General features: G+C 35.0%; 9 protein-coding genes, 2 non-coding genes and 1 pseudogene across 14 annotated transcripts in view; 3 read left to right on the top strand and 9 right to left on the bottom strand.

Moving 5' to 3' along the window:
- LOC115971372 (pollen-specific leucine-rich repeat extensin-like protein 3) overlaps positions 1 to 1,400 on the bottom strand; it is an 11,443-nt gene extending 10,043 nt beyond the window's left edge. The window contains exon 1 of the mRNA XM_031091255.1: positions 1,302 to 1,400. Within this exon, the coding sequence (XP_030947115.1) occupies positions 1,302 to 1,400 (99 nt within the window). The remainder of the gene's footprint in view (positions 1 to 1,301) is intronic.
- Positions 1,401 to 18,585: 17,185 nt separating this feature from the next.
- On the bottom strand, positions 18,586 to 18,659 carry TRNAV-AAC. Its single transcript has one exon. It is a non-coding gene; the product is annotated as a tRNA-Val (tRNA).
- Positions 18,660 to 20,077: 1,418 nt separating this feature from the next.
- LOC115976711 lies at positions 20,078 to 22,855 on the bottom strand. Of its 2 annotated transcripts, XM_031098169.1 has the most exons (4): positions 22,425 to 22,853; positions 21,804 to 21,857; positions 20,570 to 20,629; positions 20,078 to 20,229 (listed from the first exon to the last, which is right to left on the bottom strand). In XM_031098169.1, exons 1-4 carry the CDS (start codon positions 22,770 to 22,772, stop codon positions 20,101 to 20,103), a joined length of 591 nt encoding a protein of 196 aa, XP_030954029.1. In that variant the 5' UTR covers positions 22,773 to 22,853; the 3' UTR covers positions 20,078 to 20,100. The 2 variants fall into 2 exon arrangements, with proteins under 2 accessions (XP_030954029.1, XP_030954030.1); XM_031098170.1 differs by lacking the exon at positions 20,570 to 20,629 and having other exon boundaries at positions 22,425 to 22,855.
- A 1,496-nt stretch (positions 22,856 to 24,351) lies between these two features.
- On the bottom strand, positions 24,352 to 30,194 carry LOC115976709. Of its 2 annotated transcripts, none has more exons than XM_031098167.1 (11): positions 30,066 to 30,192; positions 29,832 to 29,972; positions 29,007 to 29,165; positions 28,472 to 28,555; positions 28,011 to 28,106; positions 27,476 to 27,571; positions 26,771 to 26,890; positions 26,538 to 26,681; positions 25,923 to 26,030; positions 24,796 to 24,847; positions 24,352 to 24,693 (listed from the first exon to the last, which is right to left on the bottom strand). In XM_031098167.1, exons 2-11 carry the CDS (start codon positions 29,928 to 29,930, stop codon positions 24,659 to 24,661), a joined length of 993 nt encoding a protein of 330 aa, XP_030954027.1. In that variant the 5' UTR covers positions 29,931 to 29,972; positions 30,066 to 30,192; the 3' UTR covers positions 24,352 to 24,658. The 2 variants fall into 2 exon arrangements, with proteins under 2 accessions (XP_030954027.1, XP_030954028.1); XM_031098168.1 differs by having other exon boundaries at positions 24,659 to 24,693; positions 25,910 to 26,030; positions 30,066 to 30,194.
- Positions 30,195 to 33,302: 3,108 nt separating this feature from the next.
- Positions 33,303 to 33,376, bottom strand: TRNAV-AAC. The gene has a single exon. It is a non-coding gene; the product is annotated as a tRNA-Val (tRNA).
- Positions 33,377 to 38,747: 5,371 nt separating this feature from the next.
- LOC115976708 (xyloglucan glycosyltransferase 4) lies at positions 38,748 to 41,811 on the bottom strand. Its single transcript, XM_031098166.1, has 4 exons — positions 40,848 to 41,811; positions 40,239 to 40,547; positions 39,750 to 40,154; positions 38,748 to 39,661 (listed from the first exon to the last, which is right to left on the bottom strand). The coding sequence occupies exons 1-4, from the start codon at positions 41,484 to 41,486 to the stop codon at positions 39,026 to 39,028; spliced, it is 1,989 nt and encodes a 662-aa protein (XP_030954026.1). The 5' UTR covers positions 41,487 to 41,811; the 3' UTR covers positions 38,748 to 39,025.
- Positions 41,812 to 64,019: 22,208 nt separating this feature from the next.
- Positions 64,020 to 67,322, top strand: LOC115976707 (protein ALTERED XYLOGLUCAN 4-like). Of its 2 annotated transcripts, XM_031098165.1 has the most exons (4): positions 64,020 to 64,070; positions 64,176 to 64,409; positions 64,530 to 64,816; positions 66,342 to 67,322. In XM_031098165.1, the coding sequence occupies exons 2-4, from the start codon at positions 64,178 to 64,180 to the stop codon at positions 67,116 to 67,118; spliced, it is 1,296 nt and encodes a 431-aa protein (XP_030954025.1). In that variant the 5' UTR covers positions 64,020 to 64,070; positions 64,176 to 64,177; the 3' UTR covers positions 67,119 to 67,322. The 2 variants fall into 2 exon arrangements, with proteins under 2 accessions (XP_030954025.1, XP_030954024.1); XM_031098164.1 differs by having other exon boundaries at positions 64,054 to 64,409.
- Positions 67,323 to 73,809: 6,487 nt separating this feature from the next.
- Positions 73,810 to 76,278, top strand: LOC115971357 (protein ALTERED XYLOGLUCAN 4-like). Its single transcript, XM_031091231.1, has 3 exons — positions 73,810 to 74,077; positions 74,203 to 74,489; positions 75,402 to 76,278. Exons 1-3 carry the CDS (start codon positions 73,810 to 73,812, stop codon positions 76,182 to 76,184), a joined length of 1,338 nt encoding a protein of 445 aa, XP_030947091.1. The 3' UTR covers positions 76,185 to 76,278.
- A 1,197-nt stretch (positions 76,279 to 77,475) lies between these two features.
- On the top strand, positions 77,476 to 84,753 carry LOC115971349 (protein ALTERED XYLOGLUCAN 4-like). The gene is made up of 4 exons (XM_031091218.1): positions 77,476 to 77,653; positions 82,455 to 82,730; positions 82,852 to 83,138; positions 83,974 to 84,753. The coding sequence occupies exons 1-4, from the start codon at positions 77,476 to 77,478 to the stop codon at positions 84,751 to 84,753; spliced, it is 1,521 nt and encodes a 506-aa protein (XP_030947078.1).
- A 4,518-nt stretch (positions 84,754 to 89,271) lies between these two features.
- On the bottom strand, positions 89,272 to 90,687 carry LOC115976706. Its single transcript, XM_031098163.1, has one exon. The coding sequence runs from the start codon at positions 90,007 to 90,009 to the stop codon at positions 89,458 to 89,460; it is 552 nt and encodes a 183-aa protein (XP_030954023.1). The 5' UTR covers positions 90,010 to 90,687; the 3' UTR covers positions 89,272 to 89,457.
- An 8,709-nt stretch (positions 90,688 to 99,396) lies between these two features.
- LOC115978294 lies at positions 99,397 to 117,734 on the bottom strand (annotated as a pseudogene).
- Positions 117,735 to 121,298: 3,564 nt separating this feature from the next.
- On the bottom strand, positions 121,299 to 129,495 carry LOC115956813 (alpha-dioxygenase 1-like). Its single transcript, XM_031075100.1, has 10 exons — positions 129,373 to 129,495; positions 128,988 to 129,251; positions 125,895 to 126,044; positions 125,652 to 125,785; positions 123,883 to 124,096; positions 123,595 to 123,740; positions 122,940 to 123,167; positions 122,638 to 122,840; positions 121,889 to 122,132; positions 121,299 to 121,524 (listed from the first exon to the last, which is right to left on the bottom strand). The coding sequence occupies exons 1-10, from the start codon at positions 129,493 to 129,495 to the stop codon at positions 121,299 to 121,301; spliced, it is 1,932 nt and encodes a 643-aa protein (XP_030930960.1).
- Between the last annotated feature and the right edge of the window lie 14,684 nt (positions 129,496 to 144,179).

Genomic DNA, 144,179 nt, shown 5'->3' with positions numbered 1-144,179 from the left:
GCGGCTAGACCTAGCATCTTGTTGGCGACTCACTTCAGTCGCGAAAAACGCGTGTTTGGCAAATACTGGGGGAGTTTTTAAAATCTTTTTCAGTTTTCCCTCGAAATTTTCGTGTCTGTTCACTTTCTCTCTCAACTGTTCTTACCCAAACACTCCGTGTCATTCTCTACAAACTCCATTGTTGCACTTGTTCACCTCCAAATCTTCAAAGAAAAGGTATGGGCTCTTATTCTCTCACCTCATATCTCTTATTTTGATCTTCATTTTCGTGAGTATTTGTGTTGGTGTTTTTTATTTTTGTTATGGGTTTGTTTCGGTGTTTTTGGGTTTGTTCTTGTTTGGATTACTTAAGGTATTGTTCCCATGCAAACTTATTTTAGTTGATGGTTTCATATATGTTCTAGTACTTGTCTTCTTAAGATTATCTGATTGCCTGATTTGTGTTTGATGTACTATCACATGTTGGTTTCTTTTATCTATTCTGCTTGAACCTAATTCTTGTGGGTCTTTTGTGTTCTCTATTTTTTTTTCATTTGTGGTGAATCTGGTTTGATGTCTCTGTTTGTTATGTGATTAAAGTAGCTCATGATTAGTTGCATTCAGCACCGTATCATGTCTTTTCATGTGTTGTATGCAATATTGTTGGGGCTAGTGTGGTAGCATAATATTGTGATTGCATAATATTATCCTCATTACTCTCTGATTGTGTCTATACTATGTGGTATATGTTTCACCAAATTACTCATTTTTAATACCTATGACATAATCCCTAATGTTTATAATTCTATCTATTGTGCTATCTGTTTGTTGTGGCCTCTTCTGCTTGATTACAGATGGCTCCCTCACCTCCAAAGAAGAAAACTCCTGCAAAGAAGGCTGACAAAAGATTGAAAATGGATCATAATCTGTTTAGGTCCTTTCAACACTTTGAGAGATACAAAGATTCTTTCATGAAGGGAACCATAATTCAAGAGAGATTTGTGGATCTAGTGGACTTAAAAGACATATTTATTCCCACCTGTTTTTGAGGGCAGAGGTTGGGAAAAGTTGTTAAGTTGTTTACCAGGTGTGTGTAAGCCTCTAATAAGAGAATTTTACTCTAATGTGAAGATTAGGGAAGATGAGCTGGATTGTTGGGTAAGAGGGCATGAATTCACTCTAGATGCCCGTGATATTGATGAGGTCCTTGGTCTTGAGGGTTTAGAGGAGCATGAGTTTATCAACTACAAAGACAGGATGTTGTCTTTAGAAACTGTCCAAAATCACATTAGTGGACAGAGAGAAGGGAAATGTCTCAATACCACAGCTTTTCCAGTTGACATGAGGTGCCTCACCATCATCATGATGAACAACTTATATCCTGTGAAGAAGCTCACTACAATCAACAATGCCAGAGCCATTTTCTTATGGAACTCAAGGAGAAAACATTCATTGATATCAGCTCCCATATATTTGATACAATAATGGATGAGACCAGAACAACTTCCCAAGCTAAGCTGATTTTTCCTAGCCTTCTCATGCGGATTTTCAGAGCAAAAGGTATTCCAATTCCTCAAGACCTCAGCCTACTGTCTACACCCTCAGCTATCAACAAGCAAACCATCATACGGATACAAGTACGGCTTCCGGGTGATGTAGATGAAGAAGGAGCTGAACAAGAAGAAGGTGATCCAATGGATACTGAAGCAGAGGCTGCAGGACAGTCATCCACACCCAGAAGCAGAGCAAAGAGGAATAGGGTTTCTACCTCAACAGCTGCACCTCCAGATGCATTTCAGGTCATCCTGGAAAGACTTAATGGACTCAGAGAGGTCCAGACAGTACAGTCTGAGAGGATGGCAGCCATGCAGGATCAGCTTGATATTCTCTCCGCAAAACTTGACAGCTTCACCACACATTATGGGCAGTGACCCTTTGGCCATTCCGGTCAAAAAAGGGGAGAAACTTTTGAGAAACAGACCTTGAGGGGGAGCACTATGTTGAGGGGAAGTAGTAAAAAAGGGAGCAGTCAAAAACACTTGATTATTTTGTTTATGTTTTGGATAATCTGTTGTTTATGAGTTTGATACACTGTGGTTATGGTTTATGTTTGTTTCTAACTCTTAACAGATGGATGGTTTTGTAACTTGTTTACTCTTTATATATATATATATATATATATATATATATATATATATATATATATTGTTGATATTTTTCAGTATATAATGTGTTTTGTACCCATGTTGCTTTTGTAAGCTTTTAGGGTTTATTTCCTGTAGGCTTTATGGTTTGTACCATGCTTTATGCAGCCTCTATGTTTTTGTTAAATCAGTACTTCATGCATTTTCTTGTTAAGTACTGTCACTCTTGTGCCCTTATAGGATTGTTCCTAGATGCATATACTTGGTGTATTATGCATTGGTTGAGTGTTGGGCATACAAGTAACTTGCATTGTTCTTGTTAGCTTGTATGTTCAAGTGTTTATTCCAAGTATGAATGAGCACTATGATCACTACCTTGTAATGATTACTTGTTTGATCAAGCCATGATTTGTTTCTTAACTTCATCTTTGCTTGATCACTTTTTGCCTGTTTCATATGCATTTCATATTTTCTGCATACAATGATCTTGGTGTATTGTTGTGTTTCAGGAGTTTCATGTTCATATGATTCAAGAGAGCATTTGGATTCGGCTGAAAAAAACTGCGTTTGCGTTTTGTCTGCTTTTTTTTTTTTTCACGCGTTTTGGAGCGTTTTGGGTGTTGTGGCTACTGTTCATGCACTGTTCAATGAACAGTAGCCGCAAACTTTGACTTTTCAAATTTTTTTGGACCAATCACAGCACATCGTGTACTGTTCACGGACCCACAAATTTCACTTTTCAGCAACTTTTTCATTAAAAATGGGTCCCACGATACTATTCACACATTTAAAAATTATTTCGCTACAGTGTTTTTCAGTTTTCAGTTTCAATTTTCAGTTTTCAGCTGTATCCAAACGCACCCCAAGTGCCTCACAGTTTCTAGAATTAGGTGTGAGTGAGTTTTGCTCAACTGTTCCTAAGTCACATGTTAAGTCTAGAGTCTGTTTTAGGGTTTTGTCACGGAATAGCCAAAGAGGGAGATTGTAAGGTTGAATTTAATCAACCATTTTGTTAGCTTTATTTCGTGCCAAATTTGCTTGTATTTCAGCAATTAGTAACCCTGTATTTAGGTGGGTTTGCTATAAGGGTAGTGAGTGAGATAGAGTGTTGAATGCTCAAGAGTGTGCAAGAAAACAGAGTCTCGCGGCTACATCTCGCAAGTGACTCACGGCTGTAAGCCGCCAGAAGTAGCACACGTGCCAAGCATGCCAGAAGTTGAAGCGTCATGCTAGCTGAAGCACTACAAGACAAAATAGGACAACTGGCCATTCTGTTATCTCGCGGCTGGATCTCGTGACTCAGTCAAATCGCGAGGCCAAGCAGCGAGCCAGCCCTGTTTTGAAAAACCTGACGTTTCACATTCCTTTCTCACCCTAGTATAAATACCCCTTATACCCACGAAAGAATGAGAGCTTCCAAAGAGAATTTTGAGAGAAAAACCCTAGAGTAAAACAAGATTGATTTATCCACAATCTTTACATAAGAGACTCTTCAAATTCCTCAACTCTCTTCCTCTCCATTGTTAAATCCTTGAGAGGCATTTGACCAAAACCTTTTTTTCACTATATCCATCCAATTTACATTGGTTGATGCTATGGTCAAGTAGCGGAATCCGGAAAGTTAGAAAAGAAATAGGTTGGCGCAACCTCATTGGAGCAAGAAGTTTAGAGGGCTTAGGTACACTCGGTAGGTTAGGCTTGGAGGGTCTATTATTGTTCATGTATCCTAACTACATTTTCTACTGGATTGTTTACCGCTTGGAGGACGGCGGAGAGGTTTTACGCCAAGGGCTTTGGTTTCCTCTTCGATAACACATCGTGTTGTCCTTGTGTTTGCATCTCTCTTCCCTTTATCTTTGCCTTTTATTTTCTGCTGTGGATGTGATTTTAATTGGCATAGATTGTTTACCAATTCTGTATTAAGCTTTTGTTCATGTTCCGCACATTAATTGTTTGATATAAAGCTTGAATTAGTAATTTGTAAATTAGGGGTCTAAAAGTTCAAGTGTGTTTTTACACTATTTGAACTTTCACTATTATGTCTTTATGTCATTGGGTTTTGTAACCAAGGAGCTAGTTTTCTGATCTTCATCATTGATGAACTGAAAAACTTTGTGTAAGGTTGAATTTTATCAACCATCTTGTTGGCTTTATTCCGCACCAAATTTGCTTGTATTTTAGCAATTAGTAACTCTGTATTTAGTTGGGAATCATGTAAAGGTAATGTGTGAGAAAGTGTGAAGAAATGCTCAAGATTGTGCAAAGAATCAGGGACTCGCGACTGGATCTCGCGGGTAGCTTGCGACTTGCAAGCCGCCAGAAGTTGCACACGTGCCAAGCATGTAGAGAAGCTGAATCGTCATGCCAGCTGTAGCACTACAGGACAAAAAGTCCAGTCTGGCCGTTCAGTTACCTCGCAGTTGGAACTCGTAGCTCAGTCAAGTCGCGAGGCCAAGCCGCCAGCCAACTCTATTTTGGAAAAACTGACTCTTCGCATTCCAAACATATACAAGTATAAATACCCCTTATACCCACGAATTGTAGAGAGCTTCCATAGAGAATATTGAAAAAGAAACCCTAGAAAAAAACAAGATTGACTCATCCCCAATTTTCACATAGAAACTCTTCAAATTCCTCTACTCTCACCCTCTCCATTGTTACATCCTTGAGAGGTACATTACCAAAACTTTTTCTCACCATACCCACATCTGTGAAAAGGTCATTTGATGCTTGGAAAGTAGTTAGGAATGGACCAATTTCATATTGGTTGATGCTATGGGCTATAGCGGAATCCAGTAAGCTAAAGAAGAAATAGGTTCAACATAACCTCGTTGGAGTAGGAGCTTGGAGGGCTTAGATACACTGGGTAGATTAGGCTTGGAGGGTTTTCTACTGTTCATGTATCCTAACTTGATTCTTCAGTGGATTATTTACCGCTTGGAGGACGGCGGAGAGGTTTTACGCCGAGAGTTTCGGTTTCCTCTTCAATAACACATCACTGTGTTGTCCTTATGTTTGCATATCTCTTTCCTTAATCTTTGCCATTTAATTTCTGCTGTAGATGTGATTTTATTTGGTTTAGATTGTTTAGCAATTATGTTATATGCTTATGTTCATATTCCGCACATTAATTGTTTGATAATAAGCTTGAATTGATTATTTGGAAATTGGGGGTCTAAACGTTCATAGTGTCTTATACACTTATTGAACATTCACTTTGCAGCCAACATCTTTTTTAAGTTGTTGGTGTTAGTCGCGTCTTAGGATCCGTACATCATTGGTTAGTCATATACTGGGATTCATGCATTGAACTAGAAGATTGTCATTACAATACAAAAGTCCAATTGGGTATTGGGGTAAGGGTTCAACTGTAAGTTGATATTTCGAGATAGGCCAAAGGATTTGATAAGATTCCCTATACTTGTAACCATTTGTGATTAATAATAGCGAATTCTTGGGAATGGTGACCTTAAAATCACCCAGTGGGGTTTTGCATTGGTGGTTTTCCACATTCGCAAACAAATCACCTGTATCAAATTTATTTTCCACTGCATTTAGATCATTTGATGATTTGTTTGTGCTACCACGCTATTAATTGAAATTTGATCTAATTAATTAACTTGGATAATTAATTAACTAACTGTAAGGGGTCAATTCATTTTAACCCAACAAAATTTTATGAATTAATAAAAGAAGTTTCAAATCTTATTTGAGGGTCATTTTGGTCCAACGAAGCGTCTCAAAATAGTAATACATCTTTTCGATCATTCAAGGATAAAAACCACCAGGGCCAAAAATGACCACACCTCTGTTTCTGTTTTTGTTTGTTTCCCTCCTCCTCCACCCCCCCCCCCCCCCCCCCCCCCCCGCGTACATTACATAGAAAAAATTCATCCTTGTACACATACCTGACTGCAGTGAAAATGGAACCTTGAAAACATGCTTGATATGGTAAGCAAAACCAAATTAGATAAAAACTTGCTTGATAGGGAAATTATTATGTACTCCCAGAGTACCATAAATACGTATTCTCTCCTCTCACATGAATGATGAGTCCCACTAATTAAATTTATGGTGAGACCCACCATTCATGTGAGATGAGGAAGTACGCATTTATGATACTTCGGGAGTATCTAATAATTTTCCATCATTTCTATACCTAGCAAACATCGGCATAACAACATTTGCCAACTCAAACTTTGAAAATGATGGATCTTGGTGTAGCGGTAGCATTTAACATCTTTTGACCAATATACAATGATTTCACCAAAATCATCTAAGAATTACGACCTAATCAGTTCAGTAAGTCCAATCTATGCCTACCTATATCAAGATTCTAAGGAGATAAAGCTGAAGGATAAATTTTTTTTTTTTTTTTTTTTAGTTTCATGATTTTCTTTTCTTTCCTTTATTTCCCACTCAAAATCAATATAAGTTCTAGGAAAAGGAGTCCTCTTCATCTTCAAAACTCAAATTCAAAGTTTGCAGCTTGAAGCCTGAACCCTGTATGGTCTCAGCCAAACTAGATCTGGCCACTCCTGTAGCTTGTACTGTCGTCTGTTTTGTAAACTAAACAAATTAGTTGCAGGCCCAGGGATATTGGGACAATTACAGTTTTTTGTGTCGAATTTTTTTTTTTTTTTTTTTTTAAGAAAAAAGTTTAGTTCTCTTATTCTAACCACATAATAGAGTCATTAAACATAAATGGCTTATTTCATGCGGTCTTATTTTGTCATATTAATTATTTTTAAGTGCTTTTATGAAAATATACATAATTATTCTTGTTAAATAATGAAAAGAAAAATAAATTTATTTATAAGGGAATTTTTGTCTTGGTATGGTGAATAACTTACACATTACAAAATGAGTTTCACATGTTAGTAGAAAAATAAAATAAAATAAAAATTCCATATGCTCATGTGAATCCTTAAAAGCTTAAGAGAATCATAGTTATAATAATCTCCTAATTTATGTCTAACTTAGAAATTGGTCTTCAAATTCAAATTATATCATATCAAAACACTAAAATTATGTAATTCACTCAAAAATTAAAATACTAATATCAAATAAGGAGAAAAAAGAACATTAAGAAAGATAATACCACAAATCATTAAATTAAACTATTAAAAATAACAATATTACTTTCTATCATCTATATTTTAAATAATTCGTATTTAGTAATAGGTACTTTCAACCCAAACCAATCTTTTCATATTCTTAAGTAAGTGCACCGAAGTGAACCGAATGGATTGAAGTGGAGTGAAATAGATTAAAGCAGACTAAAAATGACCAAAATAGACCAATGTGGACCAAAGTGAACCAAAATGGACCGAATTGGACCAAATCATACTGAGATGGACCGAATTGTATTGGAATGGACCAAAGTGGATCGAATTAGACCGGATTTACAGAGGTGGACCGAATAGACTGAAGAGGACCAAATTGGATCAAATGGACCAAAGTGGACCGATATGGACTAAATTAGACCGAAGTGAACCAAATGGACCAAAGTGGACCAAATAGACTGAGATGGACCGACTGGACAGAATGGACCAAAGTGGACTAAATCATTGGCCACATTACCTTTTTCTATTTATTAATTAATGTTATTCTAATTTTTTTATAATATTAAATATATTAACCGATTGACTTTACACATTCATCTTAGACGATTTTTTTTTCAAATAATATCTTGAATAGTTTAATATATTTAACATTATCAAAAAAAAAAAAAAAAAATTAGAGAAACAAATTAACAACAAAAACAATAGCAACGTGGCCATTGATTTGACTCAATAGGTGTATAACAACATTAAAAATTAGTCTTTAACTTTTAGAACTTTTAGATATTAAATAGAAGAGGGGGTAAAAATTCATTATCTTGATGTTGCTTGCTGAAGAATGGAAAGAATTTGTACATGAACATTGTGAACAAAAATCAAACGAAATGTACAACAGATACGATAACAACCCAAACATTAGAGAGATAAAAATATATTTTTAAAAAAAAATTTCCTTGAAATGAAAAAAAAAATATATATATATATATATATATTTGATACCAAATACCTTCTCGAAAGACTGATGGTTCCCTCATTGGGTATACTTGAGGGTATTAAACAGACTAGACTCGATACCTCTGATTTTTATTATATGAAAGAACTTCTTTGCCTCTCTGTTTTCATAACATAATAAAACAAACACACTATTAAAAAAGTAGTAATTTCATAATTTTCATTATAATTATGCTCTTAAGAAGATACACTAATTGCTTTCTTTTTATTACAAACTAAAAGCAGACCCACGTGATACATGAGAATATATAATTATTTTGTAATATGATATAATGTATAATTTATTCTCTAAAACTTATTGAAGATAATTTGTTCTCCTTAAAAGTTGAACTATTTTTAAAAGTATTATCTATTTCCATTCTATTATTTTGGTTTTTTTTTTTAATTAAAGAATCTTTTGGGGTGCTTGATTGATATTATTGTTTTTTTGAAGTGATCTATATTCTTCAAACTTTTGTTATAGTGTTTTATGTTTTCCTTTTCTTTTGGTACAACTAAACGTTTTTAAGTTTCAAATTAATTATTCAAATTTCTCGTTCTCTTAAGAAGATTATCATGATAATCAAATCTCATCACAAATATACAATTGATAGTATTAAAATAATTGATAGGCACATTCAAATACATAGCCATGTAGATTGTATTTTGATATAAACTCAAATTCTCACTTCCAAAATATCTAAGAATTAACTCAACTAATAAAATTACAAGAGGGAGAGAGTGTGTGTGTGATGGGAAACTAAAAAAACACACCACCTCAACCAAAAGTAGAGATACAAAAAAACAAAACAAAACAAAAATTCATCAACCTAAAGGGGAGAGAGAGAGAGAGAGAGAAGAATCAAATTTTTCTTAGCAATTTAACAAAAAATGAAAGTTTCACCTTGATTAAAATTAGTAACTAAACATATTAAAACCAAAGTATATTATAACATAAAATCATCGAACCAAAGAAGCAACTATTGAACAACAATATAAGCTACCAACAAAAAGACTCAAGACTTGTTTTATTTATTTCAAATTTACTTCATTTTCTTGCAATCAAACAAATAGGCGCATAGGCTTCTCGATTTTATTTTATTTTTTTAATTTTTAAAGAAAGGTGTATAGGCATGTGAAGTGAAAGAAACCCACCATGCAAGCCTAAAGTGGTTCAGAACTTCTCTTGCAAAGTGGCATTATGGGCAACAATTTGCCACTTTTGAATTCAAAGAAAGAGTAGGCTTTTTGGTGGAGTAGTCAAGACGAAAGAATAGATTGTTAAAATCATTAAGACCTAGTTCTAAAATCTAATTGAAATGATGGGTGATTATGAAGTGATTATTTGGTAGGTTTTAGTTTGCATGGTCTAAATGGTTGCCAGTTGAGGTTCTGTTATTGATACAGCAGTTTGGAATCAAAAGTGTTTTAATTATAATTAAGTTATATCAATCTAATGTTATCTAGTTAGATAGCATTTAGCCAAGAGTATTGCAACTCAAATGGTTGGCATCTCTTGGTGTGTCTATTACATCCAAGATTCAAATCATCCCTTCCCGTTATAACTATTGAAAAAAAAAATTAGATAGCATTTATATTTTCAATCTGCTTTGTATAGAGTTGGATTGTTTGAATCGATAAAGTGATGATTGCTATTTGCCATAATTTGGGAATAGCATCTCAGGTTGTAACATTTGTTTTGTGATAATTCTAAATTATAAAAGAAGAATAAGTGTGAATCAAATATTTGAATCACTTGTACATTAACCAATATTAAAATAATGATGGTGAACTCAATTTGTTTGTCTTATTGTTTCAAAAACCACAAACAATAATGTATTGGACTCATTTGCTAGGTTTTGCATTGCTCTAGCTAAGGATTTTAGTCTCTTTTAGCCTTTGTTCCATTTATTGAAGGTATGCACTTGTAGTTTATTACTGCTCTCTGAGCTTTCCTAACCTATGTCTTAGAAATGTCTCTGGCCACTTAAGAAACCTTCATTGTCAAACTCTCATGTATTTGGATCAATGTTCCCAAACCCTACTAGAACCAAATTCCACATTTAGCATTACCAAAATCGGATAAAAATTAAACCCCCAATCATTCTTGGAGATTTCATATTTCCTTGTGACACACAAACCCATCAAACTTTTGAGGCAAATCTATTGTTGTTTTTTGGATTGCAAGATCAAATTATTATGTGCTACGCATAATAAGAAACAGTGTGCTAAACATGATATTTATGATTGTCGAAACCAAACAAAAATTGAGAAAGTTCACACATCAAAAAAGAACCATTGAGTTAAAAAATATGAAAATAGTAGTTGGAGTATACTCTATTATTGTTTCAAAACTATCAAAGATAAATACATCAAACTTTGGTTTTCTTTTCTTCTTTTGATTACATAGAGTTAAACAAATGCTAGATGTAAGAAAACTAAAATGTCAAAGATAAACAAAGTGAACAGGTAAAATATAAATATAAAATAAAAATTTTACAACATGAATATGAAGTAAGAAGTTCTTGTAGAGATTTCTAATCTTTAAAAACCCTTCTAAACCAAATCCTAGCCACCCATAGTCGTAAAGTGATCACATTGTCGGCAACCCACAAAAAATCATATCAGCCACAAACTTTAGAAATCCAATGGGATATTTGAAGTTGGGGAAAAAGAAAAAATAAGAAGGGAAAGAACACACCTCAGAGGGACTTTCCAAGTCTGATGCCACTTTGGCAACTTTTGTGGAGGTAGAGAGAGAGCAATTGGAAATTTATAATGTTAAAAATAACTTAGTTAATTGCAGGAGATGCAATTGAAGGGTTTGAACTTCAAAAGAGCCAATCGGTTTTGAAGGGAAAAATGAAAAGTTGAGAATTGAAAGATGGTTGAATTAATGGTGAGTTGGATTTAATGAGTTAAAGAATGTGTAAGGTTGTTAATAATGAGTTTGATTTATTAAGTTAGCGAATGTGTAAGGTTGTTAATAATGAGTTGGATAAATGCTACGTTTTAGCTTTTAGATATATATAGATATAGATTCCAAACAACCAAGAGAGGAATTTAAGAATTCTATGAAATCATTTCCATTCCCTCTTTATTTTAACTTTCCATTCTTTTACGAACTCCCACACATGCAAACAACACACTGTAAGATGGACATTTGAGTTAACACTACCCCTAATGGTCTAAATATGCAGATCAGGACACTTGAGTTATGGTCTGTCGTATCAAAACCTTAATGTTGTGATGGACAATTCCACACCTTTAAGGGAAGAGGGGGGAGTGTGTGTGTGTGGTGGGGGGGAATAAATATTGCACCTGTATTCAAAGATTTCTAAGTTGGCAATTAACTCTGAAACATCTCTAATCTTGGCACGGACTAGAGGGCAACAGTTAAAGCAAAAGCTTGAATATAATACATAATAAATAGTATCCCATTAATCATCAAAAGACAATCTGCCCCGATTTATCTAGCAGATTTTAGTAAACTAAGCATATTTACTTCACCTGCAGAAGGTATCACAGATTCTGGCCTGACGAAGGATAACAAGTCCAAAAAAGTCAGGCTACAGTATTTCTGCCAATTGAAAAACAGATGCAGTTTCTTACTACATCTTCCTACAATCCTCTTCAACCTGTCCATCTGCACAACCAAAAGATTCACTAACTTCTGCCAAAACAAAGATATGAAAAAGCACAAAATAGTAAAGCAATAGAAAATGAATAGAGCTCAAAATGCACTCACCCTTGAGATTTACAGCTAGGTTTGCTTGAGCATCAGCTTCAGAGTTAAATTCCTTGAAAATGATAATAATGTGTTATTTTGCATTCAGAGAACGTGTGGCAGAAAACAAGAATAATGTTTACAAAAAAAGTAGAAAAATAATAAGCATAGCACTACTACCTAAATACTAGCATAACCATTGATCACATTTTATTAAGAAGGTTAATACTGGCATAATATAGCTTGCCATCTTTTGTTACATAGCATTAGTATCAGGAATAACAACAAACTAATGGTCCACCAACTAGAATCTGATATGTCCTCAGGTACCGAACAAACGCATAATGCAAATGGCAAAAGTCATGAAAATAAAGCATTATACCTCAAAGTTTGGGATGCATTATAAATGTTGAGACAACATTTGGAGTGATACATTACATTCTTTTTTCTTTTGGTAAAATAGAGAATTCAATTAAAACTAAAGATTAACAATGGTCTCAAGGCAACGCCTATTAGAATACAATCCTGACAAATCAAAATCAATAAAAGACTGGATTTCCACAAATGGACAGTCATAAACTATAAGATCAGAATCTTGTTGTCCTCCCATTCTGGCCAGACCATCAGCACACCTATTTGCTTCTCTATAACAGTGCTAAAACCGGACTTGAGGGATCTGAGTAATCAGCAGCCTGCAATCATCAACAATGGAGGAAATGATAGTATTAGTTTGGTTGGGATTCGCAAGAACATCAAGGATGGCTTTAGCATCCATCTCTATTTCTACAGCTTGGCTATTCCTAAGAATACAAAGGGAGAGAGCATCTCGCACAGCCCATAATTCTGCCATGAAACTAGAAGTTATGCCAATGCATCTGGAAAATCCAAGTAACCAAGCTCCAGTTTCATCACGAAGAATTCCCCCACCTCCTGCTATTCCCAGGTTACCCAAGGATGACCCATCCATGTTGAGTTTGATCCACCCCCTAGGAGGTTTTTCCCATTTGATTGATTTGAGAATGTATCGAACAGAGGCTTTCCCATTAATAACACAGTGATTGAATTCCAGAGCTTTTTGGGTGACTTCAAGATGGATATTTTGAGGGAAAGGTTTGTTGTGAAACACAGTGGCATTCCTTTTAATCCATATGATCCAGATGGCAAAGAGAAAGGTGGTGCTCCAGGATGTTTGGTTCTGCCCCTTCCCAGCTTTTTCTGTAGCATTTCTGGCTAGCCAATTAGCAAAATCACCTGAGAACAACACATTATCATGAGTAGCAATGCCCAGATTTTGCCATACCGTTCTGACCACCCTACAATCACGAAGAATGTGAATGATTTTTTCTGCTTAATCGTTGCATAAGGGGCACAGAGGATCTAAGTTAACTCCCCTTGCAGTGAGACAGGATTTCACTCCAATGCTATTGTGAAGGCACTTCCAGAGAAAGAATTGGATTTTGGGCAGAGTTTGAATTTTCCAGAGCCATTCTCCCTCAAATGGAATGTGCTCGTTATCCGTAGCGAGGTCATAAGCACTCTTTAGATCAGATACTCCTCGCGAATTTTCAGCCCAGGCCAGTTTATCAATACTTGCAGCTGTAAAGGCATACGAAGTTGCTTGGATTTCCAGTTTCACATTGGGGGGGAGATCCATAGAAATTTAGACCAATTCCAACCCCTTTCAGAGACCACATCCTTCACTCTAAGGTTGTCCTCTCCCGCAGGAAGAGGGCTTGGATAGTGCTTCTCACTGGATATTTTTCACTTAACTGCATACCACACTTCCATCTTCAGCACACAGCACAGCTCCTGCACCAGCTTGTCCAGGATTTTCTTTCAAAGCACCATCAAACAGAAGAATACAGGAAGGCTGGGAAACTTGGATGACTTTCATATACTTCAACATCATGCAGAACACGAAGATCAGATCCTTTATTAACAGGCAAGGTCCAGAGGCTGGACCAGTGACATTGCAACTGCTTGGTTATGTTATAATTTGTTGATGCCAAATGCCACAAAAACTTTGCATATAACAGGACTCGCGATTTTCATTTGCAAATACAAGAGCATATTTCTTCCATAAAGCATATACATTATATACAAAACCATTATACAGCCACATCACATGTTTAAAATTTGGGGAGTTACATTCATAGATAAATGAATATCCAAAATAAGAATCCAGATTAAGATATAAAGAGCCCCAACACAAAAGACCAGACTTAGAAAAATCTGGCTTTCCAAGCATTCAGGCAAGTTCCACAGTTATAGATAACTAAACCTTTTACATCCATAGTTCCATTACATATTTGTAACCAGTGGAACAAGATGTATACAAAATTAAAATACCATATTATATGCATGCAAGTAGATCCATGGACATCAATAGTTTTAAAATTATATACATAATAATATATGCATGTATAGAAATACATATAGTTTTAGTTCTGGTGGTGGTACATGAATGGTAGATATCAGGTCAGCAGCTTACACTGAGAGAAGAAATTACTTCAGCTTGATTGCTATAGTCTGACTTGAACTGTTTCTTCTGAGGATTTGTTGAAAATGAAGTTGATCCAGACACCTCCTGCGGTACAAGAACCAGACAAAGTGATTACTCACCACTACATAATATCAATCCACCTTTTCTATTCTCAAGATGTTCACAAATAACAGCTTGGAAAAATGCTATTCATTCTGGGGAATTCTATAATGAACTCATCAAAACTTGTCTTTGACAAACTGTGGACTGGATTCTCAAATTAATGTCTGCATTGGAAACTGCCACAAATTTCTTTTTCAAAATCTATATCCTTCAATTGATTCCAACATTCTATGGACTATGTCTTCAGACACAAATTTCTAATGAAGCATATGTTATCCATTTTAACTTACAACACTGTCTGAATCAAGCACTCCTTGTAATCTCTTTGTGGGAAAATCCTTGTCAGCTGCTTTTACTCCGGAAGAAGCTGGTTGCTGAAAGAAAAATGATATACCCAATCATACAGTCAATAATTCAAGTAAAAATTTATCGTATCAAAACAATGTTGTTATCTAATATGTTCAACACCATGGAAGAAAGGTGCTATCAAAAGAGTCTTGATAACATGTAATATAGACACCACAGTGGATTCAATGTCTTTTTTACACCCGACAGGGGACTTTTTTTTTTTGTGGGGGTGGGGGGGGGGGGGGGTGTTCAGTGTTATGTCCACCAAAAAAAACAATAAAATGATCAACAGTAAAACTGAACTGAAAAGAAAAGCAAAGGAACAGCAATCAAGCTTCTTCTTTAGTCCAAAGACAGTATAAGGCTTGTAAATGGTTCAGAGATACCATACATCAAAATGTGGAAGAACGATTCAAAACTTTCATAATAATGATGTGCTTTCACAATATCATCTGTCACATCAGCAGCGCCAACAGAATAAGTAGCATTCTTAAGCCCATGCGAGGCAAGGTGCTCCTCAGCATCCTTAGACAAGCAATATCCTTTGTACACACTTATGGAAGGATTCCACACCGCACCTATAATGGAAAAGAAACCTTATTTCTGTCCGTTTTTAGTTTTTTATGAATGAATTCGTTAATAATTTAGCCCGTGACAAGATGGAAAGATCCTACTAGGTACCAACAAACTAGGTAAAACCATGATATTTAACACAGACTGAACTTAAATCATTCTTCAGACTATGGTTACAACTCAAAAGTCTCAAAGATCAGAAGTGAGAACCATCTTATACTAATACAACATAGCCAGGAGTTCAACTAAGTTTTATTGAAGACAGAAATTCAGAGCAATTACATTACTTTCTTACATAAACGCATGCTTGAACTTGAAAGCATAAAGAGCAACAGATGGACTTTAAAACCATCCAAATTCACCTTAATTTAACCCTTTTGGACAAGAAACCTAGGTTACAGACTGCCAATTGAACAATGTAACAAACACATGCAAGAAAACCTCAGTCTTAAACACAATGCAGACAAAATCAAAATAAAATAAGATTTAAAAAAAAAAAAAAAAACGATTCCTTTTCACTTCACTAATAAATTTTAGGGAATCCATAGAAACAAACACTAAATTTATCCAAATAAAGAAGACCCCGAAGAGAAAATCCAAATGGGTATGTAAAAACTTGACTAGAAGATTAGACAAACCCACAAAGGAATTAACTTTTTTACATATAAGTTTCAAACAAAGATAAAGTCAGAAACTTTAATTTTTAGGTTGAAAAAGATTACAGAAGACCCGGATTGAGCTTGGCAATCACTCACTCTTGTAAAATGCCAACAATATTCCCTTTCCGTACAACATAAAAAGCGTCCTTCTCTTCCGCCATTGATGTCCCAATACCCAAAAATCCTAGTGACCCAGCACAGCACTGCACTGCAAGTAAAGCACCAAGTATGATAAAAATCATAAGCATCCAAAAAATTCAATCAAAAAAGCAATGAACTTTCAACTTTGGAAATAAAATATTTCCGTAGCTTAGCACAGAGAGTCTGAGTAGTTCAGAGAGAGAGGTCTAGTCAGTTACAGAGTTACTACTACTTTTTGAAAGAGTGGCAGAATGAGAGAGATGAAGAGCGAGACAGAATCAATGAACATTAGAAAAATGGTTGGTAGGCTTTGGCGGGAAAGGGTTTATGGGCCATGGAGTCCAAACCTTCAACCTCAGGCCTACAAGAGATAAATTATTGTGAAGTTTTGATATGGACTATCTAATTCATATACTGTTCTGGTCAAAAAATAATTCATATATTGTTCTTTTTATTCTAAATTTCTTGTTTTTTTTTTTTTGGTTGAGAGAGATCAACTATGATAGGTTAAGATTTTTTGTGATTTTCATTATTTGATAGGTTAAGATTCTCTTATACATATTTGTGGGGGCCAGTTAATTAGGAAGTATTGTTAAAGCAGCATTAACTAGGCCTATAGCCCTATCCGAGGACGTTAGACCATCCGAGGAGGTCCAAATAAGGTTATGAGGATAATAGAATGAAGAGAGGAGTAGAAACAATGTGAGATGGGTCCAATAAGCGTTCGAGAACAAAAGCCTTCTTGGCAACATGTGTCCGAGATAAATCTGAGTGCCATATCATCACGGACTTACTTCGGAGTTACATCACAACTAAGGGTGGGACATTGGACCAGGGATAAGAAAAGAAAGGTAAACAAATATCTTCAAAAGCTGCTATCTCCGCATTAAATGCCTCTCAACCAACTCTCTGGTCGCATTAATGTGGAAGTGATGTCTGAACAGTGATCAAGTAGCCTTACAGCTACTAGTTGATGGTTCTAAAAGGTGTTGGATGGGACAGGAAGGAGTCCCCCGAATCTAACCTACATGTGTGTGGTAAAGATGACACCAAAATTGTAGTATATAACATGGAAAGATGTACTAAGAAAGGGGAGAGAAAAAATAAAAGATAAGGACTGGAACTCTTGTACAATTTTATTTTTGAACGAAACCATATGATACGAACTACTTAATCTGTTCCAAGGATAGATTTTCGAATCTTACTTGCGTCAAACAGTCTTGAACCGTTAAATCTAATCGTTTTTCTTCTAGGATAGATCTAATTCTTCTATCCACGCTCTACAAATTTATTGTTTGGGCCATTAGGGTTTGAACCCAATACGGTTTTGGGACCAATCCAATTTCAGTCCTTACAATATTTACCAACCATACAGATATATAAGCAAAGATACAAATCACTTTACCTCGTTTACTCGATCAAAACTTGAAGATTATCTAAGCTTTATAAAATTGTTTAAACTTTAAACGGTTTATAACTGTAAATATTATTATTATTATTATTATTATTATTATTATTATTATTATTACTACTACTAAAGATTGAAAGACTTTTTTTTATTTTATGAGTCATATTACAAAAGACTTAAGTCTATAACTGTAAGTACCAATATTTTGTTGTTTGCTTAGCATAAAAAAATTATGGACAAAATTTAGTTACAAAATTGGTTGTAGCCTTAGACTACAACCTTACTCAATAAAATAAAAAGTACTACATATTTTGAAAATCTAACCGTTGAATAGCATGTTTTTTATTCTCTTAATACACATTTCAAATTTTGTATTAAACGGATATTATTTACTATATAATTTTTTTTTTTTTTAGAAACATTTACTATGTAATCTATAAGTTTATATTTAATGTATAATTTTAAACTACAAAAACTTACAATTTAAACAATTTATTGATGACATAACTATTGATCTTTAATTTTCCAGAAATTTTGCAATTATGGAGTTTATAAGAAGAATATGTAATCCAATGGTTGATTTGTCAAATTTCACCTCCAATAAAAAAATTTTAAATAAGGTTATAGTCTTAGGATACAATCGATTTTGTAGCTAAATTTTGTCCAAAAATTATTTAAAAAAAAAAGGATAATGTTTAAGAAAAATGGGAGAAGAAAAGACGGGAATAAATGTAACCCATTCGACAAAGTTCTAAAACAAAATCTTCTCAAAAATAAATAAATAAATAAAAAAAGTTCTAAAACAAAAATAAAGGAGTTAGCTCAAAAAACTTGGTTACAGGCCCAATCCACTTTTTTTTTTTTTTTTTAGCTCAAAAGTAGAGTAGGAGAAGAAAAGTTTAAACGCAATTTTGAAGCCAAAAAACAACGCATACAATTTAAGGACAATGGCGTCGCCCGGGTTCGAACCGGAGACCTTCAGTGTGTTAGACTGACGTGATAACCAACTACACCACGACACCTCTTTGGTTCTAGGAGTTCGGTTAATTATCATAACGCATCAGAGTTGTTTTGGGCAAGCAACTCGTATTGGAAAGCATTCCCAACTCTGTTGAATCGGTCCAAGTTGGGGAATGTAGTTGGACGAGTGAAAAGTATGTACGGAGTTCATGAGACTTCATTGGACAACTCTGTAATGATGTTATATACCTATATCCATGGAATTGAGCACAAAAACCAAACTGGTAAGGGCATGCTACATGCTTAATGCTCTGACCCTCTATCTTTTATTAAATTACTTTATAATTACATTGCAAAGAACTAAATAATATCATTGTGAGTGAGTCATGACTAAGTGAAATTTGTGATTGTTATTCATCAAAAAAGAAATTTGTGATTGTTATATTGTCGTGCAGATGCTGCCAATGATGATGTTCCCATGTTTTATAATGTCTTCCTTGAAGTTTTATGGTTTGCTTTGGCGTGAGTGCTATGCCTGGGATGCAGTGCGACTCTTGCCTTGTTATGTTCCAAAGCTACAAACACTTGCCTTTTGAATCAACATACCACCCTATGTTTGGTAGTCTTGTACTTACCAGTTACATGGAGGAGCCATTGGATATTCCTGAATGTTTGTCATCACACCTCATGACCTGTCATTATAAAGGTATTTCAGAGAATGAGGTAACGATGGAACTTGTAAGACAAATCCTGAAGGAAGCAAGAGTATTAAAGATAATGAAAATCATGGCTGAAAGTCATCTAAGCCCCAAGGCAAAGCTTTGTATTCGCAAGGAGTTAATGAAGTTCTCGAGGAGCTCCCAGGCTTGTCAAATTGCATTTGACTATGGGAATTTCTAATTTTAGTCTCTCTCTGTCTTTTAATTGGCAAGAGTAGTAGTTTTAATGGATACTCATTGTTCTTTTCATCTTTCATTTAAAACTTTAATGGATTCAAGATTAAGAAATACAGGGCCTCAGATAACCAAATTGTCTCTGTTTTCGTTTGTTTCCCTTCTCCCCTCTCTAGTCTCTACGTTACATAGAAGCACTTCATCCTCACACTACATGTTAAAGCAACATCTTTCCCTTTATTTAGCACAATTTTACCATACTTGTAAATCAAGGTCTCACTTAGCATGTACAAACCTGACTGCAGTGAAAATGGAACCTTGAAAAAGTGCCATTGATATGATGGGCAGAACCAAACCCAAAAACTTGCTTGAAACATCATTTTACCTAGCAAACATCACAATCACTGCATAACAACATTTGCCAACTTGAATTTTAAAAATGATCCTGGTAAAGCAGTATCATTTTACATCTCTTGAGCATTGCAATGATTTCAGTATTTCACCACCACCACCACCACCAGTTCAGTATGTCTAATCATATGCCTACATACCAAGATTCTAAGGAAATAGAGCTCATGGATAAATAATTTTTTTCTGAGTTTCGTAAGTTCTAGGCAACGGAATCCTCTTCATCTTCAAAACTCAAATTCAAAGTTTGCAGCTTGAAGCCTGAACCTTGTATGGTCTCAACCAAACTAGAAGCTACTCCTGTAGCTTGTACTGTTGTCTGTTTTGTCAACTAAAAAGAGTAGAAAAAAAAAAGTCAATGTCTTGATGTCTCTTGCTGAAGAATGAAAATAAATTTTGATCTTGAACATTGAAAGAAAAAACAAATGATATGTACAACAGATATAATTAACCATTCTCAATAACCAAACCCCCGACTTTGGGCAGCCCACCAGAACTTATAGGCAAGCAACTGATCTTAAGGGATTAAATAAATTTTTTGACAATTCTGGAAAATTTTATGTGAGCATGATTCATTAAGCATATCCCAAATTTTTACACCAGCTACAGTTTCAATTGAAGTAGTTGTCACTTCCTTACAATTGGTAATCCAAAACCTAGTGCATACACACCTCAACACTTGCAATGCCCTCAACAACTTTAACCTTCAAATTAGTAATGCCCTCTGTTTCCTACAAAAGAAAAGATGAACAAGCAATAGTGCGAATCAACATGCTACAGATAACAATTTATTAATAAGCAATTCATGAACTAAACATTTACTTTTGTTCTCAGTGAGCAGTGAGCAGTGGCCAGTGAGCAGTGTGCGCGTGTGTCTGGGGAATGTGTTTAGGCAGCAGTGAGCAGTGAGCTTTCTTTTTTGAATTACAGTTGTACTGTGTTTCTGTCTATATATATATATATATATATATAACTGACACTAGCTTGAAATTTCAACAATCAGGATGTATCTTGACCATACAGTTCTCTACCTTATACCTTCCCCATTCCTTTCACCCTTTAACCCTAATCTCTCCATTTACATAAGATACTAGCTCTGATTTCCCCACTTATAATATCAATATTTTGGGTTGAACTCTCAGCTACCAAATTTGACTAGACTATGTTGAATTAAAAACTAACAACAAAAACTTTAAAATCTTCTCACAATCAACTAAAACTAAAAATTAAATGCAAAAGGTTTCTGTTAGGTTCCAGACTGGGTAGTCAAAGGCGTGCCAAGTGCTCAGGCGAGGCAAGGCAAGAAAAAGGCACCTCAAAGGCCCAATCACAAGATCTGCTAAGACTGCAATTGAAAAAGATACACTAATGGCCTGTTTGGATGGAGGGGGGAAGGAGGGGGAGTGAAGGGGAGTAGAGTAGAGTTGGCTAAAAATAAGCTAATTTTGTACTAAATCTACTCTACTCCCCCTCCCTCTCCCTCAATCCAAACGGACCTTAAATTGGAACCAGCACGTTCCCACCTCCTCCTCCCTTCAACACTTGTCTTTCATCTCTAAGCAAATAATCTTAATGAACAAGAACAGTATATATGTTAAATGGAATTGAGAGAACATAGGGCTTTATTCTTCGATCATCGTATACAGAAATATAATCTCAATCATGGAACTCAAAGTACCATTGCAACACTAGAGCAAGGAAACAAATATGCTCTTGCATCCATTCATATAGGAAGGAGTTACTTATTCTTTTAAATTTGATAGTTACAACAATAGGGAAGGGGGATTTGAACTCTGAGAGCAGGCCATACCACTGAGTTTCAAGGCTCGACATGGAAAAAATTGCTTTTAATAAAAAGAAATAATAAAAGGGAATCTAAAAGAGTTGGGATATATATCAATATACCTCTAAGGCTTTGGTGACAGTAGGAACAGTTGCTTCATTCATGACTCCCTCTGCCTTCAAACATACAAATGTAGACTTTTAGTGATATACTAAGCAATTGTAATCCATAGGTGAGATCCTATAAAGCTCTTAGATAACTCAAGGTAGAGCCTTTAATGGAACTCCACTATAAAGTTTCTAAAATTCTAACAATTTGTTATAAAGATTTGGTCACATCAGCAATAGGTTAAATAAATGTCAAAATAGATATACTCAATCAATGTTGTTCAAAACTTCAAATACTAACAAAATGTAGGCCACTCAATTCTTTAGTAGAGTAGTAAACGGTTAATATGTTAAGAATACTATAGTAAAGTTACTCAAACTTTTAGAGGATCCCAAGTCAGAACTCTAAAGCATTGGAGACACTAGACCCAAGCCAAAGTCCTTAGGCAACAATTACAACAAACTACCATTATCAAATGTGAAAAATTGTGTCATTACTCTTCTTCTTGTTTTTATTAAATCATTAAAAAAATAAAAAAGTAACGAGAATTGGCACAAATAATTTCCACATTATAATTACATAATTAAAGAAAAATCAATTTTTTTTTTTTTTTGTTAAAAAAAAAAAAAAAGTACCTGAAAGAACATGGTAAGGATGTCAGAAGGAGAAACGGGTACCGAAACGGCAGGTTGGTCCGGCGAAGACGACAACGTTTCTACTTCTGCTTCTCCAAGTTGTTGTTCCTCTGGAATTATTTGGGTTTCTTCTTCCACAGACCTCACTATTCTCAGCAGCTGCTTCTGCTTCTTCGTGTTTATCTCTTTAATTGTGAAACGTTGTTGGAAAGAATTCGAAACGACATGGTTTCGAAACGGCAACCTCAGAAAAGGGCTGTTATTGGGAGTCGTACGGAGTGGTTTTACGGGATAAGCGGAAGCAGAAACTGAGAATGTTGCTGAGATTGAGACTCCATTGGTTGCCATTTTGGTTCACTCTGCTTTGCTTTTTAGCTTTCAGTGACTGTTTTTGTGCTTCTTCGCTCCCTATCCTAATCCGTAGGCCAAAAAAGTCACTCATTTACACTTTTGACCCTAAAAATTTTAGTTTTTTTTTTTTTTTTTTTAGCTTTGAGATTTTTCATTTTAGTTCATCAAGTTTATTTTTCCAGATGGTTCTTTTACCCATCTATGTGATTGATATAATTTTTTATGTAATAACAGAATAATGTGTTTCTTCTGGTTTTCATAATTTTAATCACAAGCATGAACAAAATTGAATTTGGAGGATTAAAATAAAAATCTTAAACTTTAAGGACCAAAATAAAAAGTAAAAACAAACTATAAGGGTCCAAACGTGTAATCTTGAATATTTTTTTACTATTCTATTTGATTTTGAGGGTTAAGATATACATTGATAGGGTATAGTAGGGGTGAGGTCAGGAGAAACAATGATATTTGGAGTGTTTAATGATTTATAGTTGACAGGTCTAAATAAAAATTACGACATTGATTGGTGATTTTCATGTGCTATTGCAAATTTGTATGCTTGAGAAATCAAAATAACAACCCTTTTTGATAGTGCAATAGTTGAGGGAAGAATTTAGAATCAACATTTTTTTAAAGAGATTCCGGTCCATAAGACTCTTATGGTCAAAATAACAACCCAAAAATTAAAGAGATCAAAAAACATTATTTAACAAAATTATATAACTTTTTAGAGTCTATAAGCTAAATCCTTCATAAAATCTTTAATTATTCATTAATAAATAAGTAATTCAAATTTCATCTCATCATTTATATCTTGAATAATTGATCATCCGTAAAGCCTTTTTTTGGATGGAGGGAACCGAGAAAAAGGACTGGCGAGGGATTGAAAAAAGTATTTTGTATCGAATAATGTTATGTTATCTATATCAAAATCTAATAAACTAAAAACGTGTAAAAATAACTATCCACTAACATATATCTTTCATTTTGTTAGTGGGCAAGTTATTTTTTGTATACATTTTTCTTGTTTATTGGATTTTGATATCACTGACGTGATATTATTTGATACCAAATACATGAGAGAATTCAACAAACTAGACTCAATGCCTCAGTTTTTTATTATACGAAAGAACTTTTTTGCCTCTCTGTTCTCATAACAGAACAAGCACACTATTAAAAAAAGTAATAATTTCATAATTTTCATTATAATTATGCTCTTAAGATGATACACTAATTGCTTTCCTTTTATTACAAATTCCAAACAACAAAGGACGGAATTTAAGAATTCTACGAATTCATTTTCCATCCCCTCTTTATTTTAACTTTCCATTCTTTTAGGAACTCCCAAACATGCAAACAGCACACTGCAAGATGGACATTTGAGTTAACACTTCCCTATTCAGGTTCTCACTATAGCTACCACCAACTTTTAATATCTAAAAATCTATGGTCTAAATATGCTGATCAGGTCACTTGAGTTATGGTCTGTTGCATCAAAACCTTAATGTTGTGATGGACAATTCAACACCTTTAAGGGAATCGGGGGTGTGTGAGTGTTGGGGGGGGGGGAGATAAATATTACACAAATATTCTGTGTATTCACAGATTTCTAAATTACCAATCAACACTAAACATCTCTAATCTTCACGGACTAGAGGACAACAGCTGAAGCAAAAGCTTGAATATAATACATATTAAATAGTATCCCATTAATCATTAAAAGACAATCTGCCCCAATTTATCTAGCAGATTCTAGTAAACTAAGCATACTTAAATTTACTTCACCTGCAGAAGGTATCACAGATTCTGGCCTGAAGGATAACAAGTCCAAAAAAGTCAGGCAACAGCATTTCTGCCATTCAATAAACAGATGTAGCTTCTTACTACATCTTCCTACAATCCTCTTCAACCTGCCCATCTGCATAAGCAAAAGATTCACTAACTTCTGCCAAAACAAAGGTACGAAAAAAAGTAAAATAGTAAAACAATAGAAAATGAACAGAGCTCAAAATGCACTCACCTTTGAGATTTACAGCTTGGTTTGCTTGAGCATCTGCTTCAGAGTTAAATTCCTTGAAAATGATAAAAATGTATTATTTTGCATTCAGAGAATGTGTGGCAGAAAACAAGAATAATGTTTACAAAAAAAGTAGAAAAATAATAAGCATAGCACTACTATCTAAATACTAGCATATCCATCGATCACATTCTATAAAGAAGGTTAATACTGGCATGAATATAGCTTGCCACCTCTTGTTACGTAGGATACGTCCAGTATCAGGAATAACAACAAACTAATGGCCCACCAACTAGTGTCTGATATGCCCTCAGGTACTGAACAAACACATAATGCAGGTGGCAAAAGTCATGAAAATAAAGCATTATAGTATGTTTTATCTCAAAGTTTGGCATGCATGATCAATGTTGAGACAAGATATGGCGTGATACATTACATTCACTTTATTGATAACAAGCTCTGGAAAGCACTATCTTCAGAGGCCACATAGCATAAGGGTAGCATGCCAGATAGAGTGATGATTTCTCGTCCTGATAAAGATAAATAGAGTGGGGAAATAACAGGATTGGAAATCAGCAGGCACGAAGCCAAGAACTCTAAATAAGATAGAGCAAATGCTGGTTCTTTAATAACTCTCTTTCAACTAATGGGGTGTGATGGCTTTCAATTTTTATTACTTATGATTTCATTAACTATGGACAAGATGAATGCAACACTCAATTATAGAAGCATACAACTTTCTCATGTGGTTGCTTTATCAGTTCTAACAGCATTTTGGTGTTGTCAAGATTCAAGAGTGGACAGCTACACCACTTATGGTATAATTGACAGGAAAACTAAAAATGAACCCTAACTTATAGATGACAGCCATGGATTAAAAAATCCATAAGGAACAAGGGGTTTGTCAAGAATCAATATATAATTAAAAATATCTGCACAATGTTTTACAAATGCCCATGTTCTTGAGCTTAAATGGCACTTCCAACCCCTTAAAGAAGGAGTTGGTAGGCAAGAGGTCTAATTCTGCAGGATGCATGAGTTAAAGTAAAGAGCAAAAGAAATTAAATTATATATCAGAAAATAATATCATATAGATAGTGCAGAAGAAACAAGTAACCATTTGCATGTACCCTAAGGACATGATTGATTTGGAATGACACAAATTTATCCTTAAGCTCCTTCGCCTCTTTACACAAGTCAGCCATATTCTGATTTTTGGTTTTCCAAAGACCCTGAATCTGTATCATTAAGAAGCCTCATAAGAATGAATATTAAACAAACCATATATCCAAAGGGGCATAAACTCAAAAGGTAATGAAAGCCACTTGATGAAAGGTAAAGCAACAAAGTAAATATGTAACATGCCAGAAGAACAAAATAAGGGAATGACAATAACCTTGATATCAAGGTAGCATCCAAAAATATGATCAATACGTGTCTTCCTTATCTTTATTATACCATCAACACCATATTAATTGCATCATAAGGGAATTGAACATATATTTATACAGGCTGCAGTTATGTTCAAGCCCAATTTGAAAAAGATGGACCTATGAGGACAATTTAAACGGAAAAAGAAAAAAAAAATTATATAGTTAAGGTGTCTAGAGGCACCTGTAAGTTGTAAAAAAAAAAAAAAAAAAAGTTTCTAAGTGTCTATTTAAGATACATGGATGAAAAAGAAAAGGAGAGAGAGAGAGAGAGATCATTAAAAAAAATCAAAGTTACAGAATAGAACAACAAACCTGCATACAGACAAGTTTAGAGTCTCCTTGGACACGAATGTGTTTATACCCTTTCTTAAGAGCATGTTTCAAACCTAAAAGTACAGCTCGATATTCAGCAACATTATTTGTTGCAATGCCCACCCCTTCACGCAATCGGCAGACCTAACCAAGCTCAGAGTTAGAAAGAGCTACATTAAAAAATACAGATCAGAAACCTAAAAGCACTGGATATTCTTCAGTTAACTGCATACCATACTTCCATCTTCAGCACGCAGCACAGCTCCTGCACCAGCTTGTCCAGGATTTCCTTTCGAAGCACCATCAAACAGAAGAATACAGGAAGGCTGGGCAACTTGGACGACTTTCATATACTTCAACATTATGCAGAACAAGAAGATCAGGTCCTTTATTAACACACAAGGTCCAGAGGCTGGACCAGTGACATTGCAATTGCTTGGTTATGTTATACTTTGTTGATGCCAAAAAATTTTGCATATAACAAGACTCGCGATTTTCACTTGCAAATACAAGAACATATTTCTTCAATAAAGCATATACATTATATACAAAACCAATATACAGCCACATCGCTGTTTAAAATTTGGGGAGTTACATTCATAGATAAATGAATATCCAAAATAAGAATCCAGATTAAGATATTAAGAGCCCCAACACAAAAGACTAGACTTAGAAAAATTTGGCTTTCCAAGCATTCAGGCAAGTTCCACTGTTATAGAGAACTAAACCTTTTACATCCATAGTTCCATTACATATTTGTAACAAGTGGAACAAGACGTATACAAAATTAAAATACCATATTATATGCATGCAAGTAGATCCATGGACATCAATAGTTTTAAAATTAAATACATAATCATATATGCATGTATAGAAATACATATAGTGTTAGTTCTGGCAGTAGTACATGAATGGTAGATATCGGGTCAGCAGCTTACACCAAAAGAAGAAATTGCTTGAGCTTGATTGCTATAGTCTGACTTGAACTGTTTCTTCTGAGGATTTGTTGAAAATGAAGTTGATCCAGACACCTCCTGCGGTACAAGAACCAAGGAAATTGATTACTCACCACTACATCAATATCAATCCACCTTTTCAATTCTCAAGATGTTCACAAATGACAGCTTGGGGTATTCTATAATCCTGTGACCCTGCCCCTCAAAACGCCCCTGCCCCCGCCCACACCTATTCATTTTTTTTTAGTTTCAAAAATGTCTCTAATGAACTCATCAAAACTTGTCCATTATATATAGAGAACTAAACCTTTTACATCCATAGTTACATTACATATTTGTAATCAGTGGAACACAATGTATACAAAATTAAAATACCATATTATATGCATGCAAGTAGATCCATGGACATCAATATTTTTAAAATTATATACATAGTCATATATGCATGTATAGAAATACATATAGTATTAGTTCTGGTGGTAGTACATGAATGGTAAATATCAGGTCAGCGGCTTACACCGAAAGAAGAAATTGCTTGAGCTTGAATGCCATAGTCTGACTTGAACTGTTTCTTCTGAGGATTTGTTGAAAATGAAGTTGATCCAGACAGATCCTGTGGTACAAGAAACAGACAAAGTGATTACTCACCACTACATCAATATCAATCCACCTTTTCTATTCTCAAGATGTTCACAAATAACAGCTTGGAAAAATGCTATTCATTCTGGGTTATTCTATAATCCTGTGCCCCCTGCCCCGCCTCTTCATTTTTTTTTAGTTTCAAAAATGTCTCTAATGAACTCATCAAAACTTGTCTTTGACAAACTGTGAACTGGATTCTCAAATTAATGTCTGCATTGGAAATTGCCACAATTTTTTGTCAAAATCTATATCCTTCAATGGATTCCAACATTCTATGGAGACTATGCCTTCAGACACATATTTCTAATGAAGCATATGTTATGCATTTTAACTTACAACACTGTCTGAATCAAGCGCTCCTTGTAATCTCTTTGTGTGAAAATCCTTGTCAGCTGCTTTTACTCCAGAAGAAGCTGGTTGCTGAAAAAAAATGATATCCCCAATCATACAGTCAATAATTCAAGTAAAAATTTATTGAATCAAAATGATGTTGTTAACTAATATGTTCTACACCATAGAAGAAAGGTGCTATCAAAAGTCTTGATAACATGAAATATAGACACCACAATGGATTCAATGTCTTTTTTCCACCCGACAGCAGACTTTTTTTTTAAGAACAACAATAAAATGATCAACAGTAAAAATTGAACTGAAAAGAAAAGCAAAGGAACAGCAATCAAGCTTCTTTATAAGTCCAAAGACAGTATAAGGCTTCTAAATGGTTCAGAGATACTATACATCAAAATGTGGAAGAACAGTTCAAAACTTTCATAATAATGATGTGCTTTAACAATATCAAGCCCTTGATGTCCATGTAGAAAATAAATGAGAGAAGAAAAATATCTATTAATGGGGTGCTTCGTTAACAAACCTGAAAGGGGCAAGCAACAAGTTTGCCAAACAGATCATCTGTCACATCAGCAGCGCCAACAGAATAAGTAGCATTCTTAAGCCCATGCGAGGCAAGGTGCTCCTCAGCATCCTTAGACAAGCAATATCCTTTGTACACACTAATGGAAGGATTCCACACCTATAAAGGAAAAGAAACCTTATTTCCGTCCGTTTTTAGTTTTTTTATGAATAAATTCGTTAATAATTTAGCCCGTGACAAGAAGGAAAGATCATATTAGGTACCAACAAACTAGGTAAAACCATGGTATTTAACACAGACTGAACTTAAATCATTCTTCAGACTATGGGTACAACTCAAAAGTCTCAAAGCTCAGAAGTGAGAACCATCCAACATAGCCAGGAGTTCAACTAAGTTTTATTGAAGACAGAAATTTAGAGAGATTGCATTACTTTCTAACAAAAACGCAAGCTTGAACTTGAAAGCATAGAGAGCAATAGATGGACTTTAAAACCATCCAAATGCACCTTAATTTAACCCTTTTGGACAAGAAACCTAGGTTACACACTGTCAATTGAACATGAAAGAAAGCCTCTGTCTTAAACACAACGCAGACAAAAAAAAAAAAAAACGATTCCTTTTCACTACCCTAATAAATTTTTGGGAATCCATAGAAACAAACACTAAATTTATCCAACTAAAGAAGACCCAGAAGAGAAAATCCAACTGGGTATGTAAAAACTTGACCAAATGATTAGACAAACCCACAAAGGAATTAACTTTCACATGTAACTTTCAAACAAAGATAAAGTCAGAAACTTTAAGTTTTAGGTTGAAAAAGATTACAGAAGACCCGGATTGAGCTTGGCAATCACTCAAACTGTTGTAAATGGCAACGATATCCCCTTTCCGTACAACATAAAAAGCGTCCTTCTCTTCCGCCATTGATGTCCCAATACCCAAAAATCTTAGTGACCCAGCACAGCACTGCAAGTAAAACACCAAGTACGATAAAAATCATAAGCATCCAAAAATTCAATCAAAAGAGCAAAGAACTTTAGAAAAAAATTGGTTCCGTACCTTAGCAGAGAGAGAGGTCTAGTCAGTTAAAGTACTACTTTTTTGAAAGGTGGCACAATGAGAGAGATGAAGAGCGAGAAAGAACATTGGAAAAATGGTTGGTGGGCTTTGGCGGGAAAGGATTTATGGGCCATAGAGTCCAAACCTTCAAACTCAGGCCTTCAAGGTTTCAAGAGAAATTATTGCGAAGTTTTGACTTGTGCTTTTTCTAATTTATACGGGTAAAAATATCATTTTAGTTCTTATTAATTTTATCATTATATTTTAATAATAGTTAATTTGATTTCTATTCTTTTCAACTTAAAAAAAATTTAGTTTCAGATAAAACTTAAGTACAGTATCTTAGGTATTTTCTTTAGATTCTCTTCTTATGATTCAGTCATGTAGCTACTTAGAAAAAAATCCATATGGTAGAATCTTAAAAATGGAACTTAAGGAATAACATCTAAGTATTGTACCTAAGTCTTACTCTTTAGTTTCTACCGTTAACTCAATAATGAAAATTGCTTGAGTGCCTAATAGATTAATTCAATCAAAACTTGAAGATTATCTAGTGTTTTATAAATTTGTCGAGGACAAAAAAGTTTCCCCTCCGAAAAATGAGATTTATGTTAGGTTGGAGGGTATAAACTGAAACTTGACGATGGGCTTGATGCATAGCTCGAAGGCTATCGATGAAGATCCAAAGAATTCATTGTATTTTATGTCTTGGGCCTAGATTGAGATTGACAAGAATGACCCATAAACAATCCCTACAGCAGATACGGCAACATGGTTAAAAAACATATTGTAAGAAATAGCCCAGCAGTAAAATGTTTCTAGAGAAAATGACCCAACGGTAAGGTGTTTCTATAGAAAATAACCTAGCGGTAAAGTAAAATAAAACAAGATAAACTTTCAGCTGTTAGGTATTTCACAAATTAAGGAAAATATCTACACTTTCAGACTCATCATCTGTTAGCTCTGGAGAAGAGTCTTCTAATACAACAATATGAAGGAAAAATTTTATAGTAACAGTTACATCATAACCATCAATAGTAAATGAATAAGTAAATATCATGGATTCCATTATAACAAATAATGAGGAAAACTTAGTGTCAGGTGAAGAGAGAGAAAGAGATCCCAACTAGCGCAGTAAGATTATTATGGTGCCAAGACATGCTCGTGAATATAATGAATAATGAGGAACATTCCAGGTAGTATGAGTAGTAAGAGAGTGTGTGTATAGTAAAGATGTTGGAGCTTTCTGCTAGGGGTAGATAAGTGTTTATGAGTAGAGCTATAAAAAGTGTTTTTGAACTAGGAGCTGGGGAATTTAGTTTCTAAGTTTGAAACTAAGAACTCAGTGACTTTTTTCAGAGTTTAAAGAAGGCTTAAACAAAGAGGTTAAGGAAGAGTCCTTTCTTGGTGTGTATCTTAGTGTGTCCTCCTCCTCTGAAGCATTAATGGAGAGTTCCTTTTATATCTAGTTTTTAGGGGGTCATTAGTAAATAATCTCTACTAAATCTTTTTCAATCTTCAGAAAATCCTTAAAGAATCGTTCTTAGGATTTTAGTTAAGAGTGGCAAGCTCAACTTTTAGAAGGTTCTTAGCTCAACTTTTAGAAGGTTCTTACTATTTTGGGAAATAATAGCTGGGATTCTGACTTAGTATTGAATGCTGATTGACCTTGGCTGATGGGATTAGAGCATGCATTAGGCTAATGATCTTGGTTATGTTCCTACTAGAATCAGAGCTCCTTAGGGCAAATTGTATCACCTTAAGTCAGGTGTCAATCTTGGAGCCCTTGCTGGGAACTCTACTGAGATCCCTTTGGTGCCCTCCAAACCACATTTCCCTAAATTTCTCAATTTGGGTTCATGTGCTTGGTCCATGAACTAGAGAATACACGTTTTTAGTATGAAAATGAATTGATTTCAAGTTGTTTCAGGAGCTTTAATGGCCTAGTCATGGTTGCTTCTAGTTTTTGACTAGATGGGTTGGAGAAGAAAGAAGGGACAGCTAGCTGAAGCTTCCCAGCTTTCTATCACATCACCTTCAGCTTTATGTCACATGGGAAATGATGGAATTTTAACTTGTGGAGGAAGGGTTTAACCCCTAATGGACACATGTCCTCTTCTGATCTGATTGGACAAGTTGGGACTTGATGGGAATGGGCTCCAACTATTTAGTTGTGCTGAAATTTGGCTAGTCAGCTCACGTGATCTCCAACTGCTGGAATTTATGTGTGAGCTAGCCTGGCTTAGCTGGGCTTTGTAGTTAAGCTTCTTTAGGCTTAGTTATCCTTACAAAATGAATAGTTTTGCCGTGGATGATATACATGAGTTTTTATAAATTTTGTAAGAGATGTATTTCTTGAGGAATGAATAATTATATTTCTCATGAATGAGGGATTTAGTATATGTAAAACAAGTGTCAAAATAATATTTGAGTTTTGTAAATATGTGCCAAAATAACATTTGGGCTTTATGAAATAGTTGCCAAAATAATATTTGGGCTTTGTAAAATAGTGCCAAATTAGCATTTGGGTTTTGTAGAATTTTGTAAAAATATTGCCGTATAGCAACAGGCTTTTAGAGGTGCCGTATTATAACGAGCTTTAGAGTTGCCGTATCGTAATGGGTTTTAGAGATGTCGTATCGTAACAGGCTTTAGAGATGCTGTATCGTAACGGGCTTTAGAGATGTTGTATCGTAACGAGCTTTAGAGTGCCATATCGTAATGGGTTTTAGAGGGGGTTTTGTTGTGCCTTTTGGATTTTTCCCACAAGGTAAATGTTTTTGGGCTTTTTATAGAGATAATATAATTTTGTGACTCAATTTTGGTAGCAATATGGTGAGTATTTTTGTGAAAACCCAAGTTGGATAATATATGAGATATAATGGGTAGTATTTGTAAGATAGCCCAAGGTAATTTATGGGGCTTATATAGGGAATATTTATGGGAGCCCAATAACATGGAGAATATTTAAATAATATATATGGGGAATATTTATATGGACTCAAAATAATTTATAGGTCTGTATGAATATTTTTGTGAGTGAACTAATAAAATTAAGACCCAAAAATTTGTACCTCAACAATATTACAAAAGACTCTGTTCAGCAACTGTAAGTACGAACCATAAACTTCGTTACAAGCCCAATCCACTTTTTTTCTTAGCTCAAAAGTAGAGGAGGAGAAGAAAAGGTTTAAACGCAACTTTGAAGCAAAAAGCAACGCATACATTTAAGGACAATGGCGTCGCCCGGGTTCGAACCGGAGACCTTCAGTGTGTTAGACTGACGTGATAACCAACTACACCACGACACCACTCTGGTACCTGGAGCTCGGTTAAGTAATATAATCCATCTCTGTGCAATTCCCATACAAAGACAAATAAATGTGAAATAACACCACCGAATCACACCCACATATTTGATATTTCCGCAGCTCGTACCCATTCTCTGGTCGATTTGTTAATTTCATTATTATGTGATCAATTTGATAGTATCTTTGTCACCCCACTTTTCAATTTTTCTTTGGGGAGGAGTTTTAAAAGTCCTATATTAGGCAAAGCTTTGTATTTGCAATGAGTTCCTAAATCCTAAGGAGCTCCCAGGCTTGTCAAATTGCATTTGACTAAGGTTATTTCTACTTTTAGTCTCTCTCTGTCTTTTAATTGGCAAGAAGTAGTAGTTTTATGGGATACTCATTGCTCTTTTCATCTTTCATTTGAAACTTTAATGGATTCAAGATTAAGAAATACCTTTTTTATTTATGAAATTTGCTCTCCCTCTTCTCCCAATAAGTCCCATCCCCTCTTCATCCCTCCATTCCTCGTTTTTTCTTTTAAAAAAGGTAATGGAGTATGATTTTTGAATGATTCAAATTGCAAACAATATATTTTGAACTAATTGTCACTAGATATTCCAGACCTATATATTCATGAAACAATGTTATATGGTTAATTAATTAATGAAGACTTATTTCCTGTGCAAGAAGGAGAGCTTTTTGTAACAAATTTTCAGGGGGCTACCATCTTATAAAGGTAAAATGCAATCTGTAAATGACAAAATCATTGAAGAATGTTAGCATGTTGTATTTTATGCTCCCATGTTTGAAACTTTTAGCATGATATGAAAATTACGCTATTGACTCTGTGGCTTCTCTTATGGCTGTCATCCATTAGTTGTCCCTTGCTTAATTGGACATGGATTTGTTCTGTGACCTACTCACTACACTTGCGAGCATTCTTGTGTTTCTTTGGATTGTGATAGTGTTGATGTTGATGTATTGGATGACTACGTATAGATCCTTGTGTAGTGGATTGAGAGTTCAACTTCTTAATTTGTGAACCTGCCATATCATCTAGCATATCAGTATTTAAGTTTGCTTGATATACGTGAGTTCCAGTTAACTCAATTGATAAAGTTTTTTATAATTGAATAAGAGATCTGGGATTCACTAATTGGTGTCTTAGTTTAATGATAAAGAACTATTATCAGGAGACATTTACAGTTTGTTTACCCTGTCATACCAATAACTGCATCGATCGCATTATTAGTGGAATATACGTACATGGAGGCTAATTCAAGAAATTAGAGAGAAATATTAAACTTAGAGAATTTATAATAAATAACGGATTTTTTTTGTATGGTGATAAATGAGATTCCGGATCTTTTTATTTATATAACTAATTTTTCATCATACATAGCCAAAGAAAGTCAAAGCTCCAACAAATTTTGCAACACAAAATATTTGGATATATTACTCTGATTTTATTTCACGGACATGGCATCAAGGAATTCTGCATATCACCAAAGAAAAAAAAAAAACATATTAATTAGTAGAGAATTTATCAAGGATATATAGATTTTACTCAAATACAACAATTTTTTTATTTATTAATATTATAAAATTGAACATTGTGATGATTATTACTCATTAATGATTGTTCTTTTCTATAAATTCTAAACACCAATTCTTTTTTAGTGAAATTTTACTTAAAATTAAAATCCACATAACTATCACTTGTATGTAACAATACCCATATATTTGTTTTGAGAGATCGCAGTGATCAAAATCATTTACTTTTTTCTGTCATCTTGAGAGAGAGAGAGAGAGAGAGAGAGAGATTACGAGTTGCAGTCCTCATTGGGATCAATGGGTATAGGAACATCAAGTTTGCATAATGGGGAAAGTTGTTTAGCTCTGTCAGGATCAAACTTAAGATATATTGCAATAGATCTCAAACAGAAACACAACCCCTTTCGTAGTTCAGGGGCGTTATCTTGTTTCATTAGAAGTTTTGCACCTTCGCAACAGGTTTGGCTAGGAGATGTGACAGAAGTACGCTGCAAAAAAGGTTTACAAGGAATTGCAACTTGATCAAAAGCCTCTTGGCAATTCATGAAATTAGGAGGACTTGCAGTTGCATTTAGGATCAAAATCATTAGCCCAAAGACCAATACAACCCAACTCTTCATTTTGCTCTCCATTGTGTTTGGACTAAAGAGAATATTGCTTAGCTACAATATAAACTTGCTTTAAGCATTATTTATATAGTCTCATGACCAATGTATATATATATATATATATATATATATATATATAATGAGTACTTAAATTCAATTAGAATCTTGCCGTATCATATTTTCTTTAATTAATAAAATAGATATAATTTCATATACAAAATTAATGATATTAAATATCATAGTAAATATCTTTAACTAACCATAATAAATACCTATTAATTACTCATAATGATCAAATTTCATATTAATTTAAAAACACAACCAACATAAATGTCTATTAATTAACTATTATAATTATCAGATTTCATTGTATACAAAATAAAATGATAAGAAAAACAATTTTTTAAGGGATAATTGCAACAAACTCACATGTGCTTTAGTTCGAAATCACTTTGTCTACCAATTGTTTAAAAAATATCACTTTACCCACTTGAGGTATGTTCTGTTTGCCTCTCATTACCCACCTCTGTTAAAAACAGGAGTAAATATGTATTTTGCTCTCTCCTTTTATTTATGTCTTTCTCCTCCTAAAACCAAAAATAAATAAAAAGACGAGAAAATAAGGTCAAAAAGTGCAATCTGTAAAAAACTTTATGCAATGTCTTAAAACATTAGTTGTAACTATAGAAACTTGGCTCAAGAAATTCAATGGAACACAAGAATTCAATAGAACACATAAATAAATTCTAAAAACTCAATCAAACTATATGCATCTAAGCTAGAAGCTAGACAGTCAGCATATCCTAAACGCCCAAATGTACAATTCATCTATGCACAAAAACCATTCTTATGCCAAGCATTTATAAGCACTTATTACAAGTAAAAAGATCAAGTTGATAAGTCATATTTTATAAGGTTTGTTGGTCTGCACGATTGAAATTTCACTTAATTATCTTCTCTTGTTCCCCTCCTCCTTTCATCTGCTCTATCTTACTCTTACCCCACCACTCATTCTCATCAAGAACTTCCTTCTTACCCTTCCATTATTTGTGCCACCGCGGAGACTGCCTTAAAAGTTGGGCTGGTGAGACATGGTACAAGCTGAGAAGGGCTTGGTTTTTCTTTCCCTTTCTCACTATTCAATATAAACCTTTTAACTCTAAATCAAAAGGTCTAAGTCCAAACACAGTTTCTTTCTTAATTTTGTATTATTTAATACGTAGATAATGCAATTATAACTCAATTGTTATATGAAACAATTATATCATGGAATAAGCCCATTCTTATTGTATTAAGAAAACTTGTTTAATATTCCGCGAACAATGCTCTCTCTTGTCACATGATTGGTAGGTCTCACCATAAATATAAAATAGTGAGATCTACTATTATGTAAGAGGATTGTGTATTATTCCGAAAGTATTGAATAATTACTTGTGGGATCAGTCCAAATTACTAGTCTAATTTGTTTATTCCAGGTCAGCATAATTGATAAATAGTTAAGATAGGCGATGCAATGTAGCCATTAAATTTGTTTTCTTGCTGGCTCTAATTTTGGAGAAAGTATACCATGTTTCGGTAATACCAACTCAGTATCTGTTTTGATATTTCTTACCCAATAAATGAATAACACATATTTCAAAAAACCACATCAGACTACTCCAACAAATGATTAATTTATCTTCTCGATAGTATAGAAGATTATGTTTAATTTATTGTAATAGTCTGATGTGGTTTTTTGAAATAGGTGTCACTCATTTATTGGGTATGAAATACCAAAACAGATGATGAGTTGGTATTACCAAAACATGGTATACTTTCTCCTAATTTTGACCTACTAAACCTAGCCTTTGTTATGTTCCTTCGTTGTGATTTGGGATTTCTATTATTCGATTTATAAAAGGTACAAAAGTCGTTGAATACTTGAATTGTTGAAAGATGATAGAAAAAGTCTTTTGGTGGTTTTATACAATTGTACTCGAAGAAAGTTTGTTTTTCTCACATTGGCTTTTAATGAGAATCGTCCTATTGTTGTTTTAATTGGTAACTTTTGATAGCTCCTTCAATCATTGGCATTATACCAAACAATGGATAAGAACAAAGTAGCAATAATTAAATGCAGAGGGCAAATGGGGGCAACTGCTGAGAAAGGTGGAACAGAGGCTTCCTAATGAGGATTTGATGAAAAGCAATAATCAAGAAGCAAGCAGCGCTAGAGCAACAAGAACTCAAGTAGTATTATTATAAAACAACAATGGGACAACGTTTGTGGTAAGTTATAACCAACTGCACCAAGAGGGCACTACCCCATGACACTCTTGGTTTACTAAATAAAAAGTAAACATAATTTCATGCCTCAATACCTTGATTGAGATATTATGTATGGGGAGGGAAGAGATTAGCACACTCAAAACCATAGGGTCGATCCTGATCAAGATGATATTTCAAAAAGGTGGTCATTCCATAAAATTAAAATAAAAAATAAAAAGAAAGAGAAAGAAAAATTGTCATTGTTGCACAAGCCGATTCAATTACTTCCGTTATTTCAATTTTCAACATAAGTGTCAATGCAATACAGATCTTGCATGGAAAATTTACAAATCATTATATTGATTTCTAGCCAGGCCTTGATATGCAAAAATCATGCGGTATTAGTAATGTAAAAGCTTATAAAAAGCTATAAATTCTAGGTGGTGACAATAAAAGTTCAGAGGCACTTGCAACTTGCAAGGAATTCTTGATGTTAACTGAAGAGTGAAGACAATCTTCCTTCCTTCTTCCTTTTCTTTTTTCTTTTTTTTTGAGGGGTGGGTGGGGGGTTTGTTATCATCAGGCAGAAGATAATCAATGGATCAATCTTTGAGACCGTCTTTAAACTGATATGAGAAATTCTTTGGGTGATGCCTGATAGGCTACTGCTATATGCCTGCAAGAGCATATATGTGTACCTAAAAAACAAATTCTTTTTCCTCATATTATCCTTTAATGTTATAATGTGTTTATACTTTCTATTATTATGTTCTAATGGCCAAACATTATACTCCTCTATCTCTCTATCCATATCTTTATTTTCTGTTAAATTAAACAATTAGGTAGAAGTAATCAGTTCATAGTCTTCCATATCCTAACAGCTCTTCTTTCATCAAGGAAGGTGTAGATTTCTTTTCTATTGAGGTTTGAAAAGGAGAGAAAGAAAATCATCTCAATGGAAAGTAACATGACATGTCTGAACTGCTCAATTTTGTATTAGAAAGGCTTTCATTATTCAAACACTGACAAGATATATGATTCTATAATAAACACAATTTACTTTTATCTTTATCCAATGATCCTGATAGCAAGTATTCCTAATATGTGACTATATTATATCCAGTTCCAGCCAAGGATTAAATGCTACAGAACTGGAGATGCTCATAAAACATGTATGAAAATCTCCCTTTTTAAAATTTTCAATTCTGTGTAAGCACCAAAAAATAAATATCAAAGAATGAAAATTTGTCTACTCCATTTAGCTCATCTGCTCGCCAATTAAGTCCAAGCCTACGACAAGGAAAGACAATCCTTGGAACAGCAAGAAATAGAAATGAACTCCATGTGCTGATAAGAGACTCCTGGCTGATGCAGTGAGTAGAAGCAAAGCAAGCGCAAGCTCCTTCCTGTAGAGCTTGTTTTTCTTCTTCACAGAAGGGACATCTTCTGCTGTGAGTTTACTCAACAATTCTAAACCAGACTCAGAATGCCTCCTACTGATCTTCTCTTCACTCAAAGACTTTGATTCTCTCTCAGCAAAGGCCAATAGATCTGATTCAGATGATCTACCAGTCTTCTTAGTCACTACCCACTCATAAGCACTTCCCAACTGGAATAGCCCAGAGACCATGGCATTGAATTTTGTAACAGACATTGTGTTCTCAAAAAGTAGGTAAGGAACCAAGAAAGGGAATTGTTTTGGTGATGGGAGAATGTTCAAAAAAGACATGAAGATGGGGACATAACAAATTACCCAAAGCGGTAGTTCTGCCTCAGGAATGAACATGGTCAATGGAAGTATGATACAGAACAATGTGAATGAGTAAAAGGGAAGTATAAGTTTCCTAAGAAGAAAGAAAAGCAATATCAGGTTGGCCTTCTTCCATATTGTTATCTGCACAAAAAATAAGCTCAAATAAAAAAAACTACTCAGAATTGCCAGTTCAAATGGGAATTAAGCAAATTAAGGAAGGTGAGGAAACCTTAGAAGTTATGATAGCAGGAAGGCATAGGCGGAAGAGCTGCATTGGACCCGAATGCCAGCGATGCTGTTGTTTCTTATAAGTTTCATAAGACTCCGGTAATTCACAAAGCACTTTGACATCATTGAGGAAGATGAATTTCCATCCGTTCAAGTGTGCCCGAACTGCAATGTCCATATCCTCAACTGTGGTTCTCTCAAGCCAGCCTCCTGAGTCCTCTAAAGCCTCAATTCTCCAAACTCCTGCTGTTCCATTGAATCCAAAGAAATTGAGAAAAACACCATTGACTTGCTGCTCCACCTCAAAATGGAAGCAGAGATTGATGTTCTGCAACCTTGTAAGCAAATTCTCATCCTTGTTCACAAATGACCAGCGAGCCTGGACAAGGCCCAATTCAGGATTTCCCTGTACAAGTCACAACACCATTAAGAATGACTATAGTCAAAGGGTACAAAGATAGTATATCCCTTTTTATTTAGATTATATTACCTTGAAGTGAGGAACAGTTAACTTAAGAAAATCAGGATTTGGCTGGAAGTCTGCATCAAGTATTGCAACAAATTCATAATCTTTGACGTAATCACAGCCCATGGCTGATTTTAGATTGCCGGCTTTGTACCCAGTTCTGATTAATCGATGTCTGTATACTATGTTTACCCCCTTCTCACACCACGATGAGACTTCATCTTTGATTAGAAGCTGTAGATTTCCATCATCTGAATCGTCTAGGACTTGAATTAAAACTCGTTCCCTTGGCCAATCAAGCTGACAGGCAGCAGCAATTGATTGTGCAAATACCTTGATAAAACACAATATTTTAGCACCAGACTAAGAAGCAAAGTTATATTAAGCAATAGAACTCTGACAAGGAACTTTTCAATCATGAATTTGATTGTTAATTTGTTAATGGGGCCTGTGAGAGAAGATATGCAAATTACAATAATAATTCAAAACAAGTCATGTTAATTGAAACTTTCAAAATCTTTATATAAAAGCTAATGCATAAACCACTAATTAAAGTTCAATAAGTTACAAAGTAAACAAATAAGCATATAGCAACAGACAACAGAGAAAAACAAGTTAGTTCTGTTCTATTACCTCTCTCTCATTGCACATTGGAATCTGAACAAGGACCATTGGGAAACTTGAACAATCCTCAATATCATAAACTTCTCCTTCTATTGTGGGCTTCAGCTTCTTGTACTTAATCCAGAAACACCCAATACATAGAACTAGCCGATCGAGAGATTGAATCAAGAATAGCACAGTGCAGGATTTAGAAAGAAATATCACAAAAGGAGCAATATAGTCAACTCTAAAAGACAGCCAAGCCATATAGGACCATTGCACAAGACCCTGAACCTCCCAAGGGCGAAGCATTTGCAAATTCCATTTCTTGAAATGAGCAATGACTTCTAACACCAAAGCTAAAATCGAAATAACAAGAAAAACTTTGATAAATCTATACAACCTTCCTCTGCTCTTGGGCTCTTCTTCACTTACATCAGATAAGGCAATGCGTTTCTTAATTGAAAGAAACATGGACTTGAAAGTCATGGCCACCCATGAAAGACTGGTCAGAACTCTGTGAGCTTTGAGAAGAAGAACCCATGTAAATTGCTTGGGACTCGCAGCCTTCTGTTTATCTGGAAGCAACAATGAATCTGTACCATTGACCTCTGGAAAAGATAAGTTGTTAGGCTTCTCAATTGTGACCACAACAGTGTTTGTTGCCATTTCTTTTCCTGGAATTCAAATTCACAGGAAAGAAAGTGGAATAAAGAATCACTGCCCAGATCAAGATTTTTGAAAAGAATATATGGGGTGAGCTTGTAATTCAGTTATGACTCTGGTATAGCATTATAGAAGAGAAAGTAGGAGAAGCAGACTATGAAAACTGTCAGTTTTATATGATATTCTCTGAAATCTGGATCTTTGAATTCAGAGTGGAAACAGAATACCAGGTTTCAGATGGAGTTGAACTTGGAAGTTTGACAACTGGTATTCCAGGTTAAAGCATAATGCAGCTAAGAGAGAGAGAGAGAGAGAGAGAGAAAACATGCACCTACTACACTCAGCGAACTACTAATAAAGAGAAAGAAGGCACTAATTTTTATTTATTTATTTCTTTTTTAAATCTGTATGGTAAGAAGTTTTTTTATTTTGAGAAGATACATGGTATGGTAAGAAATTTGGAAGGTCAAGATATTTTATAAAAATCAATGATCAATTACTTGTCAAGACTAGTCACTTGGAATTGGTATCTATGTTGGATTGCTTAAAATTTCATAGAACATCGTGCATATCTTTGTTAAAAAGAATTTTATTTTTACTTTAAGATAAAATTTCTACTTATTGTGTTCACTCTAGCTATTTTATAAAATCCAATGATCAATTACTTGTCAAGAGTAATTACCTGGTATTGGTATCTATGTTGGATTGCTTAAAATTTCATAGAATACCATGTTTATCTTTGTTAGAAAGAGTTTTATTTTTACTTTAAGATAGAATTTTTACTTATGGTGTCCACTCCAGCTATTTTATAAAAATCAATAATCTACTATGCATCGAGACTAATCATCTGAAATTGATATCTATGTTGGATTGCTTGAATCTTCATAGAACACTAGATTTATCTTTAAAGTTAGATAGAGTTTTATTTTTACTTTAAGATAGAAGTTCAATTTATAGTGTAATATATTATTTAACGACAATAAATAATGACTTTTGATATTAAAAACCAAAAGAATGCTTAAATGTGTTCCAGCTTTGCTAGCCTGGTAAGTTGTCAAGAAATTTGGAGGACAACTAGGTACAGCCTAATTGCAGATCACCCACAAAAAGTTCTTTCTGTCTGTTGATTTGGGCACCGTGTGTTCCTACAGAGAGTTTCTTTCTCACACTTTCACCACTTGCAAAGAAGTTTCTCTTCCTTGTTTGGGTTATCATTTGATTAATTTATTAACCGCCATAATTATTCCACGCGGTGTGTGAACAAGTCTAACCTTTTTTTTTTTTTTTTTGACTAGTCTAACCTAACCTGCGTATTATATTTGAATAATTGTTCGAGGAGCAACATCTTATTTTTCTCATAATGTAAACCACCAATCCTAATCATGTGTTTATATCAAATAAATCCCAATCATGTGCGTCTTCAAGATCTTTTCATTTTGACAAATCCGGCCAATCAGAGTCATTTGACTCTTTGAAATGCCATTAAGTTTCAAGAAATGTTAGAAAATGAGTTTAAGAAAAGAAATAATCATGATATTAGGTTTTAAAAAAATTTTAAAAAAATTAACAAACCAAGTAAACAACTAATTGATTAAACTCTAGGACGATTATATAATATATTTCTGATGATTTTTGTTCCTGGTAGAGAGAAAGAGATGTGAGACATAGCAATGCACGTACTGTAATTAATAAGTAATAATTTAAGTCTAATATATAAATCTAGAATTAGATGTGAAGTCAAACTAAGTGCACGTTACTGAGTTTTGTTTGGATTAAAAATGCTGATTCCTGGTAATATTTATTTGTTATTTATTTAAAATTTTAATTAATTATTATTATTATTATTATTTTGCATCTGGGTAACTCTAACTCTGACATTTAGCATATGCTTTAGTTTCATCTTAATTCCCACACCTAAGAATATGAAAGAATAAAATGGTCACTCAAAACAAGAGCATTGATGAATATATAGGTATATAAATAGATACAAGCAATGACACGCGGTATTGTGGCACAAAAACAGAGAATTTTACTTGTCCTACGTTCTCCAATTCTTTGTTTCTTACTTCTATGTGATTTCACAATATATATATATATATATATATATATATTTTTTTTTTATCTTTTTGGTTCATAAAATTTTGTGTCCATTGCTTGAACAAAAGGGTGGATTTAGGGGTGAGCTTGACTTATTTATATAGGAAAAAAAGAAAAAAGAAAACTTTTTTCTAACTCAAGCTTTAGCTTTTTATGAAAAACAATGTAGAAGCATTATCAATTTGTTGGTTAATGGCCAAATATTGAAGCAACGTTATCTCATTGATCATAGGACATTTAATGAAAGTGACAGACAACAGCATCTCCCATGTGTCAAATTGGATTCCCCTTAATTATTTGTAAACAAAAATAAGTTCATATGAGAGGACTATGTGTATTTTGTATAAATACATTTATAGCTGCGGGGTCACTCGATTTAGTGGGTCTGGAGCTCATTTGAGCCTAACCTAAAAGGTTCTTTAATGGATGCTCATTTAATTTACATTCCCTAATTTTAACTGTTAGTGGGTTTTTTTTATTATTAGAATCAAGTTTAAAGTGTTTGTTTCTTCTCAAAAAAAAAAAAAAAAAGGTTTAAAGTGTTAGTTCATAACTTGATATAGCGTTTTAATGAAAAATCTTATGTGAATATAGTTTTTTTTAATTTTTTTTTTAATTTTACGTTTTGTAGTGTCATAATTTTTTTTTTTTTAAAAAAAGGGTAATTGGAAAACTATCTCTTAGCTTCTCTAATTTAACTTGGAATGAGATAGAGTTGTTTTCCACAAAAAAATTTCTAGAAAACAATTCTATCTCATGCCAAAGAAAATAAGGGAAGTGTAAATATAGTTTTTCAACTCATTCTATCATTACTATCAAACATAGGAAAATAAGATAATTTTCTAGAATATGCTTTTTGGTTTTTGCAAAATAATTCATTTAAAAAAAAATATTAATGTCGAAACAAATAATAGTAAATTTAGTATTGCAAATAATAATAATAACAGATTTTGGGGTAAATTGCACTTTCCTACTTTAAAATTATGAGTAATGCCTTCCTTAACTACTGGTAATAAGAATTTTGTCCCCTACCGTTACGATTTCTGTTAAATTTGCCAACAAACTTAATGGTAAAAGGTAAAGTGCTTATTATCTATATGTATACTCAAAGGAAAACATTACTGAGTTTCGAAGTAACAAAAGCATATAGAAGTTACATTAACCTGATCGTTAACAAAGAGTAGAAGCTTGATATTACAAAGTAGATTGGAAAACATAGAAAAGTCAAAGAACGAAACAAACGTGTTGGAAAGAATCTCTAACTCAATCGGTTGTATTAGGTGTAGGCCTTCCATCATGAGTTGTCTTACTGTGCATAAATCAAGGGATCAAAGAATTTCAACATTAATCAAGGAATCTTCATTATCAAAAAAACAAAAATCAAGAAACCTTTATTTGAATTTCTAACATTTCCCTTGTTGATTGACGGCGTTGTTGCACAAATCAAGGAGCCTACAATACCAAATGTCAATTGCAAAGCAGTCAATAGCCAGTTAACGATGATCACCAGTCCACTTGGAGAGAAACAAGAAGTTGCCATTAAAACAAGTTTTTGTGACATGGAGTTCATTTAAGGAGATTTGTTAAGTGCTGGGAAGCACAAGAAATTATAGAGTCCTCTGGTGGACCACGTCATTTCTCCACTATTCCACTAAAAAGCTTCCACTTGTTTAAAATTGCTGAGTCAGTAATTAATTTCTATTTAAAAAAATTTTCTAACTAACAATTTTTAACATGTGGAAGTTTTTTATTGAAATGGTGGACTAAATCACTTATCCTGTTATCCACCATGTGGATCTTATAATTTCTCGGGAAGCACAGACATTTCATTTAACGTGTCGTACTCATGTTATATTGATGTCAAATTCACTATGTTATGTTAATTTTTTTTAGAAATTGCTCATGTTACCTTGTCGTACTCGTATTTATGTCCATGTTCGTGCTTTCAAGGTTAAGTACGTAACATTTGAATTTTTCTTTATTAAATTTTTTTTTTTAATCATAGAAAATGTATTTTGAAAACTTGCATTGGCATGCCAAACACTAAAAAATACGGAAAAAATGTTATTAAAAAAATTGTTATTAGCCAAAACAAAATAGAACGTTAGACATCACAAAAGAAGTAAGGATAGAAAATATGTCATTTTCTGTCATACTTTAGGACCAAGAAACAAATGGGACTAGTTGTTACATGTGGTTTGATGGGTATGCATCCCAGCAACCAAGCATTGCAACTGAAGCCTCATCCAGTAAAGCCCACTACTACTAGTAAGTATTGTAGCTAGCAGAGCATAATATGGCAGATTATTTGCATCTTAAAAGGATTTGTCTTGGTTCTTTGCCACGGTCACGTGTAACTGTCCTACTCGAACTCGTCCATGTGATCTGCTAACCTGGTCATGGCTGTACGCATAATTTTAGAATATTATCTGGTACTTTCAACTTGCCATCTCATGATGTGTATGTAACACTATATATTGTAATCATAGTATCATACATTTTATAAAAAAAAAAAAAAGTGGGCCTATTTGTGTGTGGTGTCTCGCCCTTTAGTTAGACTATTTCATTTCATATCCATGAGATATTCTAAAAATCAAAATCATGATGAACTGATAGTATGGTGGATTGAATTTGGAATCTCAACTTCAATCGACTCGTATACCTCGAAAGGGTTGTGCGGTACATAATCAATGATCTAACACATCCAAGAGCCAACAAATTATTTGCTATAAGTAAGCATATCATTGGAGTCCCCAATGCACTGATAACACCATCATTTTTGTTTTGGTTAAGTAACAGCATCAAGTTGTGCAAAACTAATCTTTCTTTATGAAAGGACAATTTTGGAGTAGTTGAGTGGTTTGCGGTGCGTAATTGTGGTCTCCCAGTTTAGGCAACCTCTTGGTCACCACCAAAACGGTACATTTGTGCTGTTAAATTTACTTACCAGAAAGAGTGCTATAATACACTACTACTACAATTATAGACACACAAATTTAATATGCCCAGCCGCATATGGTAAGAGAAGAAGAATAAAGAAAAAAAAGGGGGTGGGGATCCTGATGCATGCCAATAGTCCAAAATTAGTGATTTTTTTTTTTTTTTAAATTTATAAAATTCATTTATTTATGTAAAGTGTTGGTTCAAATTTGAAATTCCCATTAGAGTAATCTTATTGCTATGAATGAAGATTACGTTTATGGTTTAATTATTTTTTTATTGATGCTTTCTGGAATCCTATTTAAAAATGGCTATGACGTATTTGAAGAATGAATTTGATGTTTTGGAATTTTCCAATAATTGGGTTTTGATTATTTGGTTGTCAACTTGATGCTAATTCCAAGGAACCCATCAGCTGATTCATAGGATCTATCCTTTATTTTCTATTCAATTATTTTACCCCCAATTGCATTAAATTTTTATCTTGCATCAGATCTAATACATGAGTTCTCAAGAACCAAAAATCCAACTCTCCAAGAAAGGCTAGGAGGCTTTTATTTTTGTGTTAATTCTGCTGGAAATCATTAGACCATGGATGTGCAAAACTTGTATTTAGAAGTGCTCTTTAATGGTGGACTACACCTTTTAGATTTTGATACAATATCCAACCAACTAGTGTGTATTTTGAGATTAAGAAGAATGCGGATAAGTTATCCAAATTATAGACCTACTTACATCAATTTAGGGCCCGTTTGATAGAGGAGTTTGAGTAATATTGTTTGTAGTTTTTTGAAATACGTATGAGTGAAAAAGTGTGTTGAAATGTGTGTAATGTTGTTTAAAAACTGAAAATATGTTGTTTAACTACTCTACCAAATAGGGCCTTTCAAAGCTACTGAAGTTCAAAATGGTGAACCACTGGATTGATTGTCATGATTTACATACATATTGGGCCACATGGTGTCCCTCTTGATGCAAAAGATGCATTATGTGTCATGAACTGCCGACACCAAGTAAATATGCTACATGTATGTCACAACTCAAAAGCTAAAATTTCAATCTAATAAGAAAAAATAAATACTTACAAGGATCACAAAAAGGTTGCAGTAGGCACTTGACAGACATAAAATTAAACGAGTGACCAGTACTATAACTAAGAAATAAGAATGTGAGAGTGTCTGATATGTTAGATAGGAGTCTAAAGCTTGTCTATTTGGTGAGATGTCCATTTCAAAATCAAGATTGCATTGGGGCTTCGATATAAATGGATGATTATAGAACCTTATCTACCACCTTGCCTGTATAGTAGTTGGTCATATGGTAGGGAATTGTCAACTGTCAAAGACAGCACAGATAAACACTAACAATATTTCAGGGTAGACATCCAAGTATCTTCCAATCACTAAGGTTTTGTTTTTTTGCCTACTAGGTGAATCTTCAGTGTCTCAAGGGTAACCTAAACTTCTTGAAAAATCACACTAATCGAATACCACCATATGTGACAAAGGCCAATGCCCTTGCTGATTCATATATGGTGCAACAATAGTAAAGCATTGCCTTGCACCTCAAATTTGGACCAACTCTATTATACTCAAGAAAATGGAGCTGGATGAGAGAGGATGAAAATTTTCCATTTTTATATGTTTTCTAACAAAAATGTATTACTTATTTGATTATTTTTTAATGAATAAGATATTTATTCAATCAAATAACAGAACCAGCTTTTACAAACAAGTAGAAAAGTGCAGACAAGAAGTAGCAGAAATGCAAAAACATCATACTTATAAGGCCTAATCTAACTAAGCACATAACAAAACAGAATTAGGAAACTTCCAGTTACAACATAAGGCTTTATTTTAAATTGAGTTTTTAACTCTGATTCTACTTGCAAGCCTACACTTCACAGTTTGTATAATTGTATCTGTCATTATGGTGTTGAAAATCTACACTTCATTTTTCACCCTACCATTATGCACTCTCTAATCTCTATCCCTCCTAATGTGGTAAATGGTAGCAGAACAGGCCAATTCAGCTCCCATATCTAATCACCCACCTTTCTATGAAACAGACAGAACTTTAGAACTTCTTGACAAATTCGTTGACTCATGAAATAATCAAAATACAAATAGTCCCTTGATTCCATGATTCCATAAGTATATCTGCCTTATATGCCCATTGCAGCCTATTCTTAATCGCCAGCCAAGAGATAAATGAATGCTTGGGAATATGCCCAGGAAACCAGATGCTCTTCCACCAGTTAATGCAGCTGTGTTTTTCCCTAATCATTTCCCAAGTTTCAGTAAACCTAAATCTACCATTATCAACAGAAAAATGTACCACATTTTGTATCCCACCATACAGTTACTGAACACAGTACAGTACAAGTGAAAAATTCTTTGAGATGAGACTACTATGCATTGGCATAAATCCATTAACTCTCTGATTCTTCTCATTGTACTTTTGGCCTAGCATTTAAACTCTTTGGCTGGCCAATTAAATTTACACCATGTGTCTTCATTAATATATCCATCTTCTATAGCTGGAAGTTCTTGTATATTAACATCACATGCAATGTCCATCTGTCCTAATTTGCATTATATTTTAACAAAACTGACTTCATTATTAATTTGATTTGCCTAATGACTAGGGCCATTTGACTAATTTGGTTAGCCTAATGACTTCATTAATGTATCTTCAATAATTTGCCTAATGACTAGGGTCTTGATTTTTCAATCTTATTATTGTCTCTAGTTATACTTGTTAAGATGTGTTAAGACTCAGAGTCTAATAAAAAGATTGAAGTCTTGAAGGATCTCATAGCTGCATTACTCTTCTTTAAAGAGTTGAAAGTCCAGCTTTTTTATTTTTCTCCCTAAAAAGCATTCTAATGCATCAATCTCAAGTCATCATCATTTTAAGCATTCCATACAATTTGTCAGAACATTAAACTTGTTGGTAACAAATAAGATACCATTACTAAAAAGAAATTGTAGGTTACAATCATGTTGATGTCTTGAACTTCAAGATGTACATATGGCTATATGTCTTCTTCTGTCGATAATTCTCATGACTGAAACACTTTTGTTTTTGGATGAATTAGAGTTTCCTTCAACCAAAGGAAAAGTACATTTATAGAAAACTGCATGGCAGTACAAGTAATCCAGCATAAAACTGAAAACCAAGATTACAAAGCTAAATCAGCACATATGGCCTATGTATCTTCTTCTATGGTCATTTTCAATGATCCTATCCTTAATTTCCTGGTAGGTCTTTAACACTCTCAACTTCTCTCTGGGAGAGGAAAATTTACTTTGTTATTCAGAATGCCCAAAGTTAATCAATACCCAAGGATCTACGTCAACAATGCATGAAACAGCCTCTGGGAATTGATATTGCTTGTATAGGGTACAGGACTATTAGCAGTACTCATCTGACAAATGCTATACATACTGAATTTTTTTGTTAATGATAAATTATCTATTACCCCAAAATGTTAAGTTGTTAAGAAATGATGAATTTAATTATTTATTCTAACAATTACAAATGCTGTATATTGAATACCTTTTCACTTCCAGTCTCCACATTTAAAGAACTAAGGAGATTCTGGCCATTTATGTCCCCTCATTTTAAATAGCCAAAGTATAACTATACTTCTGCTTGACAACAGTACCTCTCTATTCTCAACATGCACCTGCTTGCACCAGAGATGCTGGTTTATGTTCTATTCCATTATACACACAAGCAGCACCATCTGTAACACCTTGTTTATTGTTGTTAACGTATATTATGTTATGGGCTTTAGGCCCAACTAGGTTACTTGTATAGCACACTTGTACTTGTACTACACTTTACTTGTACCGCACACATAGGTCTCCTATATTAAGGCACTGATGTATATTCTTTGATTTATGAAATACAATACAATCATTCAGTATTTCTAACATGGTATCAGAGCCATTGCTCTAACATTCTTGTGTCTTGCAGTCCTGTCTTTGTTGGTGTTTTCCGCTGCCTCGACTTCTTCGGTCAGTAAACCTCTTTTTTTTTTGTGCCCTCAGAGGTGCCAAGGTTAAATCTTCACCGTCAGAAGCTCGATCACTGCCACCAAGATCACTGCCTCCGTCAGGTCTTCCACATCAGACCTCCGATTAAGACATAAGAAATATTAACGTGTAGATTTTCAACCGATCTACACATAGCCGCCGGAATCATCATCATCTGACCTCTCACGCGCCGCCACGCGCCGGTCAAAGATTCGGCCACTTTTCCACGCGCCATCTGTGTTATTCCGATCATCTCACCGCCGCAGTCATCGGATTCGTCTTGCTCCGATCTACGTCATCGGCGAAGAATCAGCATCATCAGGCGTGCCACGTGCCGACAGAATTTTCGGCGAAGATTGGACCACGCGCTCACGCTCCCCACGCGCCGCTGGGTCATTTGCTGACATCATCGCTGACGTCATCATCTACGTCAGCCCTAGCTGACGTCATCCGATAACGTCATCTTGCTGACGTCATCACTGGAGTTGACCTTTGACCATTGACTTTGACCGTTGACCGTTGACTGTTGACTTTTCTGCAGAGTTGACTTTTGCAGTCCAGGTGCTCCTTACCCAGTTTTTCGCGTAGATTTCGTTTTTGCAGTCTATTTTTGCATATTTTGCTTCAAAATGAAGAATAAGGACAAGTCTTCTTCCTTTTGCAACAATCGTCGCCGACAATCCAACAAACGTTTTTGCAATTTTTGCAAACGTTTTGGCCATAATATTGAGACTTGCTATCAACGCAACAAATCAGTTGTTTCCATTTCTGCTGCTACTGTTGCTAACACTGAGAGTGTCCAACCTATGGCTCCCGTCTCTGCAAAGTCTTAGTCTTCTGGATCCACTTTCACCATTTCCAGAGATGACCTTATAAATATCATCGCCAATGTCATTCGTATGGTTGGTAATGCATCTTATTCCTTTTCTCTCTCAGCTTTATCTGGTATGTCTCCTACCTCTTGGCTTATGGATTCTGCTTGTTGCAATCACATGACACCTCACTTGTCCTTATTTTCTGACCTTAAACCTGCACCACACCCTCTTAATATTCGCACAGCAAATGGTTCCACAATGTCTGGTCATAATATAGGTTCCGTTGCGACCTCCAATCTCTCGGTTCCTGGAGTCTTTAATGTTCCTGACCTTTCTTATAATTTGTTTTCTGTTGGACAATTAGCTGAGTTGGGTTATCGCATTATCTTTGATTATTCTGGGTGTATTGTGCAGGATTCAAGGACGGGACAGGAGCTTGGGACTGGTCCCAGAGTTGGGCGTATGTTTCCCGTGGACAACCTTCGTCTTCCACTTGTTGCTCCTGTTTCTGTTGCTGCAGCTGCTACAGCTTCTTCAATTCCTTCCCTTGCACTTTGGCATGCTCGACTTGGTCATGCATCTTCCTCTCGGGTACAACAATTAGCTTCTAGAGGTTTGTTAGGTTCAGTGTCTACAAAAAATTTTGATTGTGTTTCGTGCCAATTAGGAAAACAACCAGCTTTGCCTTTCAATACTAGTGAATCAATATCCACTGATATCTTTGACCTTATTCATTCTGATGTTTGGGGCCCTTCCTCTGTCTCTAGTATTGGTGGGTCTCGATATTTTGTTGTCTTTGTTGATGATTACTCTCGCTATAGCTGGATTTTTAATATGAAACATCGTTCTGAATTATTGCAAGTATATTCTAATTTTGCAAAAATGGTTGAAACTCAGTTTTCCAAACGCATCAAAATTTTTCGATCTGATAATGCTCTTGAATATACTCAATATGCTTTCCAAGCTGTTTTGCATTCCTATGGCACTGTTCATCAACTAACTTGTCCAGGTACCTCTCAGCAAAATGGTAGAGCCGAACGGAAACTTCGTCATATTCTTGACACTGTTCGTGCTCTCCTTCTCTCTGCCAAAGTTCCTGCTCCTTTTTGGGGCGAAGCTGCTCTTCATGCTGTTCATGCTATTAATCGCATTCCGAGTCCGGTTATCCAAAATCAAACTCCATATGAGCGCCTTTTTGGGTCATCTCCAGACTATCACCACCTTCGCTCCTTTGGTTCTGCTTGTTTCGTTCTTCTTCAGCCACATGAGCATAACAAACTTGAGCCTCGGTCAAGGCTTTGTTGTTTTCTTGGCTATGGCGAAACTCAAAAGGGGTATCGGTGTTATGACCCTGTCTCTCATCGTCTTCGTGTTTCCCGCAATGTTGTCTTTTGGGAACATCGCCTCTTTGTCGAGCTCTCTCACTTTCGTGCCTCCCTATCTTCCTCCTCTGTTTTAGATCTTTTTCCAGATGAGGCACATATTCCTTCTGTAGCTGCTCCTGATCCTCTTGTAGTTGCTCCTGATTCTCTTGTAGACTTCTCTGTCCAACCACCAGATATCACTGATCCCTTTCCTAGTTCACCCTTTAATGAACAGGTGGAAGATGAACAGGTTGAAGACGAGCTACCCAACCCCAACCTTGAGCTTGGGTCCCCTGCTCCTGCTCCGCCTGAAGATCTTGCACAAGACATTCCACCTCGTCACTCAACTCGAATAAGATCTATTCCTGCACATTTACTTGACTATCATTGTTACACTGCTCTTGCTCTGATACCATGTTAGAAATACTGAATGATTGTATTGTATTTCATAAATCAAAGAATATACATCAGTGCCTTAATATAGGAGACCTATGTGTACGGTACAAGTAAAGTGTAGTACAAGTACAAGTGTGCTATACAAGTAACCTAGTTGGGCCTAAAGCCCATAACATAATATACGTTAACAAGGTTTGTTACCTTCGACGTGCACTTTATGGCCTTAAACAAGCTCCACGAGCTTGGTTTGCCAAATTCAGCTCTACCATCTCTCATTTGGGTTACATGGCCAGTCATTATGATTCTGCCTTATTTCTTCGTCGCACTGACAAAGACACTATTTTACTTCTCCTGTATGTGGATGATATGATCATAACTGGTGATGACCTCAGTGGCATTCAAGAACTCAAGGGTTTTCTCAGTCAGCAATTTGAGATGAAAGATCTTGGATATCTCAGCTACTTCTTGGGTCTTGAAATCACTCATTCTACAGATGGACTTTATCTTACTCAAGCTAAGTATGCTTCTGAACTCTTGTCTTGAGCTGGACTCACTGATAGCAAGACTGTTGACACTCCAGTTGAGCTTAATGCGCATCTGACTCCCTCAGGGGGGAAACCATTGTCTAATCCCTCTCTTTACAGACGATTGGTTGGCAGCCTAGTTTATCTCACAGTTACTCGTCCAGACATCTCCTATGCTGTTCATCAGGTGAGCCAGTATCTGTCTACTCCACGATCAACTCACTATGCTGCTGTTCTGCGCATTCTTCGATACCTGAAGGGCACCCTCTTCCATGGCCTTTTCTACTCAGCTCAGTCTCCTCTTGTACTCCGTGCATTCTCTGATGCTGATTGGGCAGGAGATCCCACTGATCGCAGGTCCACTACAGGTTATTGCTTTCTCCTTGGTTCTTCTTTGATTTCTTGGCGAAGTAAGAAACAAACCTTTGTGGCCCGCTCTAGTACTGAAGCAGAATATCGTGCCCTTGCTGATACCACATCTGAGCTCCTTTGGCTACGATGGCTTCTTAAGGATTTAGGTGTGTCCACATCCTCTGCTACTCCCCTTTATTGTGACAACCAGAGTGCCATTCATATTGCTCACAATGATGTCTTCCATGAACGGACTAAACACATCGAGATTGATTGTCATTTTATCCGTTATCATCTTGTCCATGGTGCTCTCAAGATTTTCTCCGTCTCCTCCAAAGATCAACTTGCAGATATCTTCACCAAGTCACTTCCTAAGGGACGCACTCGTGATTTGGTTGACAACCTCAAGCTGGTCTCACATCCACCTTGAGTTTGAGGGGGGCTGTTAACGTATATTATGTTATGGGCTTTAGGCCCAACTAGGTTACTTGTATAGCACACTTGTACTTGTACTACACTTTACTTGTACCGCACACATAGGTCTCCTATATTAAGGCACTGATGTATATTCTTTGATTTATGAAATACAATACAATCATTCAGTATTTCTAACAATTGTTAACATAGCCAAATGGGCAAATGGAAATTGCTTTGCTTACCAGCAACCACATGTGGCCAATAGAAGCAACATTTTATGCCGCCCAAAAAAAGCCTAAGTAATTAATTTACTTGGAGTCTAGAAGTATATGAGTCACCTCTATTAGAATTATGATTAACTAATTAAATTCATAATTTCCTAACAACTTAAACTTTTGAAAAAATTGGTAATCAATCATAATACTAGAGTAGGAGATCCTAATGGCTTAAGCTGACGAGAATCATTATAAATTTATCAATCTCTATAAGTAGCTCTCCACATGTCACCTCCAATATGTTGGCCTAGATCAATGTTATTTTATAGTGAAAGACTTCGGCCACATCATTTTGGAAAAGCATCCTCTCTATTTCAAATGGATCCATGCAGCTAATACTATTAGATTCAAAAAATAAAATCTTAATCATGAATATGAGTATGCTATATTGATTATTAAAAAAAAATGCTAAAGTTATTATGAATTCTACTTTAAAATATATATAAATAAATTTCTTAACTTTTTTTTTTTCATCTTCTCTAAAAAAATAACTATGTTTTTTTTTTTTGGTTTTATGTTTAAAACTAACACATTAATTTATAAGACTAATGTACTAAAATGTTTAATATTGGTCATTCTATTTATAAATAGAAAAGTACCCCAACAACAATTTTCCTCAATGTTAGTGAAATAGTGGATTGCATCATATTTTTTCTAGAAAGCCTAAATCGTGTGGTTGGTCGAATGTTAATGGGTTTCTGGAAGACAGGAACAACCCAAAGCTTCAACCGGAATAGCTATACCAACCTTCCAATCAGGCCCAACGGTACCCTTTACCATTTGGGCCCAAAAACTGACTAGAAAAGATAAGTGTCAAAGCCTTTATTTGTTGACGGGACAAAGTATGCACCAAGCATAAAACAGTCTCTCGCAAACATAACCAGGAATATTTCTCTTTTTGTACTAAAAGGTTGGAATTAGGCGAAAGTATATTATGTAGCTGTTTTATGGGCCCTAAAGTGAAAAAAAAAAGAAAAAAAAAGGAGAGTATTTGAATGGATTTAATGCTGCTGGGCCCAAAAATGCCGTGCTTTATGGATTGAAATTCAATAATTATGGGCTCAAATTCTTTTTTTTTTTTTTCTTGTTGGGCCTCTTGGGTCAGACATGAAAATATTGTCTTTAAAAAAAAAACAATTATTTATTGTGTGTACACACTACAATCAGTAAGTGAATTAGTCAGTGTATTATACTCTACACAGTATACACATACTTAGACATTTAGTCAGGTGTGGCTCTAGGTACCTGTCTCAATAAGAAATTCAAGAATATATTTCATTCAATAACAAGTAACAACTACTATCATGGATTTCAAGAATTAACAAATATGTCCATTAACAAATAAATCTTTTAAAATCACCTTATAAATTTCTTTTACGTAACTAATTAGTGCACTGTCAATAGGAAATTTATACATAAAAAAAAAATAAATAGATTTATCACATTAACATGGCAACGAATTAAGACTTTGAGATCAGTATTTCAAATGGCAAAAGGCAAACTTTGTGATACGGTACAATTTTATAGCTTACCTTTCCTAATCCATTAGCAATGCTTCACCGAATAATTGAGAACCCAAACCAAACTTAGACTGTATATGTTTAACTTTAACGTCAAAGTCCAAGCTGGCCCCTTTCTTTGACCATCTTTACAAGCCATGCAATATTGCTTGACTGTTGGCAGTAATTGAGACCTGAACTTTGTGTCCAAAGCTCAAGATCCTTTTTATGTTTAGTTACTAATTTCCATGGGTTCTTTCACCAACAAAATGAGAACTAGACTATTGGGGTCTTCATGTCTTGGCTTCTATTGGCTCATTGGAGGAGTGTGTATATATATTTAGTGCATTGCATGTGAGAGCTCCAAGACAAAGAGGTGGGATTGGAACACTTAATCGATATGAAGAAAATTGTGTACTAAATGATGTGCTTGACAGTTAACCAATGACTGGTGTGATGGTGTATGGATTGAGTGCCTTTGTTGACCACAAAAATAATGTCTAGGCAGCTAAGGGTGAGCTACTAGAGAGCAATGTTATTAACTCTGTCCCATTTCATTTGGAATTTTCTATTTCAATAAGTTAAACAGTACAAATCACATTCTATTTCATCTTGTTCTAAAATTTCTATTCAATTCCATCAGTTTCAATCACATATGACATGTTTTGTTTTCTTCCTTAAGACTTTATTTTTCATTTACTCATATATGACATATTATATTATGTAGTGATGATATTAAGAATGCACATTTTGATTTTGAATTAATAATTTGATGTGATATTATATTATGTGATGCATGTTTAGGTATATAAATTTTGATAGCAACAAAGCTTATGTTCTATCGAAATCAATAATAAGAACATAACAAGGGTTGGAAGTTAGGGGGTTTCAAACCTTGAGAGTAGGTTACTAAAACTTGTGTGGACGAAGTTTCTTAAGGATATCACTGACTTCCCATTGGTAGACTCTCTTGCGGCTCTTGAACTTTTCCAAGTAATTGTATTTTTTAGTTTTCCAGACCTTGTAAAATTCCCTTACTTTAATTATATCTATCTTTAAATAGACATAAAAGAAGCCAGTTGTAAACAAAATATTTGAATAACCAATCTCATCCCTTCTTTATTGCTATAAAACACCTTGGGATTTTCCTTAACAATCTCAACTCAAAAAAAGAAAATATATAAAAAAAAGATGATAGATATATACCTTGCTTGAGCAAATCTTTTGGGTTGCTCAAAAGAACCTTCTTACATTTGCTACATCACATTTTTCCATCCAATAGATAATAATAAAGATCTTTTTATACACAAAAGTAAATGTTTAAGGACCATATTGAATCATTTGAAAATGTTGAGATCCATTTTGAAATATGAGGCTAGAGTTTAGAATCAAAAGTGTAATAATCATAGTTTTGGTCTTCAACCTTTCTTCTTTCATTAACAATATTAATGCCATTTGTTTCTCAAATAATAATAATGCCTTTTTTTTTTTATTTTATTATTATAACGTTAGACAGTCTTAAAGTAAATTTTGACGTGATTACTATTCCAATTGAATTAAGGTCTTAATAAGGTTGAATCGATTCAAGTCTAAACTGCATTTGGTTATGAGTCTTATGACCTAACATTAAATCTCGTCGCTCGAGTTTGAACCATTACATTTGATTTCAAATCATTCTAAAAAAAAAAAAAAAAATTTGATTTCAAATGGTAATGAAATTTGAATAAGATTTTGAATCAAACCTAGCCTACAGTCATTGTCTATTGTCCTGACTCCTGATATAGTCATGTGATTATGTCCTTGCGTACTGGTCCCAACGTACCTTAAAATTTAGGCTAAAAAAAAAAACAAAAATGTACAAAAATGAAAACACAGCTCTTGAAAAAAATTAACCATAAAAACTAAACAAGAGGTAAAAGGCTCACTTGATAAGAGATATTTTGTATCGTTGTTTTAAATGTTGTGAAAATACATATAAGTGAAAAAATATTGTGAAAATATGTATTGTAGTGTTTAAGGTCAGTTTAGTATTGTAACTCAATCACATATTTTCAATTTTTAAACAATATTACATATATTTTCACACATTTTTTACTCACATATTTTTTTACACATATTTTTAAATAACAAAATACATATTTTTAAGTGTATATATCCAACATCTCCTAAATAACGAAAACTATTAAATGAATCTATTGAAATGGTAGGTCCAGGCTGGAATGGACGGTGAAAGATGCGGCCTTGAAGTGTCCAGGTACCCCCCTCCCCCGGACGATTAGTCCTCGTATCCAACACAAAATTTTGCCAATCTATTATTATATTTAAAAATAAAGAGTGTCGGTAAATGACGTCAATGTCAGTAAATGTTTTGATAATTTAATTGTACTTTCCTTTAACAACTCCTATATACTCGGCACAGTCTCATGATGACATGAAATCTAAGACACAAACAAGTTTTCCCATAATATGGATTTTTTTTTTTTTTTTTTTCTGGGTCCAAAGTTGAAATTTGATAATTATGCCTCTCAATTTTTTTTTTTTGATAATTATGGTAATTAGTAAATTATTTATTATAATTATAATTATCATATGAAATTATATATATTTTTCATTTAAAAAAATAACAAAATATAGTTACAAATTTAGTTGTAATTAATTGCTATAACTCTACTTAATATTTTTTTTATTGAATGTGAATTTTCATAAATCCATAATTGGATTATATCTTGTTTTTATATATTTCATTCTTGTAAAATTTTCAAAATATTAAAAGAATTATAACTATATCATTAATCAAATATTTAAATTTCATTTCTTTATAGTCTAAAATAATGTATAAAAAATAAGTTTATGGACATCCGATTGGCACAACATGAAAGTTAAGAATATAAAAACATGAAATTCGACAAATAAATTTACAAAATATATAGTCATGTTAATTTTTTAGAGAGAGTTGTAGTCAAACTTTTTCCTAAAAAAAAAATATATTCACTATAATTTTACAATTGAAAGAAAATTTAATTTGCTAAGATTCTAAAAGAGAAGGTTTATATATATATAATATAATATTTTTAAAAATATTTCTTAAAATAATAACTTGTAAATTTGTGAGATCTTAAAATCTTATATAGCACAATATTATGAGGTCAATCAAAAGTCAAATCTTTTCCCTTAAAAAAAAAGGTCAAATGTTTTCAATTATTTATATATATATTATTTAAATTATTACTATAAGGACACGATTCGTAACGACACGTAATGATGTTGGGTTCGCACGTAAACAGGCCCAAACAATATCATTTATAGAGTGTAGGTTTGAAAGGCTAGGTCTTGGTCACCAAACGGTGGATTTTTCGTGGTGTTCACACATAATTAAATCGTGTTCGCCCTAGGAGTCTTTCTCTTAGAGGCGGGCTGGGAGGCTCTGGTTTTTGGCCATTTTTCCCAGCCTTTTCTCTGGATTGCTTACTTTTTCCTTTTATACTCGCATGTGTTCCTTATCTTTCGTCCACGTGTAGGATCGAATTTTCCCAGACTGATACTTGTCCCATCAGCCCATACCCAGAGTGGTTGGGGGTGGTTGTAAAAGTTAAAGAGTATGGCTCTGTCAGATGCAGAGTATTGAATGGCGGTAAGGGCAGCTTTCTCTGGTCGTTATACTTTCCAGCGTATTCTTCTCTATTGACCTAGATATTTTAGATTTTCTTCCAAGCTGGTCCTATACCGTTTTTGCCCTTAATTCTGGTGAGATCTCGGACATGCCGAGGACTGAATCGTCCTCGGCCGTATCCCAAGGCTATTTTGTACTCGTATTACCGAGCCTGGGCTATAACCTTCCTTGGCTCGGGCCTTGGGCCCCAATGTATAAATGGGCCAGGGCCATAAATTATTGGGCCCCACAATAGCCCCTCAAAACCCTGTTGTCCGACCTCTTGGTTGGAGGGGAGGGTTTTGGTAATACCAAGCCTTTATTACGGCTCGTTTAACTCAGTCTTTCATTAATGTTGGCGTTTCTTCATCTGACCAGGAAACGTACCGGTCTACGAGACATTTTTCTGAATTCATTCACAATGCGTTCCTGCCGTTTCGTTATCTAAAACGCGCCTTTAATGTTTTCCCCTTACGAGACCATTTAAACTCGACGGTTATTTGACGGTGTGGGGAAGTGGAACGGGTATTTTCTCGTTTACCGATTTTCTTGGAAATCTGGACAAATTAAATACTTTCCGTCTTGCCCTTCGTATAAGAAGAAAAGCAAGAGGTTATTTCTCTTGAATAGAGACTCTTTTAATCCTTTTGAAGTCTGAGAACCCTTAGCCTCCCCCAGAGTTTCCCTTATCCGCTTGTTTATATCTCAAATCGTAATAAGTCCAAGATAAGAGTGGGAATGAAGAGACCATGCCTTTCCTAGAAATGCTACGTTCTTGCAAAGCTAAAAATGGCTCGATTAGGGCAGGGATGGGAGAGACTCAAGATACTTCTCACCCTCCTTTCAGTCAAAATCCGAAGTAGGGGCTCGTCGCGTCAAACTTTTGGTGCGGCTGAGCTGGGATCACCCATTATCAGTACCAGCTGCTCCCTTATGAGCATATCTAACCTGGACCCAGCATGTTAGGAGTCAGGACTAACGCAGGGACAAAGTATCCCTACTTCTTCCTCTCTTCCTTCACTGGTTCCTCATTTTGCCTCTCTTTCTTCTTCTTTCCATCACCAGATCCATCCTGGTGCTTTTCCTTCTTCCTCTTCTTCTCCTCCTTCTTTCTCTTCTTCTCCTCCTTCTTTCTCTAAAGAAGGTCCTCCTCTCAATATGGGCGCTATTGGGGCAGTGTTTGGAAGGACTTCGGAGACGAGTTTAAAAAGACATCTGACTGTTTATTTGTCTTATTGTTGTCGTTTTTTTTTATTATTTATTTATTGTTTTTGTAATCCACCTTTCTGTATAGGCTTGTTTAAGCCATTCTTTGTACGTTGTAATACCTCTTTATATTAATAAAAGTCGTTATTGCTTTATTTCACATGTTCTATCTCTTTATTTCTGAAATGGTTACGCCGTGAATAGACATACTATATTGCGAATTCTTTTTATTTTTACACTCTGACCGATGTCTAGGATCGAAATCCTAGTTAATAAAAAGATCTTACTCTGTGTTTATAGAAACTATCCGACTTAATAATACTGAATCAAATAAATGATATTTAGGGCTAAAACCCATATTGAGAAGAGAAAGAAAAGATATTATGATGAGCTTATTGGGGCGGTCTGGCACAACACCGCCGACCTGAGAGCACAATACTTAGGGACGAAATCCCTTACCAAGAAAAAAGACGTTATCATGAACTTACGAGAACTATTCGGCACAATAATGCCAACTTGAACAAATGATACTTAGGGTCGAAACCCTTGCTAAGGAAAAGATATTATTATGAACTTAATAGAGTTGTTTGGCACAATAATGCCAACCTGAAAAAACAATACTTACCCCAAAATAGCCGAGATGTCAGCTGAGTGCTCGGTGCGGTGTAGGAGGTAATCATCCGAGGACATATAACCCAAAAATCAACAGCCCCTACAGGTTGCTGAGTAATAAGGTGTTTCACCATTTTCCTAATAACTTTCATGGCTTTAATCTCTTCTGGTATTTGATCCGAGGATTGAGCAACTTAGAATTTTTATTAAGTAGCTGACCTTTCCATAGGTTTGAGTTTGAGAACCATGCAATACCTTGGTTCTATCCAAAACTTGATTTTGATAAGTAGTTGGTTTCCCCATAGGTTTGAGTCCGAGGACCATGCAATACCTTGGTTCTGTCCAAAACTTGATTTTGATAAGTAGTTGGTTTCCCCATAGGTTTGAGTCCGAGGACCATGCAATACCTTGGTTCTGTCCAAAACTTGATTTTGATAAGTAGTTGGTTTCCCCATAGGTTTGAGTTCGAGGACCATGCAATACCTTGGTTCTGTCCAAAACTTGATTTTGATAAGTAGTTAGTTTCCCCATAAGTTTGAGTCCAAGGACCATGTAATACCTTGGTTCTGTCCAAAATTCGATTTTGATAAGTAGTTGGGGGAATTGACCCCTCGGCTATGGCATGAGACCTTGGTTTTGGGGGAATTAGCTCCTCGGCCAAGCCCCTAGGACCATCTGTGCGGCTGACACTACAAAGCGTAACCCCTAGTAAAGAAACATAGCCCCTAGTGGAACTTTACACTAGAACACTACAATCGGTTATTGAAAATGATAAAGGGATTCTCTCGATCTACCGCTTGTGCCAATACACAAGCCTTCCCCATAGACGGCGCCAATTGTAAGGACACGATTCGTAACAACCCGTAATGATGTTGGGTTTGCACGTAAACAGGCCCAAACAATATCATTTATAGAGCGTGGGTTTGAAAGGCTAGGCCTTGGTCACCAAACGGTGGGTTTTTCGTGGTGTTCATACATAATTAAATCGTGTTCGCTCTAGGAGTCTTTCTCCTGGAGGCGGGTTGGGAGGCTCTGATTTTTGGCCATTTTTCCCAGCCTCTTCTCTGGATTGCTTACTTTTTCCTTTTATACTCGCATGTGTTCCTTATCCTTCGTCCACGTGTAGGATCGACTTTTCCCAGACTGATACTTGTCCCATCAGTCCATACCCAGAGTGGTTGGGGGTGGTTGTAAAAGCTGAAGAGTATGGCTCTGTCAGATGCAAAGTATTGAATGGCGGTAAGGGCAGCTTTCCTTGGTCGTTATACTTTCTAGCGTATCCTTCTCTATTGACCTAGATATTTTAGGTTTTCTTCCAAGCTGGTCCTATACCGTTTTTGCCCTTAATTCTGGTGAGATCTCGGACATGCCGAGGACTGAATCGTCCTCGGCTGTATCCCAAGGCTATTTTGTACTTGTATTACCGAGTTTGGTCTATAACCTTCCTCGGCTCGGGCCTTGGGCCCAAATGTATAAATGGGCCAGGGCCATAAATTATTGGGCCCCACAATTACTGATAGGTTAAGATTTAATCTATCTATTTAAATAAAGGAAAATGTTAACAAATGCCCACATTAGTTTGGTTAGGAACTATTTTTAGAAAGTTTTTGAGATAAGAAAAAAGTAACCAACTTTTTAACCGTTTTTTTATATTTATCATAAAAGTGCTATTAAAAAATTAGCAAAGTGCTATTAAAAAAAATTTAAAACATTTTTTAATATTTATTTTATCTTAAAAGTTAAAATAAATATTTAGCAAATGTCCTAAGAACACATATTTACAGGATTCTTAAATGAATAGAATTTCATAATATAATTTTTTTTTAAAATATTCGAGAAGATCTTAATCAAATCAAATGGTTATGATTTGATGTTCACATTCTAATCAAATATTCTAAGATCTCTCTTTTAAAAGGAATATTCGAAGCCCTTAGCCATTGACCAAGGATGTGGCATGTGAGATAGAGCTATATAGGACTAGAATTTAGAACCCTTTTGGACTTCCCACGTAGAGAGACAAGGTTGGCCCTCCATTGTCATGGGTAAGTGGGAAAGTTTGATTTGTGGAAAGCACGTAAAGACCACCCAAAATATTCACAAAGTGGAAAATATTTTCCAAAACCCGAAAGAATTACGCCGATAAATCAGGGTAATCAGTAAAGACACGACCAGAAGGTTCACATGCACTCCGTCAACACAACAAGTGCAACGTGTCTATATCACACGGCTGATATTACTTTACACAAAAGCACCTGGCCATATCACACACTTATTTTTTGTCCTAAAAAATAAAAACAAATCCACTTTTTATAAAAATAAAATAAAATTAAAGAGGAAGAGGAAAAGGACTTATAAGACAAGGCCAGCACAATCTAAAATTTTTTTCTTTAATGGAGGAAGTAAGAGATTCACTTTATTTTGGTTTTCGTGGGAAATTACTTCACTTTAAAACCCTTTGTTGCTGTCTCTCTCTTCTCTCATTTCCTATCTCATGACTTGTACAGGAATGAACATGAAGTCTTCTAGTACTGTTTTCAGAGAGAAAATTCAGTTTGGCAAAGTGGAGAGATGCATCAACATGGGGAGGAGACCCGTACGTTTCATCTTATCAACTTTGTTCATAGCCACTATTTTCAGCATCTTCCTCCTCTATTCTCCAAACCCTTTATATCTCATATCCAAACAAGGCCTTGAACAACAAGCTTCATCACCCATGCAAGGACACAAATCCCATCAGAGTAAATTTCAAAACAACCTTTTCTTTTTTGTTTTTCCTTACATAATCATGAATTTTTCCTTCTTTTTTTTCCTTGGGGGGGTGTTGTGTTTGGGTTAAAAATATGTTATTGGTTTTGTAGAAAGAGAGAGCTGTGACTTGTCTAAAGGTCATTGGGTTCGAGAAACAAGAGGGTCATTCTTCTATACCAATTCCAGCTGTGCAACAATCCCGGAATCAAAGAATTGTTTCAAGCAAGGGAGGATGGACATGGATTTTCTCAATTGGAGATGGAAACCAGACCAATGTGACCTGCCACCGTTTAATGCCAAAACATTCCTGCAAATTGTGCAAGGAAAGACAATGGCATTTATTGGTGACTCTGTTGGTAGGAACCATATGGAATCCCTTCTATGCCTATTGTCACAGGTCAGTTTGGAATTTTTATTTTTTATTTTTTTTAGGTGCAAATCTTTGTAGATACAGAAATTTTTAGTAGTATTGTTTCCATGCGCTAATTAGAGAGTGTTTTTGCTTTTTTAGTGTTGTACTTTACTAATTAAAATACTATGCTTACAAGGAAAGAATAGTGCTTTTATTTATTCCTTCCTTATATGCCTAGTATTTTTCAGTCAGTAAATTACGGCACTGAAGCTGAAGGAAAGAATAATAGTTGATGATAACGGGGGATTTGGCCTTACCTTGTGCACTTCGCCTACACAAGGAAAAGTTGTGATAATTTCAAATCTCATGGTGGCAACAGATTTAGTTTGAATTTTGTCTTCTCCAAAAAAAATAAAAAAATAAAAATAATTTAAAAGTTTGAATTTTCAATGTTTAATTAGAATAGTAGTATATGACTAAGAATAGTATATGAATTAGAACCAGTTAATTAAGTGTTTGTTTAGCTTATATATAGCTTTTAAGAGCCTTATTTATTTGTGTTTTTATCCGATTCTAACAAATAAGCACAATTAGTAATACGACTTGTTATTACTAGCCTTGGTTATAAAATTGAGTAGTGCTATAGATACTACAAATTTTATTACATTAAGCTTACAAACTGATTTGTCACAAATTATTAGATAATTCAAAAATTCAGTAATGAAGGGGTTGAAAGTTAAAACCCACCAATCATATTCATTACCACATCAGTTTATAAGTTTCATGCAGTAAAACTTGTAGTATCTTACTATCTTTAGCATTTCCTATCAAATCTGACCTAATGGATTTGAATGAAATGCTGTTAAAAATTGAGGTTATATTTAGTGAGAAAATTGCATTATTGTTTATTCTCTAGTAGAAAATCTTAACCAAATCGATTAACACCAAGATAGTAGCACTGAAAATTGGTTTCCTGTAGAGCATTAACAGCAATTTCAAATCGATTAACAAGGCAAGAACATGTGGGTTGTACAAGTACATCTATGATCTATCACATTATATCATAATAATGATTAGGAAAAGTGTTTTGCATTTTTGGTTTTTTTGTTTTGTTTTGTATTGTGTAGGATTTGAACCAACGATTAGGCAAAGTCAATTAGATTGATAATTGATATTTGACACTAACTTTGAGTAGGGTCTTATCAAAAACAAAAACAATAAACCTTTGGGTAGGGGTGGAATTTGGACAGGCTTACCTTTATGGTCAACCCCATAGAAATTAATGGCAGTAATTAGCTTTAATACCATGACTACATTGCTAGGCGTATCATAGAATTAATAATTATGATTGCATATGCCCCTTTACAAATAGTCAGAGTCATGAATTTCTTTGTAAGTGCGGTTTGTCACGCAATAGTTCCTTGTGTTTTCAATGCCAATGGGCCATGTAATTTTATGTGGTCACCAGTCAAACCCAAACACAACGTTTTGAATGAGGAATTTTAATGCAAATTCATTAGTCTGTGTGTGAAGACAGCTATTGAAGCTTGTAATTTTACTAATATTGCAGGAGGAAATTCCAGAAGACATTTACAAGGATTCAGAAGACAGATTCCGGACATGGTACTTTCGTCGTAGTAACTTCACCCTTAAGGTGCTTTGGACCAAATTCCTCATAGCAGGTGAGGAAAGAATGATCAATGGTACAGGGTCCAGTATTTTTGACTTGCAACTTGACAAGGTTGATGATGGATGGGCTAAACACCTTCCAGGTGTGGACTATGCTATCGTTTCAGCCGGGCATTGGTTCTTCCGAGTAATGTACCTACATGAAGGTGACAATGTAGTAGGATGTGTTTATTGCAATGAACCAAATGTCACTAATCGCAATGTTGACTTCGCTCTTCAAATGTCGTTTCGAGCTACTTTTAATTATATCAATGGCTGCAAGAATTGCAGTGGCCTAGTGACTTTGTTAAGAACATTTACACCAGCACACTTTGAGAATGGGGCTTGGAATACCAGAGGGTACTGCAACAGAACAGGACCTTTCAATGAGACTGAGATAGACTTAACGAGTTCTGAATGGCAAATGAGGAATGCTCAGGTAAAAGAGATCAAAAGAGCAAGAAAATTTGGGGGAAACCAAGGGAAGAGATTTGAGGTTGTAGATGTTACAAGGGCTATGCTGATGAGACCTGATGGGCACCCTGGAGAGCATTGGGGCAACAAATGGAAAAGTGGTTACAATGATTGTGTTCATTGGTGTATGCCCGGCCCGGTTGATACATGGAGTGAAATTTTTATGGCAGTTCTTAGAAAGGAAGCAGGGTTGAGTTCTTTATAAAGGGTTGCGGCTAATTAGTTAGGAACAACATAGCAGTATAGTATACATTCTTTCATATAATAAGGTCCTCATTATTGTTTATACAGGCGCATAGTTGTTTGAGCTGAAAATATGAGCATGCCAATGAGATAAATGATCATGAAAATTGTATTTTTATAGGTTTCCCAAAAACTCAATCAGATTGATACACATGTCTACATGAAAGATTCACAATTAGTGTCCAAGTATTACCGTAAGAAAGACCGATATATATATATAATAGTAGAGCATTTGTGATATAGAATTTAAATATAAAAGCTTTTTGGTGTTTTGAGTGTATGGCAGATTATCTTAGATAGTGTTTTAAAATTTTGGATTTAAAAATGGTGGACAAAACATTATAGAGCTTTTTCTTGAAAACTACAAATTTCAACTTTAACCTTAAAAGTTGAGCAGCTCTTCTATTCTCTTGCACGCGTTTAGTACAACTGTACAAGGTTATATTCATTATGAATTAGTTTACAGCACAGTTGCATGGAGAATCACAAAGCAAATTAGTGTGATTTACTAGACTGACTTTTTACTAGCATTATAATATGGAATTTTTCTATACGGAAGCCTTAAAATAAGAGGTTCACATAGTAGGTGAGAACTATAGTTAGCAACAGGATTAACATGAACATTACCATGTTAGACACAACGTGACAATCCTTACCTCTCGACAGTCAACACGGCTGCTAATGTGGGCAATTTAGCTTTTGCAGATCCCAATGCAAAGCAAAAACAATTATAGGTAGGTCGTTCTTTAAGGCATTATTATCAAACATATCAAAAAATATAGAATTTAGCGTCTTAAAATTCAATTTTATAACATATAATACACTATTTTATAATACAATCTATATTAAAACTTATATTTTTTTTTTACCATTTTATTTAAATAATGTTTCTTTATTATTTTTCAATAATTTTTTTTTAATTTTTCCTCTCTCTTGTTTGTCTCTCTCTTTCTCATAGCACCGCCAGCACCACACTACCAACCACCCACCAAAAACCCACCACCCATACCCCAACCAACACTAACAAAAACAGAAAAAAAAAAAAATCACAACAAAAAGAAACCTCCACATCCACCCACAACCACCACATCCACTCACCACAACCAACCACAAATGAAAAAAAAAAAAAAAAAAAAAAAAAAAAACCTCCACTATCGCTGCCACCAGCAAACCCACTAGCAAACCCATCATGCTCTCTCCTCTCTTCCTCTCACAATGAAAGCTTCTCCTCTCTCTCAAGATCGGCTTGTAGGCATCAGATTGTCATGGGATTTAGATTGCCGTTGGCCGATGGTGGTTGTGGCTCGCCGTGGGTGGGGTTTAGATCGCCGTGGGTGGCCATAGGTGGGTTCAGATCACCACGGATTGCCGTGGGTGGCTTCAAATCACATGAGTGGCCATGGGGCTGTTGCTCGCCGTGGGCTGCCATGGTTTGCTCACCTTGGGCTACTGCGGTGATGGTTGGTGGTTGATTTGGGGTTAGTCACAAATCAGCCATGAGTTTGTGATTTGGACGGTCATTGACTGTCAACCATGGGTTTGGAGGCAGAGCAGAGGGAGAGATAGAGAGAGCAGAGAAATGGTGAGACAGGGAAGAAACGGAAATGAGAAAGATGAAGAAAAGAAAGTGGGCCCCAATTGAATAAAAAAATAATATAAATTTTACCATCGGTGAACAGTACAGTCTCAAATATGAGATTGCATTGTTCATCAATACCAAAAATGATAGCATTTAAAGCCCTTGATGGAGCAAGCTTTTGGGTCAAAAATGCTACAAAAAAAAAAAAAAAAAAAGAAAAAAAAAAGCATCTTTTAGCATATAAAAGGTTTGATAAGAATGCTCTTAAGGTTGTATATGTGTACTAAGAAGTCACGTTCCTTCAAGTTTACACAAAGAACCAAGCCCACTGAAGTTGTTGGGTCGTTTCCAGAAATGGCATTCAAAATCGATATACAAACCTGACAAAGTTAGCCCATGCATCCTCTTTGGACTGACGGTACTGGTCTTTTCTAACGTCCTTTCATTTTGGTACTAAGATCGCAATTGTGTCGTGTCATGTGCGTCGAGATAAGGAAATTCGAATATATGGATCAATTTAAACTTGACCTACTTTGTAATGCCATGAAAACCTCAACCTTAACAAGATCCACATAGCACTGCTTAAACAAATAGGTGTTGTTAAGTTAACACATACGCAACCCATTTTTAAGGTTGTAAATAAGTTGGACCAAGTTGAGTTTTAAAAATTCAAGTTTTTTATTATAATTTTATTTTGAATAAAAGCCAAACTTAAGACTTTTCAATAAATTAACTAAATTACATGTTCAAATTTGGTTAATTTCATTGTCAAACAAGCTCAAATTAGTTTACAAGCTAGTTTATTAACTTATTAACTTCCTATGTATAATATATATTTGGGAATAGTTAATTTAGTTTTCTGCTGAAAAGTTTTTAAAAAATAGTAATAACAAGAATGAAAAATGTAATAAGCAAAAAGTATTTACCATTTTGAGAAAAACCATAGTGTAAGGCTCGTATTTTGTTAATTGTATTAACTTTTTAACCAAAAACATAATAGTGTGATCTGCATAAAATAAGCTATCAAAACAACCAATAAAAACAACTAATAAAAAACTCTTTTATTGAGGACTTGCATGGGACTCGCCAATAGTAGGGAAAGAAAGAGACTAAAAGATGGATTATAATCTAATCTCAAACACACACAAAGTAGATATCATAAGTAAATTTTTTTATCCTTTCACAAATTTATTCTAATATCTATACATACATACATATAGGTGTGTGTGTGTGTGCGCGCGTGCGCGTATAAATATATAGGCAAAACTTAGAGAAAATCCAATTAGATTTTACAATTAAAGTCTAATTTTACGTTATGTATCTTAAATTATTTATTTTTAAAAATAGTTTTATTTCTTAATTTTAAAGTCAAATATGGGACCATATCATAAATATTCACTCAAGTGAATTATTGCGTACAAAAACCAAAAAGTCTAGAATTAATAAACATAAAAAAATAAAAATAAAAAAGGACAATTTACATTTTCTACCGAATAATATTCTTACAAGACTTTTTAAGGAGTTAAAAAAAAAAGAATGATTATTAATCATATTTAAATTATAAATGTAAGAATTATACAAGCTGGTAATTAGTAATGAATAATTATAGTTGCAATTATATAATTTGAGTTACATATATAGTGATTTATGTTTATGAACTTATAAAAATGATTAACCTTGTATTCTTAAAAGTATTGTGGGGACCGGCCCAAAATAACAGGCTGGCTGGGCCCTAGGCCCGTCCGAGGATGCAGCCTGTCCGAGGAGTCAGCGTGGCCCAAGCAATCCTTATTCAGGCCCACTGGGGCAAAGAGAACATGTCCGAGGAGTAATTTCTCTTCGGATACTGCAAAATCCGGAGCAAAGGTGCATCCGAACCATTATAGTCCATCTTCCAAATACATAAAAAGGAAGGAAACCCGAAATATCTCAGCAAAGGCTGCCACCATCACATTAAATGCATTACAACTACTCTCCTGGCCGCATTAATGAGGAGAAGACCCCTGAACAGTGCTACCTTGGCTAACGCAACTCACAAAGAACTGAGAGAGGTGTCTAATGGGACAGATGCTCAAGTGGGGGTTTGGATGATTAACAAGTGTAAAGCCCAGATGATTGGAAAGGACCTATATAATATGTAAAAGTTCCCCAAGAAAAGAGGACGAAAAAAAAAGAGAGAAGACGAGAGAGAAGTCTTACTGCATTGATCTGTATCTATTAACCAAGTTTTTAGCTCTATCATTCCGGGTGACTTTTCAACACAATAACATTTGTTCTTGTTCGTGTATTCCCTCAACCCATGCAACAGCTTGTTTAAACTTGCTTAAACTGAGTTCTTTAGCCCATCCTCTACAAGAATTCATTGTGTTGGGCTTTTTGGATCAAGGCTTTTGTGACAGCAAGAACTTGGTTACTAAATTGTGCCCCTACAAGTATATATACGCTTTACTATGAAATAAACTATATATTTGTATTATTAATAAACTACAAATACTAATTTGATATCTTAGTAACTTTTTTACAAGTGTACACAATCAAATATATGGTTATCCCAAAGGTTCAACGAATGAATGAAGCTATGATCGTACCCGGATAGAGATAATGGTCTCCCTCTGATGTCTCCAAGCCAGTCATAATAGAATAGATAGGCAAAGCCGTCAATAGCAGTCTGTTCTCGCCTATCGATAGATAGCAGGTTGCTTCCAAGCTCAAACCATTTGAAATTGAATTGCTACTTTTTTCTTGTTATTGATAGAGTGGTATTCTCCGCCCCTGTCAAGTAAAGTAGAGGGAGAGAACTGGAAGAGAGAAGGAAAAAGAGCAAAGGATTTACAAGTCTAATGGGAGAGGTTTAAGGGGAAACCCCCACCTTCCTCCATCGTAGGAGTGCACTACAACAGCATGAGGTAGCAGTTTTTGAGACTTGCGCTACTTTGCATATGTAGTAGTGGTACACTCATTCTTAGGCCAAAGGCTTATAAGACATGAGTGGGAGGCATCTCTCCCCGATGTGAGATTGAGCAAATTCGTGCAAGTGGGACGTAGGTCGATCCTTGCCCATCTCAATGCGAACAATACCTGATTGGGGGCCGAGACGTAAGTCCTCCCACATAAACAATTAACATTATATATTTTAATTGAGTCTCATACTCACAAGCTTATTCACAAATACATTATATTATTCGATCTTAGCTTGTTGAATGTTTGAGCCCAAAATTGAATATTTATACTTAGCTTGTTTGCTAAATAAATGAATATGAGCAAACTTTTTCTCAAATCGAGCCCAAACTATTTATAAATGGCTTGGCTTATTTACAACTCACCCATTTCAATTTGTTAAAAAACTTTATGACCAAAGATTAACATATATGTATATTTTGCAAGCACATAAATTGTAATAATTATAAACAAATAAATTCCATAAAAATTTAATTTAAAAATAACATTAATTCAAGTACTAAAAGCATATCATCTAAAAATAATTATTTTGATCAAAACGAAGTTCCATCAAAATTTAGAAAAACGTAACCATTAAATATAAAATGAATTGTAAGTTTTTTCTTTGTTTTGGGAAAATGCTATGTGGCACCTTAAAATTCCAGTAAAAAATTTACTAATATAACCATTAATTTTTTTTTTTCAATTCTATTATTGTTTTTTTGAGAAACAATTCTATTAATTTATGTTGGCTAAAATATACATTTATTTATATGAGGTAAACGAGTTTGTGCAAAAATAGGTAAACTAATCTCGACATGAATAATGAAGACCCTATTTCAATTTTACTGCAAATTAAGTATGTCAACACGAAATTGACCCATTTACTTATTGTGTTAAACACAAATGGTAAAAAACCATGCCATGTTCTCAAGTGGTGTCATACTTTTGCTGCCCTTTTCATGTAAGAAAAGAAACACCTTATATATATATATATATATATATATATATATATATATATCCATGACATAAAATACCACCTAAAATATCAAAGCTTTCCACTGCGCCTATCTGGATTTGACATTTTCTAAACTAAGGGAACCATTTTCATCTTCTCTTTTATTATTTCTTTTGCAAGCCTATATGGGGTAGATGGGGAAGGTTCCACCCCTTTCTTTCTTCAATAAAAAGTCTCTTATTCAGCCCCAAAAAAAGAGTACGACCTGGTTTATCTCATTCTTCATTCTTTACTAAGCCAAGACAAAATGGGAAACAAATAAAAGACACTCCAAGTTTGTAATATATGCCACAAGGAAGAAAATCTTTTTCATAGATGAACTTCTTAATAAATTCTTAGTACTCAACAAAGGTAGAAACAAATGAGCCAAACAATAGGCAATTCAGAATCCATCATCATTATTGGCATTACTTAATCAAGAAGCACCACTGCCAGTGGATAAAACTCGTTTCAGCTCTAACAGAAGTTCCAATTTTTTATATGTAGAAAAGGAACTTCTATCATTAGTCACCATAGGACATAGGTTAGCGTGCTCTCTTAATTCAAGTAGCCAAATAATATAATATTGGATAAGACAAACAGGGTTTCAAGCTGGATAATGTAAACCCTGAAATGGAAATATAGGATGGATGAGGCAAAGTCAGATATTATTTTGGATTTCGAAGGAAATTCTTTCAATTTAAAACCCTTCTCTTTATCATCACACACTCTTGATGCAATGGTCACTCCACAAGCATTTGTGGGGGTTAATTCAAGCAGCCAGATAATATAATATTGGATAAGACAAACAGGGTTTTAAGCTGGATAATGTAAACCCTGAAATGGAAATATAGGATGGATGAGGCAAAGTCAGATAATATTTCGGATTTCGAAGGAAATTCTTTCAATTTAAAACCCTTCTCTTTATCACCACAACTCTTGGTGCAGTTGTCACTCCACAAGCATTGGGGGGGGGGGGGGGGGCAAGAGTCAGGGTTCAAGACTCTAGGAGGGAGTTTCACACGTGTATATATATACTTAAATTAGATTAGAATAAAAATTCTATCTTGTAAAAAAAAAAACAAAAAACCCTCTCTCTGTCTCTCACATATTTCCTCTTTGACTTCTAGAGGAATGAACATGCAGTCTTTTAGTATTGTTTTCAAGGAAAAAAATCAGTTTGGCAAAGTGGAGAGATGCATCAACGTGGGAAGACCCGTACATTTCATGTTATCTTCTTTGTTCATAGCCACCATTTTCAGCATCTTCCTCCTCTATTCTCCAAACCCTTTAATTCTCATGACCAAAAAAGGCCTTGATCCTGTCCTTAAACAACAAGAAGCATCATCACCCACGCAAGGCCATGATTCTATCCAAAAACAACTTGATCAAGACAAACCCCATAAGAGTAACTTTCAGAATAACTTTTTTTTTTTTTTACTTACATGATCTTGAATTTTTCTCTTTTTATTATTATTTTTTTTAGGTGAGTCTTTTTTTTTTGGGGTTAAAAATATGTTATTGGTTTTGTAGAAAAAGAGAATTGTGACTTGTCTAAAGGTCATTGGATTCGAGAACCAAGAGGGTCATACTTCTATACCAATTCAAGCTGTGCAACAATCCCTAATTCAAAGAATTGTTTCAAGCAAGGGAGGATGGACAAGGATTTTCTCAATTGGAGATGGAAACCTGACCAATGTGAACTGCCACGGTTTGATGCCAAGTCATTTCTGCAAATTGTGCAAGGAAAGACAATGGCATTTATTGGTGACTCAGTTGCCAGGAACCATATCGAATCCCTTCTATGCCTATTGTCACAGGTCAGTTTGCAAATCTAATTTATATTTTTTCCCCTAAAAAGTATTAAAGTATAGGTGCAAATCTTTGTAGATTCTCTTTGATAGAAAATTAGTTGCAAATCCTTGTAAGATTCTTCTCTTTGATAGAAATTTAAGTAGTACAGTTTTTTTTTTTTTTTTTTAAATAATTTTTTTCATTTTATTTTTTGGTGAGAAACAAACACACACGGGAAAGTAGTAATGTTTGCCTGCGTTCATTTGAGTGTGTTTTTTGTTTTGTTTTGTGGTAAGATTTGAACCAATAATTCGGCAAAGTCAATCAGATTGTAATCCAACAATTATATTTTCAAAATTTACATTTAATTAAAAGATATAGGACAAATTTATAGGATTTCTCTCCAAATAAATTACATGTTATTTATGTTCTTAATATGTATGTCAAATTCAGTTCAATTCGGATCTTATGTATTATTTGATCAAAAAACTTATTTTTTCTATATAAATTTTTTACCACGAAAACTTGAAATTTAAACATGTCACTAATGACATATTTATAAATCTTTGATTTTCTTAAAAATTTTACAAGCATAAAAAAATATAATAAAAACAAGAATCCAACAATTAGATTTACAAAATTTATATCCAATAAAAAAATATAAAATGAGTTTGAAGGTTTCTCTTTAAATTAGTTTGTAGAGAAACTTTTTTCGCTTTTTCCCTTTACAGATGGCCAGAGCCATGAATTTCTTTGTGAGTGCAGTTTGTCAAGCAATTGTTCCGTGTGTTTTCAATGCCAATGGGCCATGCCATCTTTCATGATCACCGGTCAAACCCAAACAAAACGTTTTGAATGAGGAATTTTATTCATTAGTCTGTGTGTGAACTGTGAAGACATCTATTGGATTGAAGCTTGTAATTTTACTAATATTGCAGGAGGAAATTCCAGAAGACATTTACAAGGATTCAGAAGATAGATTCCGGACATGGTATTTTCCTCATAGTAACTTCACCCTTAAGGTGCTTTGGACCAAATTCCTCATAGAGGGTGAGGAAAGAATGATCAATGGTACAGCTTCAGGTATTTATGACTTGCAATTAGACAAGGTTGATGATGGATGGGCTAAACACCTTCCAGGTTTGGACTATGCTATTGTTTCAGCCGGGCATTGGTTTTTCCGAGTATTGTACCTACACGAAGGTGACAATGCAGTAGAATGTATTTATTGCAATGAACCAAACGTTACTGGTCACAACGTTGAGTTTGCTGTTCAAATGTCGTTTCGAGCTACGTTTAACTACATCAATGACTGCAAGAATTGCAGTGGCCTAGTAATTTTGTTAAGGACATTTGCACCAGCCCACTTTGAGAATGGGGGTTGGAGTACCGGAGGCTACTGCAATAGAACAGGACCTTTCAATGAGACTCATGTGATAGACTTAGAGAGTTCTGAATGGAAAGTGAGGAGTGCTCAGATAGAAGAGATTGAAAGAGCAAGAAAAATAGCAGGGAAAAACCAAGGGAAGAGATTTGGGGTTTTAGATGTTACAAGGGCCATGCTGATGAGACCTGATGGGCACCCTGGAGAGCATTATGGCGAAAAATGGCAAGGCGGTGCCAAGGATTGTGTTCATTGGTGCATGCCAGGCCCGGTTGATACATGGAGTGAAATTTTTATGGCAGTTCTTAAAAAGGAAGCCGGGTTGAGTTCTTTATAAAGGGTTGCGGCTAATTGGTTAGGAACAATATAGCAATATAGTAAGATTCTTTCATATAATAAGGTCCTCATTATTGTTTATACAGGGAAATAGTTGTTTGAGCCGAAAAATATAAGCATGCCAGTGAGATAAATGGTCATGAAAAATGTATTTTTATAAGTTTCCCTAAAACTCATTCAAATTGATACATATGTCTACATGAAAGGTTCACAATTAGTGTCCAAGTATTACTGTAAGAAAGACTGATATATATATAACGGTAGAGCTTTTGTTATATAGCGTTTATACATAAAAGCTTTTTGGTTTTTTGAATGTATGGCAGATTGTATTGGATAGTGTTTTAAATTTTTGGATTTAAAAATAATGGACAAAACATGGTAGAGCTTTTTCTTGAAAACTTCATATTTCAACTTTAACCTTAAAGTTCAGCAGGTCCTCTCTTATTAGTGGCTTATACTGGACATCTTTTTTTCCTCCAAAAAAGATTTTTACGTCTCTTTGCACCAGTTCAGGATCTAAGGTCTTGCACGCGTATAGATACTGAGAGCAAAAGATAGAAAGCTGATTTAGTCAGGTCTCTGTTTCTCCCCTTCGAGGCTAATACAGTTCTGAATATTTCTTTGAGTTACAATCTGCCTGAAGAGTGCCTATTTGGATAGGCAATAGAAGGGGTGAGTAGGCTATGAAGAGTGCCTATTACGTTGCTCTCAAAGTGATTTCTGATGAGGCTGGAGAGAACTCTAATGGGGATCCCAGGACCCTATTGTGCAGAAAAATGTGGCAGCTAAAAATCCCAGCTAAGATTCGGATATTTTCCTGGAAAGCTTGTACCGAAATTGTATAAGAGAGGAATTAATACAAGTGTCTTATACCCCATCTGTGATCAGGGGGTTGAAACGATAATACTCTCTAATCTTTTGTGATTTAGCTAGACAGGTTTGGGACATTGGAAGGAGTGTCCAGTGAACCTCAAATCAGATTATTTGGACATTTCAGATATAGCATTGACAATTTTGGCAGATGGCACCTCCCAGGATCTTGAGAATTTTTTTGTGACTGCCTGGTCCCTCTGGTACAGCAGGAACCAAACAATTTTTGAAGCCAACATTCAAACCCCTGACCAAGTATGGAATTTTGCTAGAAGATTTATTCAGGACTACAAGGAGGCATCTAATTTATTTAACAGTGGCAAAACTACCGTGGGAACAAAGTGGAGAGTTCCTCCCTTGGGGTTGTATAAAGTCAATGTGATGGAGCTACATCAGATGATGGCAAGCCCTCCAGCATAGGCATGGTCATCAGAGGTGACACCATTGCAGCTATGTGTATGCCCCTACCTGGTCAGTATATGAGTTTAGAGATTGAAAACATTGCCATTGAGAAAGGAGTTTTATTAGCCAAAGAGATGGGGCTGCAACAGATCATGATAGAGACTGATGCACTCACTGTGGTTCAAAGTTTGGCAGCAGGTGACAAGGATGGCTGCTTAGGCCATCTTCTCCAAGGGATCAGTGACAACTTAAGCTCTTTCAATGCTTGGCAGATTAACCACCTAAAAAAGGGACTGCAACAGGGTTGCTCATGAGCTAGCACAGTTTGCTAAATGCAATGGTACTAATCAGGTCTGGAAAGGAGTTCCACCCCCTATGGTGCAACACCTTATCCAACTTGATGAGACTTAATGCTCTAGTGTATCAGCTTTGTATTCGGACCGTGTATCAGCGCTGTACCAGATTTTTGGACCTTGCTGTCTTCCATTTTCAGTTGAATGAAAGCAGACTTTCCAATCAAAAATAAAAAAAAGGTTATTCATTATGAATAAGTTTACAAGACAGTTGCATAGTGAATGACAAAGCAAATTAGTGTGTTTTACTAGATTGACTTTTCCCTAGTATTATAAAATGGAATTTTCTATACGGAAGCCTTAAAATAAGAGATTCACCTTGTAGATGAGAACTATAGTTAGCAACAGGATTAACATGAACATTACCATGTTGGCACAACGTGACATCCCTTACCTTTCGACAGTCAACCCGGCTGTTTATGTGGGCAATTTAGCTATTGCAGATCCCAAAGCAAAACAAAAACAATTATAGGTAGGTCGTTTCTAAGATGTCAATTTTCTTCAAGTTTACACACAAGAACCAAGCCCACTGAAGTTGTTGGGTCGTTTCCAAAAATGGGCATTCAAAATTGATATACAAAACTGACGAAGTTAGCCCATCCTCTTTGAACTGAACAATGGAGGTATTGGTCTTTCCTAGCGTCCAGATAAGGAAATATGAACATATGAACCAATTCAAACCCTCAACCTTAACAAGATCCACATCACACTGCTTAACAAATAGGTGGTGTTAAGTTGAGACATATACCGCCCATTTCTAAGGTTGTAAATAAGTCGAACCAAGTTAAGTTTTAAAAGATCAGGAACTTTCATATAATTTTATTTCGAATACAAATTTAACTCGAATTTATTAACAAATTAATTAGATTATATGGGCCAAAATAGGGTTTTACCCTTTTCTTACAAACTTTCTAGCAAAATGTCCCATACCTGAAACTATGTAGGAATATGTCCATTTTTTGAAACTTGATTTTTAGAAAATCGAGTTTCAATGTAAAACTCGATTTTTGGATAATCAAGTTATAGCAAAATGAAACTTAAAATAAATAAAAAATTGTGGAACTCAAGTTCCATGAACTCAAGTTCTACACTAGAAACTTGAGTTCCACAAATTATTATTATTATTTTTTTTAAGTTTCATTTCGCTATAACTCGATTGTCCAAAAATTGAGTTTTACATTTGAAACTCAATTTTTAGAAAATCAAGCTTTAAAACAGGAGTATATCCCTAAATAGTTTTAGACAGGGGGTATTTTGCTGGAAAGTTTGTGAGAAATAAGTATTTTGCACATATTATATGTTCAAATTTGATTTATTCACTGTCGAACAAGCTTGAACTTGTTCACAAGGTAGTTGATTAACTTATTCTTTTCCAATGTATAATATTTATTTGAGAAGAGTTAAATTAACTTTCTACTGAAAAGTTTTTAAAAAAGAAAAAAGAAAAAAAAGAAAAAAAAGAATGAAAACCGTAATAGGCAAAAAGTACTTGAAATTTTGAAAAAAGAACCACAGTATAAGGCTCGAATTTAGTTAATTGTATTAACTTTTTGACTAAAAACATTATAGTGGACCTGCTTAAAGTAAGTTACCAAAACAACCAATAAAAAACACTTTTATTGGGGACCCATATTGGGCCCACAAACAATAGGGGAAAAAAAGAAACTAAAATCTAATCTCAAATGTACACAAAGTAAACATCTCAACTAAAATTTTTTATCCCCTCATAAATTTAAGCTAATAATTAGTAATGACATAAAATACCACTTCAAATAACAAAGCTTTCCCCTGCCTATCTGGATGTGACATTTTCTAAATTGAGGGAACCATTTTCATCTTTTCTTTTTATTTCTTTTGCAATCCTATATGGTAGACAGGGAAGGGTTCATTCCCTTTCTCAATTCATGAAGAGAATTGAAATACTCTTAAACTACATTAAAGATAAGAACAAATTCAAAAATATGGGCTCTTTATTTCCTTTGATTCAATGTTTTAAGACTACTTTTTGTTAAATTCTTTATTCAATGTTTTAAGACTACTATTTATATAATTTGGTTCAATGTTTCAATACTTCTTCTCTCTCCCACACACGAAAAACTTTTTGCATTTCCATCCACCATTTTCACTCTTACTCATTTATATACACATGCCTACAGCTCTTTATGACATTCCATCTCAAATACAATAAAATAAATAAATAAATAAAAAAGTGATGTCAATTACCTTCAACCTTTCAATGACACCTACATAACTCAACATTTTGGTACCATTTGATCCTAACCCGTATGAGTAGACTATGACCAAGGAAGGGGACTTGCATTTTTTATTCAATGACGGTAGCTTATAGTTTTGATGTTGAAGTCGAACGTTGTGAATTTTGTGAAAGTTCTAATTCACTTTGAGTCTTTAAGTGTTTAGGATTTTGGTTTGAGAATGTCATAAATGTATTTTGTTTTAGAATTAAAGAAAAAGAAAAGGAAACATTCTAATTGATTATTTATGAAGTTAGTTTTTTTATATATTTATTTTGTGTTAGAATTCATAATTCGTAGGATTCTTTGTAAGTTTTTTTATTGCTATTTTGTGCGGTATAAGCCATAGTAATAAAAATAAAAAGCAACGATAAATGGATGTGTTTTTAGCCAATTTCTCTTTATTTAATCACGTTCCCTTTATGTTAATATTTACAAATAATTTCCTTAATTTCATTAAGATAATGAATTGGGTGTTTGCGATTGAGGTCCCCATATTTAGTTGTGAGAATAGAGTGGTTGAGGAAATGTTTGGAATATTGCTTAAATTTATGTAATTTTAGGATGTACAAGTATTTTTATGCTTTAAATTCTTATCTATATATATATAAATATATATATATATATATATATTTCAAAATCATTTAATCAATTTAAAAAATTAAATCTATTTTTAGCAGTAAATATTATAATATGTTATAGTCTTATAGTGTTTTACAATATTTTTTAATAAAATATGAATTAAGAAAATCAAGTTTCAAATAATTCAACAATATTGTGGGTAAACATAAATATTATACAACAAATTAACTATTATATGTAGGTCTTAATATACATAAAAATAATTTCAAATTAAATTGTAAAGTACTCTGCGCATCGCACAGAACATCATCTAGTTATTTTTAATAGATGAACTTAATAATAATATATATATATATATATATATATATATATATTTATATATTTTTTTTTGCTAAACAACTTAATAAATTCTTAGTACTCAAAAAAGGTAGAAACAAATAAGCCAAACAATAGGCAACTCAGAATCCATCATCATTGTTGGTGTTACTTAGGGCACGCTTAATAGACTGTAATAGTAATTTCATCGGAATAGGAATAGGCATTACAAAGAATACAAGATGATGTAATGTAATATTTATTACTATTCATTTGTTTGATGACAATACAATAATAAAACCCTAAAGACAATGAAATGAAAACATTTTAAATCAAACTTAAAATATATTTTAGGAAATATCTTACTCATATAATTATATTTCCTAAAAAATAATATTTTTAAATTTGAAAGAGAGATTAGTTATTTTTTTACAATTTTTTATTTTCATAATTGTTATGTGCATATGGAAAGTTTGTTTATTTGGAAATATATTAATTTTAAAAATTTATACACCTAATAAGAAATTGTTATTACAACCCTTTTAAATATGAATAGTTATTCATCATTTTAAAGAATAGCTATTTATAAGGAATGATTATTCCTGACTATTTCCTGTAATAAAAATATAACCAAACTATTAAATAGTTAAATTATAAAGACACATTTGGTAGACTGTAATAGACACTGTAATGTAATAGTTATTCCTATGGTTTAGCTATTTAATAATTTGGTTATATTTTTATTATAGGGAATAGTTATTCCTTATGAATGGCTATTCTTTAAAATGAGGAATAATTATTCCTCTCTAAAAGGGTTGTAATAGCTATTCCTTAGTAGATGTAATAATTTCTAACTTTAATATATTTCCAAATAAATAAACTTTCCATATCCACCTAACAATTATGGAAATAAAAAATCATAAAAAAATAACTCATCTCTCTAAAATTTAAAATATATTATTTTCTAGGAAATATATTTGTATGAATGAGATATTTCCTAAAATAGATCATAAGTTTTATTTTAATGTTACAACTCACAACCAAACTAATTAATAGGTTTAGTTATTCCATTACAACACATTTTATTCCTTGTAATAAAGATTACCATTTCTGTTGTAATCCACATTCAGTGTACCAAACGTACCCTAAAAATAAAAATTACATTACAGTGCCTATTATAGTCTACCAAACATTAAAAAATAAATAAATTGTTTTACCTCGCAATCTAACAGAAGTCCCAATTTTTCATACGTAGAAAAGGAACTTCTATCATATAGTCACCATAGGTTAGCCTGCTTTCTTAATTCAAGCAGCCAGATCATATAATACTAGACAAGACAAATAGGCTAGGGTTTATAGTTGGTTAATGTAAACCCTGAAATGGAAATAGAGGATGGATGAGGCAAAGCCAAATAATATTTCAGTTTTATTAGGAAATTCTTTCACTATAAAACCCTTCTCTCTGTCTATCTCTCATTTCCTCCCTGACTTGTACAGGAATGAATATGAAGTCTTCTAGTACTATTTTCAAAGAGAAAAATCAGTTGGGCAAAGTGGAGAGCTGCATCAACATGGGAAGACCCGTACATTTCATGTTATCTTCTTTGTTCATAGCCACCATTTTCAGCATCTTCCTCCTATATTCTCCAAAACCTTTAATTGTCATCTCCAAAAACGGCCTTGATCCTGTCCTTAAACAACAACAAGCATCATCACCCACGCAAGGCCATGATTCTGTCCAAAAACAACTTGATCAAGACAAACCCCATAAGAGTAACTTTCAAAGTGACTTTTTTTTTTTTACTTACATAATCCTGAATTTCTCTCTCTTTTTTTTTTTTTTTTTTTAGGTGAGTCTTGTTTTTGGGTTAAAAATATGTTATTGGTTTTGTAGAAAAAGAGAATTGTGACTTGTCTAAAGGTCATTGGATTCGAGAACCAAGAGGGTCTTACTTCTATACCAATTCAAGTTGTGCAACAATCCCTAATTCAAAGAATTGTTTCAAGCATGGGAGGATGGACAAGGATTTTCTCAATTGGAGATGGAAACCTGACCAATGTGAACTGCCACGGTTTGATGCCAAGTCATTTCTGCAAATTGTGCAAGGAAAGACAATGGCATTTATTGGTGACTCTGTTGCTAGGAACCATGTGGAATCCCTTCTATGCCTATTGCCACAGGTCAGTTTGCAAATCTAATTTATTTCCCCCCCTAAAAAGTACTAAATTCTAGGTGCAAATCTTTGTAGATTCTTCTCTTTGATATAAAATTTAAGTAATACATTTTAGTTTTTTTTTTTTTTTTTTTAATTTTTTTTATTTATTTAGAAACAAACACACACAGGAAAGCAATAATGTTTGTATGCGCTAATTAGAGTGTGTCTTTTGTTTTGTTTTGTGGTAGGATTTGAACCAAAAATTTGGCAAAGTCAATCATATTGTAATCCAACAGTTATATTTTCAAAATTCATATTCAATTAAAAGATATAAGACAAGTTTATAGGGTTTTGAAACCCTATATACTTGTTTCAATTAAAAGATATATGACAAGTTTAGTGAAACCCTATAAACTTGTCCTATATCTTTTAATTGAATGTGAATTTTGAAAATATATCCGTTAGATTACATATTATTTACATTCTTAACATGCATATCAAATTTCATTCAAATCGGATGTTATTTACTATTTGATTAATAAACTTATTTTTTCTTCATAAATTCTTACTACATTCTTGACATATTAATTGATTTTTTTTCTTTAAATTTTGCAAGCATAAAAAATATAATAAGAATATGAATTCAACGATTAGATTTTCAAAATTCATATCTAATAAAAAAGATATAGGAGGAATAGTTCTGTGTGTTTTCAGTACCAATGGGCCATGCTATCTTTCGTGGTCACCAATCAAACCCAAACACAACGTTCTGAATTAGGAATTGTAATGCAAATATATTCATTAGTCTGTGTGTGAAGACAGCCATTGCATTGAAGCTTGTAATTTTACTAATATTGTAGGAGGAAATTCCAGAAGACATTAACAAGGATTCAGATGACAGATTCCGGACATGGTACTTTCCTCGTAGTGACTTCACCCTTAAGGTGCTTTGGACTAAATTCCTCATAGCAGGTGAGGAAAGAATGATCAATGGTACAGCTTCCGGTATTTATGACTTGCAACTTGACAAGGTTGATGATGGATGGGCTAAACACCTTCTAGGTGTGGACTATGCTATTGTTTCATCCGGGCATTGGTTCTTCCGAATATTGTACCTACACGAAGGTGACAATGTAGTAGAATGTGTTTATTGCAATGAACCAAATGTTACTGGTCACCACGTTGAGTTTGCTGTTCAAATGTCGTTTCGAGCTACGTTTAACTACATCAATGACTGCAAGAATTGCAGTGGCCTAGTAACTTTGTTAAGGACATTTACACCAGCCCACTATGAGCATGGGGCATGGAATACCGGAGGCTACTGCAACAGAACAGGACCTTTCAATGAGACTCATGAGATAGACATTGCGAGTTCCGAATGGAAAGTGAGGAATGCTCAGATAGAAGAGGTTGAAAGAGCAGGAAAAGTAGGGAAAAACCAAGGGAAGAGATTTGGCGTTTTAGATGTTACAAGGGCCATGCTGATGAGACCTGATGGGCACCCTGGAGAGCATTATAACGAAACATGGCTAGGAGGTGCCAAGGATTGTGTTCATTGGTGCATGCCAGGCCCAGTTGATACATGGAGTGAAATTTTTATGGCAGTTCTTAGAGACCAAGCAGGGTTGAGTTCTTGTTAAAAGGTTGCGGCTAACTAGTTAGGAACATTATAGCAGTAGTGTAGTACACATTCTTCCTTACAATAAGGTCTTCATTATTGTCATACAGGCACATAGTTGTTTGAGCTTGAAATATATAGGCATGCTATTGAGACAAATAGTCAGGAAAAATGTCCGTTAAGAATTTTTCCTAAAAGTCAGTCAAATTGATACAGTGAGACTTCGGTTTATAAGTCTCGCTAGTACTTACAAAAGTTAGACTCTTTTGTAAGTGTTGTTTTCTCACTCCTTCATTCCCCACCTCCTATGTCTTTTGTCTATATTATTTCAAAAATAAAAAATAAAAAAAATAAATAAGTGATCTAAAGTACCACATCAGTCAATTAATGAGTACATTTTCGATTTATAAGTTTCGCTAGTATTTATAAATGTTAAGCCCATTTATAAGCTAGTGATGTAAGTCTTGTTTTTTCATTCCCTCCTTCACTATCCCTATTTTATATAAATATATATATATATATATATATTATATTTGAATTGAGCTTGGCCACTAAATAAATACTAAATATGAATAAATTTTTTCCTATACCAAGCTTGAGCTATTTATAATTAGCTCGGCCCATTTACAACTCACCCATTTGAATCTGTTTAAAAAATATGACCCAAAATTATTAATATATTTGTATATTTTGCAAGCAGATGGATTATAATAATTAAAACCAATAAATTTCATATAAATTCTATTTCAAAATAATATTATTAAAGAACTAAAAGCACATTATCTAAAATTTCTTATTTCAATTCAATGAAGTTCCATCAAAATATAGAATTACGCAAACCTAAGAAATATAAAATGAAGGATTTAATAATATAACCATTAAAATTATTTTAGTTATTCAATTCCATATTTATAATTCAAATTTATGTTGGCTAAAATATACATTTATTTATTTGAATAAACGAGTTTGGCAGAAATAAGTCAACCCTCTTGATACAAATAATAAGAACACCATTTCAAGTTGATTGCAAGTTTATCCCAATTAAAAAAAAGAAAAGAAAAAAAGTTGATTGCAAGTTAGGCAGGTTAGAACAAAATTAACTCATTTACTTAGAGCACGTTTAGTAGACTGTAATAGTAATTACATAGGAATAAGAATTGATATTATCATATTACAAAGAATACAAAATGCTGTAATGTAATGCTTATTACTATTTTTTTGTTTGGTGACAACATAATAATAGAACCCTGAAGACAATGAAATAAAAGTATTTAAAATCAAACTTAAAATATATTTTAGGAAATATCTTACTCATATAATTGTATTTCCCAAAAAAAAAATATTTAAAAGAGAGATTAGTTTTTTTTTTAATGATTTTTTATTTTCATAATTGTTATGTGCATATGGAAAATTTGTTTATTTAGAAATATATTAATTGTAAAAATTAACACACCTACTAAGGAATAATTATTACATCCTTTTAGAGAATATTTATTACTCATTTTAAAGAATAGCTATTCATAAGGAATGATTATTCCTTATAATAAAAACATAACCAAACTACTAAATAATTAAACCATAGGAATAACTCTTACATTACAGTGTCTATTACAGTCTACCAAACATACCCTTATTATGTCAAAGCGGGTCAACCCGTTTTAACAAAAATCCTTTTACATTGAACACAAACGGTAAAAAACCATGCCGTGTCATACATTTGCTACCCTTCTCTTGTAAATATATCCAGATTTTTTTGGTAGGCTAAAGAAAAGAAAAGAAACACCTTATATAAGATATACAGCAACAATCACCTTGTATTTGTATGTGCCCACATACAAGAAGTTGGATTACATCCCACATACATGTAACAACTAACAATCACGTGCCATACATCCGTGACATAAAATACCACCTCAAATAACAAAGCTTTCCACTGCCTATCTGGATGTGACTTTTTGTAAACTGAGGGAAACTATTTTCATCTTCTCTCTTATTATTTCTTTTGCAAGCCTAAGGTAGATGGGGAAGGTACATCTTCCCCTTTCTTTCTTCAATCAAAATTCTCTTATTCAGCCCCCAAAAAAAAAGAGTAGGGCCTGGTTTTATCTCATTCTTCGTTCTTAATTCAGACAAGACAAAATGGGAAACAGATAGAACACTTCAAATTTGTAATATGTGCCCAAAGGAAGAAAATCATTTTTCATAAATGAACTTCTTAACCAATTCTTAGACTCCTAGTACTTTGAAAAAGATAGAAACAAATGAGGCAAACAATAGGCAACTCAGAGTCCGTCATCATTGTTGGCATTACTTAATCAAGAAGCAAGACAAATATGACATATAGGGGGTTAGTGTCATTGAAGAACAGGCTCCACCCACCAAACTTTCTAGAATGGGACAAACGATAGGACATGATATCAACAAGGATTAGTACCTGAAAAGTAGAAACATTGAGGGTGCAAAGCAAAAGGCAATATAGCGCAATTGATGAGAAGAAGAATCAAACAAGAGGCTCTTCTACTCTTTAAAGTTAAAAACAAATAGATAAATAAATATGAAAATAATGACTTATTTCAATTAATTGTATGTAATCTAGCAGTACACATGTTAATTAACTCATCCTGCATTAACATCCTAAAAGGCCATTTCTTTGCATAAATAAGGATAATCCTCATTGTGGCTGCCAAAAACTGATGGGGAGATGCACCACTGCAAGTGGAAAAACTAATTTCAGCTCTAACAGAAGTCCCGGTTTTTTCTATGTAGAAAAGGAACTTCTATAATATAGTCACCATAGGTTAGCCTGCTCTCGTAATTCAGGCAGCCAGATCATATAATACTGGACAAGACAAACAGGGTTTCTAGCTGGATGCCAGGAAAATGATAGTGATGTAATGGACCAGCCAGGTGTATGAATCATATAATCGTCCAAATATAAATATAAACCCTGAAATGAAAATACAGGACAGATGAAGCCAAGCCAGATAATGTTTTTCACCCTAGATAGAGTTGAACAAGAAAGGTAGAAAAGAGGACTCCACTGCAATATAAAAAGACATCAATGCCACACCATAAATCTGGAGAGATGGAACAAATTGTCAGTTCAAAAGTTGACTTTTATGTACCACCCATTCACTAGGTACTACATTTGTACACATAAACTGCAACAAGCCTAAACTTGGCTAAGCTCCTCATACATTAAAATAACAATTGATAGTTGATGAATGGAGAACTAAAGGCCAGTGGAAGGATTTGAGCATTAAAAAGCACCACAACACACAGAATCTAAAATTAACTACACAAGATCTCTAAGGTAAAAAATCAAGAAAGCATCGTTGGACCAGTTTCTATTCTTTATGCTATCTCACCTTCATCCCACCTCAAACCCAAACTTAATGAAAATTCATTACGTAGATTAAACAATTTTTAAGATATTGATATGTATCTTCTAATATGTAACAAAAAGTAATACTCAGCCAGTTTACTCATGGAAGAAGTAGATGTTTCTTCTTATCCCAAAAAGATGTAAATTATGGCTAGAATGTCATTATCACATGAACAAGAAACTCCACAAATTCATATTTTTCTTTAATGTATATAGATGAACTAACTGCTTATATACAGTTCCTCAATGTTGATTGACAAAACAACAAGTGGCATCCATTATTCAATATATTCAATTGAGTCAGAGCAAAAATATGCATACAAAATGTAACTTCATTTGAGCAGTGATACAGAAAAATGTAACAGCAATGCCAGCATATGTGACATATCTGCTACTTGGTACAAACAGAGAAAAAGGTTTTCACAAAATTATAAAACCTGAGATACACACACTAAAGCAAAAGATTCCACTATCCTCGGTGAATGATACTAGAAGAGGAAGAGCCTAGTCACAAAATGTGGAATAGTTAACAACCTAAGTAGTATTTTTACCATATATGAGAACTTGGTTATTTAGGTGGAGACGCAAAAGTTCTGTAACATGGGCTGCAAGATTGAAATTAAGAGGCTACAACTGATAAAAATCTAAGAATGATGGTGACTAGAGTTCATTAGAATAACACTAGCAATAATTAAGCATTGTAAAGTACTTGAGTGCTAAGACTATGAAGATAAGAGAACAAATTGGTAAATTGATGGACAAAGGAAACAGTTAAAGGTGACAAAAAGAAAAGAAAGGACTGATGAAACAGAATCCACAAAGCCAACCCACATGGGTATAAGATTCACAAAGCTAAGCTCTGCTGCAGCAAGTAAGATTCTCAAATTATTGAACCAAAAAAAATCAAATCAGATTACGTTCATAACAAAAAAATCTATAGGAATGTGGTGGCAAATGAAAAAATTAACATACAATCAAAGGTAGCATGTCCTGAAAGACCCCCAATACAAAATTTTAAACCAAAATAAAACTTTTTGATCCCCAGAGAACCATTAGCAATATCTTCAAGATTATATCATCGCATCTGCTATATACGATGAACATCCAGAGCAACGCAAAGAAATGCCTACTATCCAACAATGTTATCAATTTGAGCAAAATAAATTATTAATTATAAAAGAAGCAAAAGGAAAAAGTCATACAAAAACATAAACTGAAAATTCTGTAACTATGCTCTAAACAGTACCATTTCTATCAATCTACATTAACAACAAAGGCACCACATTGATAATAAAAAAAAGCTAAATTTCAGATTAAGACATAACAATGGTTCTGAAAACCTCATGCTTCTACTGAATTACCAAACACAAAGGAGAAGAGTTCGCGCACAGGCGAAAATTCCACCAACCCGATATCCATAGCATAACCATTAACAGGCAACTTCAAATCCCGCAAGACACATAAGGCCTCGCAAAACCGAGCCCTTGGCACATCCTGAGCAACTGCACAGTAAGGAATCCACGAGTCCTGGCGATAATCATCCCCAATATCAATCCCTTCCTTCTTCATTGCATCACACAATTGAGACTGGAACTGAAGGAGAGACAATGTAGGTGTCGGCGTGAGAAAGAGCACATTGTTGTCATTGGAGAGGCACCCAACTGAGGAGAAAGATAGAGGCAAAGGTTCCTGCTTTGAAGCAAAGCTCTTGACAATGTTCTCAAGCCTTGAGGGTTCGAGTGAGGGGCTTGAGAAGAGTGTGATGTGTGGGCGTGATTCCATTTCGATGAGCTGGGTGCTGATTTGGCGACGAGCTAGTACATTCCAGGCCTTCAAGACCTGGTTTTCAAGGGCGGGATCGAAGTAAAGCTCAATAGCATAGCCACTTGACATTGCTTTAATGGAATTGAAATTCAGTGTGGAAAAAGAGTGAGTCAAAGAGAAAGGAACACAACCCAGGATCCAAAATTGAGATCTTAGAGTGACCCAACAAAGGGAATTGAACAATATGTGAAATTATCAAAGCTGCCGACGAAGTTAAAATCAAAATCCTACAAGTTTTAGTCAACAATAACAAAAAATAAGAGACACCCAGATGAAATTGAAGAAAAATGATTGAAAATCAAGGTAGCCAAAAGAGGTGAACATCAAAACCCTAGAGATTTTATTGCAAGAACATGAGGAATAAGAAATACCCAGATGAAATTAAAGGTAAAAGAAGCTAAAGGAACAAGAAAAATTGAAAGCTTGATAAGAAAAGCGCAAATGGAGAAAAGGGAAAAGAGGGTGAGTGTGAGAGAGAGAGAGTTCAGATGGGGGTATTGATAATGGGAACAGGTAACGAAAGAGATACAATTACATGTGAAACGGTGGGAGAAAAGTTTCAATCAGAAAGAGACAGAAGGAATAAAGGGAAACCAAAATCAATAAAAGCTTTTTTTTTGTGAGTGAGAGGAACTGTGTTTCTGCGAGGCTTTACCTATGCCTTCGGTTATTTACCACAGTACACAGCAGAGAGAGAGAGTTGGACACACAAAGAAGCTTTTAAGTGTGCCCACGAACAGGAGAGTTTAGGATCTTGCCCAAATATCAAAGGTTAGGATGTTCCGTGTTCCTGTTCATTTATCTAGAAACGTTGTTTCTTAATGACGTTTCTAAGGTAGGTTTAGAGGTACATAAATAAAAGGGCTATAAGAAACAGCGTTTCTAATTAGTTGAGAACGAAAAATTAGTTGAGACAATGTCTTATATTAGTTGAGAACGAAAATTTTAACTAGATAAACTAATTGAGATCCATGTACAATGAATATTTAAAATTTATTATAATTCAAAATTTATATTTTGATAAAAATTTATGTAAGAATGAATTTTTTATTGTTAATTATGTCATTCAAAATATACAAAATGAAACAGATGGATCACTTTTGTCCATTACAATAATTGAAAGGTTTAAAATTTTAAATTGATAACACAGAGATGTATGTGAACAAAACCCCAACCTAGGGTGGGTGTTTGTTTATGCAATTTTCCCTCTTAAATAATACATCCTCGCTTTCTTTTCGTTTGCTAAAGTCTAAATATTTTCCCCTTTTTTTTTTTTTTGAAGGTGATGACTCCAGGTAGAGCCTCCTATGCTTGGGGTAGTATCTTGGAGGCTCGTTCTGTTCTTAATTTAGGAGTAAAATGGAGAGTTGAAGATGAAACTAAAAAAAATATTTGGAAAGACAGATGCCAAACGCGCACACAATCTCATAGATGGTCCTATAAAAAAAAAAATCTCATAGATGGCAGACCAATTTGGTGGATAGTATCTTTCTCCCTTATAAAGCTCACATGATCAAGAATATTCCTTTTAAGTGCTAGAGTTCCTCAATATTGCCTTATTTGAGTGGGTAACAAATTTCAAATCTTTATGGTGCATAGTACTTATTATCTTCTTATTATTAGGGATGACAAATATCCTACCCTGCTTGACCCGCCTCTACCTTGCACGGATTTTTCCCACCCAAAAGAGATAATAAGGTGAGAACGGGTTTTGATCATCCCGTCTTAACTTGTCCTAGCCTGTCTTGAATGTATATAAGTTATTTTATTTGATAAATATTTAAATTATTATACATATAATTTTATCATTTTCGTACACATCTTAGTTATAATTTATTTATTTTATTATGAGAAATGTCATGTCCACAATATTTTCACAACAAATCCTAAATAGTAGGTTGTTATTGATTGTTATGGATAGGCAAAAAAGTAATTTAAGTTGTGAATTCAAATTTGAACCAATAACAACTTAATACATGTGATTTGTTGTAAAAATGTTGTGAAACTGTTGTGGACACAACATTTCTCATATTTTATACATATTTTAATATCATTTCTAAAAAACTTGTCTCTAATTCTCTCTTATTACACTTATGGTCGTTTTGTTTCTTTATATTTCACCTTTATCTCATCAACTTCATTAGGTTTAGTAAAATATCTCAACCAGCCTTAAAGAGGAGATGAGGCACCCATGATCCAACTTCACCCCACCCCATTGCCATCTTTGTTATGTAGGAACAACATGCGGTTAAAAGAGAGTCTTCATCTAATTCTATGTGAACTTTGTGGGAGGAGGTACAAACCAAACTACATGTACTTTGGAATTGTAGGGTGGAAGTGGAATTGCAGGATGGTTGCTCTTGTTTGGAGTGGATGTCCTCTACTATTGGAAAAGGTATCTCAGTTGCTCACAATCTTCTTTTAGAAATTTATTTGAGGTTGCTTTATATATCTTCTCCCATTTTGAGATAGCAAAATTCTGAATTGCGGCTTGGACTTTGTGAAATAATCGAATGCTATTCAAGTTGGAGGACTGGATATTGGAATTGTTAGAAATATTGAATAATTGTATTGTATTTCTCAAATAATAGAATATATATGAGTGCCTTTATATAGGAGACATATGTGTGCAGTACAAGCAAGAGTGTAGTACAAGAATGTGTGTTATACAAGTAATCTAATTAGGCCTAAAGCCCATAACACTATATAGGTTAACAACCCCCCTCAAACTCAAGGTGAATGTGAGACCAGCTTGAGGTTGTCAACCAAATCATAAAGGCATCCCTTAGGATGTGACTTGGTGGAGATATCTACAAGTTGATCTTTAGAGGAGATTAAGATCAGCTTAAGAGCATCATGGACAAAATGATAAAAGATAAAATGACAATTGATCTCGATATGTTTAGTCCGTTCATGGAAGACATCATTGTGAGTAATATGAATGGCACTCTGGTTGTCACAATAAAGAGGAGTAACAGAAGATGTGAACACACCTAAGTCTTTGAGAAGCCATCGTAACCAAATGAGCTCAGATGTGGTATCAGAAAGGACACGATATTCTTCTTTAGTACTGGAGCAGGCCACATGAGTTTGTTTCTTACTTTGCCAAGAAAACAAAGAACTAAGAAGAAAGCAATGACTAGTGGTGGACCTACGATTAGTGAGATCTCCTACCCAATTAGCATCAGAAAATGCACGGAGAACAAGAGGAGACTGAGCAAAGTAAAAAAAACCATGAAAGATAGTGCCCTTTAGGTATTGAAGAATGTGCAGAACAGCAGCATAGTGAGTTAATCGTGGAGCAGATAAATACTGGCTCACCTGGTAAACAATATAGGAAATGTCTGGACAAATGACAGTGAGATAAATTAGGTTGCCAACCAAGCGCCTGTAAAAAAAGGAATTAGACAATGGTTTTCCTCATAAGGGAGTCAGATGCGCATTAAGCTTAACTGGAGTGTCAACAGTCTTGCTATCAGTAAGTCTAACTCGAGACAAGAGTTCAAAGGCATACTTGGCTTAAGTAATATAAAGTCCATCTATAGAATGAGTGATTTCAAGACCCAAGATGTAGCTAAGATGTCTAAGATCTTTCATCTCAAACTATTGACTAAGAAAATCCTTGAGTTCCTGAATGCCATTGAGGTCATCACCAGTTATGATCATATCATCCACATACAGGAAAAGTAAAATAATGCCTTTGTTAGTGTGATGAAGAAATAAGGCAAAATCATAATGACTGACCATGTAACCCAAGCAAGAGATGGTAGAGCTAAATTTGGCAAACTAAGCTCGTGGAGCTTGTTTAAGGCCATAAAATGCACGTTAAATGTGACAAACCTTGTTTGATTCAACAGTGAGACCAGGAGGAGGTTGCATATAAACTTTTTCACTTAAATCCCCATTAAGGAATACATTTTTTACATCCATCTAAAAAAAGCCTCATTTACTAGCAGCAACAACAGTTAAGAAGGCACGAACAGATGAGATATGAGCAACTGGAGTAAAGGTCTCTTCATAATTAATCTCATACTCCTATGTAAAACCTTTTACAACAAGACGAGCTTTGTAGCGCTCAATAGACCCATCAATGCGAGTCTTAATATTGTAGATCCACTTATAACCAACCACAGATTTCCTAGGGGGGAGAGTCACTAAATCCCAAGTATGATTTTTAGATAATGCATTAAGTTCCTCTTTCATTACAATTTGCCATAAAGAGTTAGTGGAAGCCTCACGATAGGTGTGAGGCTTGTGCAGTGCAGCAAGGGCAGTGTAACAATGATAGTCAAGTAAATGTGCAGGAATGGATCTTACCCAAGTTGAGTGACAAGGTGGAATGTCTTATGCAAGATATTCAGGCGGAGCAAAAGCACGGGATACAAGCTTAGGGTTGGGTAGCTCGTCTTCGACTTGTTTATCTTCTACCTGTTCATTAAAGGGTGAACTAGGAAAGAGATCAAGGATATCTGGTGGTTGGACAGAGAAGTCTACAGGAGAATCAGGAGCAACTACAGGAGGATTAGGAGTAGTTACAGAAGGAATATGTGCCTCATCTGGAAAAAGATCTAAGACAAAGGAGAAAGATAGGGAGGCATGGAAGTGAGAGAGCTTGACAAAGGAGCGATATTCCTAAAAGACAACATTGCGGGAAATACGAAGATGATGAGAAATAGGATCATAACACCGATACCCCTTTTAAGTTTTTCCATAGCCAAGAAAATAATAAAGCCTTGACTGAGACTCAAGTTTGTTATGCTCATATGGCTGAAGAAGAACGAAACAAGCAAAACTGAAGAAGCGAATATGGTGATAGTCTAGAGGTAACCCAAAAAGATGCTCATATGGAGTTTGATTTTGGATAACAGGACTTAGAATGCGATTAATAGCATGAATAGCATGAAGAGTAGTTTCGCCCCAAAAAGGAGCAGGAACTTTGGCAGAGAGAAAGAGAGCATGAACAGTGTCAAGAATATGACGAAATTTTCGTTCGGCCCTACCATTTTGCTAAGAGGTACTTGGATAAATTAGTTGATGAATAGTGCTACAGGAATGTAAAACAGCTTAGAAAGCATATTGAGTGTATTTAAGAGCATTATCAGATCGAAAAATTTTGATGCGATTGGAAAACTGAGTTTCAACCATTTTTGCAAAATTAGAATATACTTGCAATAATTTAGAATGATGTTTCATATTAAAAATCTAACTATAGTGAGAGTAATCATCAACACAGACAACAAAATATCAAGAACCACCAATACTAGAGACAGAGGAAGGCCCCTAAACATCAGAATGAATAAGGTCAAAGATATCAGTGGATATTGATTCACTAGTATTGAAAGGCAAAACTGGTTGTTTTCCTAACTGATATGAAACACAATCAAAATTTTTTATAGACACTAGGCCCAACAAACCTCTAGAAGCCAATTGTTGTACTCGAGAGGAAGATGCATGACCAAATCAAGCATGCCAAAGTGCAAGGGAAGGAATTGAAGAAACTGTAGTAGCAGCAGCAACAGAAACAGGAGCAACAAGTGGAAGATGAAGGTTGTCCACGTGAAACATACGCCCAACTCTGGGACCGGTCCCAAGTTTCTGTCCCGTCCTTGGATCCTGCACAATACACCCAGAATAATCAAAGATAATGCGATAACCCAACTCAGCTAATTGTCCCACAAAAAATAAATTGTAAGAAAGGTCAGGAACATTAAAGACCCTAGGAATCGAGAGGTTGGAGGTCGAAATGGAACCTATATTATGACCAAACATTGTAGAACCATTTGCTGTGCGAACATTAAGAGGGTGTGGTGCAAGTTTAAGTTAAGAAAATAAGGACAAGTGATGTGTCATGTGATTGCAACAAGCAAAATCCATAAGCTAAGAGGAAGGAGACATACCAGATAAAACTGAGAGAGAAGATGAATAAGATGTATTACCAACCATACAAATGACATTAGCGATAATGTTTTTAAGGTCATCTGTGGACATGGTGAAAGTGTGTCCTGAAGATTTAAACTGTGTAGAGACGAGAGCCATTGGCTGGACACTTTCAGTGTTAGCAACAGTAATAGTAGAAATTGAAACAACTGATTTGTTGCGATGATAGCAAGTCTCAATATTTTGGCCAAAATGTTTGCAAAAATTGCAAAAAAGTTTGCTTGATTGTTGACGACAATTATTGCAACAAGAAGAAGACTTGTCCTTATTCTTTATTTAGAAGCAAAATATGCAAAAATGGACTGTAAAAATGAAATCTACACAAAAAACTGAGTAAGGAGCACTTGGACTACAAAAAGTCAACGTCAAAGTCAATGATCAAATGCGCGGTCAACGGTCAACCGAAAGTCAACAATGATGACGTTAGCGTGATGATGTAATCATTGATGAGTGCTGACGTAAGCAAGCTGACATGTTGTTGATGCAAGCAATGATGACATGGCTTGATGACGTCATTAGGGCTGACGTGGCATAATCGATGACGTCAACGGACCAAGTTCTGGCACGTGGAAGTGCGTGGTGGCGCATGAAGAGTATTGGTGGCACGTGGTGACGCGTGATTTGAACGCCAAGAATTATAGCAGCGTGTGGAGGCGCGTGAAAGGTCCGATGAAGACGATTTTTCACAGAAGAGCAGATCGGAGAGATTACTTTTTGATGGTGCAATTTGTGGTCTGATCGGAGAAGTGGAAGTGGTGGTGGCGACAAGGCAGTGGTGTTTGATGTGTTGGAGTTGCGGTGGAGGCAGTGGTGCTACTCACAACAATGGCTGCAATGGATGACACCCAAGAAGACAAGATTGCTTAAGAGCGGCACACCAAATGATTAGAGTAGTGGCTCTGATATCATGTTAGAAATATTGAATAATTGTATTGTATTTCTCAAATAATAGAATATACATAAGCGCTTTTATATAGGAGGCATGTGTGTGTAGTACAAGAAAGAGTGTAATATAAGAATGTGTGCTATACAAGTAATCTAGTTGGGCTTAAAGCCCACAACACTATATACATTAACAGGAATGATCCAAGTTTATTACTTTAGTTCAGACCTTTACTATTCGGCGTAATGCAAAAAGGTTATGGGCTTGTTTGGTTAGGGTGTTTGAGCAATAGTTTTTTTGAAAACTATGAGCTCAAAAAAAACAACGCATTTGGTAAGGGTGTTTTTTACTAGAGTGTTTGAATTACGTTACTCATTTTAGGGTGTTTAAACACTGAATTTTGAAAACTCCTTTTACCAATTTTTCAGTTTTCAAACAATATTGCTCAATGACACTTTTGTAAATATGTTGAAAACCATGGGGACCACTTGATTAGACAACACATAAACTGACTTCTCTCTCTCTCTCAAATAAATAATAATAATTTAAAATTGTACTATGCTTGTCAGCTTTAAAAAAAACACACACACACACACACACACACACACACATGCATACCAAACACACAATTATGTTTTTTTCACATACTAAAACATGTTATTTGAAACATGGTACTAAACACATTTTTTGATTTATGAATACTGTAAATACGTGTTTTCACAACACTTTTTAAACCATAGTTTTGATATCATTTTAAACAAAGATACTAGAAATTTCTAACCAAAGAGGCTCATAGCTGCTCCCCTTAGATCATGATGCTCAAATCTTCTAAATGAATACCACCCCCCATACCCATAGAATATCTTTAGAATTAACTTAGCCTTTGGTAGTAGCTCAAACACTTCATCAATGGTCCTAGGTATTTTAGTTTGCGCTTTTTTCTAGCCAAGTTATTGTTGCTATGAGCTATGGCAATGCAAATACCAACTCGAGTGGCTCATATTTGTACTATGGTTGATGGGATTACATAGGCTATTATGCTTGGAATAAATTTGGTATTGAAGGATATTATCTTAGAGAGTTTTGAGCAACTTGGGTTAGAGAAATCATCCACCACAGCAAATTATACATAATGACTGGCAGATTCTCATCAAAGTGGCATGCTATAGAAAAAGAAGCTCCAACAGAAGTGGTTAAGCCTATGACGCCAAAACTCTGGATGGGAGTACTATATTCACAGGTGGTGCTAAGAGGGGAAGGAAGCCATAGTCCCTTGCAATCCAAGACGCTCTGGTAGAGGCCATTCTTTAAGTTAAAGAATTAGGATTCAACCATGTTTTAATCCTTAGCAACAGAAAAAGATTAGAACAGGTCTATAACAAGCTGAGAACACCTTCATGGCAGGAACAAACCATGATGTCTGATCTTAACAATCTACAGCAACAAGGAATGGTCATGCACTCCATTTTTGTCCCTAAATCAGTGGTCTTACCTGTAATTGAACTAGCTACCCTAACCACTAATTTTCCTGTACACCACTGTAGGCTATATCCGACACCTATGTAAGCCAAGTGGCTATACTTTGTTCTCTTATTTTTTATATATACATGATTCTTTGGTATCAAAAAACAAATCTTGATAATGTTGTTCAACTTGATATCTTGGGTACTTTTTGATCTACTTCGGTTAGTTTTTGCAATAGTTACAACATCAATCCCAACTCCATTTAGCTAGTTATGTAGTTTCCCATCAAATTTGGATGGAAGATTGTCCACAATTTCTTCGATATTGTGTTACCTCTAATTTACCTATGTTGTAATTCTTTATTTCTGCTATACATGTGATGCATACTCTTTCATTCTTTGGAAGAAAAATGTCCATTTCATAAAAAATATATTTATTATATTAATAATAATTAATTATGTTAAATTGCATATTTGGTTCTTAGCCTTTGACATATGTTTCAAAATTGTCCTTATATTTTAAACTATTTTATTTTAGTCCCTATACTTTAAAAAAAAGTTTCAAAAAGGTTCTTACTCTCATCTAATTGATAGAAAATGCTTACATGCGTGGCAAATAAAATTCATTTCACATCATTAAAGTGACTTCGATTTCATGGATTTTGTTTGTTACATCAGCATCTTTCATCCATCAAATAAAGAAAAACATCTTTATGAAACAGTTTGCAGTATATATGGATGATTTTGAAACAAATGTCAACAGCTGTTAACCAAATATAATAATTTAACCACAAAATGATGGAAGTTTTCACGGAAACATAATTCATTTTATGATTTTTTTTTAAAAAAATTTAAAATTCAAGTTTAATAGATCTTATCCATCCCTCTTCTTCTTCTAATAAAAAAAAAAAAAAAAAAAATTATTTTTAAAGAAATTTTATTTCCAGTATTTAAAGCAAGTCTTAGTTTTCTCCCATAAAGTTTTCGCATTCACATACACATAGAGAGATTAATATAGTACAGCAACAATTATGAGTAGATTATCCCTTATTAAGAACAAGAATAAACATCTTAAAGGCTTTTGGTTAGTTCCATATTTTTCCTTCCGTAGAACATAAAATAGATATAATAATAACTTAAATCCAAACACAATGTTGTCATAATAAATAGCATTCACTTAGGAACACGAAAATAGACGAGAATTGTGAGAATTTGGAGGTGAATCCCACACTGAGAAAGCACTTGTAGAGTTCATCCATTTCATTACCATTATTGGGATAATGGTAATGACGGTCTAGCACATCCTTCAAACTCTCTGTACTATCAACCCATTCGAGTCCTTTTTTGTTATATGTCTCCTCATTGAAATAGATTGTAAAAAACCTATCTGCTTCCAATCTCCTGCATCCAACCCAAAATTGCATATTATAGCACACATAACCCAAAATTCAATATTGGGTGATTATAGGTTTATATTGCACACTTTTTGCAAATGTGTACAACATTGTACACATTTGGTAACTCTACAATATAAATCTTACATTACTTGTACAATGTAAACTAAGAATTTTCCTTCAATATTATTTTTAATATAATTCAATATGTTACTTATAACAACGTGACATTCGACCTACTTGTTTCACATCTAACTTGCATTCAATGGTGTAACTTTGAAATAAAGGAATATGAACCATTTTTTGCACATCATTTCACTTAATCTACCTCTAATTTCCTTTTGGGTCTTCAAATTTCATGAACCTTTACCATTAGACAAGACTATGGCAATTTTTTTCACCTCCCACAATTTTCTTCTAATAAAAATTAATTAATTGAATCCATTTTCTGTTTTTTCACAATGGATTCAAGAAAGACTATTCTATCTTCCTTACATATTTGTGGTTTTGCTTTATTACCTTGTTGCCATCACTAGGAATATTACAAAAGCTGTCTCACTAATAGCAAATCCTTTGATCTTCTTCTCTGCCATGAGACCCACAAGCAAATCGAGTTCTTCAACATCATCACCGTACACTTCCTTAAGTGTTTGAATTGCTTCTTTATCCTCTGTTAGATCTTCCCATTTCGAAATTGGTATCAAAAGCAAAGCCCTACGGAACTCATTGTACCTTGCAATTTTCTTCTCCCTGTCCCTGTAGACTACATTATGTATAGAGCATAAAAAATAAGCACCACATTGTAAATCAATTTTTTTTTTTTTGAAGTGCATTGTAAATCAATTATATAAATAAAAGATCAAGATTAGTTATTACTAGTTGACTACCTTCAAGAGCCGCAAGGTCCACATGATCAGGCCTATCTTGTCCACCCATATCTTGGGTTATAAGGTCTCCGAACCATGTAGGATAATTCCAAAGCTCTAAGGCCCCGGAAGCTTGGTGGCCCATTGAAACCATTTGCCTTTCAAACCCAAATTTCGCCAAGGCCTCTTCTCCTTTACGACCTATCAAATTTGGCATAGGAACCCTAAAAAACAACAATAATAATAATTAAGACAAAATGTCTAGTGTACAAGCAATTTTCATGAAACTTGTATGGACTAATTTGATGCTTAGTAAAAGAGAGTTATACTCTTCAATCAATGGTAGAGATTTGTTGGGTCTTGGTGTGACCAAGATGTCCCTTAGGTGAAGATTATCAGGTAGAAGTGAGTGCAATCGATAAACACTAACAAACTCTTCAGTCAAAGAGTAGGGAACACCGTGATTATTTGATTTCTTTTGGCCCACTAAACCTCCCAGGATTGCTCCTCCCACGTGCCCAAATGTATCCTTGAATTTCTTTCCCAATAATCCATACCTGAAATAGAATTTCAAAATCATAATAACAATCAATCTTGAACTTTTGATCATCCTTTAGGTGTTATAGTCATTCTATAGTTGAGATAATATACTACTTAAAAGTATTATATGTGAAAATTTCATCATTTAGCAATGCAAAAAATGAAATTATAGATGATGCATGTAAGCTTGTGCACAAAATTTCATTTTCAATTCTTGAAAATAAACCACAAAAATCGCACCTTTTGCTTTCAATTTTCTTCCTATGTAAATATATAGACAGAGAAGGTGATCAATCCAACAAATTAACTATGTAATTATCTTTGCTGAAAAATAAAGATTACCAGTTACCACGCATCCCTGCAAGCAACATATCAGTTTTAAGGAGCTCTACAGTCCAATCTATGGTATGGATCGTAGCATTCACTGCGGATGTCACTAGCCTTGCATAGCGATATAATTCTTCATCATCCAGGCTTGGATATTCTTTCTAAAAACATCGTGAAAATGAAGTAGTTGAGTTCAGCTAATTCAATTGAAAAGTGGTCAATATTCACATGCCACGGCTCATCAAATCCCAAAAACAAGTAATTGAATCACATTTTTCGTTTTTTGGATCATAAAGTACTACCTACCTTGAGGGCGTCGCAGACTGCATTGTGTTCTTTAATGAAGAGGGCCTGTAGTGTTGAGACACCAATCCAACTATTACGAACATCTCCTGACACAGCAATGCCATCTTGGTCATGGAGAAGAAGACCATCTGGTGATATTTTGAGCTTCCCATCATTGAGTGTTCTCACTTTATTCAACGTTTTTACATTGCTCCCATATATAACACTTCCATCCCTAATATTCACCGTCATTCATGTGAAGTTTAGGAAATTTGAAAAAAAGAAAAAAGAAAAAAAAAGTGAGAACTAAAAAATAATTACATAATTAGTGTTTTGTCATGGTCACTATTTTTTTTTAAAATTTTATTTATTTATTGTGCAAAGTGTTAACAAATAATATAGCAAAGTAAAATAGTTATAATTGGAAATTGATGCAAAGGATACTAAGCCTATATTTGGATGGACTCGAGTAACTTCTTGTGTTATGCTATAATGACTAATTAATCACTACATTCAGTTTATTATAGAGGGCTCTACTTTGTACTTAAAGACTCTTTTATTTATGCTTTTTTGTTTGGAATTGGCACACTTTAAATAATAGAAATGTAAAGTGTAAACTAGTTTCTTACCACCATGGCGTACGAGTATTCCGTGTACCAGTCTTGATTTTATCAAAGCCAGTTGCAACCTCATTTGTCTTGTAAAATTTGAAAGACTTGAGGGGGCATTGGTTTGCAACTTCTCTAGGTGCAATCAACTCAATCTACGATGGTTTTATCCAAAAGATAAAATATATATTTACATATTTAAGCATTGTGCTTTTATTTCCTTCAAAAATTATACAAATTTTTCTAAATTGTGTTGTCTATAAAGCATACCTGATTGGTATCCTCCAAGTGATCGACCCAATCATGTATCATAAGCTGAATCCAAGAAACTGCTATCATGTTGAATTGCTTTCCTGTGTCTTTGAATTTTCTCCGAGCAAGAAGTTTTGTGACCACCACCATTGGATCTGGTTTCATTAACTACATGTTGTCCCAGCCAAGTTAATTATAATTAGTTGCAAATTCACGCAATATGTGTGGAAAAATGTAATATGATTATTTTATAAGAATATAGTATAAAATTTGTAGGTTAAATAGTATATGTGTGCGTGTGAGAGTGATTTAAAAGTATTTTCTATCTTTTTATAAATTTTATGTAATGGAATATATAATATATGTTAAAGTTTCTCTATAACTCAAGAGACAAGAAAAATTATTATTTTCATTTAAAATGATTCTATTTCATTATTTAGGTTAAACTATTTTATAAATTTAAAGTTGTGTCAAGTGTCACACTACTCTATTAAATCCATATATTAAAATTTTAACCATGAAAGAATCCTTCTAGGGACATTACGAAAAATCACAATAATTTCACCATGTTAGCTTACCGCCTACCTTTAAAAAATTCAAATTGAAAATTGTAATGAGCTTATTTGTGATGATAGGTTAAATTAATAATACTATGAAATTGTTGTAAACTTTAATGGTATCACTAGCTTTATTTGAACTTAAAATTGACTTCCCCCCACCCCCCACAAAAGGTACCCCCACCCAGCCTATCCACTTTAAGCCATCACCCCCATCCTCTACAAAGACTTTTTTTTTTTTTTTTTTTTTTTTTTTTTTTTTTTTTTTTTTCGGTTGGGGGCTAACATTGAAAATGAAAACCAAAAAACAGATTTTAGAATTAACTTTCTTTTGTCTTTTTTTTTTTTTTTTTTACAATACAAAAATTTTCGTTAAAAATTATACAACAAAATTTCTTTTAAAATCCTTACAACATATGTGAAATCACATACAGAAAGAAAAAAAATAACAAACTTTTTTAAATAACAAAGAACATCACCGGTCTTATGAAATGGACATATAATACTTGTAAGGATCAAATTTGACTTCCTATCCCAAAAGATGGATGGACCTGAGCCCAAAAAGCCCAAAACAATGAATTTATAGAGAGTGAGTTGGAAAACTGGGCTAAAATGAAATGGACAACCAATAAAATAAATTCAAATGATAAGAACAGGAAGCTAGATTGATTTAAACTAGAGAAAATTGTCCTCGGCGCAATCCGAAGAGATCAGTTCTTATATAATTCTCACAAGTTTGGTTACAAATTTGATTCCTAATTGCTACAGTGTTTTCCTCTTCTTTCTCGATCCCTCTCTCCTACTACTTCCTTCCCCTTTTATACTCTCTTCTCCCCTTATCTTTACCCTCCATGTGCAGATGTTGGTGTTGATCCTTGTCTCATTAGCACCTTCCATAAGTCTTCATGTAGTAGATGTAAGACTGAAAATCATTGTTCAGGTATCACCTCCACATTAATGTGGCTAGAAAGTTAGCTACAAAGCATTTATTGCGATGGTTGCAGCTTTCTCCTTAGATATTTTAGGACTTCCCCCTATCCTATGTTTTTGCAATGCCCATCCATACCAACAAAACTTCCTAGAACGTTCCCCTGGATGGTATACCACTTCTTCTGACCTCGGCCTTGGTTAGCCGAGAAGGCATTCATCCTTGGCCCACCCTCTCAGGCCATTATGACAAAATCTAACTTCTTCATTTACCAACATGGGCTCCCTTGACAACGTTTACTCCTCCTCAGACGACCTCTCGCTCTTGGATTAGGCCTCAGGCCCAATATCTACATAGATAATGAGCTCCTGGCCCAATGCCCCTACAATAACCCCTCGAGATTCTTCTTTTTGGCTCCTTGGCAAGAAAGGAGGATTTCGACGTCACCTTAGCTAGTTTGTGCCCACCACACATCACCTCTGCCTGTGTAGACGCCTTTTTAACTGCCCAAGACACGCTCCTGACACTTTGGCATATGAGAAGCACTTTTCATTAAATTTTTACAGCTTTTTGTTCCCCACGTTCTAAAGCGTGTTGCAAATTTAACGGCTGAGGATTCTGCTGGAACATGGGCGGGAACTTTCCCACTCTATAGCTTTCTCTTTGATATAAATATCACTTAAATCAATCACTCACCTTACTTGAGCATTCACTTAGCTCTAGCATACTGAACCTACCAACCTTCCCAACTCTGCTCTTACAAATACCAAAAGTCCGTCCGAGGATACTCTTCTCTCTTCTGTAAGTTTTCATAAATCCCTTTCACTTTATTTTTCCACACACTTTTCTTTTCTTAGTGTCCTTTCCTCCTCGGCTCTTCTTCATTTTCATTATCTTTTTAGTGCGCCCAATTCTCCCTTAGGAATGGGTAGATTCAAAAGTTTGGTAGACTCTGAGAAGGGAATAAAGGGCTTTAGAGCTCTGTACAAGATCCCTCCAGGGGTAGGAATTAGGTACTGTAAAGAGGGGTAGTGGCACAAAGACAGGCAAGAGGGAGAGGTAGTAATCCCGATGATTGCCTTTATAGAAGGAGAGATGAGAATCCCTATGGGTAGAGTTACTAGGGACTACCTTAGGGCTCATAGGTTGGCCCCCACCTAGTGTGCCCCAAACATGTTTAGAATTCTAGGGAGTGTAAATGCCCTTAATGAAAAGATGGGCTTAGGGTTGACCCACCACGACGTCAACTGGGTGTACAACCTTCACCACCTAAAGGGGCAGGGATATTACCTAAAATCTAGGTACCCTGAAGTTAGGCATATCTAGTGCCTCCCCGATTCAAACAAGGGCTTAAACAAAGACTTTTTGATCGTGTCCGAGAAGTGGCAAGACGGCCTCCTATACCCGACGAGAGAGGGGACACCAGGTAGGGTCTTAGGTCTAGATGATGTATTTGTACTTAAGTTTCTCTTTAATTTGCGTTATTTCTTGCTGATGATATTTTTTGTTACTCTTAATGATTTTGCAGATAAGAACGCTACTGTGCCTAATTTCAATCTTATGAATGAGTAAAGTTTGGACAAGATCTTGAAGGCCGAGGTGTTCATACACTCGGATGGCCAACTTAGGGCAGCACACATCATCCTTGTCTACACACCTATATCCAAGACCTTCTAGGCGCCAGAGTGTGTCATTAAGGCACGGGACCCGCGTCTTCATCAGATAAGTGTAGCCGTGTCGGGTTTCCTCATTTTCGGTCCAATACTATAGGGTGTCCTTACCACCACCCCAATACCAGAAGGAGTACCTAAGGTAGAGGCTTCCTTTTCCTGTCCTATCAATAAGAAGGAAGGGGAAGAAAAAGAAAAAGAAGAAGGAGAAATATTTGAAGTGTCCAATTCCGAGGACGACTTCAAGGTGTTCAATCGGCCACTGTCTCTAATTGAAGAAAGCCAAGTACAAGAGGCCTCCCCCATTCTAGACAACATGGGAATACAACGAAAGTCGAGGATTGGTTTCTTGCACGTAATGGAGTCTACCTCGGGAAGCAAGGCACCCGAGAAGAATGCCCCAGCTAAACTCCCTCCTTCCCCTCCCACTCAGCCTCCTTGAATTGATCCTGCTGATCATAAAAGAAAGAGGGATCAAAGGAACCAAGACTTAGGGGAGGGAGGTAAGGGTCCTCTTCCCAAGGAAGCCGAGCCCCAAAAGGGGGCAAAACAGGCCAGGATGACCCAAAACCTAGCAGATAAAAGAGCTGAAACTCAGGTTGGGGTTCCCACCTGGGCACCTCCCCTTGTCCTGGATGAAGCCCCCCTTCTCTCTGATGCATCCATCAAGAATTCCCATCAAGAGAAGGCGAGTTATGTTGCTGATGCATTGGAGCAAGCCTTGCTGCTACCTGCAGATATGTCCAATCTAAGGATTATGAGGAAACATGAAGTGTTCCTCAGTCTAAAGAGGGACTTGGCCTAGGTAATCCTATTAATAACTTTTGTCACTTTTACTTTCATAGCATTAATTTTTCTTGTACCTATACTCATCTTTGACTTTCTTAACTCACATGTCTTCTCGTCGTTGTTTGTTTGTTATATTTTTCTTTTTATAGACAATTTGGGCTGCCTATAAAGTTGAGGAGATAGTTATCAACTCTCATAGACTAGCCAAGGACGATGAGGGTAGGCGCATTGCCGCCATGAAGGCCTTTGAGGTAGCTGAGAAGAAGTCTCAAGACCTCACAACTAAGCTAGCAGAGGTTGACCATGCCAAGAAGAGCGTCGAGTTTGCCTTAAATGTGGTGGAGAGGCAGGCCGAGGGTCAGAGGGTACTTCTCCGTCAGGCCGAGGAACAATTGGCCGCCTCCAAAGAACAAATTGCTGCTCTCAAGAAGAAGTTGGAGGAGACAGAGAAGGCTTGAGATCAAGCAGAGCAGAACGGCTACGACATAGGAGTGGCCGAGACCGAGAAGGCCATAAGGGCTGAGGTCGTGGGGGTGTGAAGACATTATTGCTCCGAAGTATAGGATAAGGCCTTCAACCAGGTTGGGGTTGAGGCCTCTTCTGCTCTTAGGAGGGCAGAAAATGTGTATTACCCCCCGGCCATACGCACCTCAGGCTCTCGGGCTATAGGGTCGAGCTGGTCCCCTCGGAGGCAGGTGAAGTTCAAGGCAGCCCATCCAAAGCTCCTTCTGCGGCCAACACCTCTTCCTAGGAAGCAGGGTGGGCCGAGGACACTGCAAAGTTGGGGGATTTCAATAAAGAAGTAGTCCAAGATGCTGCCCTACCTCCAGTTGCCTCCAACGAGCCCTCAAAGGAAAAAGAGGCTTCTCAAAGCATGAAGCTGGTGCTGGCCACCCTTTCCATACCCCTAAAGGAGGATCCCAAAGGCAAGGCCCAAGTGTCCACCACGGCTGCATCTACTCAACCTCCCAAGAACCCAAAAGACACACTTGTAATAAAAATAAAGCAATAGATTGTTCCTTTTTTTTTTTTTTCCTGAACTCCATAATTATGTCAAGCTTTTGTAGTTCACTTGTCTCTTTTGGAGGTTCAATATTAATGAAAATTGCAAATCTTTCCCTTATAATTTTGATGCCAACACTGATCCAAACTTAACCTTTGTTTGATTCAACACTTGAGAAAAAAAGTGATAATGAGGTATATCTTGAACTTTCGATTTGCATAATTGGTAGTATAATTCTCACATATCCCATGATCAGTAGCAAAAAATTGTTAAATATATTAAGTCTATCACCTCAACAGAGCATAGTTTTAACTTTTAAGGATATACACAGTAATGTAGCATACATACAGGCTTAAACTTACTTTGTACCCTACTCATTAACAAGTTTAAAGGATCAGAGGCATAACCAAGTCTTACAGAAATTCAGGTATGCCTGTAAATGCTTTAAATGCTGCTCATGAGCACCTATTTGATCCTTAAGTATGTAGTCCGAGACATCTAAAATAACTATGGCTTTGCCCTGACACTTGAAAAAATGATAAGAGATATTAATTTACCCAAAGTATGTGGTCTGAGGAGTCAGACATAGCCAAGGTTCTGTTTAATACTTAGAAAAATGATTTAACATATCAATTTACCCAAGTTATGTGGTCTGAGAATCCAGGCATAACCAAGGTTCTGTTTGATACCTAGATAGATGTCAGGGAGTATTAATTTACCCAAATCATGTGGTCTGAGGAGTCAGGCATAGTTAAGGTTCTATTTAATACTTAGAAAAATGATTTACCATATCAATTTACCCAAGGTATGTGGTCCGAGGATCCAGGCATGACCAATGTTCTGTTTGATTCGTAGATAGATGTCAGGGAGTATTAATTTACCCAAAGCATATGGTCCGAGGAGTTAGGCATAGTTAAGGTTCTATTTAATATTTAGAAAAGTGATTTAACATATCAATTTACCCAAGGTATGTGGTTCGAGGATCCAGGTATGACCAGGGTTCTGTTTGATACGTAGATAGATGTCAGGGAGTATTAATTTACCTAAAACATGTGGTCCGAGGAGCCAAGCATAGCTAAGGTTCTATTTAATACTTAGAAAAATGATTTAACATATCAATTTACCCAAGGTATGTGGTTCGAGGATCCAAGCATGACCAATGTTCTGTTTGATACGTAGATAGATGTCAGGGAGTATTAATTTATCCAAAGCATGTGGTCCAAGGAGTCAGGCATAGCTAAAGTTCTGTTTGATACTTAGAAAAATAATTTAACATACCAATTTACCTAAGGTATGTGGTCCGAGGATCCAGGCATAACCAATGCTTTGTTTGATATTCAAACAAATAGCAAAAAGCAAAGCGCATAATATAACAAACCCAAATTCGGTAAAGAAAACTTTCATTAATAATGATATCTTCTTAGGTTGTTTACATTCCAATGGCGTGGTACAGCTTTTTCCTCTAGATCTTCAAGGAAATATGCTCCTATTCTAGCCACTGATGTGATACGATATGGCCCCTCCCAATTGGGTCCCAATTTTCCCCATGCTAGGTTTTTCGCAGTTCCTACGACGTTTCTTAGGACCAAGTCTCTAGGTGCCAGTGGCCTTAGTTTTACGTTGGCATCATACCCTTGCTTGAGCTTGTGTTGATAGTAGGCCAATTGGACTATAGCGCTTTCTCTTCATTCTTTAATTAAGTCTAAGCTCTTCTCCAATAACTGATCGTTGCTGCTCAGAGTGAAAGAACTCGTTCTTAGTGTGGGGAATCCAATTTCTAAAGGAATAACTGCCTCAACCCCATAAGTCATTGAAAAGGGAGTCTCCCTAGTAGAATTACGAGGTGTTGTCTGGTATGTCCAAAGGACGTGTGGCAACTCTTCTACCCACCTTCCCTTTGAATGGTCTAGCCTCTTTTTAAACTCACTCACTATGACCTTATTGACAGCTTCAGCCTGTCCATTCCCCTATAGATATACCGGGGTGGAGTATCTATTTGATATGCCTAGGTCACAACAATACATCCTTAAGGCCTTGCTATCAAACTGAAGATTGTTGTTCAAGATGAGGGTGCGAGGGATTCCAAATCAAGTAACAATATTTTTCCAAACAAATCTCTTGGTATCCATATCTTTGATATTTGCCAATGGTTCAGCTTCAACCCATTTGGTGAAGTAATTTGTGTCAACCAATAAATATCTCTTATTCCCTGCTACCTTAGGGAAAGGACCTACAATGTCCAAACCCCATTGAGCAAATAGTCAAGGACTGGTTAAAGGATAAAGGGCACCTCCCGGTTGGTGAATGCTTGGTGCAAATCTTTGGAATTGGTTACATTTCTTCACGTATTCTTGTGCCTCCCTCTGCATATTTGGCCACTAATACCTCTGAGTAAGGGCTCTATGAGACAAAGATCTACCCCTCGTGTGGCTTCCATAAATCCTTTCATGTAATTCTTCTAGAAGTAGCTCAACTGCTTTAGGGTGTATGCATAGTAGATATGGGCTAGAAAAGGATCTCTTATACAACTTTTAGTCCTCGGACAACCAAAACCGAGGAGCTTTCCTCCGTACCTTGTCAGCTTCGGACTTACTCTCGAGCAGGACATCTTCCTTAAGGAATAGGACAATAGAATCCATCCATCCAACTAGGCCCCACCCTTATTTGATGAACATGAACCCCATCTCCCCCTACTTTAGTAGGTTTACACAAGTCTTCCATAAGGATCACTTGAAGTAAGTTTTGTGTCGAGGATGTTTCCAACGTGGCAAGAGAGTCAGCATGTGTATTCCTACTTCTATGGATTTGTGACAAATTAAATGACTGAAATCCAGACTGTAAATGTCTAATCTGATTCAAATATTCCTACATTCTGAGATCTCTAGCTTCTAACTCTCCTTGAACTTCGCCCACTACCAGTCTTGAGTTAGAGAACATTTCTACTGCTTTTCCACCCATCTTTTGAACCATGGTCATCCCTACCAACAGAGTTTCATACTCAGCTTCATTGTTTGTGGTCGAGAATCCCAATCTCAAGGATTTCTCTTGTAATCCTATAAGGAGATATCAGAACTAGCCTCACTCCAGATCCTCTGTGGTTAGCTGCACCATCAACGTAGACCTTCCAAGACAAAGCTTCTTGTAAGGAGATTACACCAACTGATTTTCCATCCATGTTTTGCTCCTCCAACCTATCTTCTAATGGGGTTTTGACAAACTCAGCCACCAGGTCAGCGAGGACCTGACCCTTGATAAAGGTCCAAGGCATGTACTTGATGTTAAAAGCTCCGAGGATCGTACCCCACTTGGCAATCCTTCCAGTATAATCAGCGCTTTGAAGTAGAGATCTAAGTGAGAGCTGGGTTAGGACAACAACCGTGTGTGATTGGAAGTAGTGGGGGAGTTTACGCGTAGCATGCACAACTGCCAAAATGGCCTTCTCCAGGGGTAAGTAACGGACCCCAGCTTTATGAAGTGACTTGCTCACATAATAGACTAGCCTCTGTACACCACTATCAACCTGTACAAGTACCAAGCTTACCGCATGGGAAGCCAAAACAATATAGGTGAACAAAACCTCATCCACCTCGGGCCTGGACATAATGGGTGGCCGAGAAAGATACTCCTTCAACTGCCGGAAAGCCAATACACACTCCTCAGTCCATTCAAATCCCTTCCACTTGTTCAACAATTAAAGAAAGGTTTACACCTGTCCGCTGACCGAGAGATGAATCGGTTTAGGGCGACGGTCATCCCTGTTAACTTCTGGACCTCTTTGGGATTCCGAGGTGGTTGTAAATTTTTTATTGCTTTAATCTGGTCGGGGTTAACTTCAATTTCGCGATGTGTAACCATGTACCCCAAGAACTTCCCTGATCTAACACCAAAAGAACATTTTGAAGCGTTGAACCGTAGCTTATGTCTCCTCAAGATCTCAAAGATATTGCCAAGGTCGTTAACATGCTCAGATTCCAACTTACTCTTGACTACCATGTCGTCTATATATACTTCAATATTCTTGCCTAACTGTGATTCAAACGTCCTAGTCACCATCCTCTGATAGATGGACTCTGCATTTTTCAATCCAAAAGGTATTACCTTGTAATGGTAGTTTCCAATAGGAGTGATGAAAGCTATTTTCTCCTGATTTTTTGAGGCTAAAGGTATCTGGTGGTAGCCTTGAAAGGCATCCAAAAAGCTCATCTGAGGATGGCCCACAGTGGCATACACTAACTGATCTATCCAAGGTATGGGGAAAGGATCTTTTAGGCAAGCCTTGTTTAGGTCTGTGAAATCCACGCATACCCACCACGTTCCATTTTTCTTCTTCACAACCACAGTATTGGCTAGCCACTTAGGGTAGAAATCTTGTTTGATAGCCCCAGCCTGTTTAAGCTTCATCACCTCGTCTTTGACAGCGTCAGAATGATCCTTAAATGAGCACCGAGGTGGTTGCTTTTTAGGGGTGGCTGATGGATTAACATTCAAATGATTACAGATGAAACTCAGATCCACCCCTGGAGCTTCATAAGCATTCCATGCGAACATGTCAACGTTTCTTTTGAGAAACTCTATTAGCTCTTCCTTCTCCTAAGGAGGTAGCTCAGCCCTAACCTGAAAAAACTTCTTCGGGTCATCACTTACGACAACTTTCTCTAAATCCTCACACTTTGCCTCCTCAACTAGTCCATCAGCAGAAGTCGAGGATTCAGCTGTAGGCTGGTGCATAATTGCGGCCACGAGACATTATCTAGCCATGGACTAACTCCCCACAAGCTCTTCAATCCGGTCCTCTAATGGATACTTCACCTTCAAATGCAGAGTGGAAGAGACAGCCCCTAGGGAAGCCAAGGCCTGGCCACAATGGCCGTGTAGGGGGAATATGCATCCACTACAATGAAGTCCACTTCAACAACCTCTGACCCTGCCTGCATGGGCAACCTAATTTAACCCTTTGGGATGACAAATTTCCCATCAAAGCTCACCAGAGGTGAATCATAAGTTGTCAGGTCCTCAGACTTCAAGTTTAGCCCTCTGTACAAATCAGGGTACATAATCTCTGCACCACTGCCCTGGTCTACCATCACCCTCTTCACAGCATACCGTCATATTCTGAGGGTGACCACCAAAGCATCATCGTGTGGCTGGATAGTTCCCATCTTGCCTTTATTCGAAAAACTCAAGGCCGGTTGGATCTCTACTCTAGCCCTCTTCGGCTCAGAATTAGGCTCCTCGACTATCAGCCGAGCTACAGACATCACCCTGGAAGGATGAGAACAGGTCCTCCCAGGTGCAACAAAGATGACATTAATTGTACCTAACGGGGGCCTTGAAGAAGCATTCCCTTGAGCCCCTGACCTTGACTGGTCTCCTTGTCCATTGGGCCAATACAAAAACTGATGTAACCTTCCCTCTCTGACTAGTTGCTCCAGGTGGTTCCACAGAGTTTTGCAATCCTCGATGGTATGTCCTCGCTCCTGGTGGTATTGGCAATGGAGCCTCTGGTTGCGCCTCAAGGGGTCTTTTCCCATTTTTTTGGCCATTTGAAGTATGGCTCGTTCTTGATCTTCTCCAAGACTTAATGCACCGGTTCTCAGAACACAGTGTTGATCGCTTAAGGGGCTGAAGATTCAAATTGTCCCACGAAATCCCTTCGAGGTCTGTTGTTGTTGTATCGGTACGACTTGAAATCCCTCCTCTCCTGAGGGATAACCTTACCATTCCCCTTGCCTTGCTGCTGGTCTTCCTCGACCCGCTTATACTTATCGATGCGATCCATAAGCTGACGAACACTCCTGACCAGCTTCTTAGTCAAGGACTTTCTCAAATCATTCTTAGTGGGCAGTCCAACCTTGAAGGTCCTTATGGCCATGTCATCAAAATCCCCATTAACCTCATTAAACATCTCCCAGTACTTGTCTGAGTATGTTTTCAAAGTCTCACCCTCTTGCATGGACATGGACAACAGAGGGTCTAAGGACCGAGGAACCCTACTACACGTAATAAAACGAGACCCAAATGCTCGGGTAAGCTCCTCAAAAGAGCCAATAGAACCTGTGCCCAAACCATCGAACCACCTTATCGCTACAGGCCCCAAGCTAGATAGAAATACGTTACACATCAAGGTCTCGTTCTTGGAGTATACAACCATCCTCTAATTGAAGTGACTTACGTGTTCCACAGGGTCTGTACAACCGTTGTATATGGTGAAAATGTGCTGAGTGAACCACCGTGGAAGTCTCCCTTCCTCAACCTTATGCGTAAAAGGTGATCTGAAAATTTGTTTGAGTGCTCTACTCATCGCATCATTCCCTAGGCCTTTGGAAGATAAGTTTTTGTCTCTGTACTCATGGTAGTATTCCTTATCATACGAGAAAGACTCACTGGGAGGAGTCCTTGATCTCCGCCTATAACAGCCATCCTCTTCTTTGCTAGAAGAGAAATCAGAAAGGAAGGGAGTTCGCCTTCTCTGCTCATGGCACAGCTCCCTTTTCAAATGATCAATCTCCTGCTGCATGGCTTTGGTATTTTCTTCATGGGAGAAATGGCTACCACCCTGAGAATGGCTTCTACTAGTTTGGGTAGTATGCATACTCAACTCCCGGTCCCTTTTTCGCTCAAGATTGACAAAGTAATCTTCACGTTGGGACCCCCTAGATTCTACCTGATTTGGACCTGAACCCACCATGGTTGGACGTCAGACTCACTGTAACACCAGAATTTTCCACAGACAGCACCAATTGTAAGGACCAGATTTGACTCCCTAGCCTAAAAGATGGATGGACCTAAGCCCAAAAAGCCCAAAACAATGAATTTACTAAGAGTGTGTTGAAAAACTGGGCTAAAATGAAATAGACAACCAATAAAGTAGATTCAAATGATAAGAACAGGTAGTTAGATTGATTTAAACTAGAGAAAATCTTCATCAGCGCAATCCTAGGAGATCAGTTCTTATATAATTCTCACAAGTTTGTTTACAAATTTGATTCCTGATTGCTACAATGTTTTCCTCTTCTTTCTCGATCCCTCTCCCCTACTACTTCCTTCCCCTTTTATACTCTCTTCTCCCCTCATCTTTACCCTTCACGTGCAGGCCAGATCGTTGATGTTGATCCTTATCCTATCAGCACCTTTCATAAGTCTTCATGTAGTAACTGTAAGACTGAAAATCACTGTTCATGTATCACCTCCACATTAATGCGGCCAGAGAGTTGCAGAGCATTTAATGCGGTGGTAGCAGCTTTCTCCTTTGATATTATAGGACTTCCCTCTGTCCTATATTTCTGCAATGCCCATCCATACCAACAGAACTTCCTAGAACGTTCCCGTAGACAGTTTACCACTTCTTTTGACCTCAGCCTTGGTTAGCCGAGGAGGCATTCATCCTCTGCCCACCCTCTTGGACCATTATGACCAAAACTAACTTCTTCATTTACCAACACGAGCTCCCTTGACAACGTTTACTCTTCCTCGGACAACCTCTTGTCCACGGATTAGGCCTTAGGCCTAATATCTACATAGATAATGAGCTCCTAGCCCAATGCCCCTACAATACTCATTGTGAACTATGCGTAAAGAGCATATATGGTTTAACGAGCACATGTAATCGCACTCTTACGTACGTAGGTGAATTTCAACCATATGTAAGAGGGGAATTACATATACTCAGTACCCAAAATCTTTTTTTATGTGATGGAGTGTTGCACGTCTCTCTCTCTCTCTCTCTCTCTCTCTCTCTCTCTCTCTCTATATATATATATATATATATATATATAAAATAACTTTGACGAAATAAATGTTTATTTTAGATTGTAATTTTTTTAAAATAGATAATGAAACATCTTTAGATTTCCTAAGAATTTTGGTATTAGAGTTCAATATGAAGTGAATTATCTTAATAATTTAAATGAATAAATTTTGAAAATGAAAACAAACGAGTGGAAAAAAAAAAAAAAAAAACTACCATTGTCATGTTGTGAAACAAAATGGTGCATGTCTCAAAATAAAAGAAATAACAGTGGTAGAACCGTAGAAGCACACTATAGAATTTCAATTAGAATGGTCTTTTAAATCTCTCTTAATTTTATTTAAAAAAAAATTGCCTTAAATATATAAATTGTGTTACTAATAATTTTTATTAGTTTTTTTAAAAGCATATTAATGAGTTGTAATCAATGGCGGAGCCACGTTGGGCCGAAGGGGGCCTCCCCCCCCCCCCCCCCCCCAAAAATCTCCCTATTAAATTTGTTATATGTTCCTAACTAGTATTATATTTTCAAAAAATGTAGTAATTTTACAAGAAAATCTAAAACATACACATAATTTTAACAATTATTTCACCAAAAAGAGGAGACAAAAAAGGAAAAAATTAACAAAAATGTGACAAAAAAGGATTTCAAATTTCCCTATTCCTCAATAAAAAATAACTCCTCTGCCTTACTTCTACTTTAATCATGGAAGAAGATTGTATTGCTGTGCACACTTCTTCTTGATCCTCAAAAAACTGCACCACCATTGATATATTACATTGATATATTACTTATTTTACTTATATATTATCTAACATATAAATTGTTTATTGTTATCACCTTCATAAAAATAAGTAATATATCAATGTAATGTCTTATTTGTTATTTGATTTTTTTATGCTTTCATTGATTGCTATTCTAATTTTTAAAATTTTTTAACTTATTAGTAATTTTTAATCATAATTATTATATTTAATGGTTTATAATTCAATTTTCAAATCAAGGTTAAATTACTAATTATCCCTAACACTCTCCCTTACTTGTGGGCCTAAACTTCCCCTTAATAAGTGATAAGTGGGGGGCCCAACAACTGGAAATTTAACATTTTAAATGGGAGGTAGAGGAAAGCCAGGGATCGAGTTCAGGATTTCTTACTCTGATACTATGTTAAATTACCGATTGTCCCAAAGTTTAAACTGTTAGGAATTTGTGAATTACGTTTATGAACAAGGTAAACTTTATTGAATAACTTATAACTTTTAAACTACCTAACATTAACTTTAACCAATGCATTAAGACATCATTAATTGAACTCTATAACATATACTGATAAAAAATATTAATCATTTTCCTTTTTATCTAGCCCCCTAAATACAAATTCTTGGTTCTGCCACTAGTCGTAATATACAATGAGACATCACATAGACCATGGGTAGATTTTTTTTTCCCCCCAATAAAAAAAAGGGATAGATTTGAACCTATGACTAATTAAAAAAAATTATAAATACGGTAGATTTGAACTTATGGTGTTGGTTTGGATAGCACTTAAACGTGCTGTGTCTACGTTTTTTTTTTTTTTTTTTTTTTTTTTTTTTTTTCAGCCGCAACTGTTGACCCGGTCTTTTGTGAACAGTGCACTTATGCATTGTTCACGGGTCCCACAAACTCCACTTTTTATCAACTTTTTCATCAAAAATGGGTCTCACGGTACTATTTACACATTTAAAAATTATTTTACTACAGTATTTTCAGTTTTCAATTTTCAGTTTCAGCAAAATAAGTTCTAACCAAACAGGCCCATGGTCTCAATCATCAACGTCATAATAATTAATTATCTTTTTGTTATAATAAAATTAAGATATCAATTAGTTTTTCGTATAATTGGAATTTGAACTCAAGTTCCTAATTCCAATCAAGAAAAAAAAAGTTCCTTATTCAACATCAACCGTAAGGAATTCAATTTAATGCATCACACTGTTATTTATTAGAGTAGATATGATATGATAGTACTCATATAGTCCAACAAAGAAATACTATATCCTTTTGGTTTTTTAATACCTTATCCTTTTGATCAACTGAGAGAACAGTTCTGCCAAACAAAGTTTCTACTTTGCCTGCATTAGAATTGGAGGGATCGTTGTATTTTCCGTCTACTGTCCGATATGGATAATCCTTGGGGTCAAACTGATCACCAACTGAAGGTTCAACGTTAAACAAATTGTACTTCTGGTAAAGGTGTCGACGGATAAGCAGATAAACCAGACCAATGATCACTGGTAGGCGGTGCCATTTGCAGAACTTATCAGCGGAGTGCACAATCTGCATGAAAACATGAAACATAATGTCACAACAGGTGTGTCTTGAAATAAAAATGATTGAGCCTTAAAGAAATATAAGGTGAGATTTTATTTACAAAGAAGAGGAAAGTGTCTATGAGAGTCATCTTTGCAACAGCTTCATGAAAGTCTTTGTGGATGAATAGATAGAGAGGTGCAGTTAGGAAAGCCCTAACCAAGGCCATTATTACAGACAACAAAGTCTATCGTTCTTGCTCTCAAAATCTCTTGTGAAGTATAATCGCAAGCGGGACCTCTATATATGTGGTCACCAAAAGTGGGGGAGGGACTTGTGCGTGTGAAAACAATAAACCATTATAACTACTTACAACAACCTTCTAAGAAATTTCAATTACAGACAAATGTCATAATAAAATCCTATATCAATTTGGCCAACCAAAATTCATGGTTTGTCAATGTGTCATATTCATTTTTTTTAAGTATTAATTTTTGATGCGTCCGGCAGAAGTGTGTGGCTTGAGTAGCACCACCACATGGCATTTTAAAAAAAATTTACCACCACAACTAATTCCATACCAATTTTTATAACATAGTTTTGAAAATGAGTGTTCAATTAATCGTGGTCATACTCTGAATAACTTTGTAAGGTTGAATTTTATCAACCATCTTGTTGACTTTATTTCGTGCCAAATTTGCTTGTATTTTAGCAATTAGTAACCCTGTATTTAGGTGGGAATCATGTAAGGGCAGTGTGTGAGAGAATGTGAAGAAATGCTCAAGATTGTGCAAAGAAACAGGGCCTCGCAACTGGATCTCGCAGGCGGCTCGCGGCTTGCAAGCTGCCAGAAGTTGCACACGTGCCAAGCATGCCAAAAGTTGAAGCGTCATGCTAGCTAGAGCACTACAGGACAAAAAGTACAGACTGGCCATTCAGTTACCTCGCGGCTGGAACTTGCGGTGAGGCCAAGTCGCCAGCCAACTCTGTTTTGAAAAATTGACTCTTCGCATTCCATTCTCACCCTAGTATATATACCCCTTATACCCACGAAATGTAGGGAGCTTCTAGAGAGAATTTTGAGAGAGAAACCCTAGAAAAAAACAAGACTAACTCATTCACAATCTTCATATAGAGACTCTTCAAATTCTTCTACTTTCTTCCTCTCCATTGTTACATCCTTAAGAGGTACATTACCAAAACCTTTTCTCATCATACCCATATCTGTGAGAAGGTTGTTTGGTGCTTTGGGAAGCAATTAAGAAGAGACCAATTTCATATTGGTTGATGCTATGGTTTATAGCGGAATCCGATAAGCTAAAGAAGAAATAGGTTCGGCGTAACATCGTTGGAATAGGAGCTTGGAGGGTCTTCTGCTGTTCATGTATCCCAATTACATTCTTTAGTGGGTTATTTACTGCTTGGAGGGCGGCGGAAAGGTTTTACGCTGAGGGCTTCAATTTCCTCTTCGATAATACATTGTTGTGTTGTCTTTGTATTTGCATCTCTCTTCCCTTAATCTTTGCCATTTAATTTCTGTTATGGATGTGATTTTATTTGGTTTAGATTGTTTATCAATTCTGTTTTAAGCTTATGTTCATATTCTACATATTAATTGTTTGATATTAAACTTGAATTGGTAATTTGTAAATTGGGGGTCTAAACGTTCAAGGTGTTTTATACACTAATTGAACATTCAAACTTGTCATTTTATCGCATTAAATATGTGTCTGGTCTTGTCTTGTCTTGTGCAGTTGTTAAAAAGACTTAAAGCAGTGTAATGTAAAAAGACATTAATACCTCTCACCCCTCTCATACTTATTTTGTCACATATAGAGATAGAAACTTTTATATTATTATTTTTTTCTTTTTTTTTGGGTAAGTTGTCAAAAGAATTTAAGGCCAGATGCTATCGATGCTATTCTTAACGTCCGTTTAGTTGGAGGGGTGAAAAAAGTAGGAAAATAGAAAATTATGGAAGGATGAAAAAAATGAAAATATAGAAAATATTTTAAATTTTCTCTTTTTTGTTTGGTTGGGAGTAGAAAAGTAGATGGATGGAAAAAGTGAGTTTGTATAAATTTACTCATACATCCTTGTTAAAAAATGATAGCCAATTAATACAAAAAAGTGATAAATAAATAAAAAAAGAAAAAAGAAATAGTAAAAGCAATCACCCAATTTATTAAAAAATAAAAATCATGTCTAGTTAAACCTAAAAAAGAGAAAAATAAAAAAGGAGGCAACGTGTCCACCCACAGCCCAAGAAATCAAAAAATGAAAAAACAAAAAAGCAATGTTTAGAGGAAAAAAAAAAATGGACTTCGGCATTTTTATCCATTAAGCAGTGTCATTTTCTCCTTTTGATTTTCTCTCTATTTTAGGGAGAAAACTTTTTGGTGGGTCTACGGAGAAAACACCTGGGCCCCACCATTTATTTTCTTTCATCTCCATCTAACCAAACACACTCAAAAAGTTTTACTACCTATTTTCTCTCAAAAGTTTTCCATTCATCCTATTTCACCTCCAAACAAACACACCCTTAGTTGCAGATTCTTGCCAATTTCTAAGAGCATGCAAAATAGAAAATGTATCAATTTTACACATTTAAGTTCCAAAATCATCTACATCAGTCAAGTTAAAATTGTATAAATTTACATTGATATTATTCACTTTGCATTTAGTTTTTTATTTTCTCTTTACGTATTTCAAGGATAAAAGAAGAAAGTGGATGGTGATTGTTGTGTATGAAGAAAGAAAAACAATTATAAAAAATCAAGAAAACTTGATATTTTAATGTAATGTGGGATATGGGATGTTTTGAAAAGTGAGTATGTAAAAAAAGTTTTGAAAAGTGAGTATATAAAGGGTCCGTTTGGATACAACTTATTTTTGCTGAAATTGAAAACTGAAAACTGAAAACACTATAGCAAAATAATTTTTAAATGTGTAAATAGTACTATGGGACCTATTTTTAATTTTTTTTTTGAATAAAGTGGTTGTGGGTCTCATAAACAGTACTGCTACAGTGTGTGAACAATATTGCTACAGTACATGAACAGTGATAATTGTCCCTTGGCCTAAAGCAAAACGTGTAAAAAAAAAAAAAAAAAAAAAAGGCAAACGCAAACGCAGTAGATGTGACATGGATCCAAACACATACAAAATAGAAAAAGTAAGTTCTTACGCTAAAATAGATTGATTTTTTTGCACGAACCAATGTAAATGCTCTAAGTTGTCTTGATTGCTATTCGAGGGGCAAGTGTTTATCCAAAAGGAGATGTTTTCAAAAATCTTCCTCTGAGATAGAGGCTTTGGGTCTTTCCTTAGATTTAAACCATAATTAATGTGTCTCCTTTGGAAACACTATAACGTGTTAATTATATTGTAAGGTTTTTAGTGTTGAAACATAACTTTGATACCATATTAAAATAGAAAACAAAAATAATAATTGAGAGAGAGAGAGAAGGAGAGAAATATACTACAACAATATATATAAATATTAAAAGAAATTGTGAGTGTGATTCAAGTGATAACCTAGTAACATGTAATGGCATTCTTATGTACCTCATGTCTATAGTTAGGTATCTTGTTTCTTTGATAGCATTAGTTATTGTTTTTTAAAAATGTGGTGACACATCTTTACCGTTAAATTTTTTTTTTTTTTTGGCTGAATAATCTTTACCGTTAATTTACTTCAAATAAATCCTAATCATTAATGGGAAACTTTCCATTTCAAAGTCACAAATAGCTATAGAAGGTTAAATAAAATAGAGATTATAACTTATTTAATCCAAATACAGTGGTAGATTAGATTCATTGAGGAACACGAAGGAGGAGTGGAATTGGATTGTGAGAATTTGGAGGTGAATCCCACACCGAGAAAGCACTTGTAGAGTTCATCCATTTCTTCACCAATTCTGGGTAATGACGGCTAAGTACATCCTTCAAGCTCTCTGTGTTATTAACCCATTCAAATCCTTTTTTCGTGTATGTTTCCTCATTGAAGTTGCTTGTGAAGAACCTATCTGCCTCCAGCCTCCTACATGCATGCCAACCCAAAATTTCAAGTTATAGAACACCCTACCCAAAATTCAATATGTTATAGTAACACTAACATGGATTACCACCTACTAAACCAAAAAATTAAAAACTAAAAATGGCATTCCATGGTTTAGATTTATGCAGTATCAATTTGATTATGTAACTAAATATGAAGTAAGGATATTTGTTAGTTTTTACATAGATAGGCACTTTATTTACCTCTAATTTTGCTTTATGTACCCAAATTTCTCTACTCGCATAGCGTTACACAAAGATTAGTCAGAAATTTTTTCACCTCTAATATTTTTATGAATAATTGAACCCATTTTTCTTACATATTCGTGCATTTGTTTTATAATTACCTGCTTGCCATTGTTAAGAATATTACAAAAGCTGTCTGGCTAATGGCAAATCCTTTAGTTTTCTTCTCTGCCATGAGACCCACAAGCAAGTCAAGCTCTTCAACATCATGACCGTACACTTCTTCAAGCACTCGAACAGCTTCATCGTCATCTGTCAAATCTTGCCATTTCGAAATAGGTATCAATAGTAGGGCCCTACGAAATTCATTATACCTTGCGACTTTCCTTTCCCTGTCCCTATAGACTGCATTATAGAGCATGAGAATTGAGTTTCACATCATATATATAGAACTTGGTAAATTAATTAAGGTAAAATTTTAGTTGTTTTTAGGTGCAATACATAAATTATTCAATCAAATTCAAAACAGTTAATTATTCTTATAAAAAATAATACTATTAAGAGAAATATTATGTTCATAACATTTTCATAATATTTTCATAACAAATTTTATATGGTAGGTTATTTTTTGCTACTATGGACAGCCAAAAAAATAATTTCAGTTGTGGAATCAAATTAAAACTAGTAATAACTTACCACCTAAAATTTATTATAAAAATATTGTGAAAAATGAAAATGTTATCAACATGCACTTTTCCACTATTAATGTTTCATTGATCAATATTGAATACAACCATGTCTTTAATTTTGTTGGAGAATTTATTGCACTGCACCTAGAGAACTTTATTAAAAAAATTCCATTAATTAAAAAAAATTCAGGATTACCTCCATGCTTTAGCTAGTATATTACCTTCAAGAGCTGGTAGGTCCACATGATCAGGCCTATCTTGGCCATCCACGTTTTGTGGGATAATGTCCCTAAGCCACATAGGGTAGTTCCAAAGCTCTAGGGCCCCAGAAGCTTGGTGGCCCATAGAGACTATTTGCTTTGAGAACCCAATATCTGCCAAGGCCAGTTCTCCCTTGTGACCAATCAAATTTGGCATAGGAATCCTGAAAAGCAATAAATAATGAGGATAAAACATATGGTATACAAATATTTCCCATACTTTCATGGGCTAATTTTTGATGCTATGTCGAAGAGAATTATACCTTTCGCTCAACGGTGGAGATTTGTTGGGTCCTGGTGTAGCCAAAATGTCCCTAAGGTCTAAATAATCAGGTAGAAGTGAGTGCATTCGATAAACACTAACAAACTCTTCAGTTAATGAATAAGGAACACCATGATTATTAGGTTTTTTTAGACCCACCAAACCTCCCAAGATGGCTCCTCCAACATGCCCAAATGTGTCCTTGAATTTCTTTCCCAATAATCCATACCTACAATTCATAATCATTAGGGTTTGTTTGGATACCGCTTATTTTGCTGAAACTGAAAATTTATTACTAAAAGTATTATAAATAAAGATAAAAGTTAGTTAAAATAGTATAATGGGACCCATAAATTAATAATACCAAAAAAATGCAGTAAGACCCATAATTAGTAGCAAAAATAAGTTGAATAGTAAAATAATTTTCATTTATAGTCTGTATCCAAACTGAGGCTTAATATCTATAGCTGAAAAGTTCATCATTTAGCAATTTAGTTTTTTTTTTTTTGGGGTGGTGGGGGGGTGGTGTGGGTGAAAATAAAGACTATCAGTTTGCACCAATCTTAGTTCTTTATTTATTGTGGTGATCTTGAAATGAATCACAAAATCCATCACTTTTGCTTTAATCAATACACTAAATTGACTGCATAATTTACCAGTTGTTGCGCATCCCTGCAATCATTGTATCAGTTTTGAGGAGCTCCACTGTCCAATCTATGGTATGGATCTTAGCAATCACTGCAGATGTCACTAGCTTTGCATGACGATACAATTCTTCATCATCTAAGTGCGGATATTCTTTCTAAAATCGTGAAAAATTTAGCTGTAAGTTTAACTATTCCCTTGAAAATAGGTCAATATTCATGCTATGGCTGATCAAATCCCAAAAACTAATGATTGACCTAGCAACTTTTTTTTTTTTGGTTTCATAGAGTACCACTTACCTTAAGAGAGTCACAAACTGCATTGTGTTCCTTAATGAAGAGTGCCTGCAATGTCGAAACGCCAATCCAACTATTACGAACGTCTCCTGACACAGCAATGCCATCTTGGTCATGAAGAAGAAGGCCATCAGATGATATTTTGAGCTTTCCATCTTTGAAAGTTCTCACTTTTTGCAATGTTTCTGCATTGCTCCCATATATAACACTTCCATCCCTAATATTCACCATCATTCGTGTGAAGTCTTGCACCGATAAAAAGATAGTTCAGAAAATTCAAACTATTTTTTGGAAGTATCTTTGGTTATAAAGAGAAAATTGAAAATTGGCAACTGGGAGTGGTACAATAGTTCACTAGTTCAACAATTAGGTCATTGGTTCATAGTCATACCATGATGTTAATAATTAATATATTTTAAAAACATACATGTAAATAAGTTAAAGAATACATAAAAAAAAAAAAGGAAAAAAATATTAAAAAAATGAGATGTTATGCAATTTAAATATAAATGTGGAAGTATACCAAATATTGAAATTAATAGAATATTATTATTCAAAAAAATTAATATATAATTTGATTTTTTTAATATATAAGAAAGACTAAAAACAGGACATCTTTTAGTATGAACTTCAAGTTTAACTTATCAAAAAAAAAAAAACTTCAAGTTTAAAAGTTGAAGACTTAAAAGCCTATTATTAAAAGAAAAAAATTGAAAGAAAATATGGTTATTTAATCCAAATAATTAACTAAACATTAAAAAACCAGTTGGTTCGGTGTTTTTCTAAAAAACATCAGTGTTCCATTGTTTGATTGGTTTTCTTACAATTTTTTTTTCCCCATTTCGACCCAGAATTTTCTACAATTCACTAGGAGAGATGGTGATTGGTCATCTTACTCTTAATTTTAAAAGAGTGAATTAGAAATACTACAAATTTTACTACATAAAATTTATAAATTGATGTTTAAATTCATTTATTAGGTTATTGAAATCCACTAATCACATTTATTACCACATAAGTTTGTAAACGTTTTATAGTAAAGTTTGTAGTAACTTTAGCATTTTCTATTTTAAAAAGGTTAATACTCGAATTTGAACTTAAGGCTCTATTTAGTTGGGAGGATCAAAAGGTGGGAGAATATAAATATTTTTATTTTTGATCATGTCTATTGGTATAAAGGATAGAAAGGTTGAAGGAGAAAAATCAAATTAAAATTTTTTTTGGGTAAATAAATCAAATTATAATTATGCTTTTACTATAGTTTGAAACAATTGGAAAATAAGGGTAATTTTGTAATTTCATATTCATAGATATTTTCTGTCTTCTTTTCTCTCCAATTGAGAAGGAAAAAATGGTGAGTCCCGGTAAACTGCCCCACCTACCCAGATTTTCTTCCCTCTCTATTTTCACACCTACCAACCACACCATAAGACTCCTTATTTGGGTACAGGTCACTTTACACCGTACCATGGCTCAGCCTCTTGTGGGTTTATAGATAATAGTGTAAAAATTAATTAATCTACCACTTTCCTCTCCTCCCTTGTCTTGTCTGTTCTCACTAATCACAAATATTTCAATAGTACTTTGAAGTTGACCATTGCGCACCTTTGACCATTGCGTACCTTTGACGTAATAGTTACTCTACAAATATAAAATTCTTGTGGAATTAGTACGGAGACAAGAGTCGGAATTCAAATCAGCTGATTTAATTTAGGCCTTTTTGTTTAAAATTTGGTACACCCTAAGTTAAAGAAAGTAAACTAGTTTCTTACCACCATGGTGTACGAATGTTTAGTGCACCAGTCTGGATCTCGTGAAAGCTCGTTGGAACCTCCTTTGTCTTGTAGAACTTGAAAGACTTAAGGGGACACTGGTTTGCAACTTCTTTAGGTGCAGTCAACTCAATCTATATATGATGGTTTTACCCAATAGATTAAACATTCACACATTTAAGCATTGTCAATTTTTCCAAAAAGTTAAGAAATTGTTATAATTGTGTTGTAAATACAGCAGACCTGCTTGGTATCCTCCAAGTGATCTATCCAATCATGTATCATAAATTGAATCCAAGAAGCTGCTATCATGTTGAATTGTTTTCCTGTGTCTTTGAATTTTCTTCGAGCAAGAAGTTTTGTGGCCACCACCACAGGATCTGGTTTCAATAGCTACACATTTTGCAACTAAATTGTTATCGGAATCAAAACATAAATAAAATCGCAGAATAAAATATGCTAATCACTTTGCCTAAGAAATGCATTCTGAAAATGGAGTTATAAAGTTTGTACCGGTTGCATATATAGTTATGAAAATAATTTAAAATTGTATTGAGCTTAATTATTATTAAAAAAAAAAAAAGTGGGGGAAATGGGTTCTTTGATCCACCCAAGTGCAGGGGCGGGCCACCTTAAGTTATACTCTTAAGTTAAATATAGTTTGATATATATATATATATATATATATAATAATTTAAAAAATTTTATTTGTCTACCCTTCAAAAAAAATTTGGGAATGCCCTCAATTTTTTTATGCCAGTAAAATTGAATTTTGCTCCATAATTTGTTTTATATTCAGTGGATGAATAATTGATTAATTGCGTACATTAAAAGAGATGTAACTTGTAGTATTGATAATTAGACTATCACGTACCGATTTCAAAATATAAAAACTCATAGAAGGCAATTATAAACCTTATATATTTGAATGTTTTTTTTTTTAATTTTTTTGTTGTCAATATATGAATTTCTCTTTTTATTAGATTATATAATTTATGCTTTTTAAAGAACACCTTGAGAAAAATTCTTGAAGCCACCACTGTCCAAGTGTTAGAAACCATTTTTTTTTCTTTTTTACATTTTACAATAGGGCATTTTACAAAAGTTATACTCTTAGAAGTTTATTTTTATCTAATATATATATATATATATATGGAAACAAGCTTTTTCAAGTTTCAACTAATGAAAAAAGCAAAAAGTATTGATCCAGGGCCGGCTTTAGACCTAGGTCTAAAGCCCCACTTGTCCCAAAATTTACAAAGGTATCTACGGGGCCAAAATGACCCATTAGCATTAATTTTTGAAATATTTAGCAACAGAGCACTGTTTCGGAAATAATTAGGAAAAATACCACTTTTTCCTAAAACGCCGCTATAGGGCCCGAAAACGTCACTATAGGGCTTAAAAAAACGCCACTATAGGGCCCCTTGTACCTGTTATGGGGACTTCTAAAAAAATTTTGCAGGAAAACGCCGCTATAGGGCCCAAAAACGTCACTATAGGGCTTAAAAACGCCACTATAGGGCCCCTTGAACCTGTTATGGGACTTGTAAAAAAATTTTGCAGGAAAACGCCGCTATAAGGCCCAAAAACGTCACTATAGGGCTTAAAAACGCCACTATAGGGCCCCTTGAACCTATTATGGGACTTATAAAAAAATTTTGCAGGAAAACGCCGCTATAGGGCCCGAAAAAGTGGTATTTCCCTAATTATTTCCGAAACAGTGTTCTGTTACTAAATATTTCAAAAATTAATGCTAATGGGCCATTTTGGCCTATCTACGGCCCTATTAAATAAATAAGAGGCCTTCAACAACAACAACAACAAAAAAGAGCTGCCAAAATTTTAAAATAATAATTATTTTTAAGAAAAAACTATGAGTGGGTTTTACATTCTTTCCCCATCTCCAAAAATGTCCAAATATATATTGAGATAATAGAAATCTAACCCGACTGAAACCATAAATTATTTTACCAAAAAATGGTATGACTATGCTAAATAATTATTAATAATTAATTTTCCTAACAACTTGTAAAAGATATGTTAATAAAACTTAAACACAAAAATTTAATTAGCAATTTTTCATATAAAATAATAATATAGAAAGTTAAATAAATTGTTTTTAGTTAATTTTTAAATATTTTTTAAAAAATACACTGAAGTTTTTTTTTGTCTTAAGTCTTAAAATGTATTGAGTTGGTTCTATACTGATTACTGAGACCATTTTATATTTTTAAGCTTATTATACTCTAATGTATAATATTTAATTTATTTAAGAAAAAAATTGATTTAAAACTTTTAAAATTTTAATTTAAAACATAATTTCACATGATTTAATGAAAAAACTATATTTTAATATAAATTATATAAAACTGATTTGATGATTTTTTTTAATATAAAAATTTAGGTTATGCTAATTAAGTTCTTGTGGATTTTCACTTCTTTTATTTATCGAATTATTTTATATTACCTAGAATCTACACAACTCTTCTTTCATGCTTATTTTTTTGGGATTTGAAAGAAAGGTCAGCTCATGATTTCTACTGTATTTTTAAAATAAATTAAGGTGCTTATTTTGTAGCTCGGGCCGCTCGGCCCACAAATAAAAAATGAAGGATTATTATTTTTTTGGCCCACAAATAAAAAATGAAGGATTTTTTTTTTTTTTTGAGAAACAAAGGATTATTTTATTAATAATATATACACGCACATTAATTAATAATGATATATTCAAAAATATTAGGAATGAAGAATCTATTTTCCTCTATCTTGTGTGTGTGTGTGTGTTTGTTTCTCAAAATATATATATATATATATATATGGACAATAAATATTAGAAATTTTGTATGACAATTAAATTTCGGTTATCTTTTTTTTTTGGTTATTTAAACAATTAATTTTTTTAAGAGTTAATTTTAGTTTCAATTTTTTTAATCTTGGGTTCTTGGACTAAATCTTAGCTCAGCCATTGACGAGCAGTAGGCCAGTAGCAGTACATGTACGTACGTAGAACCAAAATTTTTATTATATATATCATAATTAGATTAGATTTAAAACCCAAAAAAAAAAAAAAAAATAATTAAAAAAAAAAAAAACAAAAAAGAATAATTAGATTACAATTTTCTATAGGCTTAGCTTATAATATATTAGTTTTTTTTTTTTTTTTAGAAAGTTTTAACTTATGGTGTTCATTTCTAATGATAACTCTTTAAACTTTACCAGTTGAATTAACTGAAACATATTATAATATATTAGATTAGATATGATATGATGCATGAAATTATATTCCAAATCTAGCAAAAAAAAGAAATTATATCCCAAAAGAGAAATATATACCTTATCCTTTTGATCAACGGGCAGAACATTTCTGCCGAAGAAAGATCCTTCGCTGCCTGCACCTTCATTGAAGGGATCATTAAATTCTCCATCAGCTGTCCTGAATGGATGATCCACGGGGTTAAACCGAACGCCGACCGGAGATCTACCGACGTTGAGCAAGTTGTACTTATTGTGAAGGTGCCGGCGAATAGCCAGATACAAGATACCAAAGATCACTGGTAACCGGGGCCATATGCCCGACTTGTCAATGGAGTGCACAATCTGCATGCATGAAAATATGAATGATAACAAGAAAAGTTCACTAAATTAAGGTGTGCTTGAAACAATAACATGGCAGTAGAGATGAGTCATAATAAGCTTGACAAGGAGCATGGGATTTTACAAGGAAGAGGGAAGCATCTGTGAGAGTCATCTTAGCAACTGCTTCATGGAAGTCTTTGTGGATGAATTGATGGAAAGGTGCAGATAGGAGAGCCTTAAGTGACGCCATTATTACAGACAACATATAGTCTATCTTTCCCTGTTTACTCGTTTATAATTAATCAGAACTGGGGCATCTATATATTATGGAGAGCAACTCTGAAAGAGAAAGAAAGGGCCACATGACATGCCATAGAGTTTGCCCTAAGATATGAGCAGAAAACCAAGAATAATGGGAACTTTCGTGCATGTGAAGTGACACCATAAGTGACAGCCTATTCTAAATATAAAAACCGTTTGCTTGAATTATTCCTTCAAGGTTCAAGGTCCAAACTCCAAAGGTACATTGAATTTCAAGATATCCCTGAAAATAGTGTTATAATCAAACGTTGTAATGAAGTCAGGGGCGGCGCCACTGAATGAAGTCCTTCAATTTGTTTGCTTAATCAAAACTTATGGTGTATCATCTTGATTTTTTGCGGTAATTGATGTAACTAATAGAAGAGTAGTGTTTATTTGAAAGTCACGATTTTTAATACTTTTAGAAATGTGAGTAATTTTAAAAATAGTTTGTATGTAACAATTTTTGTCCTCTAACAAAAGTCAGCGTAAATATTTGCAGAGTTACTTCATGGAAAAGTGATGATGTGGCAATTTCTTTATTTTTCTTTATTTTTTATATAACTTATTTGTGTGATATTTTATTAATTTTTAATATAAATAAACTTGAAAAAAAAAACCCTTCTTTTTACATATATATATATATATATATATACATATACATACACACTAGTGTTATGCTCGTGCGATGCACGACTTAATAAAAGAATTATATATAAATTTTTAAAAATATACATATTTTTTGATAATATAATTAAATTCAATAACAAATAAAATAGTAAAAATATTTTAAAGATTATGACAAGTTTTAAATGTCTAAAAGCTTTTAGTAGTAAACAGGCCAGGCTTTGCATGGTTTTGGTCATAAACTTATAACATGAATAATTTTATTGAGAAACACTAATTAATGATTGAAGAGAAATGCTATACCCGATCAAACTAAGACATAACTTTTACTCATTCAAATAATAATTAAGGTGAAGTAGGATGAGGAACAACAAATAATAATTATAACATACCGGCATACTAACATTTATATTTAATTATAATGAAGCGCTTGCATCTCAAAGTGTTAAATTAATATTAACACTAAACATGCTAAGATGTTTATGTTAATTAATGTAAATAACCATAAAATTAATATCAACATCTAACACCTTACTATTGCATGAATTATGATTAAAATTAACCTAATAATTTTACTTTAACCCCAAGCAATCATCTTGAATTTACAAATTAAAACTACCCAAATTTATAAAATTAAAAAAAAAAAAAATGAAAGCAAAATTCACTATAACACACACATAAATATATAGACACAAAAAAACTCTGAATTCAATAATTAGAAACAATATTAATATCTAAACATTAAAAAAAATCTGGAATTAGAGTTAAAGTATAGATACTCATATGAAAATTGAATTAACTTTGACATCAAGGGGAAGGCAGTGAAGTCTTGGAGATTTCACATCACCTTAAATATCCATTGTTTTTACATCACCCTTTTTATATTTAATCAATTTTCTGTATCCATTCTTTGTGGAGTGATGTTCATTATCATGGTTTTGGATGCTTAAATCTTGGTCTCATGGCTACTTGTGGGATCTACACATACTAGAAAAATAATCTTTCAAAAAGTGAATAAGATTTTTGTTAAAATTAATTTGTTAGTTTTCATGGAAGATATACAATTGATTCTAAAGACCATAATAAGCATATAAACTAGATCAAAGTTAACAAAAATAACTTAAACAACAGCTAACCCACACACAAAACATATTCAATTTGATGGGAAAAAATGAAGAAGGGAATTTTATGAAAAAAAAAAAAAAAAAAAAAAGAAGAAGAAGGCAAATACATACATGCAAGTTTCATAGATAAGGTAAGTATGAGAATGAAAGAATACATCAAGAAACCGTACGGTAGGAAAAGGGAAAAATATACCAAACCGTATATATACCCCCACTTTTATATTAGATAATTTTAAGTTGTGAAGAAGTTAATAACTTAATATGAATAGAAAGAAAAAGGAATTTACGTAATTAAGAAGTTCACGTTAATTACATATTAGTTTTTTTTTTTTTTACTTTATCCCAAAAAAATAGTTAATGCTATTTGATTTTTATTAGATTTTTTTTTTTTTTTTTTTTAGTTTATGTTAAAGTTAATAAATATTAGCTATTTTTTTGTTATTTATTCCAAAAGAAAAAAAAATTGAGAAGAAAAAATAATACTTTTAAATTTGTTACTTTATTATTAGGAAATAGATGATGTAGGATAAATGTTTATCCCCCCCCCCCAAAAAAAAAAAAAAAAATCTAACGTAAGCTAGTAAAATTGTTATTTTATAAATAAATAAAATAAAATAAAAATTTTAAAAAAAAGAAAGAAGAAGTTCATTAGAATACTTATTGTTACTTTATCCAAAGAAATTGATAAGGATTAAAAAAATTTTGCTTTTATCTAAAAGTTTTTTTTTTTTTGTTTTTGAGAAACAAATAAGTCATCTTTATTAAGGTAAGTCAGACTGAAAAACATCACTTAAATCTTGGGGTAGCTCTTCTAACCACACATCGGTATTAGCAGCTAAAACTGCTCTTTTAGCAAGGGAGTGGGCCAATCTATTGCCCCCCTACAAGTATGAGAAAAACTGCAAAACTGCATACGAGAACCTATTCGCTTAATATCATTAATAATATGACCCAGCCATGATCTGTCATGCTTTTGGTTATTGATAGTTTGTATGACCTTTAGAGAATCACCTTCCACCTCCACTGTGAGATACTAATTTCTTGAGAAAAAATAAAAGCTCGCCTTGCTGCTAATGGTTCAACCATGTCTACCGTACTGGGCAGTGAGCTTTGCTGACCGAGGGCGACAATGATCATCCCTAGCTCCTCGTGGATAACTATCCCCAAACCAGCAAGGGCCAAGTTCTCAAAAATGGCTCCATCAAATTAATCATGAACAAACCCGCAGTAGGTGGCTTCTAACGCACCACCTCACATGGAACCGCAGACCGCATGGTGGGGCTTTGCACATCCTTGAACTCCTGCAGCAATTCCTTAGCTTTCTTAACCGTGTCTCCTACATCCCATACTTGCTATTTTACTCTTGTAAAGTTGTAATTTACAACTATGTTTTTTGTTGGCTTTATTACGTGCCAAATTTGATTGTAATTTTGTTCAATCTTATGTACCCTGTATTTCATGTGGGATTTATTTATAAGGGTTGTGTGTGAGAGAGAGAGTGTGTGAAGACTCAAGGCAATTGAAGACTGAAGCTGTTTTTGTGGGTATCTCGCGAGTAAGCTTCCCACGAAATGAAGCATGTGCCCTGCACATGACTGGAATGCAAAAAGTCAGGACAGGATGGAGACAGCTGGTTTTCACGAGTGTCTCATGGGTAAGGCCTTCATGCGAGATACCCGTGAAACATTCTGTTTTGCTGAACTGTCATTTTTGATACACACTATCTATACTCACACTATATATACTCCCATTACCCACATATGTTGAGGAGTGCTTCTTAAAGAAAACCCTAGTCACAAACCTTGAGAGTTAGAGATTGTTATACCCACTATTCTCTACACAATTACTTGTGGGTTTTCCTCAACTCCTACCTCTCCATTTCCATACCATTAAAAGGTTGATAGCTCAAACACTTACCACACCCTTTCAAAATATTCAATGAGGTTTTGGTGCTGCTGGGAAGCATTGGAAGAAGCCAGGCTTTAGCGGATGCAATTGGGCATATTGCGGAATTTGGAGAGCTAGACAAGACACGGTTCCGAGAAGTCTTGTTGGAGTAGAAGCTTAGAGGGTTTAGGTGCATCGGGATAGATTAGGCTTGGAGGGTCTCTTGCTAACCCATGTATCCCAACTGATTGTCTAGTGGATCGATTACCGCTTGGAGGGCGGCAGAGAGGTTTTACACCGAGTACTTCGGTTTCGTCTTCGATAACACATCGGCGTGTTATTTTGTGTTTGCATTCTTCTTCCCTACTCTTTTAGCTTTCATATTACTACCGTGTTATATTGAATATGACTTAGAGTAGTTTATTTGTTTATCCGCTTGCATTTACTCTATTCCGTACTTAGTATAAATTAGAGTAAAATCTATCGAGCTGTAATTTTTTATTTGGGGGTCTAAATAGCTCTTGTGTTTTAACACATTTTCGAGCTTTCAATTGGTATCAGAACGGGTACACTTGTTGTGGTTTTATTACCTAAGTGTGATCCTTGACCCTTTGTGATGAACTGATCACAATCACTCAATGCCCCACCATTCTTTGTTGGGAGCAACTATGCGTTTTGGAAGGTCTGTATGAGGGCTTTCTTGTGTGCTATAGATGAGTCGGCATGGGACTCTGTCAAGAATGGGTATGTTAAACCCACGACAGCCAAGTCCGAGTAGGATAAGGTAGCTCTTACTCTGGCTAATGCAAACAATAAGGCTATTAACGCTATATTTTGTGGTGTGTCTACTGATGAATTTCATAGGATATCGCATGTGGAGGCAGCCAAGGAAGCTTGGACGATTCTTGAGACTATCTATGAGGGTACCAAGAAAGTCAAGGACACGAAACTCCAAATGCTTACCACCAGATTTGAAGAGCTCAAGATGGGTGACAATGAGTCTTTCAATTCATTTTATGGGAAGCTCAATGAAATTGTAATTGCTAAGCTCAATCTCGGAGAGAAGATTGAGGATGGTAAGGTGATGAGAAAGATTTTGTGATCTTTACCGGAGAGCTTCCGGGCAAAAGTCACAGCTATAGAGGAAAGTAAAGATTTGGATGAGATCAAAATCCAAGAACTCATTGAATCTCTCCAAACATATGAGTTGGGACTGCCTTCTCGCAAGACGAGCAAATCTCTTGCTCTCAAAACCATCACCGAAAGAATGAATGACTCCTCCAAAGAAGATGATGTGGAGAAGGAGGTAGCATTTCTTGCAAAGAACTTCCGAAAATTTATAAAGATGAAAAATAGTGGGAAGCCGTTCAGCAAAGGGAAGTTTTCATCCTCCAAAGGTGATAGGAAGGAGTTCAAGAAGAAAGATGGGAAGGATTTTCAATCCCCTCAAGGAATTGTGTGTTACGAATGCAATTTCCATGGACATCTCAAGAAGGAGTGTCCCAACTATGTGAGAGGGAAGGGTAAAGTGTTTGCCACTATCCTTAGTGATTTTAACAGCTCAAATTCAGACACGGAAGGAGAATGTGATAGTGAAGGAAACTACAGAGCATTCATGACAATTGCCTCCGTTGATTCTAAGAATGATTTGAGCAATTTGGTTGATGAACTTGGTGATCTTTCTGAGGATGAGGAAATTGAAGAATCGGAAGATGAGCACATCTCCACCAAGAAACTTGACAATGTGTTGTCCTTTCAAAAGTCTTCACATGATAAGACCAGTTTGGGCTATACCAAAGAAGGAAGTTCTAGTAGCGAATCCAAGAAGGAAGTAAAGTTCATATCAGCCAAGAATGAAGAGAAACTTAAAAAAGTGAAGCCTAGGATTGAAACCCCTGCTGTAGTAAAAAGAACCATTGGTGCAATGCCAAAGGAAAAATGGAAGTCATTACCCAAAAATCAAAGAGGGCCTCAAGTAAAGCACTTGTGTCATCATTGTGGCGTACAAGGGCACACAAAGCCAAATTGTTTCAAACTTCATGCACTTAAGAAGGCTGATTTTATGCATGGACAAGAAATTTCAAAGAGAAAACCAAAGGAAGCACAAGCTAAAGGAGATAGTGAGGGACATCTCATTGGAGACATTATGGAAATGTTGAAGAACATATCACTATGCCTTGCTAGCTTCACTCCGAGGTTTGAAAGTTATGTTGGTTGTACCCCGCCACCTAAGGCTCTCACCTAAAACACTTGTAAAGAGTGGGTGAAGAATGGTACTTATGCATGATCACTCTCTATACCCATGCATTAATACTTCCGATGTTTAGGGTCATAGATTCATGCATTATGACATGCATATTTCAATCTGTGTCATTGCTTCCAGTTTATAGCATGTTTCTTTTACAAATTTTGTTTTGTACTTGTTTTTGTTGATCTTACTTTACTTGTTCTGTTTTTTAGTGTGTTCAAAAAATTTAAAAACTCATAAAAATTGAAAAATCTCCAAAAAGTTTGATTGCTTGTGTTGTGTATTTCACATGTGAGTTTGGCGTAGTACCTTCGTACTAATGGCGTAGTGCATTTACGAGTTTGGCTTGTTTTGTATGCACATATATATTTGTGGGAGAAATCTTGAAAATTATATGTGATTGTTGTAAATAGATCTTCAAACTTGTCATGAATGATTGGTCAATAGTCTTGATAGTCTTGATACATGCATGGACTTGTACCTATATATCTTCCCACCTTTATTTTTATGTTTTTGCTTAAAGAGTTCAACAAATGTAAATCTCAAAATAAAAAGAGATAATGAGCTGTAAAAGCTGTCGCACATACTAGTATTTGACTAAGAAAAAGAGAAAGTAACTTTTAAATTGAAATGTATGGTGCTCAAAAAGTCAAAAGCCCACTCTCAATATTGAAATATCGAAAATTCCAAGCACCGATCTCAAAATGAGATGTATTGTTCAAAAATGATCAAATGTTATGATTTGTGTAGAAGCCAAATGAAAAGCTTCTAAGATTTGTAATCATTTTCTTGTGGGAGGTCATATATGTTCATTTCTATAATTGAGATAAACCACTTGACTTAGTATCAGTTGTGTATGACTTGATTGAATTGATCATTGAAGTTTCACTCTGGTCTAAGGACTATTCCACATTTGATACTCACCCACAACACACAAGTCTTAGTTCAATTAATGCTTATTTCATTTGTGTGATTATACATGTTCAAATGTGATGTGTATGCTCAATTACTTGACGATCAAACCCAAAAATATTTTTAAGTATTTTATATGTTTTTGAAAGTGATTTTATACTTTCGTGCTTTAAGTTTTTGTTCAAAATAAATTTTTGTATTGTTCATCAAAACTTGTTCAGAGGCATTTTCGCGAGAAGCTCGCGACTAAAAGCTTCCCGTGAAAAGAATTTAAGGGAAACTAAAAATATCAAAATTCATACAGAGAGTTTCGCGACTATCTCGCGACCATTTCGTGATTAAACCATTCCCGCGAAAAGATTTTTAGGCAAAAACTGGAAAAACACAAGTTTCATACAGAGGCTATCGCAACTATCTCGCGATAGATTCGCGACTAGAAGCTTTTCGCAAAAGTTTTTGTGCTTCAGTGGTGTTTTTCGCAAATAATTTTGCGACTATCTAACCCGCAAAAAACGTATGTTTACAGTTTTATAAGGTTGATGTGACAGATTTTTAAAACACTCTTTATTTCCCTCTCTTTGCCTCACTCGAACCTCTCTCAACCTAAAACTGATTTTCAATGAAACCCCTTCATTTTCAAGCTTGATTTTTGCAAAATCAACTTAAAGGTATGTTTTCTTAACATTCTTTTCATTTTTTTCTAAGATTATGCAGAACTCAACTTAGGGTTCTAAAATAGGGGATTTTTCGAAAAAGGGGTTGGGAACTTTGATTTAAGCATAATTTTTTCAAAATTTTGATTGGGCTGTGTCCCATTTGATCTGTGTGTATCTGTGTTGGCCCCTTGTGGCATTTTAAACCTGTATTTAGGCATATTTCCATGTGTTCATGCATTGCTCATAGGTGTATTGTAGTGTTGCATGTCATGTGTTTGTCAAAATGCTCAAGTGACATTTTTGTGGTGTTTTGGACTCAATTGAGTTCCATTGTTTAGGTTTACCCTTGATTGAACTTGCTTGACATGTTTTGATCATTGGGTGTGTGTTTTACACACTTTGCCCAACTTGTGCCTCACCATGCCTTGCCATGCATCACCTAGGCACACACTAGGCACCCACTAGGCACACACCATGCACACCTCATGCACAGTAGATGCACACACATGCACAGTTGCTAATTTCTTGCATTTTGCTAGTGTTTACATGTTTTAGCACTTTAAGCATGTTGTTTTAACTTTGTTATGCTCTATTTTAAGTTTTTATACTTATGTTTTAGACCAACTTTTTGTGCTCTATTTCTTTGTGTTTTGCACTTGTTTTTCTCTTCCTTGGTAATTATGTGTGCAGATGTCTCCTTTCAAAATGTCAACTATGAAAGGAGGCAGCAGCAAAGGAAAAGAGCCAGTGATTGATGTTGATAAGCTTTCCCTAAGGCCAAAGAGAGCTCGATCACCGATGGGAGTTTATGACCCTGACAAATTCAGATCTTATGCTACATTTCAGAACTATAAGAGATACTTTGAAGATGCTCTATTGTTGGTTGAAAGGGCTATTGGCCGACCATCTCTTCTTGAAACCAAAATCCCTGAATGGTTTACCACCAAGGATTGGAACTTCCTTCTCTCCAACCTTGATGATGCTTACGAGAACATGGTGAAAGAGTTCTATGCTAATGCCATTTCAGAAGGAGAGGAGCTCAAATGTTGGGTTAGAGGAAAAAGTTTCTCAGTGACACCCGTCTATCTGGCAGAAATCCTTCACATCAACCGGCCGATATTCACTAACCCACCATTATATGATGAACTGAATCCAAATGAGGAGGTTCTTCGAGAAGCTTTAGGAGATAATTTGGAGTTCTCTTCCAATGGGAAGTTCGTCAGTATGGTATCTTTATCTCCTGAATTAAGGCTTCTCATGATGATCATGTTTAGCAACCTCTATTCTTTGTCAAGCACCCGGTACATGAATCTCGGTTGAGCATTATTCTTGCATGATCTGATCACTGACGAGGAGATTGATGTGTGTTCTCATATTTTCCACATCTTGGTAAAAACGGTTGAACGAACTACTTCAAGTAACTATCTTCCTTTCTACCGCCTTATCTCAAGGATTTTGAAGCTCAAAGGCGTGCATCCCTCGAAAGATGAGCACCCATACCCAAAGCCAAGTCCAATTAACATCCGCACTCTCCATGCCAGTATGAATCACACCAAGAAGAGTACTAAGAAAGAAAATCATGCTACTCTAGGAAGTTCAAGCTCTACCTCTCATGCCTATGATGAACAACTAGACAATATCATGGCTGCTCTCCAAGAGATTAATACCAAAATATCCGAACTAGCTACCATCATGCACTCCTAACACATTCGCTTCGACACAAAGCTCACATCTCTCTAGACTTAGTTGGACCAAATTCAAAGGAAGCTAGAAGAACATGGGGACTAGTTATTCCATGACAAAAGGGGGAGATGGTGTCATTGATAGGGGGAGTGTAGTGATAGGGGGAGGAGAAGCTAGAAGCTGCTATTTGTTTACTATTTTTTATTGCTTTCTTTTAAAGCTTAAATACTTTGTTTTTATTTTCAATTTAATATTAAGTACGTGTGTTTACTTCATTGCTTTGTAGCAATTTTTGTACTTTTAAGATATTGCTAATATGTCTTAAGTACCTCACACTTGTACCCTAGTAGGATCTTGTATCCTAGATGCAAATACTTCGTGTATTTTGCATTGGTTGTGTGTTAGATATGCAATTAATCATTGAGATTGGTTCTTATTGCTTTGCATGTTCGGATGAGCATTTACTAGCTAAATGTTCATTGTAGTAATTTTTTAATGACTGACCTTGTTTGATCAAGATATGCTTACTTGTTATATGGTGTTTATGAACTTGATCGCACTTTACTTACTCATATACGTACCATGAATTCAACTTGTCATAAGCTTAATGAAAGTTTTGTTTGTGTGCGAGTGTTTCAGGTTACAAGTATATACATGCAAGTGCTTCACAGCTTCTGGATTAAGTGTGAGTGAGTTTTGCCACTATTCCCAAACTCACGTTTAAGTCTAGAGTTTGTTTTAGGGGTTTTGTCACAAAATAGCTAAAGAGGGAGATTGTAAAGTTGTAATTTACAACTATATTTATTGTTGGCTTTATTTCGTGCCAAATTTGATTGTAATTTTATTCAATTTTATGTATCCTGTATTTTATGTGGGATTTATTTGTAAGGGTTGTGTGTGAGAGAGAGAGAGAGAGTGTGAAGACTCAAGGCAATTGAAGACTAAAGCTATTTTCGCGAGTATCTCCCGAGTAAGCTTCCCGTGAAGTGAAGCATATACCATGCACATGACTGGAATGTGAAGAGTTAGGACAGGATGGAGACAACTGGTTTTCACGAGTGTCTCGCGGGTAAGGTCTTCCCGTGAGATACCCGCGAAACATTCTGTTTTGCTGAACTGTCATTTCTGATACACACTATCTGTACTCACACTATATATACCCCCATTACCCATATATGTTGAAGAGTACTTCTGAGAGAAAACCCTAGCCACAAACCTTGAGAGTTAGAAATTGTTATACCCACAATTCCAAGGTAGGAGATAAGGAAAATCCTTATCTCCTACCTCTCCATTTCTATACCATTTAGAGGTTGATAGCCCAAACACTTACCACACCCTTTCAAAGTGTTCAGTGAGGTTTTGGTACTGCTGGGAAGTATTGGAAGAAGCCAGGCTTTGGCGGATGCAATCGGGCGTATTGCGGGATTCGGAGAGCTAGACAAAATACGGTTCTAAGAAGTCTTGTTGGAGTAGGAGATTGGAGGGCTTAGATGCATCGAGTAGATTAGGCTTGGAGGGTCTCTTACTAACCCATGTATTCCAACTGATTGTCTAGTGGATCAATTACCGCTTGGAGGGCGGCAGAGAGGTTTTATGCCAAGTACTTCGGTTTCCTCTTCGATAACACATCGGCGTGTTATCTTGTATTTGCATTCTTCTTCCCTACACTTCTAGCTTTCATATTACTGCTGTGTTATATTGAATATGACTTAGAGTAGTTTATTTGTTTATCTATTCGCATTTACTCTATTCCGCACTTAGTATAAGTTAGAGTAAAATCTATCAAGTCGTAATTTTTTATTTGGGGGTCTAAACTCTAGAAAGCTCTTGTGTTTTAACACATTTTCGAGCTTTCAACTCTCATTTTGTTGCGGTGAGTCCAAATACTCCAAGCGACCATGGAAAACAGAGTAGCAATGTTTGAAGAAGTTTCAGTGAGTATAAAATATACCAAGTCACCAAAACTTCTAAAAACTCTTGCACATGGGAAACTGAAAGTCAGGTCTGAGAGCCACACACACTTGGCATGGTCACACAACCATAGGCAGTGTAGCACATCTTCTAGGTGCTCCTCACATAGGCTACTGCTGTTGTTGGGTAGGATATGCTTAGCATAGAGGTTGAAATTTATTGGTAATGACTCAGACGACGCATGCCACAGGAAGTGTCAAACTTTGTTGGGCACCTTAAGCTTCCAAATGCCATTCCACAAGTGCTTACCAACTTCGGGGTTGGAAAAACCAGCTTGGGCTTGAAGAGTTTCAGTAGCCAAAAGCTGATAAGCACTTTTGACCGAGTACATTCCATATGGTGTTCTTGGCCAAATAAGTAAATCCTCCCCCATTTGTAGACTAACAGGAATACTCTTACTGCACCCCACTTCCCATGGAAAAAAATTCGATCTATAAGCTCCAAATTCATTGCCTTCGTTCCAGAAATAAATAGATCCTTAACTACCTTCAATGACGGGTCATGCTGAGGAGATAAGACCTATCCACCCCCAGATGAATCCACCCAACGACTATTCCATATCTCTATTGTAGACCTATCCCCCACTCTCCATTTAGCTCCTTTGCGAATAACCTCTCTTGCCTGCATAATGCTCTTCCATGCAAAGGAACTTCGAGGGTTGATCTCAACCTCCAAGATGCTCACAGTAGGTAAATAATTTGACTTAAAAACTTTGTAAAGCAGTGTGTCCTTCTCATGGTAGAGCCTCCACACCTGTTTTCCAAGAAGTGCATCATTAAAGTGTCTTAGATCTCAAAACCCCATTCCACCAAGGGATTTTAAGGAGCAAAGAGTGCTCCATTTTACCCATTGCACCTTCCTTACATTATCTTGATGTCCCCACCAAAACTTGCAAATCATTGCTTCAATGTCTTTAATCAAACTAATTGGCAAACGAAACACGCTCATGGAATAGGTAGAGATGGATTGGATCACCACCTTGATCATCACTTCCTATCCTACTTGTGAAGTAGCCTCTCCTTCCACCCTTGCATCTTGTTCCAAATCCTCTCCTTAATCTAATTGAAACATGTTTTTTTCTGCGTCCCCATAAAAGATGGCAAACCCAAATATTTCTCATAGTGTTTTATGGCCGGCACACCCAACAGAACCTTGATTTCTTGCTGAACATCTTTAGGAGTGTTTTAGCTAAAGAAGAGAGTGGTCTTGGCCTTATTCACCTGCTACCCTGATGCTACTTCATACCAAACAAGAAGTTGCTAAATTTTCAAGTATGCAACTGCATTTGATCTGCAAAATAAGAGGCAATTGAAAAATCTAAAAATCTAAAAAAAAATTCTACTTAAGTGAATGAATTTATTGAAAAATCTTAAAAAAAAAAAAAAAAATCTACAATTTGGTGAAACCGCTTGGCGCAACCACGGCTTCTAAGCTTGACTTTTATTATATAGTATATGATATATATAAATATATACATATATATATATATATATATATTTATATTGTGTTCATGAAATTTGATAACCTCTAGCATTTATTTTATAGAATTGCTATAAACCCGTGGAAGTTTTTACTAGATTAAGTTCGTAGTGTAAGGGCGGCTTTTTGGGGCCCAAGCCCAACACGCAGGCGATTCTAGCCCGAAAGGCCCTCGACAATGAATTTGTAGAGAGTGGGTCACAGAATTAGGTTTTGACAGAGTAAACGTAACTATTAACAAGCCATGTAACCACTTGAACGTGGGGATATTTCATTAAGCTTCCTGGGATAACAGTCCATGGGGCTGTATCTAATGTTTTGTTTACAGAGCACCTTTCTCTCTCTCTTTCCTTACTTTTTCTTTCCAGTTTTCGATCCCTTACTCATGGGGATTTTCTTCTCTTATATAGCATCCTTCAATTGGTAATGGCCTTACACTTGTTAACCATCTGGGCCTCTACTTGAGTACCTGTCCCATAGGACATCCTCCTTCTTTTCTGTGAGTTGCACTGGCCAAGATAATACTGTTCTTCTGTCCTTTCTACATTAATGCGGCTGGAAAAGTAGCTTCCTTGCATTTAATGCGGCAGTTGTGGTTGCCTCCTGAACGTCTAGCATTTTCCTTTGATTTGGGACGATTTCTCACCATGTAAAGGGTGTGAATTGGACTCCCATTTGGTGCGTCCGAGGAGACACTCCTCCTTGGACGCCCCTTAAACAAGCCCGGCCCAACAGGATTGGGTTGGGCGTCCTCTGGCCGTGCCTTCACTTGCTGTTATGGCTGGGCTCCGCACGGGTACCAAGGCTCACTGTTGACTGATGAATTTTACCCCCACACGTAGTTTTTCTATTTTCATTGGAGGGTTTTTCCAGTAAAAATTCGATGTCTTGATAGTTTTTTTGGAGGAAGCGATATCTTGATAGTTGATTGTGTGTTATTACTGAATTTTCTGTTTGAGTTTATATTGTCCTTGTATAGCTTATTAGGAATACTAATTGAATTTGCACAAAGAAAGGAAAATGATTCCGCTGTACGTTGTTGTGTTAATTGGTTATTATTCCCAACATTTTCCTTATTTAACCAAACAACCATTTTTATAGATACCATCATCCGACTGATAAAATGGCCTAATAAAATTGTTTTATATTTTTTGGGGTCCTTAGATTGTAAGAACATGGACTCTGATATAATAATAAATAAATAATCCATTGGATTGATATTCCTATCGATACACTTTAAAGTTTGGGTCCGGTTAGTATGTCTTAAGGCATACATTTTTAGGAAAGTTTTTATAAAAAATTTTAAGAAACTATTTTTGAAAAATTAGAAAAGCTGTCCAATCAATTAGTTACTTTTTTTCATTTTTCCAAAAAAAGTCCCCAAATGTTTTACTAACATATGCCCTTAGGTCATGCATTAACAAATTGATGTATGTAATTTACGACATATAGTTTGGCAGTAGACAGTAGATGTTGAAAGCTTGAGAAATGGAGTCCTTGGACTTTGAGAGATAGACTATTTGATAAATTGATAAATAATTTACGTAACCCCTGATTAGGCCCTTACTAGCTTGTTAGATTCTAAAAGTTTAGAACAATTAGCAAACCGTGAGTACAAAATTGTCAAAATATAGATTCCTAAGTCTATAGATATGATTAGATAATACTCAAGGTGCTGCAAGTCAAAATACAAGACTAAGGAAGCTGCAGGTTTAGGAAATTCGAAACATGCCAAGTTCGACCGATCGAGACTATGGTTTGACCGATCAAAATATAGATCTGCAGAATTTAATTAAAGCCCAATAGCCCGTTAAGCTCATTAAGAGATTAGGGTTTCAGATCTAATTCACATAGTATTTAAAAGGATTCAAATCTAATTCACATAGTATTTAAAACAATTTAGATTTAATTCACATTTATTTAAAGGAAACCCTAAGGCATGTTTTTTTTTAAAAGAGTAGAGTGCTTCTTGTGCCTCCCATTGTAGATCTAGTGTTTTTGTACCCAAACCTCTCTTAAATATTCTACCGGTGTTATTTCTTTGAAGAAACTCAAGATTTGG

The sequence above is a fragment of the Quercus lobata genome, chromosome 2, assembly GCF_001633185.2.
Source record: "Quercus lobata isolate SW786 chromosome 2, ValleyOak3.0 Primary Assembly, whole genome shotgun sequence".
Classification (NCBI taxonomy): domain Eukaryota; kingdom Viridiplantae; phylum Streptophyta; class Magnoliopsida; order Fagales; family Fagaceae; genus Quercus; species Quercus lobata.
Note: the sequence above shows the minus strand (reverse complement) of the source record. Positions and strands in the feature narration are given on the sequence as shown.

Coding starts and splice junctions, on each gene's coding strand:
- LOC115976711 (XM_031098169.1), bottom strand. CDS start 22,772: ATGGCAACCAATGGAGTCTCAATCTCAGCAACATTCTCAGTTTCTGCT. Junction 21,858..22,424: donor TCCTTACCATGTTCTTTCAG/GTACTTTTTTTT, acceptor GTATGTTTGAAG/GCAGAGGGAGTCATGAATGA. Junction 20,630..21,803: donor CTGTCACCAAAGCCTTAGAG/GTATATTGATAT, acceptor TTTCTTTTGTAG/GAAACAGAGGGCATTACTAA.
- LOC115976709 (XM_031098167.1), bottom strand. CDS start 29,930: ATGGCGGAAGAGAAGGACGCTTTTTATGTTGTACGGAAAGGGGATATC. Junction 28,107..28,471: donor CGCTTGATTCAGACAGTGTT/GTAAGTTAAAAT, acceptor CTTGTACCACAG/GATCTGTCTGGATCAACTTC. Junction 26,682..26,770: donor GTGCTGAAGATGGAAGTATG/GTATGCAGTTAA, acceptor GAGCTTGGTTAG/GTCTGCCGATTGCGTGAAGG.
- LOC115976708 (XM_031098166.1), bottom strand. CDS start 41,486: ATGGCAACAAACACTGTTGTGGTCACAATTGAGAAGCCTAACAACTTA. Junction 40,548..40,847: donor CAATGTGCAATGAGAGAGAG/GTAATAGAACAG, acceptor TGTTTTATCAAG/GTATTTGCACAATCAATTGC. Junction 40,155..40,238: donor TAACTGTTCCTCACTTCAAG/GTAATATAATCT, acceptor TGACTTGTACAG/GGAAATCCTGAATTGGGCCT.
- LOC115976707 (XM_031098164.1), top strand. CDS start 64,163: ATGACTTGTACAGGAATGAACATGAAGTCTTCTAGTACTGTTTTCAGA. Junction 64,410..64,529: donor AGGACACAAATCCCATCAGA/GTAAATTTCAAA, acceptor TTGGTTTTGTAG/AAAGAGAGAGCTGTGACTTG. Junction 64,817..66,341: donor TTCTATGCCTATTGTCACAG/GTCAGTTTGGAA, acceptor CTAATATTGCAG/GAGGAAATTCCAGAAGACAT.
- LOC115971357 (XM_031091231.1), top strand. CDS start 73,810: ATGCAGTCTTTTAGTATTGTTTTCAAGGAAAAAAATCAGTTTGGCAAA. Junction 74,078..74,202: donor TCAAGACAAACCCCATAAGA/GTAACTTTCAGA, acceptor TTGGTTTTGTAG/AAAAAGAGAATTGTGACTTG. Junction 74,490..75,401: donor TTCTATGCCTATTGTCACAG/GTCAGTTTGCAA, acceptor CTAATATTGCAG/GAGGAAATTCCAGAAGACAT.
- LOC115971349 (XM_031091218.1), top strand. CDS start 77,476: ATGGTCATCAGAGGTGACACCATTGCAGCTATGTGTATGCCCCTACCT. Junction 82,731..82,851: donor TCAAGACAAACCCCATAAGA/GTAACTTTCAAA, acceptor TTGGTTTTGTAG/AAAAAGAGAATTGTGACTTG. Junction 83,139..83,973: donor TTCTATGCCTATTGCCACAG/GTCAGTTTGCAA, acceptor CTAATATTGTAG/GAGGAAATTCCAGAAGACAT.
- LOC115976706 (XM_031098163.1), bottom strand. CDS start 90,009: ATGTCAAGTGGCTATGCTATTGAGCTTTACTTCGATCCCGCCCTTGAA.
- LOC115956813 (XM_031075100.1), bottom strand. CDS start 129,495: ATGTTGTCTGTAATAATGGCGTCACTTAAGGCTCTCCTATCTGCACCT. Junction 125,786..125,894: donor ACTTGGAGGATACCAAGCAG/GTCTGCTGTATT, acceptor CATCATATATAG/ATTGAGTTGACTGCACCTAA. Junction 123,168..123,594: donor GCAGGGATGCGCAACAACTG/GTAAATTATGCA, acceptor TATGAATTGTAG/GTATGGATTATTGGGAAAGA.